This window comes from Anomalospiza imberbis, chromosome 6, assembly GCF_031753505.1.
Source record: "Anomalospiza imberbis isolate Cuckoo-Finch-1a 21T00152 chromosome 6, ASM3175350v1, whole genome shotgun sequence".
Lineage (NCBI taxonomy): Eukaryota > Metazoa > Chordata > Aves > Passeriformes > Viduidae > Anomalospiza > Anomalospiza imberbis.
The window spans coordinates 10,238,658-10,365,409 of NC_089686.1; the positions used below are offsets into that span (position 1 = coordinate 10,238,658).

General features: G+C 46.5%; 3 protein-coding genes across 4 annotated transcripts; 1 reads left to right on the forward strand and 2 right to left on the reverse strand.

Annotated features, from left to right (window-relative positions):
* The first annotated feature begins 15,232 nt into the window (after positions 1-15,232).
* On the forward strand, positions 15,233-39,638 carry LOC137475229 (tumor necrosis factor alpha-induced protein 2-like). The gene is made up of 12 exons (XM_068192310.1): positions 15,233-15,875; positions 17,208-17,802; positions 19,443-19,560; positions 23,108-23,182; positions 25,332-25,432; positions 26,430-26,522; positions 27,831-27,963; positions 28,900-29,010; positions 30,762-30,917; positions 33,913-34,034; positions 35,538-35,723; positions 37,614-39,638. The coding sequence occupies exons 1-11, from the start codon at positions 15,590-15,592 to the stop codon at positions 35,716-35,718; spliced, it is 1,971 nt and encodes a 656-aa protein (XP_068048411.1). The 5' UTR covers positions 15,233-15,589; the 3' UTR covers positions 35,719-35,723; positions 37,614-39,638.
* Positions 39,639-61,742: 22,104 nt separating this feature from the next.
* On the reverse strand, positions 61,743-79,495 carry LOC137475230 (tumor necrosis factor alpha-induced protein 2-like). Of its 2 annotated transcripts, none has more exons than XM_068192311.1 (12): positions 79,372-79,495; positions 73,352-73,698; positions 71,096-71,723; positions 69,713-69,827; positions 68,365-68,490; positions 67,537-67,637; positions 67,349-67,447; positions 67,048-67,171; positions 66,030-66,152; positions 64,995-65,150; positions 63,599-63,720; positions 61,743-63,189 (listed from the first exon to the last, which is right to left on the reverse strand). In XM_068192311.1, the coding sequence occupies exons 2-12, from the start codon at positions 73,689-73,691 to the stop codon at positions 63,048-63,050; spliced, it is 2,076 nt and encodes a 691-aa protein (XP_068048412.1). In that variant the 5' UTR covers positions 73,692-73,698; positions 79,372-79,495; the 3' UTR covers positions 61,743-63,047. The 2 variants fall into 2 exon arrangements, with proteins under 2 accessions (XP_068048412.1, XP_068048413.1); XM_068192312.1 differs by having other exon boundaries at positions 73,352-73,703; positions 79,376-79,393.
* Positions 79,496-93,690: 14,195 nt separating this feature from the next.
* On the reverse strand, positions 93,691-113,651 carry EXOC3L4 (exocyst complex component 3 like 4). The gene is made up of 11 exons (XM_068192313.1): positions 113,242-113,651; positions 109,646-110,297; positions 106,963-107,080; positions 105,849-105,974; positions 104,501-104,601; positions 103,025-103,120; positions 100,920-101,034; positions 98,832-98,954; positions 98,398-98,550; positions 96,881-97,002; positions 93,691-94,654 (listed from the first exon to the last, which is right to left on the reverse strand). The coding sequence occupies exons 1-11, from the start codon at positions 113,573-113,575 to the stop codon at positions 94,492-94,494; spliced, it is 2,103 nt and encodes a 700-aa protein (XP_068048414.1). The 5' UTR covers positions 113,576-113,651; the 3' UTR covers positions 93,691-94,491.
* Positions 113,652-126,752: the final 13,101 nt, after the last annotated feature.

Below are 126,752 nucleotides of genomic sequence, written 5' to 3' on the forward strand. Positions count from 1 at the left end.
TCTGAGCCCGTTGGCATGACAGGAGTTTTGGTCGCTTTCGGAAATTTGGGACTGTGTGGGCTCAAAACCTCTGCCTTTTCATGAGAAGGCTGAGATAAGCCCCATATCTGAATTTCCTGTGTCTTACACAGGAAAATTCCCATTTCCTATTAACTAAAGAGCTTTAAAAGTTAAACAGCAAGCCTCTTCAGACTCTCTTCTTTCTTTGTCACTCTCATATTTGTTCCCATTTCAGCTCCCTAAGGGGAAAATCAAATGTCATTTGCAGTTCACTGCTGTGTATTACATTTATTGCCCCTGTCTTGCTCTTTCTGAGCATGAACCCAACCAACTAACTTCTTATCAGTTTGACAGGCTGTGACTGTTGTCCTGGTGACCGGTGTAGTTGCACTATCATCGTGTACAGAAAGCAGGGAAAGAGATGCCTCAATGTGTGGGTGTAGCTGTGCATGCACATGACATGCCAGGAAGTCACTGGGATACATGAAGATAAGATCCAAGTCTTGGGCTGTGTATGTGAAAGATGAAGCAAAAACAAAACGGAGAAGCATGAGAAGTTAATAGCTGTAAGAGAAGAAATGGGGCTGTGTGTAGGAGTAGCAAATGCTCTGCTGTTCTCAGCATCTGATCTATGTACCCATAACTCAGTGCAGTTGTATTTCAGAGATAGTTGCCCGCCAGCCTGCTGTCTTTTTCTACCCACTCCATTTCTCCCATTTCTTACTTAGGTTTACGGACATGAGAAAGAATAACGTTAGTAACACTTATGAGTCACGTTTTCCATCCAGACACACCATGCTTAACCCATTCCTACACGTCCTTGTACAGCGTTGACTCCAGTTCACTAATTACTCACATGAATCAATCAGACTGATTTTTGCAGTGCCCTCTCACAGATTATCTCCTAGGTGCTAACAGAAAGCCCTGCTTTGAGCAGCACATGATCCAAATGGATGCCAAGGAAAAACAGATGGAAAGAGATGGGTAAGGGAGCACAAAGAAATAGTGAGACATCATTACTCAGCACATAGGCAACGGTGTCAGCACACCAGCTGCCTAATGCTTGGGACAGCTTTTGCAGGCTACGTGGTGTGTTCTTGTTTTAATGTTGGCTGGTTCATGTAAATATCATCAGCTTTCAGCCATTGAAGAAAATGTGGGATGGTGTAACTTAGATAAAACAGATCCTGGCTTGTACAGGCTATGTGGTATTTAGGGGATAAGAACTTATTCAGGTTTTATCTTTCACCTACAGGAGAAAAGATTGTAGGAATCCTGGCAGTTTCTGTCCTGAGTGGGGCAGTTTTAACCTGCTGGGGTGAAAGTGGGGCACAGCCCAGGGGCTCATGTTCCATGTGTCGTGCCATGGTGTTGTAGCGGTGGTTGCTATGGGGAGAGAGTGTCTGGTTAATCCCCAACCCAGCTAATCTTCCATAGCCAATTGAGAATTGAATACATTTAGTTTACTGTAAAATCTGGGCTTTCTGGACACTCATTACCAAGTATAACTCCACAGTCATCAACTGAGTTCTGCACTAGGTGCAAAATCATCTAGTCCCTTCAAAAGAATGAAGGGAAGACATGTCTGATCTGCCGCCTGTCTTGTTTTGCTTGTATATCTATGCCCCCAGCATTGCCCTTTCCTGGGTTTGCTTATCTGTGACCTCCAGAGGCCTTGCAGCAGATAGGATGCTCTGCCAGACCTGCCAAATCTCTGCTCACATCTGTGTATTCGAAACAGCCTGTGTCGGGGTGCATTTCAGTGGAACACATTGCAGGCAGGAGCTGATGCAGCAGATCTGTCTCCTCCAAGGCAATGCTTCAGGGCAGGCTGTGTTTCAGGGGTGGTCAGCAGGGAGAAGGAATGGGCCTGTGAACAACATTAGTCAGACCCTGTGCCAGGATTCCTGGTGGGATGTGCCACATCTTCTGGCTGAAGGATCAGAGTTCTGATGACTAACGAGGAGAGGTTTAAATATGTTGTGGGATGGAGCTTCTGTCATGTAAAATTCATGGTGCTGGCAGACCATTCTTAATGAATATTTACCCTCTCCGAGGAAAACACATCTTCATTTCATGCTTGTAAAAAAATAAAACTGAAGGGAAAAAGGGATATTTAAAGAATGTGTCTGATATGATTTTGAACTTGCTCTCCCAGCAGCCTTGTATTGGAATGACACATGAGCATTCCCATGAGGAAAGGTAGAGTGAGGGGAACATCATTTTGGTGAGAGGAGGAGACGACTGGTGTTTTCTGTTTAGTGGGAATAGAGGAATTGCATTTCTCACCTCTGCAACACCTTCAGCTTGTGGGGTGGCTCTGTGATCTTCAGAGACATCATGCATGGTGCTGGTGGGATACAGAGCAGGCCTGCACCAGCTGTCCTGTTACAGCACAGCTGATAACCCAGCTCCCACTGCACCTTTCCTTCTGCTTTTTGTTGGCCTGTGACTATTGTCCTGCACTCATTAGTACTTCTTCTGTTACCAAGAACAGACTGTTTTCCTTTGGGCTACTCATAACTTTCATGGGTGTAGTGAATACTGAAATTTCTAAGATACTCGTGAAAGTCCTGTGTACCTTGAGCTAGTAAAACATGATTATGTAGCCCTTCCTTTGTAACATGAGTTCTTCCTCTTAAGGGAAGCCAGATAAATGAAGAAGAAGCTATTGTTTGTTGTTGTTACAAAAGGCTCTTGAGCTAAATGGGACTCTGGCACCAACCACCAACTGCGTAATTTCAGGAGTGTAACTGAAATGGCTGGAAATCTGTTTTTGCTGCTAATGAGTGCAGTGAATAATTGTTGCTTTCAGTTCTTGTTCAAGGCAAGATAATAAGAGAGAATGCATGTGTCAGTAACTGATTAAGTATCTATGGATTAACTGATCCCCCCAAATATGGTTACAGAAAATTCAGTGCAACATCACATGCGGGCTGTTGCAGGTTATAGATAGCATAAGTCATGTGAGGGACTTATGAGGGATGGAAAAAAATTTGGAAAATTTGGGGTGTAAGAAGCTGTCTTCATAATGTTTGTCCCAAACCAGTGGTTTCCCTAGGAGCAATATTAGAAACATGTGGCATATCAATGTTAGATGATGAGGTAGTGAAGCATGGCTAAGCCTTCAGCCAGCTTGGAACCAGGCCATTCCTGTTTTCAAAATATGCCCCATGTTCTCAAAACACCCCTGAGCATCATTCTTCCTCTCTGTGTCTTAGACCCAGAGTTGAGCTTCCATGCTATGCCATGTGTAACAGGGCCTGTCCTTTCCCTGCTTATCTGTTTGCAGGAGAACTTGCTGTTGCCTGCCCCAAGTGAAAGATGTAGTTTGTGTAACTCCATCTGCAGGGTGTACCTGATGCACTGTGGCAGCATGGTCTTGCTGGAGAAATAAATGTTATTTAGGGCTTGGAAGGAGAGTTGGGTCTGCTTCAGTTGTCTTTGTCTGTGTTGCTTCTTTTGAAGCTCTTGTTTCCTTTTGCAGGCACCTGGATGGTACCAGCTGTCATTTGAGGGAGCCTGGATGCTTGGGATGGGAGCTTCAGGCTTGAGATCAATTTCAAAGGACAGATGAAAGTAATTTTAATGAATTTTAGTGTTTGCAATGTGTTGGTGGATTGCCAAAGAGGCACTTGAGACCCCCTTATTCTGAGGTAGCAGTTCTTGGGCAAGAGACAGAGGCAGAAAACACCAGACTCTCCCAGCCAGCTCAACCTCCTCCCTCTTTCTGTGGCAGGAGAAGATTGTCCCCATGCTTTCATCCTCTTAGCAGCACATTCTGGTGTTCCTTGTGCAGCTTTGAAACCAAGAAGCAGAGGTGCTTCCCAGCTGTGTGGAAGCTCTGGGCTGGTGGTGGTGTTCTGAGGAGACTGGCAAAGAGGATTCTATGTGGAACTTTCCTCCTGCTGAGGTGACCCCCCCTAGAAGGCAACTTTTGCCAGTTCCATTGCACAATCTGCAGCCCATCATGGCTATGAGCCATCAGCCATGCAGCTGACCCCATGCCCTCACAGATCATATACATCTGGTTTTTTCATGGGAGTGGAAAGTCAGAAGACCTGTGGGCCTGGAGATGGGTTCCTGACATTCTTTGTTGTGGTTAATTTCTGGAAATTCAGGCTGTGGTTCATCTATTCTGATATATGCATATCAGTGCCTGAGCTACTCACTCTGAACTCCTGCTGCTGATGAAGAGAATGAGGCAGTGCTGATGTGCTGCTTGACTGGCTTATTTTAGATATCTGCATTCATTTGAGAGGAAGGACATTGCCTGTTCCTGTGTCTTTTTTCTGCTTATAGCAGCAATTTAGTTTATCCACAGAGATGTACACTTCAGAACTTGAATAGTCTGATGACTTAAGCACTGGGCAAAAACTCTGGATTCCCCAGACAGGCCAGGTGAAAGCCAGGCAAGTAGAGACCTGGCCACAGAGGGTCCTGGCTATAGAGGCCCTCTCCCATGGCTTGTTTGTCTGATGGATATCTGTCAGGGTTGTGATCACTAACCTGCTGAATGAAAAGCTGTTGCAGGATTTTGGTTTTGACTTGTTTCATTTGTGCCAAGGAGGTAAGAAAAGCTCTCAGAAAATAAACTTGAATCTCTGGACAGGTTTTCTGTTCACCGAATTGGGCTCTCCTGCTGACTTTTGTACGATTGCTGAGATCTTGGGTATACCCTTTCAGGAGTTGTGAAGATACGTGTTTCCTGTTAATCCATTCAGCTCTGCCTGATTCCCCATCTTCCATAACCCCCGACATCTTTTCTGCTCCATATCCTCATTCCTTGCTACCTGCGTCACTATCTTGCTTTTTCATATTCTCTCTGTGCTCTTGTCTGGTTTCATTTGATCATTGCTGCCTGTGTCTGTTTCACTGACCGCCAAGGCATGCAGCCTGCACGGTCTCTCAGTAGTCTGAATTTGCCTTTTGAAAAGAGGCATAAGATCTCAGCAACCTACCCAAAGAACTAAAAAAACAAACCACCCCAAACAAGACAGACAGGAAAATATACAGTAGAACTTTCTGTGTGCTCATAAATAAAAGTCAGACAATCACATGCTTTTCTAAAAATAACACCCTCAGCAAGTGTTTTGGTAGGAATAATACTGACCTAGTTTGCAGGTTGCCCACGTGCAAAAAAAAGGAAAAAAATGGTGAGGAAAACCCATTGCCTGACAGAGTATTTGCATTTGCTGAACCAGATCTGAATTGAGAGGTTGTCAAACAGCTCTTAGAGTCTCTGCTTTGGACAATACTCTCAGGCACATGGTGTGACTCTTGGGGATTTCCTGTGCAGGGCCAGAAGCTGGACTCTTTGGAGGATGATCCTTGTGGGTCCCTTCCAAGTCAGCATATTCCACAGTTCTGTGATTCTTGGTGGCCCCTCTGGAGGTTTCAGAGGGAAAGGGCTCAGGCAATGCTCACTGGCAGCATGGCCCCCAGCAGTCACTTGCCTTCTGTGTGGGCTGGATGTGTAAGTTTCACCCGTGTGCTACAGCCAGTGAGGGTCCACATAAGCAGAAATCCCCTTCTGCGGCCTCAGTCTGGGATGTTCATGTCTGGAGAATGGGCAGGATATCTCTGTGGTCTGTGGACCTGAATTTGTGTGTGTGAGTTTAGCTTTCTGTCTTTGTCTGTGGCACAGATTGAAACATTTTGGTGTTGAAGGAAATGGCCCTTGACTGCCCAGCTCCTGCTCACCCCACAGACTCAGTCTTTGTCCCTGTCCTTGTCCCTGTGGCCAGGACTGCAGCACAGGGCAGGAGCTGTACCTTGGAGCATATGAGAGAGTCATCCCTGTGTGCCAGCTCCTTGTTGTCCCTTCTGAGTGGATATTGTTCAAGTCCTGGCCTGGACCTGGAACTGTTCCCTGTGGGCAGCTCAGCATCGGTGACGACAGTGACAGCTGCCATCAAGGGCTGGTATCAAGGCAGCATCCCTCACAGTGATGGACACCCTTGGATTTCCTGGAAATCACCCTAGAAGATCATTGGTCTTTTGAGTATTATTGGTTAATATGTAAGATTACTGAGATGGGTATGTGGAGAGGCCTGAGAGGATCTCAGGGAGATGAGGACAAAGTGGATCAGCTGCAAAGGCTGGATGAAAAGGTCCTTTCCCCAGGGCTGACCCATCTTCCTGCCCCCCTGAGCATTATCTTTACATTATTGAGTGCCACAGGACGTGCTTCCCCTGTGTTGGAGAGCTGGCAGAAGGAGAAGTGTCCTGCATGGCTCACCAGTAGGACATGGCAGTGCCTCATTGAGGCCTCCCTAGGTTCCCAGTGGTGATGGATGTGCTGAGTCTGCAGCTGGATCCCAGCACCACCCGGCAGTGCAGGCTCAGCAGCCCCTCTGGCTCATTTTCTCCTGGTGTGCTGTGAGCCAGCAGTCCCGGGTCCAGCGCAGCCTGGCTGCCGGCAGGAGCTGCAGGAGGCTCGGGGCAGCAAGCTGGCCGCCCTGCTGTGCGCTCCTGTCCTCCACAGCCCTGGCACATCTCAGCCTCTGCACGAGCCGTGGCCTGTCCCGTGTGCCGTAAGGAGGGCTGTAGCCCTTTCCAGACTTTGAAATGAGAGCAGAAGTGTGTCAGGGAGTGTTCTGTGGGGATATTAATAAAGTTGTTATGGCAAATGGATGTCGTTGTTGTCCCTTAAGATCATATCCTCTTCCTTATTTTTCCCATCTCTCATGATAAGTGATACATGAATTTCTGACTCTGAGCAGCCTTGATGCTGGGAAATTCTCTCATTCAGGCAGAGAATCTAGGTCAGCTGCTCATAAGAATAGATCAAGCCTTCATTGAATGCAGTGGCCAGACCTTCAGTTGGCTTGTTTTGTTCACAGTGAGCTCCAGAAGTTGACAGGCATTTTGTGGACAGCAGCTATAACCTCCTGCCAGCAGGCTTGATGCAAGCATTACTGAATCAATGCATCATAGGGGAAAATTATTACTGTAAGGTATTAATTGGGATTTTTTATCTTTTTTAACCTAAGATAGGGCCCTCAGTAATGAAGATCTGTATCTACGGTCAAGAGGATCTATTTGTAAGAACATATATTATAAAAATTAAGTTTGAACTTTTTCTCTGATTTCACACCTATAAATAACTGCTGTTACATATGGCATCTAATTATTTAATTGTATATGCAGATTAGACAGTCATGTACATGCTGTCATCAATGACAGCAACTAATAGCACTGGAAGTTATTTCCAGGAGCATATGGTAATGCCAAAGGTTTTAAATATCAGTCAGTACCTGCCATATATATCAACATCTCTCCCCATCTCTTCCTTTCAAAAATGTTAGAATAAATCAATAATCACAAGATGCATCTGCTTCTTCTTGGAACTAGTTGAACCATAGAAGATCTATTGTATTATATATTTTATATAACATTGCAGTCCAGCTTGGAGTTCTTGATTGATCTGGGTGTGATGGCTCCTTGTGACTGGGAAGGAAGAGGAAAGAAAATGTTAATACACTTTTTCTCTATTTTATTTACATATGCAGAGGGTGGGGGAAGGCAGTTGCAGACATGAAGGACTCAGGTCCCACTAGTACGACATATGATCCACAGACATTTTTATCCAGAAGGTATTTATCAGCTCTTTGGCCTTGCTTTTGTGTAGACTAAATTGTTACCAATGGTAAGGTTAATAGGAGCAAGGGATAGGGAGTGCACAGTTCATCTTCTTGTCCTCATCAACAAAATCAGTGCAGACATCCTTTTCCTGATGTGAATCAGGTTTTGAGCATGAAAGCTTATATTTTTGCTGCCATTTAACATGTTTTACCCACATGTGTAAGGTATACTGAACTGTGAAGAGTGGGGTAACAGCCACGGAGACCTCAGTGAACATACAACCATTATTGGGCTTGGAAGCTCCGCATTAAAACCTTGTGCAGAAAATATCATTATTGACCCATTTATTCAAACAGACAAGCTCCAAGGCAGCTGCCTGAAAATCCAGCAATTCTGTGCTGTGTCAAGATCAGCTCTGTTAACTTGATTTGCAGTTTGTGTGATTTTCAGAGGTTATTGAATCCAAGGCATTTGTTGTCATGTAGTCATGGAATGTACAAACACCACTCTGCACCGCTACCTCCTGCTCACTAAACAGATGTGCACAGTTAAGAGGCTGAATTTGAAACAAAAGGAAATTGTCAGTTACTTAAATCCTTTGTTGCAATGTGGCATTAATCCTCTTTTTTTATTCATTTTCAAGAATGGGTCTTGGCTCCTGACAACCAGTAAATAACACGTGCAGGAGATCTAATGTCCTAACAGTGCAGATAACGTGCTTGTTCATGATGGGGAAAAAATAGCCATTCCTTTTTTAATTTGCTCAATAATTTAGAAACATCCTTCCAAGTCACCTAATTTTGGTTCCTCGAGGATCACATCTTCCTCCTTTGCAGGGAGAATCTTTCTGTGAGCCATGAAGGCGGCAGAGTGGCTGTGAAGGAGGCGGCAGGGGAACAGTGCCAGTGTGCTGGCAGTCGGTGCTGTGCAGCTCTCGGGAGCTGGGGTAGTGTCTCTGGATCTTTATATAGCACTGCCTCTACTCTGCTGAGACGTGGGAGGTGTTGGAAAGATGAGATACATCCTGATACTGACAGCAGATGCATGAATTACAAATACTCTTCCCTTCCCTTTACCTTGCCTGTTCCTGATGCCTCCCTCCCCAGGTTTGGCCTACCTCTTGTTTTCTCGGTATTTCTTTCATTCCTGTAAGACAGGAATGGGTCTGAAAATGTTGAAGACCCTCAGGCAGCTTCCACATCATGAAACAGTGCTGAATTTTCTAGTGCCATTTATCTTCTAAATGCTTTTCTGGTTTTGGAAGAAAATCCAGTGATGTAGTGTAAATGTTTTATCACCATGTATTTGGGAAGCCTGCTTTATTCAGCCTGAACTGATGCTAATAAAAATTTAATGCTTCTCTTTGTGCTCATGAAGAGTTCCTCCCCAGGGTACTTTTCTGAAGTAGTTTCAGAGGATGATTGGCTCTCTCCTAGGACCCTTTTGGATGTCTCTTGCTGCAGCAAGTCCCTCACTGTAGCTAGCAAGCTCCAGTACTAAGACTGCTACAATCTTTCAAAACAGACCTTTTAACAGTGTGATTTGGCATCTTGGATGTGCTGAGCTTTACCAGGGCTAGTGGCTAAACCAGATTGCTGTTCACTGTGGGGTGGGAATGGAGTTCTTGCTCAGGTTGTCCAGAAGTGACAACAGGAGACACTTTATGCTGAGCTTTTCTGAAGATTAAGTGTCTATACCAAAGCTGATCTCTTTTCTTCTACCTCCTCTCCTAAATAACCTCTTCAGCCATGAGGGTGAGGGCCCTGAGTATTGTTGTTAATACACCCCACCCCATACTAATAAATGCATTAATATATTGATATATTGCTACATTATATATTAATATGTCAATGTGGTAATATAAGAATATATATTTAAATATATTAATATATCAATATGCCCCATGCAATAGCTCCTGTGTCAGTGCAAGTGCATGGGGCATTCCTGCCTTGGTTTGTAGCCAGACACACTTGCAGTGAATGTTGAGGGGAGAAACAGTTGAGTTTTGATATTTTGTCAATATTAAAACGTGCCTGGCTCCTGTCAGAGGTTTTGGGGTGTCCTGGCAGCTGATCTGTAGATATGATTTTTAACCTCCAGAGGGTGTTTGGCACATGTGCCTGTGGAGCCATGGCAGTGCACTGGGGGTGAAACACTGAAGACTGGAATTTACACAATCACTGGCCTCTTGTGGCAGCAGAAAAAGCATGTAAATGATGTAATGTGGATTTTCAGTCCCAAATCTCTGCATATGCTGCTCTCTGTAGGGCTGTGGGTACAGATGTGTGTAGGAAGTTTCCTCTGAAGTTGAACCTAAAGTTTTTACTGCTAGAAAGCATTGATGTAAAAATGCACAGAGGAATCTTGTTGATCTAAGGCAAGTGAAGAGACTCAAAATTTTAGATTTGTCTGTCCAAATGTAGATGGAATATTCATAATACAAGCTTTCCCAAAAAACCCTCTCTGGATAAAATAATGGATCATCTTGAAATGAGACATGGTAGTGGTTGAGGTAATCACACTAGCAAACAATATCCATGATTAATTTTTTTAAAAAGCTGTTTCCATTCCTAGGAGACCAAGCAGCATTTAAGTTGTAGATTTCCTCTGGCAAAGCTGCCCTTGGAGCCTTCCTTGGATAACTTCAGATAACTCATAAGATTAGAAACCAAGGTGTTGGGTGACTGCTCTTCAACATGACCAGACTGGCAGCCTGCAGTGCTGTGGTGTTTTATGTGGCAGAAAACTTTGCTGAAGACTAAGCTGCTACTCCAAAAAGTGTTGTTTCAGTCTTCTCTTAGTATGTGGATTAAAATATTCTCAATGCAAGGATTTTTAGGGCCACATCAAACACTTCTATTGCTTGGTTCTCTACAGTTCTTCTTTACAATTTTGGGGATTGTGTGTTTTCTTTATTATTACTACTATTGCCATTTTTGTCAAAAGAGGAAGCATCTTCCTTAAAGCAATGCTTGTTCCATTCTGAAAAGAAAAAACAGAATTAGGCAAAATCCCCAGGAATTAGCTAAAAATGTTCTAAAGGAACAGTAAAGTAGGTTACTAATTAAGTGAAAATTGAGGTCAGTTTGAAATGGGGTCCTCACAATCAGAGGAAAACAGAGGCAGTGCAATATTTTATATCATTTTAATCGATATTATATTTCAGTGTTCAGGGCAGGGGAAGGAGCAGCATCCAATTCTTTGGGGAACTTATTCTTTGGACTTTAGTGTGGTTGCTGAAAGTGCTGGGACCATGCAGCGTCTCTGTCAATCCATCTGCCTGTCCTCTCCTCGTAAACCAAATTCCTCCAGTCTCAGGCAAATCCAGGGTAGGACAGAAGTTTCAGATTAACTCTCCCAAAATGGGATAAAAATCAGTGGCTGAGCAGAGAAAAGCTACTCAAGCAAACACACTGAGGAAGAGAAAGGAAGAGGCTTTCTTCTTTCCCTTTTGCTCCAAAATTGGTGGCATGTTTGGGGTAGGACAGATCTCAGGTGGTGAGAGGTTGCAGCCTGGGGCTGGGAATCACTCAAGGGAAGCAACTTTGTTTCATCTGTTGCTATAGGAGAGGCTGCTTGTATTAAAAGTTCCTGCTGCTTTGCACACGCACACAGGTTATCTGGAGAGTACAGGGGATTTGGTGAGCACCAGAGGCGAGGTAATTGTGTTTGTGTACCTTCAGACTGCGCTGCCAGGTGGAGCCTCTGACATGAAATAAAGGCTGAGTTCATGCTGTGTTCTCTTCCTTAGCAGGGGCACTGAAGGTCTATCCTCTCCTCAGATGTGTATGTTTATGAAGAGTGTAAGGATGTACTATTTTGTGTGAGCCACCTTCTCTCAGTTTGGTTAAAACTGGCTTTAAAACTGGTTAAAACTGACTTAAAATTCACTCTTGTGCGTTAGGGCAGGGGATCACATGGATACAGAGATACACGCAACCTTTGGCTGTGTTGTCTTGTTTCCTTAGGAAGTGGAGTTATCTTTAGCAAATAAGAATTAATGTATGCTTCTCACAGGATGATAAACATCTGACTGTGCACAATAGGCAAAGTCACCTCTTGCATACAACTGTGATGGCAATGCCAGCTGCAATGTCAAATGTGAGGGGAAGGTACTTTTGTTTTGTTTCTTTGTTGGTTTTTTGGTTTTTTCTCTCTCCAAAAAATAAACCACCTTGCTTGGAATAGAGACATTGCTGATGAAATCAAAGGTGCTGTGTGTGAGTGGAGGAACACATTATCTGACTGCAATATAGCTTCACAGAGTGGTTTTGCATGGATTTATATCCTAGGAAGCCAACGTCTTTCTGTGTCATACTCTGCATGTTTTGTCATCAATTAATATTCCTTTCTGCCATGTTTCATGCCTTGGTTCAAAGCGGTGGAAAGTACCAGCATGTTCTGGAAACAAAAGAAAGAGGTGAAAAACCTCTCCAGATACTGCAATCCGCCTGCCTCTTAGGACCAAGTGTATTTTATATAACAGATGCTACTGAACACAAAGTTTCCATTGTCTATGCCTGACTGTGTTCATGTAATGTCCCTGTAAAGCAAGCAGGGGCAACACTGCATTGCTGGAATTGGAATATTGATGTAATTGGACTCTTGCAAAGCAATTTAATTTGTAGTGCTAATAGTCTGACTTCATCCAATTAGCATCAAGACCAAGCACCTATTGTTCAAGTCAGGCACACAATCCACTTGTTATGAAGAGATTTTATCTATATAGGCAGAAGAATCGGGAAATAGTAAGATAAAGAGTTAAGTCAACAGGGAAACAATGTAAAAAATTCTCCAAGATATTCACTTGTTAAATGGAAAATCCCAGAGACAAAGGAGTTACAGTTTTTTCGAGATACGAAGACAGAGTCTCAGTGATGTGGGGAGGCTGTGGACTTTTCTAGGAGCTCCAGGAAATGAGGGAAACTCCTGAATGCTGGGGATGTTCCTAGGAGACAAATTGCTTCTCTTTCACAGTAAGCATAGCAAGGGTCATGGCAGGGAGAATTACCCTGCTAGGAACATCCCCCTGTGGATAAATGGAGGCATTGAAACACCAGGAAGAAGGAGAGGGCTGGCTTCCAAGAAGTGGCTTTGGAGGAAGAAGAAAGTAATTTGGTACACCTGACAAAGGAGTTTGTTCAGAAGCAGAATTGTCCTTGTTCTTGGTCCTGTGTCCTTGTGGTTTCCTATTGCCCTTCTTTCCTTGGAATGGCTCCCCTTGGGTGAGCAGCTCAGGAGCCCATGGAAGGACCAGATAAAACGTGGCTGTGCATCAGTTCCTTTGCCTAAACCAATGGTTTTGGACAGTAAACAATCCTCTTTGCATTATGTAAACTCTTAGTGAAAAACCTCTGTTCCAGTTTGGTCTCAACACTTCTATGTGAAGGTGTAGCTTCCCTGCGAGCTTAGCCTGTCTTGGCATAACAGCGCGCATGGGAGCCCTGTGGTAGATGATGTTCCTAGAGACTCAAATCATCCCCGCGTTTTAACTGCAGAATTTTAGCCTGAGCAGTAACACAGCATTAGAGACAGAGTGGAGAGACCTGTACACCTTGCGTGTGCTGTTAGGGCACACAGGCCCAGAAAAGCAGGCTGCTGGTGGCCTCTGGGCCACCAGCTCCTTTGTGGCACGCCCCCTCCTGCAAGAGTGCATTCCCCTCAGGGACAACATCCTTCACCCCAAAGCAATTGTGGGCAGGGGTGCAGAGTGGCTGACAATGGATTGCTGGGGCATCACTTCCTGCTGCTGCTGGGCTCAGCACCCTTGGTCAGACTGAATCCCCACCCTGCTGTCCCTTTGCAGGGTGCTCCTGGCTGCCTGCTGCTGGGGGCCATGGCCTGCTCTGCCTCTGCTTGCCCTGGTTTGTGAGCGAGGGGAAGGCAGGACACAGGAGCCATGTGGGCTGTTGGAGCTGCAGTGCTCGGATGGACTGTGCACTCTCATCTTGGGGAGTGCCTGACATTCTCTTGACTGAGTGGGTCAAGTGGTCCATGGAATAAGAGTTGGTCCTAGCCTCAGGATGTCAGTCCATCTCTGCAGTCACTCCCTGCTTTCCACAGGCTTGTATTGTATTCCCTTGACAGGGGCTTTCTGGGAAAGCACAGCAATTCCCACACACCATGCTGCCACAGTTTAGGGCATGATCTGCAACTGTGTGTTCAAAATCTGTGTACTGCAGAGAGTCTTGCCTTCAGGACTGGCACTTTGACATCTAATTTCCTTCGACAGAAAGGTCTAGGGAAATGGTTTTTGTTAGAGACAGGCTTGGAAAAATGCTGATGAAGTGAAACAAACATATTGTGTTGGAATTTTCATGGGAAAATATTGCTGAAGGGTTTCAGCATGCCTGGAATGCTTCTCTCAGTACTGACCCTCTTACTCCATCTTGCATTCATATACTGTGCAGCTATAACATTCCAAATGAAACATTTTAACTTCAGCTGATTAAAAATTAAGGTCAAAATGGAATGTGTATAAAGCCTCTCAACCTTCAACTTTATTCACAAGCTGGGAAAGCACTGTATTTTGCAACCTCAGTGTTTCCTACTGGCAGCAGCTCAAATGTGTGACCACTGCTGGAATTTCTGTTTCTCTTTCCAAATGAAATGCATTTATTTCCTCCTCTCCCTATTGTTACTAATGAATCAAACAGCTTTGTGATAACATGCTGGTGGAATTAAGCACTGATAAAAGAGCCAGAACAACATAACATTTACTTGGTTTCCATGCAGGAAACTAATGGAATTTTATTATCAGGAAAATGTAGACAATCTTGGAAGGAACTGCAGGCATTAAACCCAGAAACATGAATTAACATATTTGAAACAGTCTCGATGGTGTGTGGAAAAATCACCTCTTAAATTCGTACTCCTGAAATCTTTGTTGCATAGTGTATGGTTTTGAATCAATACAGCTTGCGATGATTAATACAAACTCTCCTCAGCTGATGAAAATCCTCAAGTTTTTGATTTAATCCTTATAATAATGGAATGGAGAATTAGGCCCAGTTTGTAATTCTCTTGCAAGAAGGGCATGGTAAAGACAGCATTTCAACTCCTCTCCAAGTTCTCACAGCAGTGTAGGGACTTTAAAAAATCAATTTAAATGCAAGCTCCTGGGTTTAAAGGATACTTTCTGTGGAGGAAATTTTTTCTGCGGTTTATGGTCAGAACCTTTAGCAGCCCAAGATGGACCTTGTGCTAAGCAGACATACACCTCCTTTTTCTTCACTTGTGGATATTGGCTGGTGAACTGATCCATATGTGTGCATACACATATGGACACACACACACACACACACATATATATGGCAAATTTAAAATAATACATAATCATGTACATAGTTGCTGGAATAGTGTACATTCCAGAAGGCTGAGATTGCTCTTATCTCCTCTGAATGGTGTTATTAAAACATGGAAACCAACACCCATTCTCTGGGCCTTTACATCCATGGTGGCTAGCAGTAAGCTTGCTGGGAGGTGAGGGAAAACTTGGCTCCAAACCCAGACATCATCTCCCTGCCAAAGGAAAACCCAGGTGCAGCCTGGGCATGCAGGGTGGGTGGAAAAGGATGTGTACTGCATAAAGTTGTTACTAATCAACTCCCATATATACTGATAGGATTGTCATCAAGATAACTGGCAGTGCAGGGATATTTTAATCGTTTAGAAAATGCCAAAAAATTCCCCTGGCTTTCCCCCAGTGGTTTTGGTTAGATTATGTATAAGGGTTTTGACATTATTTACCCAGAAGAGGGAAGGATTACATAAGAGGGCTGGAAGCCTATAAAAGTGTCCTCACTTGGCACAGACGGGAACCAGGTTAGACTTTTTCAAAGGCAGCTGAAGCCTGTAGCTGCACAGAAAAAAAAAAAAGTCAGAAGAAGACAGAACTTCTCTGGGAGATAGACACGAAGACTACTTTGCATAGAACTATTTCTCATGTTTTCTTCTGATAGTATTCCCAGTTGGACAGAAAGCACCTGAATCTGCTTGGATCATGCAGAAGAGAAAGCATTCCTGGGCAGCCTTTGTGGGAGGAAGCAACAAGAAGGGGGAGAAGATGGCTGGGGAAAATGCAAGAATACTGCCCAAGGCCACACATGAGGAGAGAAAGAAGCAGGAGGCAAAAAGGAAAGAGAAATTGAAAACCTTGGCAGGCAAATTGCTGAAGACTGTGGTTAGTGGGAAGGAAACGGTGGAAAAGGCTGGTGCTGAGGATGTGGCAGGGAATTTGCTGAAGAGGCCAAGCAGTAGGAAAGGAGTGGAGAGAGGGACGCCTGCAGGTAACCTTGAAGTTATCTCTGGGTCCAGGCCTGGATCTTCTCTGTCCCTCCCATCCCACAAGCTCTTGTTTTTCATCAGCTTCTGGATTAGGTGCTTTCCACTCTCCTCCTCCCCAGCCTTCACCTGAATTCTTGTCCCTTCTGAACCCTACACTTGCTACTCTGGACAGTTCTGTATTTCACTTTTTATTTGCTTCACAAATGTTTCTCTTTACTGTTCTTATTTTTATCTCTGCAAAGACTCCTGATGTGTCTTGTGAGAAAGATGATGTACGTGTGACTGACACCCCAACCATGTGACTGCGCTCTTCCTCCACAGATGGGAGGGGGAGGTGGGTTGCACACAGGCTAGTTGTGCCAATTAAACATTTCCCATGTGTTGCATGTATCAAGGCAGGATGGGTGCAGCTTGTAGGCCCCTCCTGAATAACTTGCCAATTGCTTTGCTGAACATCCTTGCATCAACCCTTCTCCATTTCATGTCATGTTCCTCCCTCCAGTCCTGTTTGATTTAATTCTTACTTCACACATGAGATGTTTTCATAGAGGAAAGCTAGGAAGGATATAGGCAAAACATAGTGGAAGTTCATACTCCATTCTTCACTCTACATACAAAGTTGTATCCTGAATTATTTAAGTCCCACTGCTTCTGGCTTTACTTAACTTTCCCTGCATTCTCATCAAGTTCAATTTGTCCTCTGGGCTCTGCTCCAGATACCTTTGGCAAACCTTAACCCTTCGTTGCTCAACCTTGTAATCTGTAAAACACACGTTAAAAACCCTGCAGCTCTGTGCATCTGTTGTGAGAGTACATTTAACTCTTGTTGTTTGACTGGATGTGCTAGGGAAGATACATTGGAAACAAGCAGCACTGAAAATCTTCCTTCCAAGGGAGCTTGCAGCACTTTGGTCCTGCCCGGGTTTCTGTAGAGGAGGCAGAGAATTCTTTCCAGGCTTAACTTTCAGCTGTTGGCTTGTTCAGAAGATGTCCCTCCTTTAATGTTTTTCTTCTGGACAGAAGGTACATTTCTTATGGAAATGAACCTTCATTGCTCACAACAGGAAGTCTCTGGAATGATGGCAGAAAGCTGCAGACTAATCTGCAGGCTTGGTTAACCTGGAGGAGAAAGGATGAAAGAAATTTAGAAACAAAGAAGTGCTTACCCTGAGGAAACTGAGGTGATAGTGCTAGACCTTAAGTGGGTTTATCTTGAGTAGATCCTGAGGAATTCTGGAATAGATATAAACTAGATACTTCATAACTTGGATATTAAAGTTATGGTCCTACAGACATGTGAACAAACAGCAAGTTGTGTTCTTATTCTGTTGCAGAGGAAACCATCTGCAGATTCATTGAGCAAGGAAAATTTTTGGAAGCTTGTGATCAAATTCATAATCTGGAGCATTCTGGAAATGATGGTATGGGGAAGTCTGAATCACTTTATGCACTGCTGGCTGAACGAATGTGGACTGTAGTGGGAGAAGCACTCAGTGGAAGTGATAGGATGCTCCTGGAGCCGTTGCAGTCAGTGGGGGAATCGCTGAAGTGGGAGAAGCAGAAGGAAGCAGAGCAGCTTGGCAACGGCCTAGAGACAGATTCTGTTTCCACCTGGAGCCCAAACTTCTGGAGAAAAGATCTGGAGGAAAAGCTAATGCAGTACATGACCGCCCAGATTCCCCTGTTTGCTTCTTCTACTAACACAGATGAGACTGCACTGAAACAGCACCTGAGTCATCTGGAAATGATGTTTCTCCCCAGCCTGGAGCACAGAAGTGATGTCTTCAAGGAAGCAGGATTGCTCGTCACCTATGCCCACTGCTGTCATGCTTCTTTGTGTTCTCACCTGGCCACACTTATTGACAGTAACTGTTTCAGCTTCAGCCAGAGCCTTTTAATTTATGGATGGATCATTAAAATGTACAAAAGGTATGTCTGAAGGGCTTTTTTCCTACATTTTTCTATATCTCTATTTTTTTTTATTACTGAAAACAGTTCCTGCTTCCTGATAACACAGTGATGATCAGGACTCTTGCTGAGTTTAGGTTTTCACACTGCCCCTTTTATCTTTGTGCTCTCAGAACCAGAGCCTTTTTTCATTGCAGTACTGCCTCTTTCTAAATCCTTAATACCAGATTCAGGGGTTTACCTGAGGTGGGCAAGTATTTTTCTGCTGGACTGCTGTTGGACATGCACAATTTTTTGCTTTATTGAACAATTTCTTTCCTCACATCAAGCCTTTTTTAACAAGGTCCATAATACTCCACTTACCCCAGAGTAGTTTTCCCTGACCTTTATGTCAGCATGGTGCTCTATGGATTTCTCTTGTTCTGCCCTTCTCTTGTTCTCCCGCTGCTTTATCTGGCTTTTAGTTTTCCCAGTTGTTTCTGTATTTCCTCCATTAGTGTTCAGATCACAGGAAAAACATGTAACAGATCATTAAATTCCTGCCCAAGTTTGAAGAAACAGATTGACTTTCCCTCTGGAGAGTGGCACATCTGACACCCTTTGGCCCAATGTGAATTCAAAGCCTATGGGTGTCATCAAAGACCAAAACTTTCTAGTGATTTCTTTTTTTATGGTGGATGAGGCATTTGATTCTGTGTCCATGGTTTAATAGCTGCTCAGCATCTCCAAACTTCTTAGCAGGTCTCAGCCCTTTTGGATTATTTGACTGCTTTTATCCAAGCCCACAGCTTCTCTGTTCCTTGTATAATTACACTAATAAACCCTTGATTAGCTCATTAGCAGTTCATCAGGTGGTCTCTTCCCCCAGCCAGCTCCTGAAGGAGGGAAGCAGTGTGGTGGGTACATGCTGGTTGTCAGCAGGTACATGGTAGAGGTGGTCAGGAGGCATCCCTTTTACCGCTGCTTTTAAAATGGTAAAACTTTGGAGTAATGGATTGATGAAACATTGAAAACTTTAATAAAATTGGAGGTGAGAAATCATGTAATTTAATTATATAAAGAAAAGTCAAATATAAGAAAAAATGTATTCTATAAATGCAGAATTACTTCAAGAAAAAAAAAAACAAAAAACAAAGAAAGAAGACAGTGACACTATTAGTCAGATGGTAATGAAAAAAAGTAGAAATGAGAAGAGTAGAGATGCCAGAACTTCAGCATTTGACTTTTCCTCTCTAAATACAGTTACAACCTCCATGAAAGCTCATGCATAGATGTGGTTGTCTTGGTACATAGCTGCTTCCTATTCCATTCAGAAAGAATATGTGACACTTGCAAAATTGTGCATTCATGCAAGTGTGCTTGGGAGACTCTACCCAAGCTTAAGAAGGAATAGAGCAGCAGCAGTGAGGGAAGGGGAGCAACAAGCAAAAACCTTAATTTGGGCAGCAAATGTAGGAAGAAGGAAAAGAAACAGCACAAAAGAAAAGCTGGCAAAAAGCCATTGTAAAGATCATCTACTGTGCTGTGGCTGCCCAAGCTTGGCAAACGCTGCTGGGTTCTTGCAGGGCACCCTGTTTGCTTAGTGTGAGGCTGTGGTGCCAGGCAGGCGATGGACCCGCGGGAAGCTGCCCCTCTGGCTGAGCTCTTGTTTCTGTACACAGAGGCAGCCAGGCATGGGAGAGACCCGGGCACAGCCCCCAGCACAGCCTTTCCCTTGGAGCACAGTGCCTCGTGTGGATCCTTTTGAAGACTGAGGAAAAGTTACTTGCAGTCGCACGGGTAAGAACTCGGGAGTTTTAGCACAATCTGCCAGTTTTATTCCCGCGGTTTTAAATTAAGGGGTGCCCTGGTTAAATAGCCAGCTCTGCTCAGGCATGTGTGAGTCCCAAGGTCTCAATCTTGGCCGAGTTTCATTGCAGAAGGTGTGAAGATCCATGTGATTGTCTGCTGCTAAAGGGAGGCTGCCCTGTCCTTGCTCCTTAGCAAGGAAATATTGGAACATTTGCAAATCTCTCTTCATCCCATTGCTGTATATTCAGAGAGCTGCAATCTGCTCTGCTCAGAAGCCCATTTATCTGGAAGAAAGGGAGATTATGGGTGAAACCCACTTCCTCATTGAGGGCCATCTCAAAATGTTGTTCATCTTCTCTCTATCTGTTAATGATCCCATCGTGTGCAACAGCAGGGGTTTTTTTACAGCCTCTTTGCCTCAGCTGTGCAGGATATTGAGGCTGCTAAGTTTGTCTGTGTGTGGACCCCTCACAGTCCTCTCCAGCCTGTTGGACTGACACTGTTGATGTTAGAGCAAAGATTATTTTCAGAGCTCAGCACAAGAAAATGTGCAGCTGGTGCCCACCCAGCAGCCCTCCACAGAGAATCCTCTCTTATGATCCCACCGGTGACCCCAGCCCTGTGGCTGCAGCATCTTTCTTTTCTCAGCAAAATTCCCCCTTTGAAGAATTCTGTTGAGACATGTGGAATACAAATGAAGCAAGGAAGATGTGTTGTAGCAATGGGGAGTTCCAGAGGAAACCACTTTATTTGGAAAACTCAGCGGGGCCTCTTTTATTCAGCTAGAGCTGAAAGGCAGCAGCAGGAGTTACCACACTCAGCTCTCTTGCTTTCCATTTCCACCAGCCCCTGGGGAGCAGAGGAGGGGAAATTCCACTGCAAACTGCTGAATCATCGCTGGGAAAGTACTCTAAATTGCAGAGATTTTCCTCAAGAATTATTCCCTGAATAACATGAAGGTAGTCACAAACATAGGAATAGAAGTGCCAGCTGGTGACAATATGCTTAAAGCCTACTGGTTTCAGTGTTTAAGTATCTTTATGGGCTGTTTTTAATCATTACCCTGGGGAAGACCATGTGTTCTCATGCTCTTTTTTAAGCATTTGTTTCAATGAAGGAAGTGACTTAGGGTAGTGCCACTGAGGTTATCCTAGAGTAAGTCACTGAGTCATTGACAAGCCCCTCAAAGATGCTGACTAACGGTGATGGGAAATTTAACTTTTTTTAGTTCCCTCTAATGTAATAGCTGAAGAATGCTTTTGTTTAACCATGGGCTTTCTGTTTTCCTGATATACCATGTGCTGAGCAGGCTCACCTCAATCTGCGTATGAGCTTTTGTGCCATACAGCCCTGAGTTTTCATGCCACCTTCGATCCTGAAGCCTCACAGCTCTATGTGGTGCTGAGTTGTACAGAAAAAACAGAGCTGGAAGTGCTGGACAGTGTAGCACAGCATTGCCCCAGCTCGCTTCAAACCTGGCCAGCTTGGGAACAGCTCCAGATTCAAGCTAATGAGCTTAAGTGGACATAAGATGACTCCATATGGAAAAATTATGGATGACTCTTCAGTTCAGTGGCATAGCTTATAAAACCTGCTATCCCTCTATTTCTGCTTCTAGGGTAATTCAGCCCTTCATTACGCTAATATACAGGAAGCTGTTATTGAGCAAATATCCTGCTGTTATCTCTTAACAATTGTCATATATTATTGTGCCTAAATCACATGGTGTGCGTTTTGCCACTTCAATGGATGACTAAAATTTCAGAATGAAAGATCCTGACCAGAATAAGCCATGGTCTACTTTGCTTATGAATATCTGGCTTATCTTTGGGTGTGGCAGCCTCACATCTGTGCAAACTAAAAGCACTTTAAACAGAAATGAGTGGTGAGAACTGTGAGCATATCTGAAGGTGCTGAGAGCCCAGATACCACGTGGGGTTCAAAACTACTTTGAAACTCCACTGTGAGGAACTCGGTCAGCTCTGCATGCAGGCAGCATTCCTCTCAATCTGGACACACCTGGGGCAGGGGAGCTTTGTGCCTTTGAGGTTACAAAGTTGGTGAACTGAAAATGCTGTTGCCAGTCTGCCACCTCTGCCCTTGCTGTACTGGGGAATTTGATAGGAGTGCAAGGTAGACCTTCCAGCATGATGCCAGGTCTCATTCTCATGGTCATTAACACTGACCTGCGAAGGATCACTTGGGTCTGTGTCTTCTCCCCACCACCCCTCTATTTTTTCAAATGGACAGAAGGAGGACTGAGAAGTTTGTGTTCTGCAGTCAGCACAGGTGTACTGATCATCCACTGATCTGAAGCCTTGCAACATTTTGGTCAGACAGGAAGAAACAAGAAGTAAACTGGGCCTGTTTATTACAGCAGAAGTTTTGGTCCCCTCCACATTGGAGCTTTGGTGCCTGACGTGCTGGTATCACTACAAGAGCTGCAGACAAGCAAGCTGTTTCTAATTCAGACACATAATCTGATCCAAAACAACTAAGTGCTGTCCTCAACAAGTTATTAATTGCCTTGCAGTTCCTCACTAAGCCATGCTTTGTCCCATTGTGGGGGGCAGGCTTGAAGTGTTTGTGCAGCTCAGCGGGCATGTGCTATCTCAGCACATAGTGTTCACACATTTGCTTACAGTCAGGTGATGGCACTTGTGAGGAAAGAAATTTTTCTGGGTTGTTTTCAACTGCGTATTTGTCTTTGATTAGCACTTTTCAGTGAATATGGGAGAGCAGTTGTTTTGAATATAATTTTGATGAAATTCTTCAGCTGACAGCCACAAATTTCCTAATTCATCAGGCAGAAAAGAACAAAGACCAAAATGGGAGATCAGACTTCACATTCCTTGGAGGAAGATTCAGAAATAAAAGAATAAATAAGCAAGCCAGACTTTTGAGTTTAAAGCTTCTATAAAGGTCAGATCATGTTTTAAGCAACAAGCCCTTTCTCTGCAGTGCTAGTTTTGTTTTTACAGCCATTCAAACTAGCATAAGCCAGCCAAGTCTTGGAAATTTCCCATTGTGCAGCCTCATGGGGCCCATCTCACCATGACAGTAGCTCTAAACACTAACTCAGCTCCTCTTTGCACTCACAAGTCCCTGGCTCAAGCAAGGGAATGGTTTTAATTAATGCTGGCTGGTTTCTGTGGATGCTGGTTGGAGAGAGGAAGGGTGGAAAATCTCAGCTACAGTAGCTGGCAGCATGGAGATGTATATAAGTATTGTTTTGCTGTGTGGGTGCCTTCATTAGAGCTAAGCTAACTAGGGAAGACTGTAGATAACCCAAGCTGACACTGGGATGAAAGCAAGCTGCAAATCATTTAAACTCAAACAAACAATGTAGAATAAAACAGAACAATGTTATTAGGTCAGCTGGAAAATAGCCAGGCTTTGGGTTAAATGAGATAGCCAAAAAAATGGAGGCAGAAATTAATCTAGTCCAAATGGATAATGAGAGGCTGGGAAACTTAACTTGTTATGAATGCCATTGTATCTTAACTGTACTTTTCAATTTTCTTTTCTCATTTAGAAGGAAGTAGGGAAAGCACTGAAAGAAGCCTTTGATATTGGAAAACCACCTTGTACAGATGCTGCAGTCATTGAGGTAAACTGGGGGGAACTGAAAAGCTCCCATACTTTGGGGCAGTTGTTTTTGCACACAAGTATGTGGGTATTTGGCAAGACCCAGTTTTGCATGTCTCAGTCTAAGCTCAATGTGTTAAAAGCCTGCAAGCTGGCTGCCATACTTAAGCTGTGTCTGTTTGCTCCCAAACCTGTTTTTGCCCTGGGCATACATAAAGAGAAAAAAAAAACCCCTTACTAAACTAAGGATAAGCCTGAGCTAATTCAAGCTGAAGTTGCATTTTCATACATGCTCCTGGATCTTTACGTAACCTTTTGGAAAGTCATGGTGTGTGTTACGCAGTCTGCTCTGTGTGAGCTCTGCAGAGCACTTTTATAAAAGCAGGGAGAGCTGCCGAGCCGTGGCAGGGCCCCACGGCTGGCAGTGCAAAATGCAGGCAGCTGCTCCCTGCTTGTCCCTGCTGGGACTGCTGCCCTGGTGGGCCAGGCAGCGCGCGGGATTCTGCAGGCACAGCGAAGGTGAGCGCTCCAAGGGCACTGCAGGAGCACACCCTGCTGAATCGTGAGCAGCATGTACTGTGGGCAGAGGGTGTTTGGATCACGACCTGCAGAAGGATTAAAATAAATCCTGGAGTTTATATGTGGGCTTAAGTGATGCTGGAGATCAGGGGCATGGTTGTGGGCTGTCATGACTGTATCTTTCTTCTCCATTTACACCACCTGAGTGGCAGTCCCATTTTGAGTCATGAGAGAGGGAAGTAGCTCCATGGTCCTTTGGGATGGCAGACAACCTCAGGCATTGGAAGCATTGCAGATCACCAGCAGCTGGTTTTCCTTGTGATGATACAGCTTTAGCTGGCAAGCACTGGCTTTTCTGGCCCATCTCAGACCCAGGCACCAAATGCAGAGCTCACATCAGAGACGGTTTCCTCCTTGCCTTGCCCTGTACCTGCTGGAGCTGCATTGCTGGAGCAATGATGTGCCCAGTGATGTACCTGTGCTAGGGTGTTTAACTATCAAGATGTTTTTTTTCCCTGCTTTTGGCTCATAGTGGAAAGTTTTCTAACAGGAACTAAGACAAAGCATGGTTTGAATCCCATAGTCCTCATATCTGTAACATCTGGCAATGCTTCAGCATGAGTGGATTCACTCTGTTGTGTTTGCAACTGACAGATTTTAATGCTCTGGGGTGGGTGATGGAAAAACCTGGATTAATAGGAAAGCCTTATGAAATTACCACCTCCTCAATTTTCTCAGGCTGACACTTAAACTTCAGATAGAAAATGAACAAGGTGTCATGGAAACTCATCAGCTGTGGTTTTCTGACACTTTGGGTGTATTTTCTCCTGCCCCTTTGGGTGAGCTTTTGCATCTGTTATGAGCAGTGGAAAAACCCATTCATGATGTGAGTCACCCTTTGTCTCTGGCAGACGAGCGCTGTGAGGGCACAGCATATGGGTCCATCTGTCTCCTTTTATCCATCTGGCTCTCCTCCCCTTGCAAGCTTTTGTTTCCACAGAGCATCTAATGGGCAGCATTAAGTTGCCACCTGCTCAAGCCTGCCCGATAAAGGGGTGAATTTGGAGCTGTCTGGCACAGCCCACCTCCTGCAGACACCTGGAACACCCAGCTGGGGTCAGTGGGGCAGGACATGTGCTGTAGGGTTTAACACACAGAGCTGTGTCAGGCGTGAGTAGTGGTGGCTGGGAAGGTGACACCTGCCCTCTTCAGGAATCCCATATAGAGACCCTGGCAGAGGTGCAGGGCACACAGGTCTGCATAACCTTCTTTTTAGTGGCTGCACCCAAATTTATCTGCGAGGCTGAGTCAGGTAGAAGCACAGATGCTCCTGCAGATGGCAGGTCTGTGTGTGAGCTGAACTGCCAGGCTGGATGTGGCCAGCAGAGAACATCTGCAGGGACAGGCTTTTACCCAAGCACAGGCCTGCTGACCACAACAAAATCAATGGAAGCAAAAGTGTAGTGTTAGACATTACAATAAGGCTGACAAAAAATACATTTCTTTCCATAAGGACTCTCAAAACTGAAGCAGAAGTTGGTGCCTAGGGCAGAGGGATTTGCTGCAGGGTGAGCAGTGGGATGTATTCCTGTACACTGCATAGGGAGCAAATGACTTAGGCCAGTTTTCCTCTCACACGTTGAAATCCACAGATACTAACAGAGAAGACAGAGACTGCCAGGCGAGTCAGCGAGAGCCTGAGTGAGAAGGTGGAAGCTGAGTGCCTGGAGGAGTGCCTGAGGTTCCTGGAGAGGTAGGAAGGATGCTGTTTTCCTCCTTGGTAACATTCTTAATGCTCAAAAGAAAGAAATCCTGATGAAGAAGCTGGTGATGCTGTGTTCACCTGGATCTTGATGGCTGTTTCCCATTAAGCTGTCACTGGAGAGACAGCACTTCACTGCTGTTTGTGTGCTCAATATTTGTAGTTGGACTAAAGCTGAGGGACCAAAGGGCATCTGGAGTAGCTTATACAGGATAAAGCCTTGGGGGGAGTTCTGGAGAGGCTCAGACCTTAAACACACCTGGGAAGAGGGGCAGCCAAGTGTCCAGTGCCCAGGCCTGGCCCTTCCTACCCTGGCTGTGCATCCCAGGCACAGTGCTTTCTGCTGGCTCTGTGGTAGGGTGGGGAGATCTGCTCTGTCCTGGTTCTCATAGCAGAATGAATATCTTCTCATCTGGTCTCTCACCACTTCCTCTGGCTCCCTTCATCTGCTTTTTGTTCTTGGGTATTTCTCTCCCCATGTATCCCCCACAGCAGAAAATGCCAGGGCTGCTGGTTTAGGTAGTATTTCAGATGGAGATTTGATTTAAGATCCTTGGCCCTCCACATGATGAGAGGAGGGAAATTTCTATAAAATGGAGTTGTCCAGAAGCCCTTTGTGAGACTGAGACTGACAAAACAGTTCAGAGACCTTGTGGGTTATTCATATACACTGAGACTTTGTTCTGCAGCTTTATTGGCAAAGCCTGAGTTGCGTCCCAGAAGGAAGTGTTGCAAACCAACCTCCTGCCTCTTGGTCCCTGGCAAAGGTACCCAGGCAGCTCCAGGGCTCTTCCTGCTGTTCCTGTGGTTTTTTTCCCCATCAGCTGGGCAGGACAGAAAATTTGTCATGTTGTAGATCCCACCTGGGGGATTGAAACCGCGAGATAAAAAGACAAATAATCACAGATTATTTCTTCAGTTTGCTATTGATGTTAGATGTGTTATGGAGCATGCCAGATTAAAGGTACTTCTTCCTGTTTTGATTTAGCTATGAAGATGAAGTAAGAAGCTTTCTCCAGCTTGATGGCTGCCCGCAGATCTGCAGCAGCTTACGAATCCTGGAGAATTGCTGCCTTTTCAGGTTAGAAAACAGAGCTTCATGACATGGGGAACAAAATGAGTTTTCTGCTGGTCTGATCTCCTTCTGACTCTGGTATGAGGCCAAACCTTGCTTCCAGCTGGGTATGGTCATCCAACCCTGTGCACACCAGCCTTAAAGCTCGGAGGAAGCCAGCTGCTGTCAGCAAGACTCCTTCAGAGCTGCCCTTTCTGCTCCAGCAAGAGGGAGGCTCAGCTGGGGGCTGTGACTGTGGCCAGGGCCACAGGGCTGTACTGCCCTGTTTTGCCTGCTGCCAGGTCCTGCAGGTGCAGGGGCTGTAGCCATCTCCCCCTTCCTGCACTGAGCAGGAGGCAGGCAGCAGTGCTGTGTCATGTGTGGGGACACTATCCTGGCTAACCCCACTGTGGGTTGTGATGTCGCTCCTTTCCCTGGCCCTGACCTTTATAAGGAAAGCCTTATAAAGGTTATGCTGAAATGTGTGTGCTACCGCACTTGGTAGGTGCAATATTAAGTGCTTTGCTGAATGAAACCTTGTGGAATATGCCAGGCTCTCCCTGGGGTTGCTAGGAAGGAGGGAAGCAATAAAGCACAGAAGGATGGAGGAGGATGTTTGCACCTACGAGCTAATTTCAGAAACACTTGCAGCATCGGAGAAAACAAGGTTGCTTCTCTTCTTCCTGTGTAAAGTTATCCAGGGATCTCTGGAGTCAGCAAAATGCCAAAATCCAACATATGCACAGTGATTACTTGACATCAGAGCCTTGTGTTGAGCCTAGGTAGCTGCTTTGTTGTATTTGCATGTTGCTGATGCTGGATCCTAGACTGAATACTTATGAGTCTCTTTTATGTAATCCTTCACAGCTTTACTGAGAATGAAGTTGTACACTGAGCCTTTCCAGAATGTAGAATGTCTGGTTTCAAGCCGGTGATAATTTTAGCCAGGATTTGCTGACTGGAAGATTGCTCTGATGAAAGATAATTGTTTGTCTTGTATTTGTAGATTGTTGAAGGCACACGGGATGCTCACTCAGACTCTGTTTGTCAAGGTTGCTTCATGCTTGCTCATTTTTGAAAATACTAGAATTTTCAATTGATCGGATCTCACTAGTGATGGGTACAAGTGGCATTTCCATGCACTGAACTTTCGTGCCCTTGTGGCAGTGTCTTACTGAGCGCACAAATGCAGGTCACTGAGCTAGCTTTGGACCTGAGCGTGTGTCCATTCAATGACCCAGGCAGCTGTGTTGGTTACAGTAGAAAGAGTTTTGATCTGAGATAATAGTGTGATTTGATCTGATCAATACTTTCCATATTTATTTTTTTAAACAGAATTGTCTGGCATAAGCTAACATACATTTGCAGTGTCAGCACTGACCAGAATGTTAAGGTAAATGGATTTCTACACAGGATGGAAGATGACACTATGGAGCATTTTCTGCAGACTATCACTACTAAAGTCAAGGTATGGATGACCCATTTTAATCCTGACTGTATGCAGACCATATGGCTGGCATGCACTTCCCTCTCATGTCCTGATTTGGAAAAGGTGAAGCCATAGTTTGGCCTTCAAGCCTAGTTTTCTCCTCTGCCTTGTCAGAATCTGTATATGGACAGTTTCACATTTTCCAGTTTGGGACCGCAGTTTCCCAAGCTGCTTCTAGTGTTTGCTGTTGTGCTTTCCAGACCCCAGAAGTTGAATTTCACCTAGTACCTATTCATTCCCAGCAGCTGGGCATCTTCCTGGGGCAGTGACAAATCACAGAGCCCAGGGCTGTGCTGGGTAGTCAGGATATAGAGAAGGCTGACCAGAAATGTGTCCCTCCCTTGAGATAAGGTCCCTTCCCTTCACACTTTCTAGTATCAGTCTGTTAGCCCAGACACCCTTCGCCTTGTGTCTGGAAAACACAGAATTCCAGGCTCCTGACAGTGTGTGATCCTGTGCATTTCCTTGGGAAACTCCCCTGAGCATCTTCAGCCTCATTGCACAGGCTCCCTCGGGCACACTGGAGGCAGCAAAAGGAAAATGACAAGAGAAACTCTGGCTACACTGTGCAGTTTTGGTCTCCAGAGCTCATTGCCAGCCTGCCCCATGGGCCCACACATCTGTGTGGGAACGGGGAGTGGTTCTGACAGAGCATCTGGCAACCCTAGGGGGGAACAGGAGGCCCAGGTTTTCAGTCTTCCAGGTTTGGCCTTAAGAACTTAGTACATCCTTCCTGAGTTGGAATTGTTTCTTTCTTTCATGTTTTGATTTTCTTTGAAATAAAAACACAGGATGCTGCAGTTGGTGGAGAAGTCTGTTTCCAAGAGCAGAAAGAGCAAAGACACAATAATCTGTGTCTGTTGTTTGTTTGGTGTCTCTACATGTGCACCCTTTGACTCTGTTTCTTTTCCTCAGGGAACACTGAAGGACCACTTCAAAAAGTGTGACAGTGGTTTTGACCACATCCTTGAATCCTTAAAGAAAAACTTTTTGACCTTTGGGAAGAAAAAAACAGATATATATGAGGTAAGAAATAAGTAAGAAAATGAGGACAATATGTTACTCAGGAAATCATCTTACAAGAAAGATGGAGAGGGATTTTTTCCAAGGGCATGTAGTAACAGGACAAGGGGGAATGGATTAAAACTTAAAGAGTATAGGTTTAGATTAGATTTTAGGAGGAAGTTCTTTGTTATGGGAGTGGCGAGATGCTGGAAGAAGTTGCCCAGAGAAGCTGAAGATGCCCCACCTCTGGAAGTGTTCAAGGCCATGTTGGAGGTACTGAGCAATCTGTTCTGGTGGAAGGTGTCCCTGCCCATGGCAGGGGTTTTGAACTAGATGATCTTTAAGGTCTCTTCCAACCCAAACCATTCTGTTCTGTGAAATCACTGAAACTAGTAATTGAACCTTTGGATAGCACAGTACTAGACAATTAATCCAAACTGCCGTTTTCTCTGTTGTCAAACGGGCTTTTAAATATCTAGTGATCTCTCTTCAGTACCTCTGTCCACCAGGGTTGGGTAGTGACAGCTGAGACTTTTCTGTAATTTCAGCAGAGGAACCAACAAATGAAGAAATGTGGAAACTGAATGTACCTCCCAAATACAGAGGGGAATGTTGGGCTCCCTCCTCTCCTACCACTGCCCCAATACCATTATATTGTAAATCTTCTCACGTGCTTCAACCTTATTTGTAAGGATTATTGCTCCCTTTGATGTAGAGTGGACACAGAGAGGTGAAAAGTCCAGATTTTAAAGGGCATGGTGTCTCATGCAGAGTAATTGGCAAACAACCTCACGAAGTACCCAAGTTTTTTCACCTTTACAGTAGCCTAAGCAACTTGTCTAGGATTTTACAATGCCCTTGAGTCTATCTCTTCAGCAATGAGGTTGGTACCTGGGGAACCCTCTCTTTTGTGCAGGCTGGATTTGCTGCTGCTACATGTGCCACGTGTCCTCCTAAGCATGGGACTCCTAGGTCTGCAGTCTCTTTGTCAGTGATGATTTTAATTAACATTTTGCAATATGGAAAAGGTAATAGAAGAGAAAAAAGTAGGATCTATTCTGCTGTTGTTCGAAGCCTGTCACTGGACATTATGTCACATTAGTGCTGGGGCAAGCAGCAGCTCAGTGGTGAAATGCTGTGCCAGAGCTCTCTGTCTCTTGCTTTGTCTGTTTTGGACAGAGCTGGGGATTTCCTGTACCTTTGGACTGCAGCCTAAGCCTGCTCTGATTTCAATTGCTAACAAAATGTGGTTTCTGTGCAGCAGCCCACCCCCCATCAGAAACACTCACTGTCCCTGTCAGGCGCTGCCTGGCCTCTGACTGGGGCTCCTCAGCAGGTAGTGGGAGCTAAGAAGGAATTGCCCAGGTGACTTCTCTGTGCCCAGACACAGCTGTGTGCCCAAGGACCCTGTGTCAAATGTGGATGCTCGAGGGAGGCTGCACCTGGCTTTGTCTGTAGCCCAAGCTTTCCCCAGGTGATGCATTTGTTAGCCAAGCCAAGTGTCGCTGCAGGTCTGGAGTGTGAGTGACCTCTGGCTCAGCTAACTGGTACCATTGCTTTTGATTTGATGTCTCCACACTTACCATCAAGGTTTGTCATCCACATGCAGCTTGGAGATAGTCCAAGTGTTAGATCAAGCATTTTAATACTTAAGCAAAGAATTGGGACAGCCATCTGCATGGGCAGAATATCTGCTGTCTGCCCTGTTATAGGTGTAGCTGAGCCTTGCTTGGTGCAGGGAAGTTAATCTGGGTATCTTTACTTTGGAACAGGCCCTCGTCAAGGCTGTCAATGCCATCATTATTACAGAATACATGCAGGCCCTTCTGACCACTCCCAGGAAACCATCTGCTATGCAGAGGAGGAGGATTGTCAACAAGATAGAAGAAGATCATAGGATGATGCAAACCATCTTTAAAGAGTGCTTAGTAAGTCTTTGATATGGTTACAGTTTTGCTCTCTGTCATCAAGAACGATACCAGCAGAGGAAAAGACTCTGAAAACTACAAAAAAGCTTAAGAGTTTTTACCACAGGGGTAGCAAGCTTTACTGAAATGACATTCAGATGTGCTGACAGCCCTTCTGATCTGTCAGAAGCTGTTAGCTCATGGTTTTGAAATGTGTGACTGGAAGATGCAAGTTTTGCACTGCTACAACTGACACAAGAATGAAGCGTGCTCCTCTGAGCTGGTGAGACAGCTCTAAAGCTGCCAGCTGCCCCCATCAGGCTTCTGGTACATGGGGTGGCAGTGCTTTCCCTTGAGCCTCTGGAGTGATGAACCAAACAGGCTGCTCCACAGCTCCACCTGCTCTGTGGATTGCCCTGTAAGGCTGCTCCTCCCTGGACATGGGGTGTGCATTGCTACCCCTCTGTCCAGCCTCCTCCCAGCCCACAGGCCATTTCCAGCCCCTCAGAGCTGGGATGATGGCTGCCTGAGCCATTTCCCTGTGCTGTGGCATTTCCTCGTGGCGAAAACATGCTGATGCTGTTGTGGCTGCTGACGGCTGTGAGGAGGAACGAGTCTTCCTGCAGGGGTAAACACCTCACACCATTAGGAGGTGAAGGCGCATTGCAGAAGACTGGGTGTAAAAGCAGAGCCACACCTCTGAAGAAAACTTGTGCAGAAGTGCTAGTTCTGATTTGCAGAAACAACTTCAGAAGCTTTAAAAAGTCTCAGCTCATAATCTGGTGTAATTGGCAGTGCTGCACACAGCATCTGTGGATGCCATCAGGCTGTCCCATGAGTCCCTTGATTACCCAAGGGCAAGGACTGCAGTGGCAGCAGTGTCCCCTCCTTCAGCTGGTCCAGGTGGAGAATCAGTGCCATGCAATGTCCCTGGCATGGCTCATTAGCAGATGCAGGCTGAGAGTGCCCAGGCATGGTGCTTCATCAGGGGCTGGGCTGAGCAGCACAGCAGTGGTTGCAAAGTCAGTCTGGTAACAAGACTCAGATGTGACAGCATATAAACCCCCTTGGCTACACTGGTTTTAATAATTTCACAAATGCTGAGTCATTCTCACAACTTGCCTATTTAAGTGCTAGGGACTGAAAATCTATTTTCTCACAGATGAGTCCCTTGCAAGCCATATGTCAGCAATTCTTACCTTGTCCAACGAATAAAATGAAATAAAAATGATCGTCTGTAGGCTTCTCTAAAATCCTCTCAGACCCATTATAATTAATGCATTAGATTCATGGCAGAAAGCTGGAAGCTGCCAGTGCTTTTAGCTGAAGACCCACCTCTTGGAGTGATTGATGACACATGAATTAATGCTTTCAGCAATTGACACATGGGGAATAGCAGGAAGGTTCTCTAATCTTAACTCTGAAGTTTACCAGAAATGCTGTTCTCAGCATCAGCTTTGGATGTAACGTGCATGAAACTGTGCAAACGAAATAGAGGAAATCTAATTATCTGTTAAAACCCTGCATTAAGCTTGGGTGAAAAAGGGCTGCATCTGGTTAGAACGGTTTCCCCAGTGTCCCTAATGTGTGCACTTTCTTACTTGATGTGAGAACACTGAAAGCCTTGGAGGTGAAATGCACAAGTGATTTGCAGGACAGCCTGCTCCTTAGTCATGAGGCTCACGGTTATGCATGCAAAATATGAACTCTGCTGCAGACTGAATTTATCGTGCAGTTGTTCACAGGCTGCACCTGCTCCCTGCCCTGCTCTGCCCTCTCTCTGGGCTCTTCCTTCCCCTCTGTTCTCAAAACACATTAGGAAATACCTTGCTTCTCTCCTAAGAGCAGTACGTGCCAAAGGCACTTAAACACTGCTGACAAAACACCTCTTTTTTTTTTCCCCGTAGACTGCAGGCTGTTTACCTCTGACCTTGCCTGCCTATGTAGGGCTTAACTAAATCTGACACCTTCAAATTAATTAGCATTTTGTAATAGTGAGCTTGCCAAGTATGAAGCTGTACAGTACCAGTGCCTCAGGAGCTGAGTACAGCTTGTGCACTGAGCAGAGCTAGACACGCTGTGTGCCTGCAGTGCAGGGGGAGATGGGGAAGACTGTCTTCAAATATTATTATTATTTTTAATTATGTTCACTGCAGAGGTGCCGCATGGAGAATGTGACCTGCTGTTTCTAATGCCCCCTGCAGATGAGGGGAACCTGGCTTCTCCTGCCCCAGTTTGGCAGCCTGTTCTCCAGGTTTGCTTTGTCACAGAGTCTCTGTTGATGTGCTGGCATCAATAATTCAGGGAAGCAATTTAATTGCATTACTGCACTGATGAAAAATGTGAGCAAGACCTGAAGCTCTCTCCTGGTGGTTCATCTGCATTCTGCTTCTCCACCTTTGCTAAAAATGCTGTCTGTTTTTTGATGAGACTTTTTTCTCTTGTGTGGTCCAGATTAGAGGGAATTCATCATGTGCAACATCTACCAACCATGTCATGTATTTTAGACTGTCCAGCCCTGTTTCCCACTTTTTTTTCTATTAGAGGATCTGTGTCTCCTCATCTTCTGCCTAAGGTTGCTTTTCTGTCCCTGGGCTTGCTTTGGGGCAGCAGAAATGCCAGCGTGTTTGGCCAACAAGACTGTTTTCACACTGGTCAAGCACAGGGCTGTACTTACCTCCAGAAGCAAACCACATCCCACAAGATGAAATGGTCCTGAAGAAAGGACAGGCAGTTTAGGGAAAAATGAGGTACACTTGCCAGCTTTGCCAAAGGAAGAGCAGGAGAGGACTCTGTGCTGCTGAAGATGGCTGTCCAGCCATCCAGGAAACAGTTTGTGACTACTCCCCAGGTTCTTTTCTGCTACCCTGGGGTAAAATCAGACTTCTATACATGCACAGACTCTCCTGCAAAGCTCCTAACCCACACAGAGAGATCCCTAGTCTGACATGAGTCCAGCTCTTAACATGCTGTGCTGTTTCCCCTGCCCTGAACACAACATTGCTTTTCTCCCCAGGGTCCTGCAGCTGGTTCTCTCAGGGATCCCATAAAAGCAATTTTAGAGCTTGTTCAAACTTCTGATCCTGAGGGGATGAAAATAGCACTTCTACCCATTCTAAAAGAATTTCCTGACCTCAGGTAATGTCTTTAGTTGCTTTGACTTCTGTGCTTTCTTACATGATTACTTGAAACCAGAAGACCTACAGCAATATTAGTCCTGTGGTACTTTTGCAGTGTGTTGGGCCAGGCACAGTGACCCTTTGAATGTACTCACTGGTGCCTGGTTTAAATCTTTGTCAGACATGAACTGGTGAAGTTGAGATGTCCTTCTGTAAAGGTGGAGGATGGATGAAATTGCTGTCAACAGAGCAGAAATGCTGTGGAAAAGTACTACCTTAATGCAGAGTTTACAGGCACATGTGTCAAATGTGGGTTTCAAGAACATCCTTAATTTGGGCATTTCATAACTTCCAAGCACTTGGCTTTTGTCTTCAACACTTCACCAAACCTTGTATGACTATTTTCAGAAGTTTCTAGGTGTATTGAGCAAGAATATACACTTGCATTTCTTACAGGAAACTTAACACAATTGAAACAGTTTTTACTAGGAAGGAGAGATCGTTGGTAACTGCATTTTTTCCAAAGCCTGTGGTTTACTCTATCTATCTTTTGTTCTCATGTTCTGTGCCTGTGTTTTTCCAGCTTAACATGATTGCAGTGTAAAGCTCTCTGTCACAGGATGCTGTGAAGGCCAAAAGTATGAATACCTTCAAATGTGGGGCAGACAATTTGTGGTAGATAATTACTTCAGTGCCTCTTCAACGTGACAGTTATGATATAAACCTGCAGCAAGGGAAGTTTCTAGACTTCTGTAGGAAGGACTGCTGTAGGCAAAGAAAAAAAAAGACAAAGATGTTATGATCTGGCTTCTTACTTCTTTTTTACTTTACTACTTTTGAAGGTGCTATTGAAATAAAAAGCTGTTTACCTGATACAGCATAGCAATGAGATATATATATATAAATATAGAAAAAAATAAACACACACACACACACACACACACACATATAGTATAGGAAGTGGGCATAGAAAGTTCTCAGAAGACCCAGATATCAGAGGAGGTCATCCTGGTGTAAGTGGATGCACTGTTCTTGTCTACAACATATTTCTCTGTTTCAAACTGTTTAGCTTGGATACATTTGCATTATATCCAATACAGTATTTCCCTGCTCAGGGGAACAGTGCACTGTAGAACACAAATCCTGTAACCTTCCAGATGAAAAAGAATAAGCTCCATTTGAGAGGAGAGAAAAGATATCAAAAATGCCTCCAAATGGTCAAATGTAGAGTTATCTGAAACCTATTATGATAGATACAGCACTTTTTCTAGGAATAACCTAAGCTGAACATTTTCAATACTTCACAGGGATGCTGTGCTTGGACCTGGGCTTGGGACCCATGAGCTCAGCCCTATCCCACACAGCTCTTGGGATATGGCCTTCCCCTTAGATAGCCAGAGAGTGTCAAAAAGCAGCTTCCAATCTTTGGTCTGGTCCAGCAAAACTGAGGGATAGGAAACAAGCTTTTTTTTTTTTTTTTTCTTGACTCATTCACTTACTGTCCTCTTGTCGTTTTGGAAAGGAAGGAACATCTGAGTGCAGTGCTGGACATCAAAGATTCACTCAGCCGGGAAGACAGAGCTGCTCTCTTAAAGGCATTTCATGATAATTGCAGGGAAGTGGAAACAGAAGCAAACATGCTCTTTGCAGATATAGAAGTAAAACCTAGAAAATATGGACTCTGTGGCTGCCTCTGCTGTTAGCAAAGGTGGGTGTGTGTGAGTGTGCTTGTGTGTAAGGTGTACCTGCCCAGGCACACTTCTTACAGGGAGGTGGAGCTGTAGCCTCACCTCCCCAAGGTCCTCATTGCTCCATACACTGGCTTTCCTTCCCTCTCTCTGCCTGCAGATTTCCTCACCCTGGAAGATCATGTTGTAGGCAGTGCAGGGTGCTGAATTCTTAGATGAGTAATTCAGGTTACAGCAGGGGCAAAGGAGAAGACAGGGCTGGCTCTTCCTCCCCATCTTTCACTCCTGTCTGTGTGTCCCTGCAGCAAAGTCCCTCTGCAGCATCCCCTGCCTCCCAGCTCTTACCCTCTGCATGGGCACAGTCTCCCAGGCAAGTGCTGTTTCCTCCTAGCAGGACAAGCCAAGGAGGATCCTCTCAGTGATCCTCCTGCTTCTCTGGTGCCGAGGGGAGGGATATGTGAGCCCCACCACTGCACCTCCATGACAGCTGCATTAATTAAACCAGGCTTGCCCCATTTATGTGACTGTGCTGAGAGGCAAGTGTGCCCACCATGTGCTGGCAGCAGCAGCAGCTCATGGCAGAAGGGAGGAGGGTTAAAATCAGAGGGATGACTGTCACTGCAAGGAGTTAAATCCAATGGTGAGAATTGCCAAGACTCATTTGGGGCACTTGCAATCACCTTTCAGTCTCCCAAGGGACTCCTTCATAATCACAAATGGGCATTTTTATTTTTTCTTGGCAGGGTGGGGGCTAAGTTGCAGCAGATTTTAAAGTTAAGAAGTTCCTCATGGATTTTAAATACTGCTTAGTGGAGAACATGCAGCTATTTTCTTCACTTTAAATAATTTACAACTTCTTGTTAGTCCAAAGTTATCCAGCTCCAGCTCAGAGGTGGAGAATTTTGTTTTATGTTGGCCAGGTCAGAGCCTTCAGCTATCAGAAATAGTCCCACTCAGTTAATAACTGCAGATGGCCAGCAGTTACCTTCTGTTGCATAAGCTGACTAGACTGAGGTTGAGAAGCACAGTCCCTTTCCTGCTCCACTCTCAGGTGTCACTATTTATTTATAGTTACCCATGTTAGCATATCAGGGATGAGGTATGCAGGATTCTACCCTCCAGGCACAGGCAGACAGCAGGCTGCCCTGGTAGCAGGGAGAGAAAGCAATTAGAGAAACAATTAATAAGCACAAAAGCTTCCCCTCCTAATGAAAATTGATTCTGATATAATGAACTGGCTGTCAGTCACCCATGTTTATACCCTGCTTTAAAGAAATTAACCATAGTGCCACCTTTGCTTTAGTAAAGATACAGAGGAATATATTTTTAAAGCATTGCGAGTCCCTTAATCTCCTATTTGCTGAAATTCCCTGGGTAAATAGGCTCCCAAATCCCAGCAGACCCAGCCGAGTGTGCAGTGTGGTGGACACACATGGCCAGCACAGTTTGGTGGCCTCACCTGAGTTTGGGGCTATCAGTAAAGGTGAAATCAGTTATGGGATGTGCCACCTTCCTCCTTCCATCCCAGCCCTGTGATTTTGCTGCCAAGCTCTGGGGTGTGACCTGTAGGCTCTCTAGAATCAGCTACTTCCTCCTAGCCAGAAACGTATTTCTCCCTCCTGTACATGGAGGTAGCAGGACTTTAGAAAAGCACTAGTTTTGGTTGTTTCATGTTGACATAAAATGTCCTTCCAGAAAAGCAGTGAGAAGGTTTGGCTGGGGAGGGCAGGCAGCAGTGGGAGTGCTGCCCATGGATTGCTTAGCCCAGGAAGTGGAGGATTTCAGTAGGCAAGTGTTGATGCAGCTTCATGCAAGAGTGTGCATAGGAGGGATGTTTCTGCTGTTTGATTCCTGCACATGTTCTGACGAGTGCTATTTAATTACCCAGCAGTTTTCTTGCCTTCCCTCAGGCTTGCTGGGAGAAACACGAGGCCTTGCTCTGTTGTGCCAGCATCTGCAACCACAGCTCCTTGAAAGCTTCACATGCAGCTGGATGCATGGAGAAGCCTGTCAGCCATGGAAGACAGAATTCCTGCACTTTTGCAGGAAAATAATGAGGCTCAAATCCTAATCTTGTATGTAAAGTCCAGGAGGAAGATGAATGGGATATGGTTGAAAGACATTTCTTCAAAATTTCCTAGAGACTGCCATTCAGCTGAGCCCTGGTGGTTATTCCCAGGATGGGGCAAGTGTGGAGGAGGGTTTCCCCTCACTGAATTCCTCTGTTTCCATCCCTTGTTCCATGAAATCTCCAAAGAAACCAGGGACTGCTGCACCACATGGTGTCCCACCATTGCAACCTCCTGAGGGATCCAAGACCTCTGTTAGGGAATATTGCCTGGCTGATTGTGCTGGCAATGCCTGCAGGTCTGAGCACCTCAGTTTACTCCCCAAAGCCTGACCTGCACCAGGAGGGTGCAGACAAAGCTGCCTCTTCCCTCTCTTATGAAGGCTTGACCTGCTTTGGGGGCAGCCTGCCATGGTGAGGTGTGGGATGGGGAGCTCTTCCTGTATGAGTTTTACAGCTGGCTCAGGAGCATAGTCTTGCATTAATTTTTATACATCAGTTACTGGAAATTTCCTCTTGGAGAGGAAGAAGAAAACCTCATGGGAAGCAGGCAGTAAAAGGAGCTGTTTGTCCCAGCCTCTGGGCAAGGTCTCTGCTAGTTTTCAGATGTAAATAGGCAGCTCTGAAGGAAAAACACTGACTTTTCTTCCTGGTTATCTATGGGCTGGTCACAGGCCCCAAGCCGGATGTTCTTCAAGGCCCTCCTTTGCTATTGTGTGAATATAGGCCATTACTGCTCCTCTGACACCGTAACCAAGCAAAAAACTCTACCTCAGATGTGCCAGTGCTTTCCTGAGCAGCCATTTCCCCTTAAGTCTGCTTCCCTAACAAGAAGAGGGAAAATTTGTGCATAACCTGTCAATGTGTGTAGCAGCGGACATGTCATGCCCTGGTACCCTGAGAAGTGCAGGCCCAGCTGGGTGCTGCCACATTCTGCAGTGCTGTGCCATCACCCCAGGGACAGGTGTCCCTTCCCAGAGCCCTGCGTGCAGACGGGGTCCTGTCAGCTGGAAAGAAGCCAGGGCTCGTTTGTAATTGTCATTACTCCTGGTGCAGTACTGAGCGTGGGGTGTGTCAGAGGAGAAGGAAGAAACTGGTTGCTCCATCTCCAGGGAGTCCTCTGTGTGCTTTCAGGGCACCAGAAGACCTTGGCACTGTTAAAATTTGTCCCTCATGTCACTGAAGGGAAGCAAGAGCAACCCATGGCCTGCCTGCCCTTCCTGATTGCCTGGCTGCTCAAAAGGCCAGTGCAGGTGTCCCTAACATTCCATAGCTGTCCATTGTGGCTACAGTGAGACCTTCCCTGGGATGTGGGGAGGCTGGGGAATCTGGGGGAGCTGCAACCTGTCTGGGTGGGCATGGGTTGGGCTGCAGGGCTGGATGAGCACCTGCCTTCTGAAGGTTGTCAGCCCTGCCAGGCACTCTGGGCCGGTCACCCTCCCCTCCTGCTGAACTGCACATTTTTTTAAGGATGGGAAGGGATGTCAGACCTGGATGACAGACCCTATTGTGATGGCAGGGTCAGGGTCAGCCTCTGCCAATGGGCATTTCAAGCAACAAACCTTCCAGAGAAAATAAATAAAACCCTCTCTGACATTTCCATCACTGTCAGGCTAAAAATAATCCTTCAGCATGTGGACAGCTCTGGCCATGCACACATCGATGTCGGTGTGTGTCTGTGCTGTTTGGCATCTGCAGCCAGACAAGGGTGTGCTCTGCTTGGAATCAGCAGCTGGGAGCCCTGAGGGACACCAGGCTTGCCACTGCTGTGTGCAGATCGATGAGGTTTTGTAGCAGCAAGTTTTTGCACCATGTGTGAAGCATCCACTCATGGAGAGACCAAATAAAGACTTGAGTTTGTCCATGAGTTTTAATGAAGTTTTCCAGAGCCAGAGGGCCCAGGGATGTTGGCTGGGGGTGATGGGGAGAGGCAGGCTGGTGTGGAGGAAGATGGTGTGGGAGGGATGTCCTTGGGCACCCACAAGTGACCTGCAGAGAGCAGATGGTGTGTGGGGAGGCTCCCTGGAGGGAGGGCAGTGGCAAGGGAATGCTGGGTCACTCCCTAGGACTGTCTGAGGTGATCAGGGAGGGGAGGAGAGGCTGCAGGGAAGGAGGATGAGGGATTTCCCTTGTTTGATGGAATGGATGAGGGTTTTTAACCCACTTGATTGTGTGACCTGAACTTCCCAAGTGATCCAGCCTGCTCCTTTCTAGCTTTCACCCTAACCTGGGGTTAAAGCGCTTGTGTGGGATTTGTGCCACTCTCTGAAGAGGGCTGGGAAACAGGGTCACACTCAGGATCCTCCTGTAGGATTATCTTGTGGCCTTGGGATGTGGGCAGGGACAGCCCTGCCATTGCCACCAGCCTGCCAGCGCCACCACGGAGCTGTGCTATGCATCTCCCATTTGGCCTTTCTTCCAGTGACTCCACCTCTGTGAGCAGGACAGGATCACTCAGAGGTTCCCTGCACAAAGTCCCTCTCCCACTCCATTTTCACTTAAGGTTTCACTGGGATCTCCTTGGCACAAGGGTTGTGCCACTGCCATGCTCACCCATCACCCAGACACACCGAGCTTGGGATGTGGGCAGGAAGGAGTGACAAGGTGCTCTAGCTCCTTCGGAAGCTGTGCTCCACCACCTCTCCAGCTTTGCTCTGGGCAGAAGGGTTGTGTGATGAGCAATGATTTGTCACCTGAGTGCCCCACAGTGCTGGGGGCCAGGGTTTGGCTGGCTGCTTTGAAGTGCTGCTACAGGGCCTCACCAGCCAGTCCCCTCATTTGAGCTGCCACCTCTGAAGGTCACCTTCAGGGCTTGATGCTGAGGGCAGTGGAAAGCAGATGCTCCTTAATTATGCTGCAAGGTCTGAGGAAAGACCTGCCATTTGCTGAGGTGCTGTCTGTGCTTCCCTGGTTTATTTATTTGCCAAGGATGTGACAGGGAATGGAGGGCTTGATAGTGAAAAACACAGGTAATACTCTGGGACATGCTGAGCTCTGTTGGATATCAAATGTGCATGAGGAGAATCAATTTCTAAAACTGTGAAACCTCAGAGAAGGCAAACCTTCTGATTGCAAAATTATGTAGTAAATTGTGTTGTATTCTAGTCCCTCCCAAGAGGAGCCTTTTTCCCTGTCAGAGATGGTAAATGAATATGTCAATCCCAATATTAATCAGAATAACTTGCACCCACCTTTGAGGCTTTCCTCTCCAGCACCCACTGGGAGTGATGCCTGGTCCACAGGTGGGGAAAGGGGAGTGTGTGGCAGGCAACATGGCAAAAGCCACCACAGGCTATTCCCCTCAGCACATCACTAAAGGCTGGATTTTACGGCTGAAATGCCTGCCTTTACTGCAGCACCCCACGAAGAAAAGACGACGAGGAGGCACTGGCGTGTGCTGAGGTCTCTGATTCTGTAGCAAGGAAGGGCTGGGCTGGATTCCCCGTTTCCCCCAGTGGCTCTGGGAACACCCGGGCTGGGAAGGGTACACTCCTGGTGCCATCTAGTGGCACTGGGACATGGAAGGGGCCGTGGCTCCTTTGTGTTTATTATTTGCGTTGTTATTAGGGAGCATTACAAGGAAATATGCCTATGTGATGTATCAATTGTGTGGGCTGTGAGTGGCCCCTTACCAGAGTGCGAGACTTGCAGGACAACAAAACGCTGGGAACTCAACTCTGCTGTAAAGTAGGATGAACAGAGCACTTAGATGTGTCTGCCTGCCAAATAACCAGCAGGTTTAGGGGAAGATCGTGAAAGGCAGTGATGAGCAGGATAGGTGGGACGTGTCCTGTGCTTTACAGAAAGAGCTGGAGCTTGTGAGTGTGGAGAGAGGTTGAGAGGCAGTGCTGCAGAGCCAAGGACCCAGGAACCTGATTTTTTCCCACTCCACAGCAGCTGGGCTTCCTGCTGCAGAAAAGGGCTTTAGGATAAGGTTTTAGTTGGCTTAATCTGACCTAAGGCCATATGGGCACCTGAAGATGGGTTTCTGCCCTCAACCCTGGGTGCCTCCCCACCTCCTCATCATATGGCTCCTCTGACAGCAAATTAGCAGCCAAAATAAATAATCCTGCATGAGTTTGCCTTTCCTATTTGCTTTTCAGGAGCCCTGTTCCACGTCTCTGGGCTCTAGCTGCCAGCTTCACACTTCCTAACTCTCCTGTCTCCTACTGCTATCCCGGTTTTCAGCCTGGGCCCAGCTGCCTCCCCAAGCTTCCCCTTTGCAAGCTCCAGGGGCTGTGGTTGCCTGTCCTGTCCAACTTGGCTCACACAGCCTGTATGGGACCATTGCCTATTGCCCCAATGGGCTATTCTAAAAGGGGTGCCAGTCTGCCAGCAGTTTTTAAAAAATGGACTGAGTTTAAAGCAGCTGCTGGGAAAACCCCTGTGTTTCAGGGCTGGGACAAAGTACTTGCAAGAGCAGACTGTCTGGAGTTGTTTGTTATATCGTATACCCTTGCAGGGTTTTGGAAATATTGTAAAGTCGATCTTGGTTCAGAGATGAGTATTAGACTTTTTTTTCCACTGGATTCTGCCCTCTGAACTTCTCCACACTGGTCTTTTGTGCCTAACAAAGTGGGCTTGTGCTATGAGGAATGATGTCATTTTATTCCCTTCCAGGCTGCCCAGTGCTGAGAAAGATTCCAATTCTCATTCCCAGATGCTGGCTGCAGCTCCTGCTGATGGTGCCACATGGTCCATGGCCCATTATGCCCAGGTCTGCTGGGGTCTCATCCAGCATGGTCCAAACTTTAGGGGGAGACGAGGGTCCGGGAAGGGTGAGGATAAGCCCAAACTGAGGGAAGCAGCTGGGGTAGATGTTAAACGTGAGTTTTTCACTGAGAGCTCTGTGGGAGAGGGGGGAGAACCCCTCAGAGCGCAGGCTGAGGGATGACCCCTTAGCCGTGCAGATCCCTGGCACAGGGCCCGCGCTCCGGGCAGCCCCCAGCCCCTGCCCTGCCTGTGCCACCTCGTCCCCTCAGAGCGAGGGGCTCTGGCCGCCCCAAGCTGCGGACACCCGGGACGCCTTCTCCCGGCTGCCGAGCGCCGTGTGGAGCCGGGATCCGCCGCTAGATGGGAGTAAAACCTGCGGGAACGGCCGAGCCCACGCGTGGGGCCGCGGAGCGGGGGATGCCCCTCAGGGCTGGCACGGGAGCGTTTCTCCTCACAGATACGGCCCGGCGCCAGTGCCCATTGACACTGTGACTGTCGCCCATTGGCAACTGGTAGCTGATGTTCCTGAGCCCTGTCCCACCGACTTTCAGCTTAAAAACTCAGGACAGCGGAGCTGGACTCACGTGTGGAGAGAAATCTGCCTTCTCTTCGGACCATCGTGAGTCCTGACCTAACACCCAGCTGGGTCCTGGGGTGGCTCCCTGGTCCCTCAGCCTGGGGATCTTCCTTCTCCTGTCGTGTTCACACTTAGGTGTCCCACAAAATTCCCACCAATTTACGTGTCTTTCCTCCCTGGGATATCAGCCTTGGCAGAAGTGCTGTGCCCATCATTGCTTTGCCTTGTCCCTGCCATGGGGAAAGCCCTGCAGCCAAGGTCCCCTGCCTCGATGGGCTTTGGTCACCCCAGGGCTGCTGCAGCTGTCCTGGCTGTCCCTGGCTCAGGCCTGAGCTCAGAGCACAGCAGGTGTCCCGGAGAGTCCTGGGGCAGGACTTTGTGCTGCAAGGGGAGAATGCCACAAGGAACGGGGTGCACTGTGTCATAGCTCAGACCTGTGGTGATTTCTTTATACAGGTTGTCCCAGGCTAATGGGGATGAAGCTCCTGCTGTTTCATGTCCTGCATGGTCATTGGTAACTGCCCTGTCAGCAGCACTTTCTTGGCTCCGTCTTAAACCAAACAAGCCCAGGCTGGTGGAGCTCAGGCCACAAGATCATAATCAAAAATAGTCATGCCTGAAATGTTTTCCCTAAGAGTGCCTGATAGCCACAAGGACAGGGATTACTGTGGGCACAGTGGGAAATGTCTCTGCCTACCCAACACTTGTTGCAGGGAGGGAGGAGAAGTGGCAGTGACTGCCAAGTGCCCATGTCCTGTGAGGCAGACTGAGGCTCAAGAAGCAGAGCTCTGGCATCATCTTCCCTACAGCTTACCTAAAAACCAGGACCCTGGAGCAATGTGGAGTTGCCAGAAAACCTTGGGTATTCCCAACATAAGAAGAAGAGTTGAGTGAGTGGTTTCAAGACTGATCAGGGAAGAACTGCAATCACAGGACAGAGCCTGGTATCAAAGCCATTGTGGAGCTGAATTTCCCTGAAGACTGCTTTGCTTCCCTGATTTGCCTGCCCTGCTTTGCCTTTCCTTCTCACTACTGCATTTCTTTCTAGAAGCAATTTAAGTTCTTTGAGGGCCAACATCTTGTCTAGGCCTACTTTCTTTTCTAAATTAAGCTGTGTTGGTTCCCTCAGCTTTCTCAGACATCACATTTCTGGTCTGTCAGTCATTCTCCCTTTTGCCTTTTGGACTCTGGAATGCCAAGAGTGGACACTGCACAGTAGCCAAGCTCTGGCAATGACAGCTGGAGTAGGGGAGTTTCTTTCTGTGCTGTCCTGGTTACACTCCTTTTTGCATTTCCCAGTTGGAGGCTTCCTTTTTCACAGCAGTGTGCTGACACAGCCCATTCATGACTGTCATTACTCCGGAGTGTTTGAATTTTTGCAGAGGTATTACTGAATGGGCAATTTCCTCCCTGTGTTTGTACAGTTGTTTGCTTCTGTTGCATTGCCATATGCTGTTCTTGTTGTCTTTGAACTGCATCCTATTGGTTTTTTTATTTTCCTGGATAATTCTGAGATCAGATTCTGTCTCCTATTCCTGGTCACCATGCTTGCAGTTCCTGGATCTCTCGTAAGTGTTCTCTGCATTTCAGCATTCAAATCATTAATGAGTCTGACTCAGACAAGGCTTCTGTGGACTTGCACTCAATACCCCCTGCAGTTTTGCTCTGATCATGGATCTCTATCCGGTTTTGTGTCTGCTTCCCAGAAGCTTTGCAAGAGCAGACCCTCAGCCCAAGGTCTGTGTGCCCAGACCAGAGGTGTGGTACTTCCCAGACCTGTGCCAAGCCACGGTCAGCCCTCACTTATTTACATGAATGGTACTTGTGACAGTGTTAAAAACCTTGTTAAAGTCAACAGTCCCAACCATCCCACCTGACCATGAACAAGAACTTCCTTACTGTGAGGGTGACTAAGCACTGATTTTCAAAAGGAGCTTGGACACAGTCCTGAGTAACGTGGTCCAGGTCCTGCTTGAACAGGCAGATTGGACTGGATAACCTTCATGGTGCCTTCCAACATTACTCATTCCATGATTCTGCAATCCACAGCTGCTCTGCTTTCAGGGAAGTGGAACTCCTGCCCTGGAGGGAAAGCAAACAGATTTAGGCAAAACAAATTTAATTTAAAACAGTCTTGGTGTATTGTCTTGGTATCATTCTCATGCTGCAAACTCTTTAGTTCTACTGATATTTTTCTAAGAAATGTCTTTTACGATCAGCACTGCTTGCTCTTGTCTAGGGAGCTGCCTCCCACTTGGCCATTGAGGCGGATGGCTGTAGGAGGGCTTTTCCAGATACACTATGCTGGGACAAGTTGGATAGATGAAATCCACCTCTGGAAGTCTCTATTTAGGCTGCAATGGGTGCACAATTTGTTAGTGTTATCTTATTTCCTTTACTTTTTGGCAGCATCATTGGCATAAGCTGCCCTCTCTGCATGTGTGACCTCCCCTGGGCTAGTGCAGCTCTTGGGGGCTGGGCAAGTGGTGAGGGGGATGACAGAGCTTGCTTAAGCCAAGGCTGCTGCTGGAGCAGATGCACCTCTGAGCACTTAAAATTGTGTTTCTGTGGTGTTTCTCATGCCTCAGTACCAGCATCTGTGCTTCAGCTTTCCAGTTGCTCTCCAGATGCCTGTGACACGGTTTTACATTTATCTACTGGAATTTGAATTGCTTGTTTTCTTCATGTAATTCCTTCTTGAACTTCAAGGGATTAAGGAATTTATGATTCAGCTGAATTCCCAACATGCTGCACATCCTCCTACCGCACTGGGAGGTTTCTTCGTGCCTTTAATATTATGTTCTGAGGAGCTGCCTGCTCATCTAAATTCCTCTTTCCTCTTAGACCAACGTGCCCCAGGGTCTTCCCTGTTTTATCTGTGTCTGTAATCTGCCCTCATTTACTTCATTTTTCCTGTTCCTTCTGTCCTGAGAATTGACATTTCTCTGGCCATCCTGTACCTGGTCCTGTTTTCCTCTGCCCAGAGCTGAATCCTTTCTCCCACCCATGAAGAGGGGGATCAGAAAAACAGTACTGAGCCCTGCGTACTCAGTGCAGGAGTGAGGAACACTTCTTAAGGCATCTGTGGAGGCTCAGGCTCACAAGGAGCATCCTTAGAGTTGAAGCAGGGCAGCCCCCAGGTACAGCTAAATTGAGCTTCTCTGGAAGGAGTGAGGGGGACAACAGCAGAGCAGGGAACCCTGGAAGGTAACGTCAGACTGGGGGATATAAGAGGTCTGAGGAGGAGGATAGCACAGAGGCTGAGGGCAACCATGTCTCACCCACATGGGTGTCTCCAATGCTGACAGGCTCTACCCAGCACAGGGCTGTTTTGGGAATGGGAGCTATCCTGAATGGGTGAGCTCCAGATAAACCACTCCTGCAGCTGAGCTTCAGGCCGAAAAGTCTGTAGGATCCCTGGGGACACTGAGGCACATGGCCCTGGGCATAGCTGTCACACATCAATGCTGTGCCTCAGTTTCCATTCTAAAGCTGCAGTGCTGGTGCTGCATATCCTGCCATGTTTTGTCAGGTGCATCCCCACTGTGGGAAGGTGCTAGGGTTTGTCTGTCCTGTCTCATTGCAAGGCCCTGCAGGCAAACTTAAGCTGCTTTCTGGCTCATTTGTGTCCTGGGATGCAGGAAAAGAAGCGATTCTGGTAAATCACGTGTCTCAAGGATTTTGAAACTGTCCAGGCTGCCAGACATGACACAAGCTCAGATTTCAGCATGCTTTAAGCACCGTGTCAAAAGCAAGGCTGTAGTTACCAACAAAGGCAGAGTGTGGCCTGAGTAATTTGCTTGGAAAATCCAGATCCCAGCTCTCCCATTTGTGGACAAATGACAGAACACTACCCTGGAGGAACAGCATCAGTGTTTATGACACTGCACTGGAGGAACAGCACTCTGGGTTCATTTAGATGCCATTTGATTTCTATTTTCATAAAAGCAGAGATGTTTATGTTAGCCTCAAATGTTTTGCACAATGCTGGGCTGCTATGGTTTCAGCACTGATGAAATTTCCCTTTCACCTCAGATAGGATGCAGATGGGTGCCTCTCTCCTGGCCCTAGGTGAGGGCTGGGGACAGTTCCTGTGCTGGCCAGGTTCTCCTGGGACTGCCAGGCTCTGCCAGCACAGGCAGGGCAGCACTGCTGTGCCACTGAAGTGCTGAGACTTTGATACCAAGAGCAAAGGCTGTTCCCCAGCCAGGGCTGACACCTCCAGCATCTCGCCCAGGGCTGTGCTCGGAGGTGATGTCAGGGGGCTTGGCCACAAGGCCAGCAGCCTGTCCTCTAACAGCCACTGGCCTGGGGAAGGCACTGTTGTTGGCTAGAAGGATCTCCACTGAAGTCTCCACTCCATGCCTCTCTGCAGGAGAGACGTGTCCCAGTAATGAATGTGTGGTCAGTAAAGGGTGCAGTGGATGGGTCTAGACCATGAACAGAGGTTGCAGAAGCTGGACTTACTTAACTTGGCAAAAAGGAAGATAAAGGATAATTTGACAGCAACCTACATGAAGGGTGGTTATGATGGTGACAGAGTAAAATTTTTCTCAGAATCAGCAGGTGATTGCTGATCACCTTTTCAGCCCAGGGAAAATGGGCACAAGTTGTAGTTCAGAAAGTTCAGGTTCAACACCAAGAAAAAACTTCTTCCCTAGGAGAGGATTCAGCCCAGAGAGGTGGCAGACTTGCTGCCTAAAGGTTGTTGCAGACTTCTGTAGGCAAAGACACAGGATGACCTGAGCTAGTGTTGGCAGGGGTCCTGTTTTGAATGGGAAGGTGGAGTGGAGCCTCCGGAGACCCCTTCCAGCAGTGGTGTCATCCTGTGAGCTCTGTGGCCAGGCCAAACTGACTTAGAGTTTTTGTGAGTAATTATGTGTAATGGAGCATCACTTCTCATCTGACTGAAAATAAACAGGAGCTGAGGGCTCTGTGGGCTTTTGACAAGTTTCTTCCCAAGCACGGTGCAACAGGGAGGTGGATGGACCAGAGGGCTGGGCTGAAGGACACATCTGTAATTTTGTAACATTGACCTGATGTACTAAGAGAAAGGGCAAACAAAGAGAGGGAAAACATAATAGACTAGAGGAGTTTGCATCTCCTCAAAGGCAGGAGTCTTTTTCTTCACCCCACACCATGTGGGACAGACAAAGTCCCTACCAGGGATCAGATAAGAGCAGAGTAAAAGGATAGGAATTTTCTTGTGTCACTGAATGGTCCTTCCCAGACTGAAGCATGCTGGCATCAAGGACCTACATTTTTATATTGCTTCCTGGGAAGCAAGGCCTCCCAAGAGGCTGTGACAAGGCTGGAATTTCACAAGGCCTTGCTTTTTCAAGTCATTGAACCAAGAAGTGGTGCTTGCTTGGAATGTTTGTTCTTGTTGACATGACTGAAGAATAAACACATGTCCCAGCTGCACACAAGGATATGAGGCAGAGCTCCAGGCTCCCATTAAGACTAGAGCAAAAAGATTTGGGAGTTTTTTTATGAGGTGAAGTTGACTGGAATTAATAAATGCAATTCATGGAAGTTTTAAAGGGTCTCTTGTAAAGACATTTTCTATATTTAACATAGCATCATCTTTGTTTTGTTTTTCTACTGGGTGACAAGAAGAAAGAGAACAGAAGATAATTTTTGTGAAGAAATATGGGAAGACTGATTTACCAATGTGACTTCTTACACTGCTTTTGGAATTGAAAATGAGGTTTGGCAATGTCTGAGGGTGACCTTTCACAGTGTCACTCACTGCTTCTCTTGAATCTCTGGGCACTCCACCAGAATTATTAAAATAAACACAAATTTCAGGAAGTATGGAGCCAAATGACCCAATCTGCAAATCTCAAACATGTGGGGCATCTGGGAGCGGGTGCAGGATGGCAGCATGGCTCAAGCCAACCAGCCCAGCATCCTCTCCATGCCAGTGTCAAGAATAGAGATAGCTGGAGTGGTGGGAGAGGCACAATCCACCCTCTTGTACTCTCCCATACTCCAACACTTTTCAGCTTACACATTTCCTGAGCCAGAGCAGTATCTGTATTTGAGAGCCCTCAATGTTGTTTTGTTCCTTCTGTCCCTTCTTCATCCCTGATTGTTTCCTGCTTTCAGCTGAGCTTTTAGTAACCACAGCATCCTGAATCAGGAGATGTTGCAGCCTAATTACACCTTGTGCAAAAAAAGCTTCAGTTTTCTGTTTTTGGGTTATGCATCTACTGTCTTCATCTGAAACCTCTTGTGTGGGAAGAGACAGTTTTCCTATTTTCATCCTGTTTAGTATTCCACTATTCCTCAGCCTGCCATCCTCAGCTGGTCCATTTCCAGCCTGAGGAGTCCTGACCTGCTCATCCAGAAGCTCTGCCATGTCTCTGCTCTGGACTTTCTCCTCTGCTATCACCACTTCAAGGTAAAGGGACCCAAATGGCACAATTTTTGAGCTGGGGCTGCCATGAGTTTTTGTTATGACATGACTTTCTGCTCCAGATTTGTTTGCTTTCCCCCCCTCTTAGTAACTCCTCACATTTAATTTGAGGTTTCTTCTCTCTTCCTTGCATTAGGTAACACTTCTACAGAGCTAGAAATGTTACCTAATGTCCAGGGTCTCATTTGGCTCCCCTGTATTGCATGTAAAACAAGAATTTGCTTCCCTTTACATAATCTCCTCTGCCACTTGAACACCTGTTTGCTAAGCATCATAAGGTCACCTTTACTGCCATGAACCATTTGGTGTCATCTGCAACAGCTGTCACCTGCCTGTCCACCTTGCCCAGGTTTCTGCAGACATCCCAGCACAACCCTGCATAGAAGAGCAGCCTTCCAGTATGAAAATTGCACCTTATTTCCCATTTTTGCTCTGTTACTTGTCCTTGTGAGACCCTCTCACTCACCTGTTGCTCCCCAGTTTCTCTCTGAGCCTATGGCAAGAACTTTCCAAATGCCTTTTGGAAACCTCAGTAGGCTACAGCCTCTCCCCTGTGCTCCCTTGGTCCCCCCACCACAGAACCCCTGGGGGTTGCTGAGGTGCCAAGCTGGGCTGGTTCTTTCCTGGTGAATCACCATGAGACAGGCCAGAAAGGTGCCTTCCAGGTGCTGGTGACACCTGACACAGGGGCTCAGACTCTGTGGGTGTCTTCCAGGTTATTTGAAGACATCCAAGAGCTGCCTTGCTGCAGGGTCTGTGCCTGCCACCCTGCAGACCCTGATATGGAGGGAGATTGCTGGTCCCTGCTCCAGTGAAGGACAGTTCCTGGGCATGGAGCCACGCTGCAATGGGGATAATGATGCTTTGTGCTCCTCCAAGGCTCACCAACAGATTTAGGCCCTTCCCTCTTGATTCTGCTCCAAAAAGAGACAGATCTGCCAGGTTTCCTAAGTCTTTGACACTCATCTGTCCAAGCATATCACAGACCCACTCTTTCTTCTTCCACACATTACATTTGAGCTTCGCATCTCAGGGCAGAGGGTTCCCTCCTTGTCATGCCCAGTGTTTTGAATTTTGTTTCACGAGAATCACAGAGCAGCAAATGGGGACTTGCTGGTGAGGCTGCTGCCTTACACCAGGGATGTCCCATATGTGGGCTGGACGACAGCCTATGGGGAGAACCCACAGCATCCATGACAATGGCATTTCTCCTTCCTTCTGATGATCCTGGAGCTTGTTCACTCAGTTTCAAGCAGATAGGCTTTAAAGCTAAAGCTGTGAGTACAGAGAGGGTCCTCACCTTTAGATCCTGTAGATACTTTTTTTTTCAAATTCATAAATCAATATGTGAGTGGAACATTGTGGCAGAGAGTAAACGTGTCTGTGAAAATGACACACGAATGATAGCTGAGGAAAACAGATGATTTTCTGGGGTTACCTAATAGTAAAAACATTAATTTTTGTTGTGGTGGGGAAATGACCCATTTGTGAGTGGGAGGGAGTGCACATATTTGGGGCTGCTGTTCATGTGACAGTCACCCTCTCTTGGTGTGTCCCATGTGGGGCTGGCCCCTGCTGTTGGCTTACAGCAGTGCAAAGCCCATGGATTCCAGGGAGGCATTCCAGAGTGAGATGCAGACAACTTTGAATACAGGAAAGTGATTCAAATTGCCAGATTTCCAGGAGCTGCCAGAAACAAAATTGTTCCAAAGCAGTAGACTTTCTTTATGTGGGTCCTGAGGCCCTGAGTGGGAGTGGAGGTGGCCAGCTGCCCTGGGGCATGGGATGGAATTTGGGTTATTTCCTCCAGCCTGGCTTGGTTGGGTTATTCTCCTTGGCCAAGGACACAATGACCTTTCTACATCCCTTCCTTTCTGTAAGGTAGTTAAAAACTTGCTTGTTCCAGCCTGCAAAAGCTAGGAAGAAAATTCTGCCTCAAAGCATTGACTTCTTGGAGCTAAACTTCTGTAGGAATATACAGTCTTTCAAGACCTAATAACCTTCCATATCCTGGTCTTTTCCCAGCACAAATAGTTGCCCTGTATTTTCTGGCCAATTAACTTGGGTTGATTGAGATGCAGGTTCAGCTTGGCAGTATGAACAGACATGGTCAGGGAGAATGGAAAATTTCATGTTAAATCCTGTGGTAAGATTTCACTGACTTTATTCGAGGTTGGAAACTTTCAGATATAAAAGTGAAACTGAAACACGTGAAACAAGAGAAAAATTGGAGTTATCCACTGACCAAGAGGGAACGTATAGGGGAAGTGACCTGTTGTGGCAGAGCTGTGGTCTTGCTGCATCAACAAGATATTGCAGGATCTTTACATCTTCTCTGATTCCTGTGTCCATAATTTCTGTTATTCCCTGAATATGACTATTTTTAAAGGTGAAGACTGGCACCAGAGGCATATGGGCCAGCAAGAGCAGAAGGCAAATATCTCTAGGTCCCTCTGCAAGGGTGATGAGGTGTGTTTCATCATGCTGGAGCAGGAACGGCTCTTCCAGGTTGACTCTTCATTTTTCACACAGATCCCATAATGCATCTGGTCAGGGATGATGACAGAGGTGCTGGGAGGAGAGGAGATGAACAAGAATGGTGGCAGTGTATGGTAACAGCATCGTCTGATGAGAGTCCTGGAATAGCTATGGTCCAGAACAGCTGAAACCATCCACGAAGTGTGATTAGAGGGGTTGGCACTATTCATGAGCTGTCTGTTCCTCATTTGCACTGCTGTCCCTGCCACATCAGTTTTGCAACAGTTGAAGAAAAAGCAAACAAAACCCAGCCATTCATGGTGGTCAGGGAAGGAATGTGAGACTCAGAATTCCTGCAGGGATGCTCTCTGCGGTGTCCATGCCCCAGCAACATGCAATGCTGGGACTTTCCAAGTCACATCTTGCATCTTCTTGCTGGTGCCTTTTGCATCACAATTCCCCAAGTGTTGCACAGTAGATATCAGAAGGGAGGGTGGTGGGAGAGTTTGCTCCATTTCCAAACTCGTTGTCTTAGTCTGATTGAAAACCTAAGCTGGTCTGGTGGCCAAAGAGTGCCCAGGGGCCAGGGCTCAAAAACCACCTGCGAGACCATGACCAGTTGTAGGGCCAGCCACATCTATGTTTCATGTCTTGCTCTGTAAAATGCAGAACAGCCCCTTTTCCCAGTGCACAGAGAGAATAGGCACTCATCAGTGAGCTCTGATCCTGGGCACAAAGGACCATCTAAATAGATGGTTGGTCAGAGGAGGGATGAAGGCAAGAACCTCTTCTCCCATCGAAACAGCAGTGAGGTTTGAGTTGGTGGGAGTAGAGTGTGATTTCTGCAGGACTATTGCTGTGCATCTGGTCTGAAAAAAAGTGTAGTACACTTCTTGAAGATTTTTTGGCTTGGCTTGATTCCATTTATATTGGCAGTTGAAGCATGTTTCAGTGGTACCAGGCAAATGCTTTGCACTGGAGATATAAAGCAGGCAGCACCTTGTAGCAAAGATGTTTAAGGCCAGTCCTGTCCAGATTATCTATGTGCTAGATCTATGCAGAAAAAAATGACACAGAATCAGTTGTGTAGCTAAAACCAAGTATAGGTATAGAAATATGGATTGCATTATATTGAGCCGGGTTTTAGGTTATATTGATTGCAGGTTTTAGACTGAACTATACAGGCTGTGTGCATCTTATTTCTCGCAGCCATTGTTAAGGAGACTTGAGATAGCTCAAAGTTCTCTTGCCAATGTTTTCTTGTAATGAGGGATAAGTTAAAGCAAACAAACTCAAAGTGAAGCAAACACAATTCCCCTGTGTGGAGGAAAACCAATAAAAATAATGCTTATGTGCTTATTTTTGGCTTGATGTGGGCTGACCTAGTGGACACACATTGTGATGTCAGCTAGACTGGGACATGATGATATATGCGTGTACTGCTCAGAGACACCGGACAGCTCTGCTTGTGCTAAGAAAGGTGGCTTGGCTTGGGGACCAAATGGCCTCTTTCCCACAGGTAAGGCCTCTTCTCCACAGAGATACAGGCTAGAGAGAGTGTGTTGGGCAGGAAAGGAAAGTGAGAGAGCAGAGGAAACATGAGAGCAAGGGCTGAGAGGGCATGTGCATTCCTGGGCTGATGAAATTGCCAACTGTCTTGGTTCTCTGCAGGGTAAACACAGCGCCCACAATGCCAAGGAGGCTGAGGACGGCAATTGTGCTGCTGCTAGTCTGAGGGATGTTCAGCTGCCATGGGCTCCCTGTGCACCTCTGAGCTTTGTTTGCCCATCATGATTTCTCTAGGTAGCTCTTGGGAGGAGTTTTTAGCCAAATGTGAAACTGCTACCTGGGCTCCAACTGCAGAGGTTTCCTCCTCTTCACAGCTGAGCAGCCACATTGGGGATTTCAAAAGTTCACACCACTGATGAATTATCTGTTTCCTCCATGTGATAAATGAGAAAGTTCAGTCTTCTTTCCAGAGCTACCATGTCCCCTCTGGGACCAACAGTGTGTGTCCCTGACACTGGCTTCAAGAGGCAGCTTGGTGCTCACTTCTTCTTGCAGTGAGCCCCAGACCAAAACAGCACACTCTCCAAGCTCCCCATGGCCAACTCTCCACACTGCACAAACACAGTTCATTCCTCTTTTTTTTTTTTTTCCTTTCCTTCTTGACTTAGGTGGGTTGTTGTCAGAAGTAAGCAAGGTAGAAACATCTGTCAGGACCCCATTGGGATGGAGGCTGCTGATCCCCACGATCTCCAGTCCATCAGCTGATCCTGTGCCAGCAGGATCAATGCCCACTGGGAGTGGTTTCTTAGGACCACAGCAGACACTGCTCAGCATATTTCTGGCTTGGTCTAAGTCAGGGACATTTCTACCCTAGCATTGTGTAGTGCATGTGAACACTCTCTGGTTCTGTGGTCATCTCCTTCCTGCTCCCCCCTTAACTGATCTTCATAATGGGCAGCATTTAGACAGTTTGGTCTGGCTATAGGAGGTGATAAGTGATGCTTGATGACCCTCATTAGTGGCATTATTTTAATTCAACTGCATGAAGGACAAATGGGAGAGCAGTCCTATGCTGAGAAACACATGCCTCTGCTTTAAAGAAAGTGCTCTCATCTGAGTAGATGGCAGCTAAAATCAGGGCTAAGAAAGAGCTCTGGCCAAGCAGCTCAAGAAGGGCCTCTGTTTTCTGGATGCTGTGACTCAAGGCAGGGCTGAGTTTAGGACAAGATGCTGTTTAAGGGACTGATCACTTACAGATTGGTGAAGGTGTATCTGCAGGGCTGTGGTTCGTGTGGCAGAGGGGCAGTGAAGGGGCAGGGTAGGGCACTCCTTGCTCCATGTTCTCCTGCTATGTAGCTCAATTTTGGCTTGTCACACTGTTACCTGAATCCTCACCCACAATAGAATTCTGGCCTCAGACTGACTTCTGTGTGTAGTACACCTGCGGCTGAAAGCACTGAAGCTTTGCAGGTTGAAGAAATCCTTTTTGGAAAAAGAAACCTCTGCCTAACATTGTGGATACACCACATCATTTCTTGCCATGCTTGGTACTATATCGGGGGAGGGAAATAACCCATTCTCTACTTGTGTTTTTCCAAGAGAAATGAAAATGCATTAAAGAGAACAGAAACACAGGAGAGTCAGATGGTCTGAACACTGACAACATATCGTCTGTCACTGACGGTGCTCATGTGAGCTCTGGCAGCTGTTGCCTTGCCTACGGTTCAAGCAAAAATGAGTATATGCTTCCAGCTGATTGCATCACTGCCAAATATAGACCCACATGTCCTAGGCTGGTCATTATCTGACCTTGAAGACTGTGTCTCCCTGGCTTTCACTCACAGTTCTGATGTCCCTCCCATGCCTGTGCTCTCCCCAGCTGGTGCTGTGTACTGGAGACCACACCCAGGCCCCCAGGAGATACCTTTGCTGACCTCATGTGTCATGCCCTTGGCTAGGAGTATCTGGGGGAGCTGGGTCACTGTGTTACAGTGCTTTAGCCCCTGAGTGTGGTTTTGTTGTGTCTTTGGACATGGAATGCCATGGTCTGTTTGGGATAGACCATTGCTACCCAGTCACTTCATGCTGCAGTCACCCAAGCCAGGTGAAAGCACAAGCACAGGCATGTATTCATAATCTGTTCTTGCACCTGAGAAGTCCATGGCTTGTACTCATGAGAGATGGAAATGAAGGTACAAAAGGCTTGCCTGAGTCACAAACCTGCACGAATGTTCCACCAGAGAGGCTTCCTGCCTCTTCCTCCTCCTATGCTGTGGTTTATACCCATTGGGAACCTCTGACAGAGGCAGTATTTAAAGAGCTTTGCTCAGAGACCAGCTCTGGGTTCCCTTCCTGGTGCTGGTGCTAGGTCACCCCACCCTTCCCTTCCACAGCACAGCCATCCTCCTCTGACATCCTCCCAGGACATCCAGACGTGTATTACCTTTCTCCTGGGAACTCTTCCAGTTCCCTCTTTATCAAGGAGATGGACAAGCACTTGATTGCAGTGCTGGTTCTTTCCCATCTCACACACACAGGCAGACTTCCCTCCTGTAGCATCTGTCTGACAAACAGCTCTGCTGCTAGGAGAGGTGACATTGCCCCTGGCCCTGGTGACTTCTCAGCCTGTCCTAAAGAAGAATACCACTTGCACCAGACCTCACAGGCTGCCCTGATGACGCACAGGTGAAACACCTAAAAAACCAACCACGTAGCTCATCACTGGCTCAAGAGAGCAGCCACCTCAGCCTCTGAGTGACTGACATCCACCTTGTCCTTTTGGGCATACCCTGCATGTATTTGTACAGCAAAAGCTTCAGAATTCAGAGAATTCAGAATTTCAGGACTGCCCATTTGACAGTCCTGAATACTGGAAGTTGTGATAGTAGAGACTGTGAGATAATAGCATGTTTTCTGTTTTTTGAGTATTTTTTTGCATTAGGTGGGAGCTGGACATCAGGAACACTGAGGTTCTTGATGGCTCATGGACCTGGACAGGACAGAAAAGTCTTCTGCATGTTGTTTGCATTTCTGTCATAATATATTAAAGCTCCTAAAACACTGTGAGCTATGAACTCTTATGGCCTGACTTTTCTGATATTTTCCTTGCAGAGAAAGCTAGCAGAAAGAATATGACCAAAACCCATGCTACGACTCAGATATCTAAGGTCATGCTGTGGCAGAGCATGGGAACTGAAAGGGGATTTCACACATCAGCACAACCAGCTCTTGGGTCCCAGACTTCATGGTTTGAGTTGCCAAACAAAATATCCTGATTAACCCTCTTTCTGTGGAGGAAAAGTGTTGAATTTCTAGAAAACTGTTATTTGAAGGGCTGAAACTGGGCAAAAGGCTGGATCCAGAATGTTTGTAAGAAAAAGAGTTGTTATGGCAGTGGCATCTGTGTGGGGGCGCTGTGTGCATGTGTGATGCACGAGCCTTTGGCTAAGAAATTACCTATGTATTCATCACAACTCCAGTCATCTGCTCTCAAAAACCTATAGATTGTATTGCCTCCATTTCTGCCTGGAAAGCACCCCTACAGAGGATATTTCTGTGTATAGAGAGGTAAACAGACTGCAGAAATCTGCTGTGTGTTGATTCTCTTCATGACATTTTGCACATTAACATGGAGATGCTCACGTACTACTGAAAGCAAGAATTTGCTTTTCAATTCAAGCTATATTGAAATGTATGAAAATGGGCAATTTATAATTTTGAATAATAAGCTGAAGTTTGCAGCATAGAGTTGTTAATATGAGATAGTAGAAAATTACAGTGGAAAGAATAACATCATATCTGGATAGATGCAGTGTTATTTTGTACAGAAACAGACTTTTATACAAAGAGAAAATGTTACATGAAGAAATGAGGCTCTGCCTGTGGTCCACAGGGAACACTGAGTGGAGGGTTTTGAGGTAGGTGGAAGGTAGAACTTGTCCTTTTCTTAAATGTGGTTTCCACCCAAGAAAAGTTGGCTGAAGAGGTTGTTCTGGACAATGCATGAATCTGGTCTTTCTTCAAAAGCTGCTATTGATTTCATGCTGTACGTGCTGATCTGACAAAATGTTCCCCAAGTAAATGCAATCTGAGCCCTTTGAGAGAAGCTTCATAGAGAAATCAAATCAAACAAAAATGGGAGCTTGGGCAGTTCACGCATTCCACAGTAATACTTTAGTCTTAGTGATATTTTTAATGGATCTGAATGGGATGCTGAGCTGGACAGTTAAACAAAGACTTACAGAAGATTTTTGAACATGGCCAGAGACATGGTGGACACTTGAAGGCTGCATTCCCACCTCAGTCTCTGCTTCTGCAGCCTCCTGTGTTTCCCTTACTGACATACAGCTAAGGTTATCTGGATTACTCCTCATGCTGGGCTTTTTTGCCAGCTCCAGGACTAACCTCAGGATATCACCTGTGATACCTTCGCAAGCTGCCAAGGCTGCTCCAGCAGCAGGTCTAGCTCACACAGCATGTGCAAGAGTTTCCTCCCCTTTTTCGTAACTCTTTTCCAGTAAATCTTAGGAGGGGTCTTTTTGCATCTGGGAGGAGGGACACAATGCTGCTCAGAGCTGCTTTCTGCAAACCATCCATGTCCAGGCAGGACAGCAATGACACCTCTGAATGCAGTGTGACCTCTTTAGGTGACATTCCCTTCACACCCACTTGCCTCAAAGCTGGTGTGGTCCACGATTGTGGTCTAGCACAAGCTTGTCACAAGCAGGCAGCTGCCAGGATCCTGCTGGGCTGAATGCCTCTCTTGGGGCATTGGAAATACCTCTGGCATTGGGGCACTGGAAATACCTCTGGCACTCCCCATATGTTGAACAGGGAGAGTGGGTAGCTTCAGCCAAGGTTTTTGGTTCTGTATAGCCCCATGCAGATTGTGAAGGGGCTGTGTCACAATGAGTGAAGTTGGGGATAGGACCTTGGCTGAGACAAGGGATCTGCTATGCAGAAGATGACAGTCCCTGTCCCACAGCTCGGATGGTTTTCACCTCTTCTTACAGCCTTGGTGTAGAGTAAAGGGGGCTGCAATGAAACCAAATAGCAGAAACAGCCCTCTGTGAACTAGGACATAGCACTGTTAATTTTATCCTGCTATTTTCCCTAAACAGTGCACTTGGTTGAGCTCTCAGCTACACTGTTCTTGCCAGTGGGACTTGGGGGTTGGCCTCACGCCTTTAGGATAGGGCTCAAAATCTCTTGAAGACTCCAGGACCAATATTGTTCTACCTAAGGGCTTGTTACAACCTCCTCCCATTTGAGAGGAGTACTTTTGAGAGCTCAGCTTTTCTGCTAAATATTAAGTTTTCCTCTTTTATTAGTCCATTATGAGAGTTATTACAGCTCAAGTGCTCTGTCCTATTTGGATAAAAACTACTTGGATAAATAACACTGAATTCCTCGACCTCAAATGATGGTTTTTCTGGGCGCTGGTACATAATTTTCCCTGGTGTGTCCCATCTGCTGGAAGGTTGAGAGAATTGGGAGAATGTGGTCTCAAGGCCTCACTGGGTAGTGCTGGGAGACATCAGGAGACTTGTGGAGAGGTGAAAGAAGGAACTGAATACCTGAGGAGAAGACCCAGAGAAGAGATGAAAAATGTCACTGTAGGGAAGCACCCAAGCTGGTCAGTTCAAAAGGGGTTTTTAAAACCTGATGTATGGAGTATAAAACCCCTGGTAGCAAGGAGAAATGGTGCCCAGCAGGTGTGAACATTCACTTCACGGTAACCTTAAAAACTTCATACTGCTTTAAAAAAATGCGGTTCACTTTTCCTCTGTAACATGATCCTGAACAGCCAAACGGGTGTGTCTGCTCCATTGCATTTCCTCTCTTTCCCCCTAGGAAGTGGGATTCACCTCTCTTCCCATCACTATGGATTAATTTCATTGCTAGGGTGGAAATCCATGTTTCCTGCATTGATGAGTAATTCTTGAAATCCCCTGACATTAGCTGCCATCTCTATTATTGTGGCTACATGAAAGCTATTTTGTGTTTCAAGGATATCAGTGTGGTGGTGTGGCCACATCCTCCTCTAAGTCATGCAGGAAGGCAGCAATTACTCTCATGGGTTTCAGTCTACAGCACAGGAAAGCATGATTTTGCTAGAGCCACACTTAAGCTCACTTACCTCTATCCCACTCCCAAAACATCCTTCCTTCCTGGTGCTCCTGCCTGTTTGGTCCCCAGTACTGGCTTTTGACCCAAGCAAGAGGCAGGTGATGGAGCAGCAAGTGAAACTTTCCTGGGAGATGCTGGACTTGCAGCCCGTGTGCCCTAATTCCTGTTGGGAAGGAAGCTCTGCCATCCCACTCACTGCAGGCGTGCCTTTCCTCTGGGATGCTCCATGCATTGCCAGGCTTCAGGTCTCCTCCCATTGGATTGAGGTTTCCAGGTTTTCTTCTATTAAAGTTCATATTAGCTATGCTAAAGGCAGGATTTGAAAATGGATGTTGGCAAATCGTTGCCACATCCTTGGTGAAGATGTAATTGCACATACATTTCCTGCTTTACAGCAATTAGCAGGTGAGGAATGTGTCACCCAGACACGTCACTGAAGCCAGCTCTGTCCACCTGGAATAGCCCACCTACCAAACCACTTTGCTCTAGTGTGTCTCTCAAAATCAGCACATCAGTAAATCCTGTGGCCTTTAGTCCAGTGCTGTCATTTTTTAGTGGATTTTAGAGAGACGATCCAGGCTCAAAGGGAAGGAATTGCTGGCATTCTGGCTCCTTAACCCTTCCTTTCCAGGTCAGCAGTTCCCAAAGTTTCTCATCAGGCTCTAACAAAACATTCCTGCTGGTTTTTTTTCTCCCCATCATACTTGAGTCTGTGAGCTCTCTGGAAGTTTTGCCTTCCCCTGCAGAAAGGGCAGAGGTTCCCCAGGTGTTCCTGGGAACTCAGCACACCACAGGTGGCTCCTGCAGGAGCAGAGAAGGGAGTAATGCCTCAGACCACCCCCTGCTATTCCGTGGTTTGTTTCCTTTAATATTTTGCACTGCAAATTGCAAGTCTTTTGTCAAATGATGGAAGTGCCAGGTGGGATGGATGGGTAGGGAGCCAGAAGTGTGTGAGTGGATGTCTGAGCTCAGCCTGTGCCCAGTGTGGCGGCTGTTGGGCGCTGATGTGCTGGGGACAGAGATGATAGCAAACAGGGAAAGCTGGTTATGCCACAGCAGCTGTGCTCAGGATCCAGCTTTCCTAACTGTTCTGTAAAATTGATCTTATTTTTTAATCTTGGCTATCTGCTCTGCCTCCAAGGAGGGGCAGGCATCAGCATCAGCAGAGGTTGCATGATAAAGAAAGTTGAGCCACACTGACCTCAGAAAATTTTATTTGCTTAGTTTTTAGAAGTGCTATTTATCATATTGAACTAACACTGTTATCAGAAGACATTTGTGCAACCTCCTGAAACTACCTGGCTATGTGTAATATGCCACCTATAAATAAATGCCATTTTAAATGTCGAGTCATGTGGAAAGATAAATAAATTAGTTTCCTGGGCTCATTAGAGATGAAAGCTGAGGTTTTATAGCAGGATGAAGAGAATTGCACAATGTACTTCCATATGGCTTATGAAATGTGTATGAAAACCATTTTCTCCTACCCATGCTAATTATGATATATAAATAGATACTGTTTCCCTTTGGGCACTTACTTAGCTGGATTTTTTTTTTTTTTTAAGATCAGTGCAATCACTTGTATGATGCATTTCTGCAGGTTTTTAACAGATCTCTGAATCAAAATACATATTTTTTATAGCAATAAAATGACCTTTCACTAATTGGGAAAGAAAATGTTACCCAATAGGTGATAGTTGTCATGAGTGCTCAGCACAGTCAGAAGTCATTTTGGCATTTGCCTTTAAACTGTAGTTGAGATGAGTGTTTAAATAATAATTTTTTAACCCATGAGTCTATAAGAGTTTTGTGTAAATGTGCTTTAAGAAAGGAGAGGGTGATTTGTGCTGCCTGTGGCCAGGCTGCAGACTAAAATCAAAGCACTATTTTTCACTCAGGGCACAATTTTGCCACAGGACCTGTTGGCAGAGGACTCCTCTGAGTGTGTACCACTGGCCACTGCTAGTGAGCGGCCCACTGTTCTCAGTGGATGTCCTACAGGGGCATCAGCCATGCTTTTCCAGCCTGTCTATAGTCCAGCAAGACCCCCTACTTGGAACCAGTGCGTAATATTCACCAGAGCAGGCTGGGAGAAATGGCCCCTTGAAGGATGACATAGCTGTGGCAATACAGTAAACTGTTGCTTTGCTAGCATATTTGAATACTGTTTATTATAAACATGGCAAATTAGTATCTCTAACTGAGAAAAAATAAAATTGGATGCAAAAATACACTGGTGGTATATTGCATATACATATAAATACATTATATAGTTTGCATAGTCATCAGGCATCTTCCTTCCAGACTGACTTTCCACAGACTGATGCAAAAGTTGAAATAGAGAAGAACAGAAGGGAAAGGTCTCCAAATATACAGAGTGCTGTTTTGGCAAGTGATTAAGTTCCCAAAAAAAACCTGTTCTGTAAGAAACAAAACACAGTTTTGCAAGAGACCCATTTGTATTTTCACATCATATCTACCTCACAGCACAAGGGGAAAGAGCGAGCAAGAGAATGGTGACACGTACAGTGTGCTCAGTATGTACTGATGACATTTGAGACCAGTTCCACATCCCATTCAAAGCCTGCACTGTTAATGGGGTCTAGAAGTCCTCTCCTTGGTAAGGAGGACTTCAGTAGTATCCAAAGTGTTCTACCAGCTGCTGGCTTAGCCCACACAATCCATTGCAAAAGGCAGCTTGCAGTAATCCCTCTGTGCAGATGCACTGGATGGGGTCACTGACAGGGGCCCAGGTGCTCCCACCTCACAGAGGTGGAGGATGCACATGCTCTCCAGGGCCAATTCTCCACTGGAAATCCCAAGGCTCTGGGCAGTGCTGCTGCCCTGGGTTAGAGCCTGCAGCTGCTCCAAGGGGGCTGGCAGGAGCCCTGCCACAGCTGAGCTGCAGCTCCTCCTCACCAGGAACCTCGTGCCTCTCCCACCAGCCTAACACAGCTGCCCTGCCTGGCTCTGAGGAAGGTAGATGGATTGCAAGCATGCTCACATGGGACTTTTCCAACATCTCTGAATGTTGGTTTCAGTTTTTGTTTCCCTTCATTTCCTTAGAGGTTAAAAAGCTACCTAGGTGGTGCCTGCTTGGTCTGTGATGTGGCCTTTGTGGCACCCTGAGAGGTAGATGGAGTTCAGAGCACCAGGGCAGTGTCCAGGCAGAGAATGTGGTGGCACCAAGGAGACCTCAGAGGGAATCCATGACAGGTGGGAAGAGCAGCCTCGGTCTTTGTGGGCACTACACCTCCCATGGGTGCACACTGTGCCCAGCCCCACATGGAGGATGATGATTCCCACAGAGATGCTGAGCACCAGACTGGGACAAAGCACTTTCCATAGGAAGAGGTGGCAGTGTGTGCCATGCATTGCTCCAGGAGAAGGTCTCCATCCCCAGCTCACCCCACAGTCCAGCACAGGGCAGTGCCAAGGCATGCCTTGGTCTAGGACACATTTATGTTGGAGAAGAGCGGGGCCCTGGGCTGTGTGGATGCTGTGCTGTCTGCCAAGTAGCCCAGGATGCTCTTGAGTTCACTGCGTGACAAATTGGCTTTGATGTGCAGGAATGCTTCCAGGTGCCTCTTGCTGTGGAAGAGAAATGGGCAGGTGTTATTTCCTCCCACAAACCTTCACATGTCAGGGCCACTGCACCAGGATATGGCTCCCACCCTGTGGCATGAGCTGACGTCCCCTGTGGGTGCCAGCTCAGCATCTGGCAGTCCTACACAAGACCCTTTGGATGTTTGGGGTAGGGAAGGGAATCTCCAAGGTAAAGGAGAAAATCAGGCCAGAATTTGAAATATATCAATAGGCTTTTATTCATATCTTCCTTTGCTTTCTGATAGGACTGGGATTGCCACAGCCTGGAAGGAAGCCCCCACCCAGGTTTTTAGGCTCAGGCTAGATGAACCTCACCTATATTCATATTTGACTGCTTCCTGGCTCAATTAAAATTCTTTATGAGTGTTAGCAAATCTGTTTCAGCATCTCTTACCGGATATCTGGGTATGTTGTGGCGAGTGTTGCAACTTCAATTTTAATAGCACCTAAATCCTGAAGTCGGATTATTTCAGCCAGTTTGGGGAGTGCTGAATTCAGCCATGTGGCTTGAGATCCCTGTGAGAAGAAAAAGTGGTTAGCAGGACATCATGGGGGTGCAAACCGCCCCCCACCCCAGGAGCTGCTTCCTGGTAAATGGAAAAGACACATCAGTGATTTTAGGTGCCTCATTGTTTTCAGTGCTGTTTCTGCTTGAGGCAGCCTTGGAAAAACTCGATTAGCTTTTTGATGGTTTTTAATCCTCTCAAACAAGTGGTGTGTGGTTTGCCATAAGACTAAGACTTCCACATCCACCTCAGCAGATTCTGTCTGCTCATTTCCTTTTCTTTGGGTTTCTGCACTGCCTGGTGTGTGTACCAAGGTCTGATGGGCCAGGTAAGTCCCTGCCATGTGCTGCTCTGCCCCAGCTCCAAACACAGCCCTGCCTTTAGCATCTCCAGGTATCACCAAAATTGGGTAGAAGCCCCAACTAGAGCTTTTTCCTGACCATTGGAATTTCCAAGGTGCAGCTGCCTGATCTCCTACCCACTCTATGTGAAACTGAGATTTGTTCCTTCTCCAGTTAAACATGCATGGGGTGATGGAGGACAGGTTTTGGCTTAGCTGTTAGCTTTTTTTGCAGGCAAAATTAGAGGCATGGAAGGAGGGAGATGATCTCAAAGGACAGAGAGGGGTGTTCCAGCTGTGGCTCTTGTGGGGAAATTCCTTGCATACCACAGACCCCACACTGCCTGCTTTAGCCCTTGGCTGACCTATTAGCTGCAGCGTGGGGGAAATCAAGGGTGAGAGGAAACCTGTTAGCTTGCCCGTGTGGCAACAGAGGCATTTATTCTGTAGGCTCCCCTTTATGAAGACTTTTGAAAGACCCGGTCTGGATATTGTCATTGGTCTGAACTCCACGCCCCCTCGGGATCTGGCCAGTGAAATGCTTGCACCTTCATACGAGATCTGACTGGGAAGAAGCCCTTGTCGGTCAATTCCGGGGCTTGGCAGCAAGCTATCCGGTGACAGAAACCCAGACTCCATGGAAGCTGTACTGAAACCGGAAAAGAGTATCTAAGTCTTTTGACCCTATGAATATAAACCTTCAAAAGGGAACTGCCCATGGGACAAAGGAGGATAAAATCATGTCTCTCCATGCAGGGAGGGGCAGGCTGCTGACAGGGGAGCCTTTCTGCCTACAGGAACTTAAGAGACCTCTTTCTGCCTAAGGTCCTGCCTTCCAGGAGATTAAGCTGAGTTGTAAAGGTTAACAAAGGTTCCCAGAATTACTTTCCTGTTTTTCAGTGTGTCTGTGCCCTGTGACACGTTCATGGCAAGCACTCACGTACATTGCTGGTGCAGAAGGCTTCCAGGTCAGCAGCATTCTTGGAGATGTGTTGGGCCAGAGTTTGCTGCTGTGCTGGAGTTTTCAGGCTGACCTTCCTCTTCAGCAGCCTCACAATGTACTCTTTAACCAAACGGGCATGGATCTTCTCAACAATAGCCTGTTGAGAAGGAGAGGAGGGAATCATCATCCATCCCTCTTTTGCTTGGGGACATAACAAACCATGTGTGTGGATGGAGGACAAAACCATCCTGGGTGCTGTGAGACATGCTGCACCAACGCCTGCTGCGGATTACACAGCAGGAACAGCCCTGCTTGCCAGCCTCCCAAGACTGGTTACAACACATCCTAGATGCTGAGAATTTCTTTGTGCTCTAGTAAGAATGGGAATTTCCAAATGTTGTTTCCTTCTGGGAAGAGTTTAAAGTGCAGAAAAGATCTCCATGTGCTAGAGGATTAACCGTATTCCAGAGAAACAGGAATTCATGCTGCTCTTCCTGTTCTTCTCTCTAACACATAAAACATCATGATTTGTCTCAGCTACTAAAAAGACAAAGACAGGAAATCAAATATTATCTGATATGATGATATTTCATATATAGTCCAGCACCAGTGAGGATGTGGTTCTGGCTCAGTTCTCTGGGATTTGTCCCATTTGCATCCACCTCCTCCAGTCCTTAAGGCAATCAAAGGAGCAATGAGACTGAACCATGCAACTGCATCTGTGTTTCAAGATTGCTAAACCGAAGCTGTAATTAAAGCCACATGTTGGGTGGTCTCTAAAGCACTTTCTCTGTATCAGGGGTGGTTTGTTCTGCAAACAGTGCAGCAGAGCTGCAGGAATCTGCTTCTGTCAGAGAAGGGTAAGATTTATGTGCCTAATCTGGGTAAACAGCATGCTTATGGCAACCCTGCCTGAGAGGCTTCCTGATGCCAGGCCAGCTCACCAGAGGTCAAGGCAGCTCAAGCCACAGAGGATCAGAGCTAAAAATGCAGCCCCAGCACCCCAGAATCCCTCCAATATTTCTCTTGGACTTACATGGTAAAACGGGTCCTTTAAGGTCTGGAAGTCTGAAATATGTTTGCTGGTGGTTTTAATGATCTGATTCATAATTTCACTGCTGGAGTCCCACTTATTCTCCGTAAACTTCTTGTACATTGGCTGGAAAAATGGAAAACCTGCTAAGTTACCTCAAACAAATTCTATGCATGTGTATTTGTCATTTCTACATGTAGAGTATCTCATGTGGTGAGAGCGTGGTGTGTAGTCTGTGCAGGGGTGTGTGGTGATGCCTTACAGGGACAGGGGAACAAGAGGCTGTGTCCCCTTCTTGGTTCCTCATGGTGAAGAAGACACCAAGGGCTTGAAAGGTTCATATTAGAGATGTTTTTATTATTTCTGCTTTTTTTTCCTCACTGTCTTGTCTGATCAAAGAATTATGGAACCATCATGGGAAAAATGAATCTTTATGAGATGTTTTCAATCATAATTCTTCTCAGCCACAGTAAATAAATAGGAAAATGAAAAAAATTGTTCCCCTGTTCTCTTGTGCCTTCCAAAAGGCTCTACAGAGAAAGCAGGAGAGATTGTGGCTGAACATTCCTGCCTCCTACGCTTCCTTTTCCTCCACCAAAATTGCTTAACTTGAAAAGATTGTGTTATATATATATATAAACAAACAAAAGGAAAAAAAAAAAAAAAGGAAGCCAAAAGTACAGAAATGCCCTTCAGGTCACCTTTATGGGGAAGCCAAAAGCTGCATAATTGCAGTTTATGCCATTAGCGATGGCTTCCTACAGTGTATAGAGCAAACAGCTGCAGGTCGAGACTCTCCTGCTGCAGCCGTTGTCTCAGATGCCATCAGCAGGTTTTATGTTCACCTGCACAGTCATGCCTACGTCACTGCACCCATTTTGCCTGCAGGCTTGAGGACCAGCTCAAGGAGAGCTTTGTGGGCGTTTCAGCAGCAGTGTGGGTTAATGCCCTGTCCCTGATCCTGTCCCTTCTGAACGTGGCTGATTTGAATCAGAGAGGATGTGGGGCACAGATACGGTACCTTCAGCTGGGCAAAGAGCTGTTGAAGCAGCACATCAAAGCCGCTGTTTTCAATATCAGCCAGAGTGCTGAGGATATCAGCTTTACTGTCGTCCTTTTCTGCCACGTATTTCTCTGTGTATTCTCTGCAAGAAAATACCAGCCAGGTCAGAACAGTCTATCCTCAGAGGAGAGAGAGAGAAATTCAGAGGTCTCCAAACCTTCTGCAGGCAGATGTTTATACCTCTTCTCACTCTGGAGTACCTCCCCTCTATACATTGCCTGCAGAGGAAGGAGTAAAGCCTTTTCTTTTGGACCCTTACCTAAAATTCCAACAGTTGTTAATATTTGCAATCAGTATAGGCTTGTAGTAGCTGTGCTTCTTGCTTTTCTCCTTGAAGTCTTCAAAGGCATCCCTGTAGCTGGAGGGGAGATGGGAAGAGGAAAGGTGGCTGAGTGACTGCCCAGGTGCTGTGGCAGCCCCACTACCCACAGCCCCTCCCCACCTCACCTCCTCAGGAAGGCTGGCAGCTCCTTCAGCAGCCGACGGGACAGCTCCTCGCCCACAGCCTTGCTGATGTCCTCAGCTCGCTTCTGGCTACTGTAGATACTCTAACAAACAAACAAGATCAATTTTAAATGTTGCCTGCTCCAAAAAGACCAGGTTTGCTGGGTAAAAGAAGCTGCAGATCCTTTGCTGAGAGCTGCACCCAGCTCTCCTGCATCCCTCCCTGCATCTGATCCAGGGACCACACAGAGCAGCTATACGTAGCTGAGAGGTTCAAAAGGAGCATGAAAAAAATCTAGAAAACAGCTGAGAAAGTAGGCAATTTGACACTTGGTTTAGTTTCTTTTTTTTTTTCTTTTATTTTTTGAATGTTGCTAGATTGCATTTAAATAAACAATTTAATCACAACAACGTCAACATATGAGAGGTTTATTTTTTTTTAAATAAATTCAACTAATCCTCTGCAGCCAGAGGAGGGAACGAGGCAGCTCTGCCTGTGGCACTTTCCCTGGTAGGAAGAAACAGACTCCCCATTTCTCAATCAACTGAGCCTGTCTCCTGTCTCTCTGCTGCTGGTGATGCAGAAGAAATTGCACAGGAGAATGAAGGCAGTTTTTCTTCTTGTTTTGCTTGTAGAGGTGCTTGCCTCCCTCCCATGGTACACCAGGCCCAAGACAGACCATGGTTTTGAGCTTCCCTGTACCACTCACCTCTGCTACCACTCTACACAAGTGACTTGCCTTTTTCCTCTTCTGCACTGACCACAGTTGGTCTCAAATCCTAAACAGGTAAAGGATGCAATTGTTTATTTTTAATATAGCTCTGTATTACCTGGATAACAAATATTCCTAGCAGTTCACTCTGAAAATGCCCATTTAGCTTCTCTGGTTCCTTGTCTTCTTTCCATCTTTGGATTTCTTTATCTAAACATCTGCTCAGTGAATTTTTGACAGTAACCTTTAGGGAAGGAAGAACAATGGCATTTACTACAACATGGATGCAACAGCTCCTACCTTATGCAGGTTTTACTCATCCACCCACCTTTTACCTGGCTCAACACTTTTTCCTCAGCCCTGGCTGGGATATGAAGGCTCCTTGTTAGGAGATGCTTGACCCATGACTCCACAACAACAAGGACAACCCCTCACGATACCCACCTACACAATACTGAGTATTTTAAGGCAGGAGTGAAAATCCCATCACAGCTCTACGTCAGGGGGATCAGGAAGGCAGGGAGGGGAGCAGTGGGTAGGAAGGCTGCAGCAGCTACGTGTACCAGAGCCCAATTTCCCCCAGCCATGCACTGCTTGTGTGTCACACTCAGAGCTACCTGCTTTTGCAATCCTTTTTCATGAGCTCTTCTAATGCCACACAAGTGCAGGAGAGGGAAACAAAGTGCTCTCAGGCTTCCTCTGCTCTGACCCCTCTGTGCTGCAGTGAGGCTTTGAAAATGGTCTGTGCAGTGTCTGGCAGGTATTGCTGATCCCCCAGTGCCCTGTTCATGTGCTTTGCAGACCTCACACCACCTCTCCCATATGCAAACCATCACGGACTACATCTAAATTTGGAACTCATCTTCTCCTTTTCCAGGAATTCCAGCCCCAAATGCCAAAAGCATTAAGCTATGGGAGTACTGTAAAAGTGGCTTCTTTTTTCCATTAAGGGAAGGGTGATACAAAAACCAGAGCAACTTTCATTTTCTGCAGACCAGGCGATTCTCCATCTAAGAAACAAATTTGCCAAGACCAGATCTCTATGCTTTGTGCTCACCCAAGGTCTGCCACCTCTACAGAGACCAGGAATAATTCAAGATCTTTCAGAGATTCCTGTGAGAGGGACCATAAATCCCTCTGGAGATTTATCAGACAATTAGAAAGTTGCCAATAAAGATCTGTTGTTGGATTTTCCCCCTGTTGCTACCACATGATTTACAAGAAGAGAGCAGTTCTTTTCTCATTGCTCCCAGGGCTAAGCAGAAGTTTGCTCTGCAAGTCCCATCTAGCAGAAAGGTGACCTGTTCCCCAAAAACAAACAAAAGCTTTTTGCTTCTCCCTGGAAGGGTGTGTAGGGCGCGTGGTTCACTGGTGAAGAAGTGTGTGTGCAGGACAAGTCACAGCTTCTCTGAGGAGTCATATGGGAGCAGTGAAGGGAAGAAGAGGAATGTCTGAACCTTTCTTACCTCTTCACTGTCAAGATATTTATTTTCAAGCTCTTTGCTCAGACTTGAAGGCAAAAGGCTTCCAAGCTTAACTTTATCCAACTCCATGGCTAAAGCATGATCTTTTCTCATGTCTCTGGAATGAAAAAAACCAAACAATTGTATTTTCCAAGGGTAGTGTAATTAAAGACAGTTGTTGATGCAAATCGCTAACACTTTTTGAGGATATCAGTGAAAAAACAGATGGAGATGTACATTGTCCTTAGTCCAGACAGGACTTGGACACGCTGAATATGTGCCAGGGGTGAGACCTGTCAGGGTGGGACCACAAGCAACTCTGTGAATGGAGTCATGGTCTGTCAAACTCCTGTGTACCAGCCACTGTGCTCTGGTGGAGATGGGGGACCTGAAGCAAGCTGGGGAATATAGCCCCTGGACATGACCTCTCTCCATCCATATAGAGAAGCAAGCAGATGAAAAGCTGGTGTTTGATGGCTGGGAGGTGGTCCCTCAGCAGACACCCAGACATGGCCTCTGGGAACACTCCCAAAGCAGATGCTACCCTGGCCAACACTGTCCCCAGAGCTGCGCTGAGCCCTGTTCCACACAACTGCTCACTTCCAAACACAAGCTGGTTCAGACCTGAATATCCTGATCTAGAGCACAACACTGGCTGTGGAAAACTTCCGGGATCAACACTGAATCACTACACTCATCAGTGAAACATGAAACGGAAGAAGTGGAGCTGAACGACTTTGGAAGAGAAGAAACATTGCTGGTGTCTTTACTGGTTTCCACCTAAGAAGTGAAAGCCCTCAATTCTCCACCCAGTACTATTAGCCACAACAAGCAATATTTTCAGTTCAGTAACATACAGAGTTTATGGGGACCCTTGGCAGATGGTGTCTTCTTACAGGACTGCAGCCCTAGCTCTCCTAAAGGTGAGGAAAACATAGACTGTGGGTAACACTTAAGCAACATCCTCCATGCCCAGGATAATTGCATCTCAGGTTGTTCTATTTATTGTCTGCCCTCTGGTACAAAGGGCTGAAATTTCCAAATTTTCCAAGAGTGAGTCCAGGGCTGCAACTGGAATAGATATCAAGGCAATGAACCTGACCAATCTACCCCACAAATGAAGCCCTAAACATTTGTGTGTCTGTTGACCAGAAGCCGGAATGGTGAAACAACCCTTCATTTACAGACTAGCAGCCTTGAGTGTGTCCCTTCTGGCTGTTCTGGCCAGGACTGTAAATCAGCACATCATCAGTAACACCAGTAACTTAGCCAGGTGCTGGACTGCACCACAGTAATACTAACTCATAAATCAAGCAAATGCCTGGGTTTGCAGCCAATGAGCCTGTTTTGATTTCCAGGGGTAAACATGTATAAAAGCCCACTTACTTTGGATAAAAGTTGTGCACCCATGAGAGAATAAGGTAAATATCCTTGTCTTCCAGATGAGACTCAGCATTTTTCTTTGCCTGGGAGGCAAAATAATTGTGGTAGAGCTCTGCATATATGCTGAACACATTAAACTCAGGAGGATAAAGCTTGTTAATATACTTAGCAATCACTGTCAAATCTTCTTTCATTGTCTTTCCCATGTGCAGGAGGTTCTGGCCAACTACAGAGAGGTTCTCAGTTCTTGGAGTACGGCTTGTGTCTTTCATTCGAGCCTCTACCGACTCCTTTACTGTAGCCATCCAGAGCTCTTTCCATTTTCTAGGTCTAAATTGCATATTTTGGTCAGGTGGATTCTCTGACATGTAGTTCTGATCTTCCTTCTCCTGTTCTTTCAGAGCTTCCACTGCCTGCTGTAGCAGATCTGGGTTTGTTTTTGCAAGCAGCACAGAATCCTTCAGGGTGCTGAAGACTTTGTGCTTCAGAATTTCATAGACAGACTCAATGTCTTTCTGACTGGTGCTCAGTCCCTCCTCACTTTTGCTAGACAGGCTTTTCTCCAGGACAAATAGATGTTGAATGGCATCACAAAGCTTTTGCTCTCCAAGGAGATCCATTACTTGTTTGACTGGTGAAAAAAGAACAGCCTTTCTTTAACCAAGAGTGAAGATTTAGACTTCTGTTTTATAAAAAATTATGGCTCTGGCATTTAAAAAATGCTTATACTTCCAAAATGCTAGCTCTTGGGCTCCTACACCATATAGAAAGTATGTTTAATTCAAGATTAGATTATTTCTAGCTTGCCTTTAACCGGGGCAGTGGAAACTTGAATACCCGTCACCAGTGTGTTGCATACAGACAGCTATTCACAAGCCACCTATAATTGTTTCCAAAATTTAGCCTTGTGGAGTTAGTTATTGCTCATCCCTCTTCCCATTTAATATGACCTCAAGTCAGAAGCATGGCATTAGAAATAATGTAGACGGAAAGATGTAACTAAAGATGTGCTGAAGGAAATACCACATGGGTTTTCCAGAAATAGATTTTGCACAACCTGACCTGTGAAATTGTTTTGGAGGACACATTTAGCAAGCGAGACAAATACAACTGAACTATCTTATCTGAACTACAGCCAGTTACTTGAGACAGGGAAACCTGGGAAATTATTAGTTAAAATGGCAAAGTTATATCCCAAAATAAGATCTGTTAAGTGTGTAATGTTTCCATGGAGGACTCTTGGTGGAGAAAGCTTACATTATTCATGAAACTCATCTTACTTCATTTGTCCTTAAAGATTGTGGCACAAAAGCTGGGAGTGCCCTTTTGGCATCTGCTGATTGCACAAAGTTCAGAGACATGATCGAAACTGAGGGCTTGGTGTATTTTACAGGAACAATGGGATAACTTGAATAGTAAATGGGCTGAAATTTAATGGCACAAAACACAAGATACAATGCAATAGAACAAAAGTTACTTAGCAACAAATAGGATTTTCTGCTGCAAGCTGGATGTGAATCAGCTTGAGATGAAGGATGAAGAGAGACACCTGGAGAATTAGTAAAGCCTTACTGGGAGGTGGTAGTGAACATGTCAGTTACGACCCCAGGATGTATTCAGCGAGAAATATCCAGCTGAGATGGGAAAACAGGAATATATTGTACCACACATTGGTGGTGTCTCACCTGGAATATTTTCTGCAATTCTGGTTGCTTAAAAAAAAAAAAAAAAAAAAAAGACATTGGGGATGGGACAATGCAGCAGTAAAAACAAAAGTACAAAAGGCCTGTATTCAGCAGCAAATTCAAGGCCAAGAAGGAAAACCACCAGTTAGGGAAAGCATTTGACACATGGAGAAAGAGATGCCAATTAGACAGGTAAAGGCTGGTCTGGAAATAAATAGTTTGTCCTAAAACAACGAGACTTTGTAGGAGGAGATGGAGGAACAGAGCTGAGAGTTACACCTTGGTTTCTCATCCACCCACTGTTCTCAGTGCCCCCATGGGAAGTAGAAATAAGTTTTGTTTTGGACAGAAAACCTGCAAATAGACAGCTCCTCAAGGACTGTGCCCTTGGTACTAAAAGACTAGGACTTGAGGTCATGTCTCCCTCAGCCCAATTTTCCCCAGGCTTCTTGGAAAAGTCACTTCAATCTATCAGTACCTTTGTTTCCCTAGGGGACAATTCCTCCCTCATACAGCCCCTCTAGAGGTAACTATGGCCCATGAAGTGGTGCAAGGAGGATGGAGGAGCACTTACCACTGGGTGGCTTGGTCTTTTTAACTATTTTAAATGCACTTTTAAGCATTCCCTTTATTCCTTTGTTCCCCTTCTCAGGGCTGTCCCCGGCAGAGATGCAACTCTCATTGCTCGTGATGGAAGAGGCACGTGAAGCTCTGCAGGCTGCCTCTGGCTTTTCTCTCATCTTCTCCTGGTGCCTGGACCAGATCTCATCTGCAGAAGGTTCAGGACAGGCAGGGACTTGCTCAGCTACTGATGGTGAAGAGTTTTCAAATGGCCTTTTTGCATCAATGCAACCCTCTGATCCACTGCGCATTCCAAAAGGACCACTTTGGAAAAAAGGTAACATTTTCATCATTTTCCTTCTAGCCTGTAAACTTCAGGAAAAAACAAAAGGATCAGATTACAACAGTTTGGAAGAAAAATACCATGGAGAAGGTAGCAAGCGTGGCAAGGCGTATGTATGGGCAACATGGAGAATGTTACACATCTGGTGTGAGCACAGGAGAATTCCTGAGCAACACCATCTCAGCTAATGCAGAGAAGGGAAGCAGCTCTCTGGTCTAAATCAGAGAAAAATCAAAGAGCCGTTTTGAGGGTGATTCAGATGTCCTGATTTGAGACCTTGAGCTTGTCAGGCTCTCCCATGGGATGCTGTGTGACTATGGACATGGGCATGGATGGGCACATGAGTGATGTGGGTAGGATAAGTGTCCTGTGTCTTCAAAGTAACCACAAAACTCTCATACTCTTACATGGCATTGGGATCGATTCCCCCCCTTACTCAGGGCCTTTTCTTCCTGATCTGTGCTCAAGGTAAGTGGGAACAAGGCACAAGGATCAGGGTAGTTTAGCCTGGTTTAAACAGACATGATCCTGCCAGAGTCCTGCATTACCTCCAACACTCTTACACTACAAATAACTAACAACAGAAGTTTGTTCTTGTTACAACTTCTTCTCAGAATTCATATTTAGAATTATGTTCCTCTATAATACAATAGATTGCAAAATATTTATTTACATAACTATGGCCATTTGTACAATGATTATAATTGTGCAATTATTGTAAATAAATAGTCACTCATAGTTTCCAATCCTCATTCTAATAATGATTTATTTAAAGTGACTTTCTAGGACACTGAAGCACATCTGTATGAAGAACTCTTAGGCAAGTTTTGGTTTACTTGTACTGAGTAATGGCAGAAAAATTAAACTTCAAATAGAATTTGGTTTCAGTTATACAGCTACAATGTGGTGATCTTCAAATACCTTTGTTAAGTTTATAATGTTGGTATGTGTCATGCTGATACAAAATTTGATACTTATTTCTGGGAAAACTAGTTGGAAGACTGTGGCTTTTCATTCTAATTATGTTTCCTCCTGCTGGCTTCTGGCAGCTTGGAGAGCTTTGAAGCGTCAAGTTAGTGGTAGCAGCTGACTTATACAGAGAGCAGTGAGAGCCTGGCTTTGCTGAGAGCTTTCCTTCTCCCTGCTTTGGATGCCAGGGCATGTTCAGGATTAGTAATGCTATTACCTTCTAAACACAACAAATATGAAAATTCATTTGGGAAGGAGTTCTCCTTGCATGAGCAAGCAAAGGGGGCCTGAGCACCAGAGCCCAGCTGACAGGAGTTACAGAATAGTCTAAGCTGGAAAGGACCCAGAAGGATCACCAATTCCAACTCTGACATGAATGACTCATACAGGGATTGAAGCCACAACCAAAGGCATTATTAGCACCATATTCTTAACTAAGTGAGCTAATCCCAGGTTACCCAGCAGCTGTACCATGGCTGAAACTCTGCACCTACATCTCCCCAGCACATGTACTGAGGAGGGGAGGTGGACGGAAACTCCCTGCAGTTCACTTCAGCTATGCTAGTCAGGATGCCCCACTAGAATCCAGAAAGCAGTGGAAAAGAGCTCCTTTTTGTTACATTTCCTCTACAAAAATACCCAGAAAAACAACCAACCAACCCAAAAAAATCATGGCAACAGGCATGCTTTGTTGCCTAATTTTTGTAGAGCTCTTTTCGTAACCTGCATTTCCCAACACAACACTGTGTTTAGATTAATTCTGCCAAATCCCTTCCTTTCTGTTTGTTCAAGCACAGACTCGGACTCATCTGAGTACTCCCTCTCTCTCCTGTAATTTCCAACAAAGCATTATTTGGTTTCTTTTTGTTTGTTTTCTAACCAAAGAAAGTTAGAAACCTCTCCCCTTCCAAAAGGCTAAGGTCTTTCATTTTGATGAATGATGATCATAAAGGTGGACTTCGAAGTTTCAGTTCTTCTTCAATGCCAAGAAAAATGCAATAGATCTTTGAAAAGCATTGAAGTGACACTACACATACAAAAGTCCATAAGGGAATGATTAAGCTGGTTAAAAGCTGAGTTTTTAATATCTGTCAGAACTTTGTTGTGGTAGTGCTCAAAAAAAAACCAGCCTCAAGCACCTAGGTAAGGTTGTCAGTGCAAAAGCTGCCATGCTCTCACATTTGGCCAGCTTGAACCCTTGCCCAGTGATTACCATATGCCACTGCTGGTTGGCCTGTGTTTGTACCTGCAGCAAGAAAACCCAGTAAACCCCAGCTCCCACTTCTGCCTTGAAATGCAGCCCCAGTCTTAATGTCAAGGGGTACCAAACACTCCCTGTTCATCTCTTCTCATTATTGTTAGATAACCAAGATCTTTCTTACTGTAAGAAATGCTTTTAAGAAACTTACAGAAAAAAATGCCAACACTTTCTACAAGAAATACTCAGTTAAAAGGAGGTGGTCCTGGTTACATCTGGGGGGCACAGGCAGGAGATACTGTGCTAGTACTGCACCTCCTGCCTCTGTCAGCATGTGCTCCTGCCCAACGCAGCAGACACCAGGAGATACTGTGCTAGTACTACACCTCCTGCCTCTGTCAGCATGTGCTCCTGCCCAACGCAGCAGACAGAACATGCCAGGAGCTTGGCTTTGGCTTGGAGGCTGCTCCTCTATGCCTGTGCTCTTCTTACAAATCAAAGCCTGCTAAATCTCCAGCAGGCTTCTAATTTCTTTAGCAGGAGAAATGCTAAATCATTTCCCAGGACCCAAATTCAAGTTTTGGGAAATGTAATGATTTGAGGTCAAGAGTTGACATTGTTCCCAAGCCAGTATTATTACTAATTTAATGTTATCTTTGTAATCCTTATTATTGTTATGTAGCAACATGGTTGTGCCAGGGGAGCCTTTAGCTCCAATTATTTCTGACACAGCATATTCAGCTTTTGATTTCGAACCAGAAGAGCAGCACGGATCACAGAGCACCCTCTGCCACTGTTCAGGTGCCCTGCAGCACTAGGACTGTGGTGCTGTGACTGCTGGTATAGCTGTAGTGGGATACAGCAAGCTCTCTGCTGGGCACAGTGCCTACCTCTGAGTTAGAGCTTTTCTGGGGTGGGCAGCAAGGGCAAGGGAAACACTTGGAGCAGAGTCAAGACACAGAAGGACCGAGCCCAGACTCTGGGCACAGTGGCTTCTCATTTTCTCATTTTTCTCCTCAAAGGAAATGGCTTTCATGCAGAATGATCTCATTGGTCAGGGGTAGCTCATGGTGTGCCAGAGAGCACTCAGGGGAAGAGATTTATTAATTATCCCTATTCTCAATTTTTTTGCTGAACTTTTTCTTGACTTCTTTTTCCTGAGCTACTGCCAGTATTAACAAGCATTTGTTTGGATTTTTGGTCCTCTCCAGCCTGCTTACATCCTAGGTCATGAGGATTTATATCTCATTTTAGTGTATATCTCTCACTCTCCCGCAGCCTCTCAGAAATCCAGAGTTATCTAGCAAAGTTATCTATCTGCCCACACAAGAGAATTGCACTGGGCCAAGCCATCTTTGAAACAGTAGAGCAGTGCAGGCAGTTTGAGTTTGGTGTACCTCAGACCATGTGCTAACACCTAAACAAACTGCTAATTCATCAAAGCAAAGAGTCCACAGAGATGCCAGACCCAATCTCTGCAAGTTGGGAGACCTCCTATGAGGTGAGGGTTTTTTTCTACCGTTTTTGTTATCTGGGTTAAGTACTGAATGGAGACGCCACGAGTCTAGGGGCTCCCACGTGGGAAATCACAGTCCATAGAAAAGCTGGGCCACCCAGAGCCTCACCTTGACCCTTTACTGTGCTGCTCACATCCATAGTCCTATCTGCAGACCCCTGTCAGACACCCACCACCCAATATGTGCTCCTGTAGCATCCTGATGGTGGCCAAGTTCTGCTCCTAACAGGGAGCTGAGGGAAAACAAAACTTGTCTCCAGTAAAGAAGCCAAGGCAGGAGCAGAACCTCCCCGGAGGACTCAATCCACGTGCCTCAGCATCACCAGGCACCCCTATAGGGCTGGAGGTGATTAGGAATGCAAGAGACTCAGGGGAATGGCAGAGCAGGCAGAGGACCTCAGGGCATCTCACCTGGCATGAGAGAGATGCTTTAAGCTAGCATAAAACCATGTGTAGATACAGCTGTGCAGTCATTTCCAAATGAGAATCTGATTTCCCTAAACTACTGACACACACGTGAAAACCATCCAGTAAACCATCATTTCCTGTTGTTAGTGAGAATCTTTCAAAGAGAGAAGGAGAAAATTCTATATATACACTGTTATTGGGAAAAAACAGGGACAATGCATGGTAATACCCTCATTTTTTCTTCTTGCTTCAAATCTGAGCGGCATAATTTTGAAATGTTGCTGCTGAAAGAGCAACCAGCTGCTGCTATCTAGAGTTTTGTTTTCTTAATACAGTTCCAAAGCCAAATCCTTCTTTAAGGCCTGGAGTTTGCAAAGTTCTCTGCTACAGCTAACAGCAACTGAGAAGATAAACAAATTCCCTGGGAGCTTCTCTCGGCACTTTCAAATTCTTTGGCTTTCCAGGCATCTTTTCATAGAGAGGGTGAATGAAGCTAACCCAAACCTGAGCTCTCTGCTCTCTTGTGATTTGCTTTATCAGAGCTGGAAAGCCTCAAAGTCCCTTGGTGGGGGCAGGTAGCTGACACTTTGGAGAGTGAGTGTTTCTTCAAGTTTTCTGCTCTGAACTTGGGTGCCAAAGTGAGGCACCATGGCTTATAGATCAGCCATATGCTCCAGTCACAGAAAGTCTCTTCCTCACTTTGCAACAACCTCAAAAAGAAATTCTGCATTGAACACACCAAGGATCCTAACCCCAGGGCTGAATTTTCAATTTGTGCTGAGCAGCTGATGCCGTGGATATGGGGCTGCTGCACAAAGACAGGAGGGAATTTCTAGAGGCTTTTTTTCAGTGCTCTGGGAAAAGGCAAGTCCTAGGAGCTGTGGGACATCCCTGGCTAGGAAAAAGCAGTCACAAAAGGGCAAACATGGCAATACAGAAATGTGCCAACTTGGCACAGTGACCCTGGCAGGGTGCAAGTCATAGGGGCTGCCGGGGCCATCCAGGGTCCAGGCTCTGAAATGGTGTTTTTTCAGCAGAGCCAAACTGAGTGAATCACAATCCAATTACTTTCCTGTGGTCTGGGAGAAAACCACTTCCTTTAAATAGAGACAAAGAGGAGAGGGCAGAAGTGCCATGCTGGATCTGGGTTTAGGATGCTTTGGTGCTCAAAACCTACATCTGGATTTTGGGAAAGGTATTGGAAGGCGGAGGGGTAGGAAGGAGGTGAACGGTTTACAGTAGTCACTGCTTGAGCCTGTACCCTGAAATTTAGGGGAAAAGAAGCACAAATCACACGCATCTGTCACAATGGAATTACCAGGCACATATCCTTGCGGTGCCCAGCCCTGGGATATGCCTGGAGCTGCTGTCCTGCCAGCGGTCCGATTTATTCCCCATTCTGATAATTTCAAGGTGGGGCTGAAACCTGTCCCTGTGCCCGGCAACCCACCCTTCAGCATACGCCCGTCGTTCCCCACTCTGGGACCCAGCAGAGAGCCCCCGAGCTCCGCAGCAAGTGAGCCCGGAGCGGGGCAGCGGCTCGGGAGAAGCGGGAGACGGCGGCCCGAGGGGAAGGGGAAAGAGCCGAGACTGACGGACTTACTCTGCGGCGGCTCCCGGGCGGCGGGGCTGGACGCGGGCCAGCGGCACTGGCACTGTCACCGGCACTGTCAAAGGGTCTGTGCCCGGGGCGGGGGCAGCCCGGCTATAAGGGGAGGAAAGCGGGGGCGGGACCCGGCTGCTGGGAAACTCCAGTTGCACCTCCCCTCGAGAGAAGGGAACCGAGAAATCCCCTTGGCGGGGAAGGCGGCCGGCGGCGGAGTGCCTGGTCCCGGGGGTCGGTCGCTGCGGAGGAGCTGAGCCCCGGCGCCCTGTCCCGACAGACCCCTGAACGCGGCACCCTGGGCTCACTGCCCGAGGGCTTGGCTGTGTGATGTGTCCCATTGCGGGCTTGGAAACGCGCCGTCAGGGAGAGAACAGGTGCCTCCAAAAATGCCATGTGGTCATCTCTGAGTGTGCAAACAGCCTGGGAAATGAGGAAAGGGACCCGAGGCTCTTGGTCGACAGCAAGTTGAACATGAGCCAGCACTGCCTTGGCAGCCAGGAGGGCCACCCGTGTCCCGGGGGGGGATCAGGCACAGCAACGCCAGCTGGGCAAAGGAGGGGATTGTCCTGCTCTGCTCTGCACTGGGGTGGCCTCACCTCGAGTCCTGGGGGTGAAAGAAAGGCATAAAGCTATTAGAAGTATAAGAAAGGCATAAAGCTATTGGGGAGTGTCCAAAGGAGAGCAACAAAGATGGTGAAGGGTCTGGAGGGGAAACCAAATGAAGAGCAATTGAGGTTACTAGACTTGTTCAGCCTGGAGGAGACGAGACTTAGGGAGACCTCATCATAGCCTACAGCCTTCTCACAAAGGGAAAGAGATAAGGCAGGCACTGATCTCTTCCCAATGGTCACCAGTGACAGGACCCAAGGGAATGGCCTGAAGCTGTGTCAGGGGAGGTTTAGGTTGGATATCAGGAAAAGGTTCTTCACCCAGAGGGTGGTTGGGCACTGAAACAGGCTCCCCAGGGAAGTGGTCATAGCATCAAACCTGCCAGAGTTCAAGAAGCATTTGGACAATGGTCTCAGACACATGGTGTGGCTTTTGAGGTTGTCCAGTGCAGAAATAGGACTTCATAATCCCTGTAGATCCTTTCCAATTCCATGATTCTTGAAAGCTTTTCTTTCTGAGTAGGGCACTGCCACCAGCAGGCTGTTGGGGATGAGGTGCAGGCCTGAAAGCATAGCCGCCTACATCTGGGTCCTGCATCGTGCCTTCCCCAGGGAAGGCTCACGGCACTCCCAGGAGATAGGAATACCCTCCAGCACCTTCAGAGTGGGGACTGACTCCCTGCCCAGAAACTGAAAAAGACAGGTTTCCTTCCTTACCCCAAAACCTCTGAAAATCTGTGTTCCACTTGTGGGTGGGAGACCTTCTTGAGCCTTTCAGTACCTGAAGGGGGCCTGTTGGAAAGATGGGGACAAAGGTTTTTGCAGGGCCTGTTGCAATAAAACAAGGGGTAATGGTTTGAAGCTGAAGAAGGGTCAATTTAGATGTTAGAAAAGGAAGACATATTTTATGATGAGGGTGGTAAAACACTGGAACAGGTTCCCAGAGAGGTGAGAGTTGCTCCCCCACTGGATACATTCAAGGTCAAGTTGGACAGGACTGTGAGCAACCTGATGTAGCTGAAGATGTCCCTGCTCATTGCAGGGAGGTTTGACTGGATGACCTCTAAAAGGTCTCATGTAACCCAAACTATTCCATGATTCTATGACTTGTTTTCCTTATTTCTGTTCCTGATTTCTAGCCACTGGCATCCCTGGCCATGCAGTGTGGTGAGTCTGTTACCTGGAGAAGCATGCTGCCACAGCAGGGGCTGGCTGGAGGGCAGCCAGGGGATGCCTGGGTGGCAGCAATGGCTGTGGGGAGAAGTAAATTGCTTTTGTGAAGTGTTTTAGCAGGAGCAAGAACCTCTTGCCCTGGCTCGGTTTTTCTCTGTAAAGAACTTCGTTATTTTGCCTTTTATTAAACCTTTTTTTGTTTCCAACACTGTCACATCCTGCTACTTTTATGCCACTTGAGTTAGCTGAGCTATGTAGGGTATAATACTTGTCTCTGAGAGCTTATAAGACCTAGCTCAAAGAGACCAAGTATTAGTGGGGAGCCTTTGCAGAGGGTCTGTGAAGGCTGTGAGGGCTGTGCTGTCCCTTGCTTTGATGGCTTCAATGGGAAGCATCTTCTGCCCATATCTGGATGAGATCTGGGTTGAAGCAGTTGCCCTGCAGGCAGAAAATTAAAATACTGTGGTCCTGCAGAGCCTACTTCTTCCCCCTTTCCTGGGAAGCTGCTGTGGGGCAGGGAGTGGGGCACGTAGAAAGTCCAAGTGCCTGGTTATTGTGCTTGGGACAATTTCTGTTCTACATCTGATAGCTTTGGTTCAATGCAAAATGTAAAAAAAGGGTCCAAGGATTTAAAGCTGAGTGTTAATGAGCTTACCTGGTGCTCCTGATGCCCACACTCAGCACCTGTGTGGCTGCACAGCTTTTGGAGGGGCTGTTCAGGTCCTGTGTGGGGACATGTCCAAGCAGCAGACATGGTCTGGGGCCATGGTTTGTGCAGGAAGGAGGTGCCCAGTTGAGCTGGCACAGTGCTGGAGAATAGATGCCTCTCCTGGTCTGTGTTTTTTGGCAGTCATCCTATCCGCTGGCACTGCCACTTTCCTCTCTGGCACTCTTTTTCCAAGAAGTCCACGGCAGCAGGGAAAAACCTCACCCTCAGCAATGTCTGCCAAGACAGGAAGCTGAAGCAGAGGGGCCACCCTGACGGGCAAACCCATGATCTTGAAAACACTGATTCATGTCATGCCAGCCTTTGGCTGTGCTGGGTGGAGGGTTCCCTTCTGGGATTGCCCCAGGGTTGGGTCCCCTTACCCCTTGACAACCAGTGATCAAAAATAACCATGGTCATGGGCTGGAAATGCTGGGTGCCACATGAGCCTGAAAATCATTGGAAACAGTGCAAGATTTTGCCCTGGAGTGCTGAAACTTCCTCTGTATTTCATCACCTCCTCCAATGGCAGTGGGAAAGGGAGAGGAGGCAAGGTTTGAAATCTACAGTTAGAGCTGGTTTGGGCACAGCTGGAGGTGAGCTTGATGCTGCATCCAATGACCTTTTCATGCAGGAGGTGAAGGGATATGGCTCCTGGGAGGAACCAGGGTGACTGGTGTGGTCTAGGGGTGACACACACACACACACACACACACAGAGCTCTGGGCATGGCACATGCTGCACAGGAACTTTTCTGTGCTCTGTAACTACTCAGTGTACTGCACAGGACTACACTGATACTCTGTGTTTATAGTTTATGCTGTTTTAGAAGTTAACAGAAGTCTGCAATCCCTGGAATCCAGGGGTTTATGCCTGACTTCTCTAATACGCAGGATATATTTCTCACCTGAAACTTACACTAAAAAGCAAGATGTGCTTCCAAGATTTGTAACTTTATTTTGCAGCTACTTCCTTAAATTTGAACAGTGACTTGCATAGGATTGTTTCCCCCTTCTCGGCTGAGCATCAAAGTCAATTTTATTGCCAGTCCTAATATCCAAATTTAGCTGAGCAGGAGTCTGCAAATGGAGTGTGCCTCTACTAGAAAAAAGCTGTGAATTCTTTGCATTAAACAATGAAAGATATACCTGTGAAAATGAAAATACTATCAACAAGAAGCATTTATAAGGAGATTATTTTTGAAGTGCGATTTTAATTTCCTCTTTCAGGGTGCTGAAAAGCTGCTATCCTCATTGTTAGCTAAAGGTGTGTCAAGAAGCAGATTGTCATGAGGGTAAAGATGTTCTTCCTGGAGTCCATTAATTCAATATGGTTATTCATTGAATGGTATTTGAGATTTTTGTTCAAACTTGTTTTCATTACCTTTATTACCAGACAGGGAAGATAGTATTTTCCTGTGTGATTTTCTATGAGTTTAACTCATTTGCACTGAGCAATTCCAGCTGTGCATGTTTCAAAGTAGAAAAGCAGCAGGTTTCTGAGTAAGCAGGCATTCCTTGCCACCTTCTGCTGGGAATACGTGGCTGTCTCCTGGAGCTGGTGGGGCACACAAAGCCCAAGTAGAGGGGCCTGAGTTGCTGCTTGGAAGAGTCAATAAATACTGACTACAGTAAATACACTGTGGAAAATCAGGGTCAGGTAATATCCAGCAGCTTTTCCATGTGGGATGGGGTGTGCAGCAGCTTGGGGAGGGAAATAGGGAAAGAGGTCCCTAGGGTGCCTGACTTTCCTGCAGTGCTGGGGGAGGCATGTGAAGCAACATATTGTGAGGGTTGCATGTGCTGTGACATGAGCTGCTTGTAGCTGATTGCTTTTCATCCTCCTGTGCTGGGAAATAGCTCTTTTATTTCTGTGCACTGTGGGATAATTTTATAGAAGTGGTGTCACATGCAAAAAGGGGTAGCAGAAGAGGATTTGGGGTCCTCATTAGAATGTGAGGTAAAAGACCAAGAAATCACACCTGCCACATTTCTCTGGCTCTTTCCAAAACTTTATAATTTTGAGGTCAGCGAAAGAATGAAAGTTTGAGCTGTGAAGGCTGGCTCAGCTCTGCAGACCAGAGCAATGTCAGCTAGGTCATGAAGGGGCCCAGTTCTCCTTGAATACAGGCACATGACAGGTCAGTAAGCTGTGGAGGAACTTGCTGGCTCCAAAGGCACTGTCACAGCTCAGCAGCTGGGGCAGAGCAGTAAGTGATTGGAGGTCTGGAAGAGGTGGATCCAGCTTTCAAGACTTTTGTGCATTTTAACTCTGATCACTTGGGTCAGCTTGCAACAATATTATTTCCAACCGATTGAGATGTCTTCCTCTCCCCTATTTATGATGACTACAAGTAATAAAAACGATTTCTTTTTCTCCATCAGCAACCAGGCTGAGAAGAGCTATGTGTATATACCCAAATGCTGGCCTTACAGCATAGGGACAGGAGCAGAGCCCGGGCAATGGGGCTCTGCGTTCACCAGCAGATTGTGTCACACAGTGCTTACCACTGAGGGAAAAGTTCCTGCAACAGGCCATGCTTTGTGTAAGAGACATAACCAAGGACTGGTGGGCAAAGATTGGATACCCAGGACTTTCCAGACAGTAGCAGAAATCACTAGGATGAAGTTTCACTTTCTCTTCCAGTTTCTGTATGTGTCAGTGAAGCAGAACCTCCTAGACTGCAGCTAACTGGACTTCTCTAGGTGCCCTAGAGGAAGGTGAGTGAGTGGAGAGCACCTCCTGGGGTTCAAGTCTGAAACCTTTCAATCTGAGGGGACTGTTGTTTTTAGCTAGTCTGAGACACCTGTGAGACCACAGGATACAACCTCTCATTTTTCCTCTTATTTAGTGAACTACTTCCCTGCTCCAACTTTGTTTTCATTTGTACTTCGCAACCCTTAATAATTATGCATGTCCTAAGGTATATGCTTTTAAGTACAGCATTTTTTGGCTTTCAAAATTATCACAGAAGCATGCCAAGGGATGGATCTCTGCTCTCTTTGAAGCCTGCTTTTGACCTTCTCCAAAGAATTCCATGTGCAGGTTATGTTTTGTGGTACATGGGGAGCAGAACTTTCACTCACACCTATGGAAGCTCAGTCTGAGGTTAAAGGGAACCATCAAGTTGGCCAATTCTAGTATTATCTTACTACTTGAAAGCAACATGTAAACCCAAGATCTTGAAGCCAAGCAATATGAAATATTTTTTTAAGTACTAAAGCCCTTACCTAACCTAATGTTCTCAGATCCAAAAAGTTTCCTTCCTCCTGCAAAATACTTTGTCCTTTCCAACATGAACCCTATTGCCACAGGTAGAATCCTGTCCTTGTGCTGAGAAGGTTGATCTGCTCATGATTTTTTTGAATCCAGGTATGAAAACCAAGCAGAACCATGTTCAGCAGAAACATACATGGCAGCAGTTTATCTTCATCCTCTTGTCATAGTTCTGCCTCTGTTGTCTTCCTCTCCAAGTGGTAAAAACTACTTTTTTCATAGGTCTGTTCAAAGGATGTTGGTGTTGGAGGTCTGACCCGCAGCAAAACTGTGATTTGGTAACTTCAGCAGTGTGAACCCCTCTGGGGAGCTTTTCTACCAGTGGTACCAGCCTCACATGATGATAATTTTGTCCTCTCTGGTCATATCTGGACCAAGCTAACCCCAGAGAACTTTGATGATTTTGGTTTCTTCTGGCATTAGAGATACTACATGCCTGAGTAATGAGTCAGGAGTTCAAACCAGACAGGAATGTCCTAAATCTTCATCAAAAGAAGGGCTTGTATTCAAGGTCTGCTTCCCCATCCTGGTATTTCTGCTTGAGGAGTGGTCGTAGCTGAGGCTGCTGACACCTTTGCTGTGATATTCTGGTGGAGGAGGCATCCACCCCTGAGGCTGCCCTGGCACCCTCCCCTGGCATTTGAGCAAGGGAGCTGTGCATTTCTGTCGTTGCTTTGACATGGAGGGAGAGGAAGGATTCATGTCAGAGATTTCTGGCTGGGGGCAGCTGTCCCTGACATGCTCACAGTGGGCAGGAGACATCACGTGCTGGAAGGGAAGTCCCCTTGACCTGGCAGCCCTGGCAGCCAGCTGTTCCCAGTTTGCTATCCCTGGACCTTCAGCCAGGCATCTTCATAGCCTGGGAAAAGTCACCCTCCCCCATGGGTCAGAGAGAGCGATATTGTCCCTGTGTTTGGTGCTTCTTGCAGTCTGATGGGCATCCTCAACATCTGGCATGTGATGACTTGAGAAGGAACAACAGGTGCTGAGGGAAGGGTGTAGCTTTTTCCTTTTCACCTGAGGGAAACCAGAAGTGCTCTTCCTGCGTGAAAGTTCAGTCGTCTAAGCACAATTCAACCCAAAAGTGTGGGAACTCATGATTCCTTCTGTCCTGCTCCTGTTGGGAAATGGAGGGCATGTTGTGGGGTCACAGCACCAGGCTTGGGGTTCAGAGCAGATCTGGAAGAGCTCTTGGCTGGGGCCATTGTGGGGGATTCACAACTGCCTGTAGAACAGATGTTCTGAAAAACATGGCTGCTTTGGAGGGGGTTCAGGGATCCTCTGACTGAAAAGAAGCATTATTTTTAGCATCCCATTTTAAAGGTACTCCCATAGTCCTTTCTTTATACCAGCTTACTCTTGTTTCTCTCTATAAACACTGCTTCTCTATTTACAGCTTCCTAATGCCTTTGAGGTTCAGCATGAAGACACAAGGGGCAGGTCTTTGTGAAGCCAGAAAAATTTGTATGTGTGCTTCCAAGATGCAAGTTGCTTTTCTTACAGTGCCCCTACATTAAATAGGGATCTCCAAGTTGGGGACACTTTTTACTTGTATGTCCTCAGAGGCTCGCATAGCCATGGGCTGAGGGAAGGCAAATGGGAACTGCCTCATCAGTTAAGCTACAAGAAATGGTGCAAGGAGCCACATCCAGAGCAGCATCAGACACTTGTGCTGTCTGCAATGTGGCTCAGTGCTCCAGATGTCATAGCACAGTTGTGCTGCGCAGCACAGGGCTGGGTGTCCTGACAGAGCTGCTCTGTCAGCTGAGCCCAGGAACTGCCAAAACCACCCGATGTGGTTTCCTGACACCCAGCCATGTCAGCAGGTGTCAGCAGCTCCTGTGGTGTGAGAGGAATGTGCTCATTCATATTTAAGAGCTAGGGCTGGGCCATGCATGTCCTCACCAGTGCTCAGCTGGTGGATCTTGTCCAGTCACCCACGGCTGTATCCAGGCTGGCACAGGGCTTGTGTTCAAGGGATGAGAGGCCTAATTTTAGACCAGGGAATGCAACACTGGAAAGGTCACTGGATGGGACCAAATCCCAACTGGTCCTCATAATGGCAGCAGCATCGTGTTTAGGCCTGGTGGAACTAGTCATGACCTCTTTTCACTGCCGTTGTTTTACCCCAACCCAGGTATCTCCCCTGCCCCAGTGCTCTCTCCCTTGGGGGCTCTCTTTTTGCACAGCAGGAAAGGCTGTCCATGGACTCCCCATCATAGGATGGTGGAAAGTACTGGGGGAAAGCACCCAGGAAACTCCAAAAACAGTATTTCTGTTTGAGGTCTTGACAGTGAAACACCAAGAAGTTCTTCTGTTTTGAACTTCCCTGTGAGTCCTCAAGGTTTGCCCCTTCCTGTTTCTGGCCTCTGTCCTGTGGCATTATTCTCATGTGCCCAAGCAAACTTGCTTGATAAGTGGTGCAGAGGGAAGTTTTCAGGGGAAATCCAAGTAGCCATGAGGACAGTCTGTTTTTCAAGCCCTCTGACTCAGCAAGGAGCTTATTGCTTATATTTCACTGTTGAAATCAACAGAGTTACTGTTGCCAAGTTTGCTGACAGTAGAGAACAGTCCTTCATTTCTCTGTAAATTGGGATATATTTCTGAACGAGATTTGCAGTTCTCCTGATGACTGAAATTCCCACTGATCATGCAATGAAATATTCCTTTTCTCAAAAAAACATCTGAGGAGTCTTGTTGGATCTTCAGGGCAATATCCTTTTCTTTTGCCTTCCCTGTCTGCACCATAGGGCTGGGTAAGGTGCTTTGCTCCTAGGATTTTTCCCAATAACACAGTGGCCAGACATGGATTCTTCCTAAACCACTTCCTAAATGGATGGGGTTGTCATAATTATTTTGAACATCACCTTCAAAGAAAAGAGGAAAATATCTTAAATAAATAAATGGATATGAAGTCCAATGCTGCGATGTAAACACAATGATTTGGAAGCAGTATGTAAAGATAAACCCTGTGTGTGTGTTGTTAACTCCTCCAGGCTTCTCTCTACCTGCATCAGAAAGAAGCTGCTTCATTCATCAGAGGTTGAAAGGGCAAGTATATATATATTTTTTTAACTGAGGAAAATAATATTCCTTTGAGGGTTCTGTTTGGTACACCCCATGCAAGCATTTTCTCAGAAATACAGCTGGAACAGCAACAATGCAATTCATTTTTCTTGCTGTGACTAAAACAATGGCATCTAAATCCACACACCAAGGCTGAAGGTCAACTGATTGTGGAGACATAGCAGTTCTTGTTTGCAATGGATTGTGAATAACTTTGGGAAATGGAATAATATTGCTGTGAGTTGTCATGCCTGCCTACAGGCAGTTTTTTTAACTCAATATTTTCTTCTGCTTTGGATGTTTAATAGAACAAAATTAGACATCCATTCATGTATTTCCACCCTTTTGCAAGGCAAAGAAATACTCTTTTTTTAAAAATTAATTCATTTAGGAGACACAACCTTGAGCTGTCTTAGTATTTAATTACTTGCAAAATGCATTTTGGTGGAAATGAGAAATCCCAGACCCAAGGGTCAGGGCCAAAAGCAGAGGAAATTGTGTGTTCAGATTCAGGGTCCTCCTTGCAGGCAGTGCTGAAATGTCACATGTGGAATTCCATGTGGTGTTTCCAAACAACAGCTCCTTCGTGAGCTTGCTGGGAGAACATCTTACCACAGGCAAATCCAGCCTTCCACATCTGCTCGCAGACAGCGCTCCTGTCATCCCTGGAATGGTCTTTGCTTCAGAGGGTGACTAACAGCTGCTTAGCAAGGCATGGGGTGGATTCAGCCTTGAGATCACTGAGGGAAAGAGGCACCGAGCGCTTTTGCTGGTGCTTTGGCGGCTCAAGGCCCTCTTTGTTTAAAGAGCTCTTGAGATGAAAGCATGAGCAATTCATTCCTGCGCTCTAGCTGGGGCTATGAGGGGAAGGTGACGGTCCACGAGTGCATGACGTGCTTTTGGAGACAAAAGCCACCAGACTCTGGCCTTGTGCTGCCTCATGAATCCCTGATGATTAATTTCATTATTGCCTCTTACCCACTCAATGAGCTTCTATTCATAGCACAGTTCTTTCAGGAAATATATTTTCCCCCAAGTTTTGGAAAAAAGTATTGAAAAGCTGTGAGCTCCCTCACTCAGGAAATGATCACCAGCACTTTGTGCCTTGCTCAAGGTGCCAGACTTCTGTGATTAGTTTGATTTTCCCTTCATTTCAGTTCTGGGATTACCCATGATGTGCTTCACCAGGAAATGCTGTTGGATATGAGCCACCTGGTCTCGTGGAAAGTGTCCCTATTCAAGGCAGGTGGGTTGGAATGAGTTGATCTTTGGCATCCCTTCCAATTCTAACCATTCTGTGATTCTGTAAAAGCCCCTGGTGGTAGGGATGACGTGCTGTCCTCAGCAGTCCAGCCGTGCCAGCAGTAGTGGTGGTTTTGCTGCTAACTTGGATTTACTTACTTCAGTAGAAACTTCTCTACGCCTGACCCCCACAGAAAATTGAGAGGAGCACATTCCTTCCCTTTTGCAGCCACTTTTTAACCAACTGGAAGACAATTATCACATCTGTGTTCTGTGCCTCCCCTGGAAGTACTTCTTTAGTCAATAGACAGAAAAAAGTTGAAGGCCACTGCTCTGCACTAACCAATATTAAGCAAAGCTCTCATGCTCTGTGAATGCAGTTTGTGAAATCATTCCTGTTTTCTGGGCTTTCTTCTGAGTCTTAGCCTCTCTTTCCCAGCTGCAGTTTGCCATCCCCTTCCCCGGGGCTGAGTGCAGCCTCCTTTCTGCCTTCTGGCTTGATTTGCTTTTTTCTGCACTTCTGCACTGTTCACACAAAAGCAGTTCTGGCTCACCTGATGCCAGTCTCCCCACAGTCCTGGGAACTGAGGCATAATCCTGCATCCCCTAGCAAAGCCATGGCATGTCCCCAGTTCCACACTCATTATGGAGCTCGGGCAATGGGCCCACTCATGCTGCCAAGAACAATTTCATGCCTGGTCAAACATAAACTATGCCTGGTCAAATGTCTTGGGACTTAGATGCTCACCTTTAATCTGCCATTCACTCTTTCTACCTCATTGAGAAAGAGCTCCAATCTCTGTGCAGCTTGCAGGAAAGCCTTACACTGACAGTTCAAGACTTTCAGGTAGTATGAAGATGGCAGAAATGCTAAAACAGCCTTTTTCCAGAGTTTTCTCTGCCTTACATATTCTTTTCTGGGAAAATGCATTCTAATGGTGTCGTATGACACATACATTACAAATACAAATTGAGAGTACTACATTGGAAGAGTGTTAAAGGCTATTTGCAGTGCTCTGTATGACAGGGATGAAGGGAAGCAGGCAAAGTTCATGTGCTCAGTGTCCTCAAGCTGGGACTAGAGAATGTTCTAGTAGTTTTTTAAAAATTAACCCACTTTTTCTACCCATTAATGTACATCAACCTTCACCTTTCCCCAGTACTGTCTTTTTGCTGTAACAGTGATAGCAAATAGTTTAACCTGCAACCTTACTGCTCTCTTGCTCAGGTTTTGTGGGGGAGGTGGGCCAATCTCAGTAGCAATGTCATGGTGTCTTTAGCAGTATTACATAAAATTGTCCTCAAGGAATGGAAATGCACAGTGATGCTGAGTAGAGCATTCCTGTATCTGCCCAGTACCAAAGAACCAAAATGACTGGCTTTGGGGCAGTAAATCCAACCAAAACAAGATTTAATGGAGAAAGATGCGAAATACAGAAGATAAATGTTTGCTAAACACCAGTGCTTGGGAGAAGAGTGATATATAATTACTAAAGCAGTGAAGCCTAAAACTAATATAACTTTACTTTTCAGTCATCCCTGGCACCTCTTGTCATCCCAGCTGTGTGTGCTGGGGTGGTGTCAGGCCACATCACCCAGCCTGTAAAGTGGATGCAATACATCATTCCTCTTCTTACTGATCATCCTTAATATTTTAAACCTTAAATATTTAAACTTTAAATATTTTAAAGTTTAAAATATTTTAAACTTAAATATCAGTTCAATATTTTAAACTGAGAGATAATTTCTGAAAGATACCACATGACAGGGAGCTAAATGTTATAGTGCCGCTGCACTAAAAGGCTCTTTTCAGGAATATTATGATCTCCAGCTGAGGGACAGCCTCCTGGGAAGTGTCTTGGTACTCTTCCTTTCTTGCTTCAAGTGAGTCTCTTTTCCATATCTTCCTTCCAGGAAAGAACAACTTCACAGAGCAAAACTGGTGAAATGGTGGCACCCGATGGCTGGTCTCAGATGGCAGATGCCAGCTCATGCACCCTGACTGCTGTCACTGACCTTTGCTTTTCGCCCCAAACCAGAAACAAATAGTATTGTGAAACATCAGGGACCTCTGAAACAAAGAAAACATCTTTCACCACCCACACAGCACTGTCAGCTGTACCAGATCTGCCTCCCTCCCCCTCCCCACAAATGCAACCTTCACTCCTGAGAAGCTGTGTCTGGAGAGAGTTTGGCTTTTTCATTTAGTTTGATGCTTTTGAGACATCATTATTCACCAGAGATGCATCTGAACATAATAGCTTGGGCCATTTGGGGTAAAAGTGAGAAGTGTGTCCTGGAGGGAATGTAACTCTGTGCTGGGATAGGAATAGGGATGATGGTGTTTTTCTTCACAGAGAAACAACAATCAGAAGGAATTAACAGGGTAATAGTTGAGCTTTTTGGCACTTTCCTACAAGAGCCACATATTCCACATTTAAAAGCCCTTGACGGCCTTTCTTCTCTTTTTTTGGAATGTGAAATATGGCTGTAATGAACACTGGGTCTTCCACAGAAGACAGCTGGACAGCAGCAGCTCGTTTTGGAAAGCACATCCCTTCTTTTTTCCTTGGTCAGCTGGCTCCAGGGTCTGCTCTGCAGCCCAGACCGAGCATCCCCCTGCCCAGAGGCACCCCTGCTCCTCACCTACCCTGGAGCCCCCTCTCCACTTGCACAGCTGTTGGGGCAGGGCTGAACCATGGCCTTACCATAATGGGCTTAACCTTAAACTGGTTTGCTCAAGAGCAAGCAGCCAGAGAGCAGCAGCTCCCAGAGGAAGCTGGCTGTGCGCCTGCCACTCACTCACAGGATGCCAGGCTGCAGGATCTGAGTGTCCCAGGAGAGGCTGTGACAAAAGGCAGACTATTGTGCCCAGCTTTCCTCCATGACTTCAGGGGAGCTGAAGCAAGTTTGCTTTTATTAGAAAACGGAAACCAAGTACCTTATCTAAACCCAGGGACAGGCAGCTGGGGCCCGAGGAAAGGCAGCTGCTGGGGCCTGAGGAAAGGCAGTAAAATAATGAGATTGAAAACCTCAGTTTACATTTAAATAATGCGCTTGGGAAAATGCCACAGCTGCCTTGCATGAGGTGCTTGGATGAGAGATGTATATGTGGTAGAGGGAAATTTCTGGTGCACAAAATTGCTTGCTGAGGCTTTAGTGCCTCAAATCCTGCAGTCCAGGAGTGCAGTTTTAGAAGTCTCAGACCTAGCTGGCAAAAGTTGAAATCCTCTTTGTATCTCTCCCACTCAGTCAATCCTTCTAACAATAAATGTCAGTCTCTCAGCACTGATGCCCTTCTCTGCTGCTGGGAGGGGGAATGTAGCTCACAGACCCATGGTGGGGTGTAATCACAGAACTCCCTGCTTGTACCATGTCCCCAGGACAAGGGAGGGGAGCTCCGAAGTGTTCATGTGTTCTGCACACTAATGGGAGACTCAGATGATATTTTACTTCTCCTTCTCCATAGCAAATACAGGGAGTCACCAAGCTGAGGGTTTGTGGAATTGTCATGAGATGTATTGAAGAATGATGCAGGGTAGAAATTCTGCCCAGGATTTCCTACTTCAGGCTCTCAATTTATACCTGATATTTCAAAGCCATCTTTAGAAAAACACCTTATCTTGAGTGTGGAGATCTTCCTTAGAAAAATTTTCATTTGATGATTGTGAATTAAAGGTGCACTCTGTGCTTCTTTATCCATCAGAACTTTTCCCTTGGCCTATCGCCAGCACCTGCTGCTTACCCAGACTAAAATTTATACTGGTGCAACCCAAAGCAAAGGAAACAAAAGAAACTCACTGCTGATGCCGTAAGCTCTGCTGCCAGAAAAAATAGTGTTCAAGGCTATGCCATGTCCACATTTATCATTTTAGTAGGTCATAAACACATCTCTGTAAAATTTGGATTAAATCCTGTGGAGGGCAATGTAAAGCATAAATTGAATTGAATAAAATGAGATTTCTACAGCTTTAGGCTGCTGAATGCTTCTTTCAGTCTCCCCTGCAGATGCTGGATTTAATGCTTTGGATCCTTCATGGAGTTAACCCTGTGGTGATCCATGCCCATCAATGGGATGATGCTGGTTTACACCAGATGAGGATCTCATCTGTAGCACTGTCTGTCCAGTTCACATTTGGTTTCATACTGCAGCTGGACTGTAACAGATTTCTTAAAATGCATTTAAACACACAAGAAAATGGACTAGAGCATGGTGACACTTCCCCCAAGTCACGGAGAACTTGGAGCCTCCCTGCACATGGCATATCCAATCCAGACACATCTGTACACGTGGAGATGTGATGGCATGAGCATCTTCAGTCCAACAGGAGTTTTGCAAGGCAGCCCTTGACTGAGGAAAATCTGCTGAAAGGCCAGAGGGGCCATGAGGGCCACCCTGGAGGGAAGTGCGTTCCATGTGCTGCATGTCCTGGCCATGTGGTTTGGTTACCCAGTGTTTTCCTCCCCAAGAAGGTTGTGGTTTCTGGCCTCAGGTCACAACGTCATGACCTTGTGTCATGCCAACTCAGCCAGTTGGTTTGTGGGGGAGGAAATAAAACTTGGGTTTTATCCACATCCCTGCCCAAGTTCTGCGCCTTGGTTGCTCATGGGCACTAATTATGAGGGAGGCTCTTGCTCTGCTGCTGTATAATTACGCAGAGCACAGTCCAAGCCTTAATATAGGGCTGAGGCCTTAATATAGCTCTGATTGAATTGCTTTTGGTTTTCTGCTGTTCTTTGAAAATATATTTAATCTTGTACCAAACAGTGGAGCAGCCTCCTAGCAATAGAATCCATGTGGAACGTGAGGTGGACACCCTGCCTGGGCTGGAGCTGCTGCAAGGAGCTCTTACAGGAGGCTGGTGTCTTGGTGCATTTGTTGTCTTTGGGTTCTGAACTTGGGGTAGCAAATTCAGGAAACCACTCCTTTCTCCACAGCAGTCAAAAATCTGTGTTTGCAGAGGAGCAAGGTGGGTTAGCAGATTTTGGATCATGTGTAGAGGCAGTGTAGGAGGAGGCAGGATGCTGACTTTGGTCCTGTGTTAGAAGCAGCTGCAGATTACTGGAACATCAATTTCAGTGAAGAGCGTGCTGCCCTTCCCTCCGTCGGAGCTCTCCTGTGCGTGGCACACTTGCCGAAAAATCGCCGCTCTGCTGGTGCGCCCCAGCCCCCGGAGTGCCAGGATGGCCAGGACATGCTCCTTCCTGCAGAAACCACACAAGACCTGGCTCAGATCTGGCCAGCAAAACCAGCCCAGAGGTGAGCAACCAACAGCTGTGCTGGCGACAGAGCAAGGCTATAGCAAAGTGCCAGGGTCTGATCCCTCACCACACTGGAGGAGCCACTAGGATGGGAGTCTGCAGCCTCTGGAGGTACCAAACCAGAGAGCAGCAGCTCCTGCCACACCACACTGGTAGGACAGCCTCCTGCTGCTGGTGCTGCAGGGAATTTCCTCCTCTCTGTCCACACCCGTGCTGTCCTTTGCGTGTTTTCCAGAGAAGCTGTGGACCTTTTGTGTAATGATTATTTTGAGATGAGTAATGGAAGTGCTAATATTTAGGAAGCTGATAGGCACTAATTAGATTAAAGCTGGAAAGCCAACTTGAAAACATACCCTATTCCAGTAATCTCAGTGTATACAAATTCAGCAACATCTCTGAGAGCTCAGGGGAAAAATTAACAGGGACCTGAACAGGAAACAATGCAGGTCCAGCAGGTTCCACCCCATTTTCCGAACTTCATTGTTAAAATAATGTTACCCAATAATGGAAAAGCAGAAATTAAATAAACCAAGAGGACAAGCCTTAAAACCTGGCTTGGGTCTGAGGCTAATGATGAAAAAGTACCACAAATCACAGCCTTGTAAATGGCTTTTCTGACTGGAAAATGGTTTTTAAATGACTGTCGTTGATGACTAGCCATCGTTTACCTCCCCCATCCTTCCCAGAACAGACACTGCCTCTTTTTCAGCTTAGTCTGGCCACTGGGATTAAACCCTCATTGGGGTTTATTTATTTGTTTGTGGGGTTTTTTTTGTTTGTTTGTTTTGTTTTGTTTTGTTTTTGTTTTTGGTTTTTTTTTGGTTTTTTTTGTTTTTTTTTTTTTTGTAGGGATTTTTTTTTTGTAAGATAGGTATGTTCACCTAGGAAATTACTCAGGAACAAGTGTTCCTTTGCATGTCCATGTCTTGAATTCCCCCACACAGTTAAGCCTACAGAATATCTGAACCACCCAAAATAAATCTAGTTATGAAAGATTTTGAGCCTCAGTTTTGGGGAGAGGTGAATATATTTAATGTGATCTTTTTTCTCAGTGTTTGAGGGTCCACTTCAGAATTCTAGCAATTAGTTAAATCTTACAGATTATTTTGATTGAATAAATGTCATCCAGTGGGAAACTTTTTGTGTTCTTTGGGGTTTTTTTTCTGAAATTACTCTCATGAAATGGAATTTATTGCAATCTGTACTACTGATATTCATTCTCAGTGGTTGAAAGAAGAGCTGTATAAGAGAAGGTAACTTCTGATTTGCAGCTGCTGAGCCATGCACAGAGCTAGTCACTTTCTTTACTTTTCCAGGAGTTTTAAATTTTCCAGATGCAGCCTTGGAACAGAAAATGGAAAGTACAAAAGAAAGAATTTGTAATTTATTCCAAAATTCGATGGTTGTGTTGAGGCTGTTTCAGAAATTGCAGCTGAACTGCATCAATGGCTGCCAGACTTTGAGCTCTGGGCCTGGGAACAGGGGACAAACTGTTTGCTCCAACTCTGGAGCCTGCAAATTGGCAAACAGGGCTGATAGTGGTGATGCAGTGGAAAGCAAACTGGAGCTTCACTGTGAAATAAAGTTCATTTAGAGCAATAAGGTGGAATTCAGTGATAGAATGTATGGGAATTGTTCAAAACTGTGTCAGGGGAGCTCTAGACTTGATATTATGAAGCATTTTTTAATGAGGTGCTGGAGCAGGCTTCCTAGAGAGGTAGTTGATGTCCCAAGCCTGTTAGTGCTCAAGGGGCATTTGGATAATTTACATTAACAGGCCTTTAATAATTTACATTAACTTTTGGTCAGGCCTGAAGTGAGCAGGAAGTTGGACTGGATTATCACTGTAAGCCCCTTCCTAATAGCCTGAAATAGTTCTATTCCATTCTATTCTATTCCATTCCTTTCCATTCCTTTCTAAAATGAAAAGGCTTTGAAGGCAATTTGTGTGCATTATATGATACAGCACACAGAGGGAACAAAAAAAAAGTATGCAGCCATAAAGAGAGAAAAATAAGTTGAGATTCCCACTGTTGCTGGCATCCTGATCCCTAATGTATGGCCACCAACAAAGAGAAGCTGAAGAGCTCAGCCAGGCACAGGAAGAGCTGGTGCTGTTTGGGTGTTTGGGATGGAGCCAACAGTTCTGGCATCTGCCACTTCATGTACCTGATATCTGGATAGTCCAGGCACAGCTCCTTGACATATGCCTTGATCTTGTCTTTTTTCTTCTCCCCAATGATATTGGCAATGTGATCTATGACAGGGAGGAGCCAGTCAGCATCAGAGCCCTGTGGACAAAGAATCACATGGGGACATCAGGGGCAGCATTCCCTGTGGGGAGAGCATGGCAGTGGGACGTACTGGAGTGAGCCAGGACTGGTGCAAGCAGGACAGACTGCCTCAGGCAGGCAGCAGGGTGCTGGGTGGCAATGGCAAAGCACCCCTGGGAGCTCTGTCAGGCCTGACCCTGCACTTCCGATGCCCACGAGCACCCAAGCAAGCCAGACCCTGAGCAGGGCACCGTGGCTGTGGTCCAGCATAGTAGTGGATGCCAGAGACTTCACCTCCTGCTGCCTGATAGTTTCACATGCCTCATCTCCGAGATGGCATTTAGTGCCCTGTATGCCTGGCTTTCCACAAAATCCAATTAATTCAACTTTGACTTCCCTGAAAATCCCAGACTGTTGCTGTGAGAGACGGAAATGTTAAAGGTTAACAACTCAACCAACTGCAATCATTGTTTTTGACCAACAGACCCCTAAACTACAACAATCAAGTCTTGTTGCTGGATCTACAAGTGGTGATACTTTTCCTCTCTGCTATCTGCTTTTATCCTTTCTTCCTTTTCCTTATCTATTTTCTTAAATGATATTTTTTTACTTTTATATTGTTGTATTACTATAGGTAATAACCAAAATGGCTATGTACCTCCTTTCCATTGTAATCAAATTGTTTTAAAATAAACCAGTCCTACATATATATATCCACACACATACACACATCCATCTATCATCTATTTATCTATCTATCTATCTATCTATCTATCTATCATCTATCTGTCATCTATCATCTCTATATATCTATATATCTCACAGTGGTCATTCAGTGTTATGCCACTCCAAGCTGGCCCAAGGAATTTATTAACAGGAACCTCAGTTACCCCACCTTCAGGGTTGGGTTGTAATAGTTGTCCAGTCACAAAACACTCAGACTGCCACCACTTTCTCCCCACACCCTGCTGTACACAGACTGTGTACCCAGATGGAACTTCTCATGGGACTCAACTCCATGAGCTGTATCCAGGGCAGGGATCTTTGGTGACAAAGTGCATCCCATGGCCTGAGGGAACAGGCCCAGGAAGAAGCTACCACAGGATGAGTGTGATCCTACAGAACATTAACCACCCTATGCGAAGTTCCCTGGGAACACATTAAAACACCAGGTGCTGCCATCAGAGAGCTGCTGGCTGAACATGCACAAGCTTCCAATGCAGAGAGACTGCCAGGCTGGAAACCCACACCATGAACCTGCAGTAACCACTCTGCTCACTCTCTTTTCAGCACTATATTTCTTGAGGCTTGTCCTCCTCAAGAGCCTGCTGCCTGGTCTCTGTGAAGCCAAGTGGGAAAATTGCACCTCTGGGAGTGGGGCAGCCAGAGGATGCCAGGAGATAACTCCCATACCTGATCAATGAGTGCACTGTGAATGATTGCAGCTTCCAGGCTCATCTTTCTGCTCACTTGCTGACGTGTCTCCCTGTTCATTTTCCATCTGGGTTTGATGATCTGTGTGACATATTCCTTCACCACATATTTATGAACTTCATGTAGAAGCTCCTGTTTAAAAAGAAGAAAACTTCATGGGGTTTTTTGTCTATTCAAGGCAAAGGCAGTGAGAGAGGGCAGGGAAAGCCCCCAGGTGTTTGGCAGCACCTGAGGGCATAGAGGAGGTACAGGAAGGCAGCACACCATCAGCACACACTCACTCATATCTGCAGCCCCCACAGTTATAAAGAGCAACCACTGTTGCAGAGGAGTCTGCAGGTCTTACCACAACCTGAAAATGATGGTGTGGCCCCTCAGCATTCCTGTGCCCAGGTGTGGGACTGGCTGCCTACCTGTCCCAGGGGCTCCCTCATGTGCTGCAGGTGCTCGGAGAACTGTGAGACTGCCAATGCCACAGAGTCCGGCCTTTCCGTCGCCAAAATCCAGTTCTTGGTCAGGATTTTCTTAAGGAGTGGCTGAAAAAAGACCAACTCACTGATGGCACAGGTATATTCAGAGTAGCTGATGGTGCCCTAGCTGAAGGCACCAGCTATACACCTGATCTCAGGCTTGAACTGAAAGCACAGAACACCCCCTCTGCATGAAGACACACGAGGAGCAGGCTGGGGCTGGGTTTCTCTCTCCACCCCAGGGAATTCACACCCATGTCTCCCCTTCCTGGGTAGGCGTCCCAGTGCAGAGAGGAGAAGCATCACACCCTGAGCAGGAGATGTTTTGGCATTAAAGGCTTATTTGGAATACCTCATTTCCTTGCTCTGTGCCACCTTCTGATCCACCAACTCTATTTCTTTAGGTAAATAAATTTGTTTCTCCAATGTATTGGGGAAGAAAGAGATGAGAATGTTAATCACAAGCAACTCAGGCATGACTAGAACAGGCTGTGGTGGGCAACCATGTACGCCAGTGTTACATGGAAATGAAAATTCACATGGTAGTGAATCTCTTGGAAATTAGCCCAGTAATCCATCACCTCTACAGCCTTCTCCATAAGGAAATAAAGACCTTTGTGTTCGCAGCCCTTCCAGTAGGCTGTCTGTACTTCTGCAGACCTGCATGAAGTCTTGCTGGGATTTTCCTTCTGCTCTTTGTTCCGATGTGGTGGTGGGGGAAATGGCAGCTGGGAGTATTTCTAGCTTTTTGCCTCATGGTTAGGGATGACATGCGAGTGATGGCACTGTTGCCCATCTGTCCTGGGTACAAGGTACTCTGACCAAGTGTCTTTAACAGGTTATTTTCTTTTGCTGGGTCCCTAGAGCTAATGTACCTTCATATAAAAACAGCAATATCTGCTAAAGACTTCTGGCACGTGGAAGACCCTTCCCTAAAGGTCAAATGCAAAATATCCTTCCTCTGGCATGTCCCCTTTTGTCTTCCTCACTCTCATGATCTCTGTCTTTAGACTGCTGGCAATCTCCTTCCCAATTATCTCCCCCCTTGCTGTGCTCCCAGACTGCTGGAGAGCTGTTTAGAAATGCTTTGACTCTGCCTCTCTCAGTTCTCACGCCATTTCAGCTCTCTTGCTCAATACCTTGGCTCAGCGCCTTTTCTCATCTGATGCTTAGGCTCCAAGACAAGATCTGCAGTCACTGGAAAGTCCCCTTGGCTAGGAGGGCTTGGCTTAGGTTGGAGAAATTCCATGACTGTCCTGGTTTCTGGAAGTTATGTTTGGGGATTTAGAAAGTGAATTAGGATAAGTGAAAAGGGGTGAGACCAAAGGCTTGATTTCCCCCATCTTTTCTATAATACCAGCTGGAGCTAGCAGACCCCAACTGGCTGAGAGCAGAAAGGCTCATCTACAGCACCTGAGAAGTACAAACTTCATTGCAGCACATTGCCTTTTAGACCTCTTAACACAAGTCAAATTTTATCAGAGTTTTATCAGTTGATACAAGACCTTTAGCCTCCTCATCCTGGAACAATCAGTCTTTTGTCACCATGGGAACAGCCTGAAAAAACTACCCCTACCAGAATGAATTCTGTCCTATCTGAAGAGATTTCTGACAGACTGTGATGGCAGGTCTATGAATCAGTAAGTCAAAGTTCTGAAAAATCCAAATGATTTGATAGAAGGAAAAGTGTCCCATTGGTGGTGTTCAGCTGGCCTCTCCAGTGCTTCACTTCAGATAAAATTTTCCCCACTGCTTTGCCTGAGAGACTGGAAGCTGCTAAATATCCTTTTCTTTTGATTGCTATTAACAGCTTGAAAAATGTATCATTGCTCATAGCAAAACATTTCCAGGATGCTGGAAGTGTTGCTTTTTAAGGGGGATTTCCACAGGTGTTAAATGCATTTTGGAAGGACCATAATGTCATGTGCTGTAAAATGATGTTTAGTTGGTGAGACAAGGGAAGATCAATGACCCTCAGCTGCTGCACATAACCCTTATAATGAGGAAATAATGTGGCCAAGATCCTCTTACCTGTGTTTTTGTTCTTAATTTTGTTAAAAAAATATTTGTGAAGTTCCTTGTCAGAGCTGCCAAAATCTTCTGCAGTTCCTCAGTATTGACTGTAAACGCTGTTTCCAACCCTGACCTACAGAGAGACAGAGATCACCAATGAGTTAATGTTAAAATGTAAACTATTACATGGCCCTAAGCATGTTATCTGGATTGGCATGTTGGACATTATTTTTTAAATAAACTTGTGTTTCTACTACTTCCTCTTGGAAACACTTACTGAGTCAAAGTAATGGCTCTTTCTGCACAATCCTGTACACTGAAAATTAATCATAGATGAGTAACTGTGTTTAAAAACCCCCTCAGATTTCCTCATCAGGTTGGACAGTGCAGCCATGCAGAGCAGTTGCGTAGGCCAGTTGCTTTTTCACTCCAGCAACATCTCTGCAAAATTATTTCCAGCTACCTGGGAGAGAACTGAGGGCTTTTTGGGGGAAAAAGTAAATGATAAAGCCAGAGAAGGGAAAGCTGCTGATCAGAGCCTGTCTGATTCACTCCACACAATGTCTATCAGCAGCAGCTGAGATGGTAACTATGGGGATGGAAACCTGTGGAATTTCCTAAGGATAGTGCATACTTCTGCAATGTTTCACCTTATGAGAAATAAAACTTCTGAGAGGCTAATGAAATTCCCAGTGTGTGTGTGTGTGCTTTAGGGGCATTGTGACCTCCTGGATTTCTTCTCACTTTCCATCCCTATCCCACTGTAACATGCTCAGTGTTGGTGAGGAGGGGAACTGAGGCAGCACCATCACAAGAACAAGCGTCACCAGTGATGCCTGAGCATCCCTGGATGTGCCACATCCACTCTGTACACAGAGAACAGCAGGTTCCTGTCACTGCCCAGATTTTTATGTCTGAGGCTGCCCTGGCAGGACTATAAGGCACCCAACACCATCCCTGTCATCCCAGGCTGGAGCTCAGGACTGTAACTCCGGTTGAATACCTGAAGTCTGGGTCCAGTTACCAAAAAAAATCGTGCTGTTAGGACACCTACCCCTGCCCCACAACTCATCACCCCAGGGTGATGAATGTTTAATTTGACTCAGGAATAAACCCATCACCCAAACACTTCCAGCTCCCTGCCTGGGGCTGGCGTGTCCCTTCACCCCCTCTCCATTGCCCAGCAGGGAAGGGGCAGCAATGTCCCGCAGGGGCAGCAGGAGGCAGGGAAAGCCATTTCCTCGGCGAGGTGAGCATTGCTGGAGAGACCGTGCCATCTAGAGACTCCCTGGCGGTAGTGCTCGCTGCGGCTGGAGCCGTCGGCTCCTGCGAGACGCAGCACAAAATCCCCTCCATCCCCTGAATAATTCTGGGCATATGCATCCCTGCTGGAGCGGTGCAGCAGCAGGGGCTGGAAATCACACCCCAATCTTTCTGGTGGCCAGAGCCCACGCACTAATCCTGTGGTGTTTTGCCGGGTTGACAAACAAAAGCACCACATCTGCATGGCAGGTATGTCCCCAGATGCTGATGAGTGCCTGGACCTCAGCAGGGGGCTGATGGACCAGACCCTGGGACATGAACTCACTGGCACCATCCTACTTATGGGGTGAGCGGTAGATTTTGACAGCTTGAGGATACCTGTTCATCAGAGGCACTTTCCAACATGTGGCTTGAAGTAACTAATTCATGCAAAGCCCTGGAAGTTCCAGATGCCAGCAGCAGTGGCAGGCATTTATTTTTGGGTTGAGTGCTTTCATGGAGTTTCCTCCAGCCCAGTGCCAGAGGCAGCCTTGAGGCCATGTTTCCAAGTTTATTCTGCTAACCTCCAGAACAAAAAAAAAAAAAAAAAAAAAAGGAAAAAATACTACCCTGAGGATGAAAAAGATGCTCTGAAAGTGAGTTCAAAACTCTCATGCAAGCACTGCATCCATCCATATTTCTGTCTCTTCACCCCTGTGGCTTTTATTTGCATCCCTTGGGGGAAATCCTTCCATGAGATTAGAAGGGCTGGAGGCTGAGCTCCCACTGGGGCACCTCAAGGAGAGCTTGGTCTTTTCTTTCCAGATCCTGCCACCCCCAGACCCCAGAAACACAGTTTGGCTCGGGGGGAGCAGACTTACACCAGGTCATGGAAGCTGTTGATGTAGGCAACAAGATAGGGCACAAAGATGGGGCTGTCCTGGGCAGTGCTCCATGCCATGAACTCCTGCTCAAACCTGTAGGAAAATACACCCAGGTAACACTAACGGCGGGGCACTGAGGATGCCTCATCTTCTGTGTACATGGTGGTGTCAGGAAACAACTGTGGCTGGCCCAACCTGTCCCCTCTGTATGCAGACAAGTTTTCTCCAGTTGTCATAACAAGTGTGTGCAGTGGAGGGAATAGATGGCAGATAATTTTGGGTTTAGGGTGCGCTCGCCTGAGCAGGTACACAGCACTTCTGGAGAGATGCCAGGGATGTTGGGAGGCCAAATCTCTGACTTTTCCTCATGCTGAGGGATTAATTGCAGGTGTAGTACACAGGTTTATAAGTCTGAGCTCTCATTTTACTGGCTTTTGGGGCAATATATTATGTGCCTTTTGAGAACACAGGGCTGATTTTATAAGGGAAAATGTATAGGAATAGGGCAGCACACCTACCTTCCCTCCCCTCCAAAACCTCAATGTGGTTGTTAGGTAGTTGTTTTTAGTGTAGCACCAATTTCATGGGGTTGACAGCTGTTTCATAGCCACATCCATGCTGAAGGGAGGAGGCTGTGTGCAGGCAGGCTTTGCCTGCTAGTCCCATTCTTTGTCAAGGTAAAGGAACCTGCTTGAGCTGGCACCAGCCACTTGCATCTCAGGATTGTTTAAGAAAAAGCTTAAGTTTCAGTGTTCCCTTAATCTGAGAGTCCTGGCTGCTCCAGCTTGCATTTTACACAGTTTTGGGGTTTTTTTAAACAATTAAAAAAGAAAGAAAAAAATTAAGAAAAAAATTAAGAAAAAAATAAAAAAGAGAACAAAGAAAAAGGAAAAGAAGAACAAAGAAAAAAGAACAAAACACTATTTCAGCAATTTCCTTTGGACACTGGGTAAAATTTAAGGGACTCAGGAGGCAGCCCAGCTTGTGTGTTTTGCCAGGGTATAGCAGAGAGGGTCTCATCAGCCATTTTTTATGCCCATAGCCATGGGATGCCAGAGCAAACCACTCAGCAGGACTTATCCCAGGATACCTAAATGATGTTTTGGGCAAACAGGCTTTTGGTCTAAAGGATCCATAAACACTGCTTGCTCATGACTGAACTGCAAGTGACCAGTATCCAATGTCAAAAGTCCTGGATGGATGTGATCCCATCCCTTTCCAGATAGCAGCTACTTCCCAGACCTCTGACATTAGATATTTGAATTCACAGAGTCCTATCTGGGTCTCTTTATGACTCCCTCCAAGTTGTTTTGCAGCTTGCTATTTACTGGGCTCATTGTGATCTCTAATTCTCCCAGGAGCAGCCTTGTGCCTGCTCAGTGCCAGTGTCTGGTCCACTGCCTGGACCTTTCCCCTGTTTTTTTACCAGTGTGGGACTCATTTAGAAAGAAAGTTGCCCAGAGCAGTGATGACCTTGGTATGAATTCGAGGAGCTCTGCCATGCACAACTCAAGCATTTTTGTTTCCAGGCTTCTGCTGATAGCTCCAGATAACTTCACGTGCTGCCCGATGATCTAGAAAAGGGAATGAAGAAACTCCAGTGAGTGGGACAAGCACTGGTGAAACATCCTTCACAAGGATCTCATGCAGCTTTGGCTGGAAAGAACGGCTCACCTAGCAAAGGGGCAAACAGCCAACTTGTTGCCAGGAGGTTTTCATCAATCTCTGGTGATTTTAAAATTTATAATGCAGAATGGGCCAAGAAGCACCAAATGATTTGTGATGTATTTATTCACCCCTAATGGCATCATGCTCTTCTGCTGTCTGAGTGTGAGTTAGAGGCAGTGTTGGCTGGAGCTCTGGGGTGTCCTGGTGTCATCCATCTCTTTTGGGGGGAATTGCTGGAATTTCTCCAACCCAAAGCCCAAGGGGAGCTGAGCTGTCTCTGTGTATGACCCCATGATAAGGGTGACTATAAACCCCATCCCTGAGGGCCCACATAAGCCCCGTTCTCAGGAGTGATACCAGGGCAGCACAGAGGGTCAGGCATCACCCTGAACTCTTGTTTGCACTGGAACTCCTCCCACATTGCCACTCCCACAACCTCAGCTGCACTTCTGGACTGAGGTGTGTTGCAGTCCTACTCTGGTACTTCCCATGGCGTCCTATCCATCTGCTAAATCAATTCAGACCTACCTTCCCTGTGATCACATAATGTGTCATATTCCTCTATGGAAAAAAAAAAGTCACATCACCAGGCAAAACTCTTTCATTTTCTTTCTTCCTCTCTCCCTTTCTTTTTCTGTTAGTTTTATTTAATTAAGTGACTCAACCAATTGAGTGATGAGAACTAATCCAAACCCCTCCTGCCTTTATTACCCTGTAGTCCCTAAAGCTAGTAGGAGCCTTTGTTTTTTGTACTGTTTAAATTGAAGTGCCTGTCACTGCCTACAGCCTTTCCCCAGCTTCCACAGCCCTGGGACAAAGTTGCTCTTTAAGCCAAAGGTTTTTTCAAAGAAACCTTTTCTTTGCACTTTTTTTCCAATTCTCTTTCTTCTTCCTAATCAAAGAGCTTTCGGGACTTTAAAATCAGTTGCCTATTATGTTGCTGACACAATTGACAGCAGGTTTAATTTGCAGCTAGAAGGCAAGCGGGAGAGCTAAAAGTTGTAATAAATGGCATTTTTTGCTCTAATGTATTCTGCCAGTGTGTGACTTACATAAATTATCGCAGGAGGCGGTACCTCCACCCCAGAAGGAAACGATCCAGTTTTCCTGGAGCCATAGAGACCCCCCCACTTTCCCGCAGCTAATTAAATACCGTTTGAATATCAAGAGAGAGTGAGGCGTGGTAGAGGTTTTCCTTCTCTTCTAAATGAACTTCCTTCTCCCACTTCTCCGTGACCTCTAGGCTCAGGATGTTTCCAAAATAACTTTTGATTTTCCCCTAAATGTTAAACATAGGAAGGAAACATGCAGCTCAGGATAATGAAGCAAACACAAGTACAGCGCCTCGCTGCTTTTTGCTCCATCAGCACGTGGGTGTGGCCACCACGCATGGCATGGAAAGGGGAGCAGAGTCACAGGCCTTGCTCTAGACCTCAGGAGAAATCAGGAGCTGTGCTTTGTGTGTGCAAGGTACTCCCAAATCAGAGTCGTTTTCCTGGCAGGGAAACAGTGGGTCAGCTCTTTGTTTGATTGCAAAGTCCTCCAGCACATGAAATGCACCAGGTCAGGATTAAAGATAAACCAGTCCTTTCCAAGGTACAGCCACTCAGGTAAGCAGCAGCACTGCTCAGTCCTGGCTGACAAATCAATCTTGTTGCTGGTGAAACAAAGTGATCTTTCACCAGCACGGTGGAGCTATTCTGGTTTCATTCAGCTGAGTACCTTGAGCTCACCTTGAGCTGTGCCCTGATTCAGAAATGATTTGCAAGAAAATGTCTGAGCCCAGCAAAAAGCCAGGAAAGTCTTACACAGGGTACCAGACAAGGACTGCAGAAAGACAACAGGGAACCGACTTCATCAGCGGACACAAACCATGAGTGTGTCCTCTGGTGGGGATGCTCAAAGTCTGCCAATAGCGCACCTCAGCTGGGCTGGAGGAGATCCCACACAGGGACAGGAGCTGCTAAAATGTCTTTGTCCCTGACTTTGCAATGTGTGCAATCTGCTGAAGCCCAGCGATGACCTTTCAGTACGTGTCTGCCATACTGAGTGGGTCTGGTACAGTCCTGTTGGCTCTGCTTGGGTCCCCAAGGTGGTATTCAGGAATTTTTTGCTTTAGAGTACAGGCTACTCTGTGTGGGGCCAGTAGGACTCAGCCCTTGATGGGGCTGGAAACCACAATGTAGTCATCCAAGACCTCTGTCTGGGAGGCTGGGGCTCCTGTACCTTCCCTAGGGGGCATGTGGGGACTAGGTCAAAGCTCTCACCTTTGCAGAAGCAATGTAGTCGTTTTTCAGTTTATCCCAATCAGCTGGTGTTAACAGCAAGGACAGATTTTCTGTCTTAACCTCTGGTTTGAGCTCAGGATGACCCAGAAAGAGTTCACTGGAAAGAATCAAATGAAAAAATTATAATACCTCAGAGTGTGAATAAACTGATGGAATATTCATGCAGTATGAGCTACATAATTACTAAGCCATGAGAAATATACTTAAAGCTTAAATTGTGCTGCTTGTTTTCAAGGTTTAACAAGAAAATCTTTCCTTTCTATTCAAAATCCTAATTATTCAAACCCAAAATGATCTAAGGTTCCAGCCCACTTCAGAAATCATGAGACTTCTGAGTTGTTTGGACATGAAAAGTGCTATGAGAATTTACTTTTTAAAATAAACAACGTGAAGCTGATTCATTCTACTAGAAGCTTGCAAAATGCCTTTCAGGGTAATTCCTGTAGTAGCGTGTTCCTTTGGAGTTAGCCCATCTCCCTTCCTCCTCTGCAGTGTCATATCACAGCTGATGTCAGCCTGTGATTTGTCTCTGTGCATTATCCTGATCCAGGGGAGGTGGCAGAGCAGGACCTGGAAAGCACTCCCATGCCTGGGACATGAGCCATGCTCCCCTGCAGATGGAAGTGGTGGGTGGATGGTGCAGCTACAGAGTCTGGCTCCAAAGAGGGCTCAGCTGACACGAGACTTTGCTGCTCACTTTCCTCTGGACTGACATGTAATCAGGCCAGCTGATTAGCGCAGAGGCAGGGGAAGGGAGGGAGTGCCTGTGTTCGTCTCTCTGGGGCAGGAAAAATGTTATTAGCCCATACAATTGAGTGTGCTACTCCTGCAACCTGCCACAGACTGTGGAGGCACCGCATCTTGCAGGGCAGTGAAGGTGGAAAAGAGAAAGAAGAAAATATTCATGCTCTTGATGAAGGTGGGGTCTAAATTTTGAGCTGTCATCTTGTTAATCAAGGAACACTGCTGCAATGTCCTACACAGAGCCTGCACATTTGCTCAGCTGCCAAAAAGGGTTCCCATTACCACACCAGCACTGCACCCACAGTTAGGTTCAGATACAAGTGAGGACTGTAATGTACAAGGTCAGGCTGCTGCAGAGTGGCTGCTCAGCATTAAATAAGTTCAGCCTGCTGGTAGTGTCCTGGAGTCAATGTTTCCATGGTCATGGTTCAGATTTCCCAGAGAGGAACATCTCTACACATGGAGCATTGCACAACCCAGCTGCTGCCAGAACCTGCTGCACATTCTAAAGGAGAACACAGATTTAAATAGAGACTCTCCACCACTGAAAGGACAAATGTGTATTCAAGGGGCTTATTCCCACCTCTTTCTTTTTATTTTTTTTCATTTGTTTGAATTGTAACATCAATAATGAGTTTGGGTCAGTCAGTCTCTTCCTTTTTGATTATTTATTCCAAGAGACAGTGAAGTTTCTTTGAATGGGAAAATCAAATAGAAACGGCCCAGAACAGCCAGGTGATTGCAAGCAGTGCCCAAAACAACTGCAAACTCTCAATAAACCCTTTCACAGCAATTTAGAGAAATATGGTAGGGGCACTTTTCTTTGGTACAGAACCTGGCTGCTGAAGCTCGTTTCTTTCCTTGCTCTCCTGCAATGCTGGGGTAGGGCCATGCAGGAATTTCCCTTCAGATGAGATCTGCAGGGATTTTTGATGCTGAGGGGGTTACATACATGATTATGGTCACCACACTCTAGGTGGGGTTTTAAGAGCAACTGGGTTAAGTTCACAGAAGAAACCTCTTGAGGGCTGTTCAAAACAAAGACTGCCTGCAATGGAAATGTTTCTTACCCAAAAGCTACCCCAGGCTAGGAATGTTCTGGGCAACAGTGTGCTGCTGCTTGCCCTGTTCTGTCACTGCCTCCTTTCTGACCATTTTGACCCACTGTTTGGCTCAATGCTGATACTCCTGCCTTCCCTCCTTCCTTGCTTTATTTGAGGACTGCCAATGAGTTTGTGTTTCTCCCGTCCTTGAACATCTGGTTCAGGCCATACCTGGAGGCCAGCAGGACAGACACAATTTTGCTTTGACAGAACTGTTTTCACATGCTTATTTTCTAGACCCCTGAACTGCAAGGAGCTATGTCTTAAACCTCTCCCATTCAACCAACAGACACATCTGAGACAGAGCCTTTGTTTTCATGTGTCTAATTACCCTTGATGATGTCTTGACTCCTCTTTTAGAGGACTCTGACCTCATGCATGGGGGTTAATGTGGCCCACTTCCAAAGGCATCACAATTCTAATTAAACAGGAAGATCTCCCCCACAGGCCCCTTCCTGTGCCTGGAAAAGTCACTGAACAGCTGTTGGATCTTGCAAAATATATGCAGAAAGGAGCAGGTTTATCATAGCAGGTTTATCAAATGCAGGGAGGAGCTTCCTGGCATGTAGGAGCAGCAAGTGGGAAAGGGAGGGGAAAATGGGGTGATGTAGATCTGTAAAAAGCAGCAAGTGCTTTATCCACAGACCTTTGTCCCCACCTATTAACAGATTTGCTATCTGGCTCCACTGCAGTCACTGCATCTTGCTTGCTTGCTTGCTTGGAAAACTGAGAATGGCTTGGTGCTTTTGAAGTACCCCACAGCCCCATAGCTCCCTGGAGGAGGCAGAGGCATTGTGGCAAACACAGCAGCTCACCTCTGGTAGGTGTTGGCCACCCAGTCAAGCAAGGTGTAGAGCTCGTGGAAGTCCAGTGGTCCCTGGGAGAGTTCTTGCAAATGTGAGGCAATGGCATTGTGAAAAGCTTCCACATATGTGTCACACACCTGGTACTCCTCTGGATAGCATTTTTTTACTGATGACTTGATTTTCAGTAAATCTTCTCTCAGGTGTTCCTGGAGAGAATGTAAGTGGAGATCAAGCCATGAAGTTGCTTCTTCCCTTGATGCCATGGGTGCTTTCAGGACTCTTTTTCTTGCACTCTCATTGACAGCTTCCCTCCATTCCTCCCTCCACTTTCTGGGCCTCCCAAGCAAATCTGACCCAGGACAAGCAGCATTGTCTGTGCTGGAATGAGCTGCTTCTTCAAGGGCAATTAAAGTCACCATGGATGTCAGCATGGTATGCTGTAAAGTGGGATCCTCCAGTGTTCCCTCCACTATGGACTTGATTGCATTTGTGATGGAGTTGTAAAGCAAATCCACATCCTTGGATTTCCGTACAAGCTCCTGGGGGTTATCGCTGTATTTCTCAGAATCCCATTCAGAGATAGTCTCATCTTCCATTAACTTGATACTTGCAAATGCTTCTAAAAGTTGTCTTTTCTGAATAAGTTCATTGATTTCCATTACTGCAGAAACAGGGGGAAGGGGTTGGAACAAAGCAGGCATTAGGCTATTGACAGGTTGGTAACAGGACAAGATACCTGACAGTGAGGCTTGCAGGGGGCAGTTCAGTGTAGTCAGGTCCCAGCAGTGCCTCTGAGACTGCCCCTGGGCCTCCCTGATCTCTCCAGCTCCTGTTTGACACAGGAGAGGAAAACAGTGGGAAAGCAATACTGCAAATTGAGCCACATCCCTAAACAGCTGGTTACAGGGACAGGAAATATAAAAAAATCTGCTGATAGCTCTGCAGGAAGGCCGCAGGCAATGGCTGGTGAGGCTGCTCAGAGGGACACTGGAGGCTCAGGCTGCATAAAACCCTGCCCCTCTGGCTCTGCCCTTCTGCTGGTGTGGAGATGAGGTGGAACTGGCAGCAGGAATGGTTCAGGATATACCTTACCAGCAGGATTTCCTTTAGCATGGGTGTCCTTGTTTCCCTGCTGTGCTCAGCACAGCTCTGCTGTTGTGTTGGCCATGGTGATGTAGCCCAGCTCAGGCATCTCTGGCTGAAAGGGCATTTCAGTGTGCTGCCCAAGAGGGCAGGGAGGGTGCCCAGGGTTCTGGCAGAAGCAGTGGAAGGGAGCACAGCAGGACAGACCCCTTTGGGTGTCCTGAACTCTTGGGTCAGATCTCTGTCTCGATGGTTATGTGTGTCCCAGCCTACCCACAAGCATGTCCTCAGAGATACCAGGGATACCAGAGAGAGCCTCCTGTCTGTAAGCCCACAGTCAGGTGCCAAGCACAGCCTCACAGCACTTTTTCCCAAGTGCTGAGCACTGCTGTCCCTCAGTGGTTTGAGGAGGTGTGGGCACTGTAGGGGCATCTAAACCTGTGGATTTGTGTTGCTCCTGGTACTCAAGTCTCACATGGGTTTCTCCACTTCCTTTGCTTTTGGCACCCACTGCCAGAACGGGCTGGTGTTGCCTGGGGGGGGAGTCATCCAATACTGCTCCTCCCAAAGTGGCTGAGCCTACTGAGTTTCCCATTTGTTTTGCAAAGTCTTGCTCATGCAAGAACCACTGCCCATTTGCCAGTAAGATAAGAAGTATTTGCTATGTGCTGAGGAGATCCAAGAGCACTGTTAGCTTTTGAGAGACCCCAGGAAGCTCTCACCCTCTCCATCTCCTTAACAGATGCTTTGAACAGGAGATCCCACTCTGACACTGGCAAAATAAAAAGGTATCCCTTAGGCATGTGTGGCCATTGCTTCTGGGACATACACATACAAAATGATACAGAAAAATTGGAGAGCACTCAAAGAAGGACTGGTTCATAGCACATCATTTCTGCCCTTAGGATTGTCTGCACATGGGTTTTATGCCACATGCACCAAGTAATCTTTGTAGCATAAGAGTATCTGCATGAAGACAGAAATATGCCAAATAACCAAACTATTGATGCATCACAGAGCACATAGATCTTTGAGTGCCTGTGTGGTGCTACAGTTGCTTCTGCACTCAGAAAGGAGGGAAATTCTACCAATTAACTTAATCTCTTCTAGATAAATTAATATAAAACCTGTGTTTACACAAATGCTTGCAGTGAGAGACTAGAGAAATACATTCTGTTCTGTTTATCAAAGTGAGAAAACACCATTTAATCACCATCTAGGATAATTATTCAGGGAGGTGATGTTGGGTGCTAAATGGATCCTTAATTCAGCAATACAAGATCAGCCAGCTGGTGGTTGAAGGAAAACAATTGAAAGGCAATTAACTATTATGCAGCTTAATAGTGCACATGGTGGAATCTCCATCACTTGCCATATTATCTCAGGATGGGATGTGTTTCTGACAGAGCTGCTCTAGTCCAGGCCAAACACAAGCTATTGGGCACAGAATGGGCCTTACTCGAGTAATTTCTCAGCTTGTTTATTTCAGGAGATCAGAAAGCTTGTGATAACATTTTCTGCCACTCCTCATCTCTGACCCTTGGAGATCAGACTAGCAAAGTTTATGAGATGGGCTCAGATCCAGCTTACCAAGCTCACAATGTATCAATGTAAAGCAGTAAATCACTTCCCAGCACAGTAGAGCATTACAGCAGTGAGGCAGTGTTAACCCATGTATCTGATCCCTGTGCCACCCTATGAAGTACACCAAGAATTTCTTTCTAGAAATTTAGGCTGAGGAAAGGCCAAGTCATGTTTCACCTCAGTCTATCTCCAGGTGAATGCATTGTAGCACCTCTGCCTTGAGAAGGTGGAGGACAGCAGTGCTCAAACCATTAGCAAAGTCATTGCAGTCTGCTCACACCTGGGGGAAGGTGAGAGCTGTGCTAAAGGGAATTGTTATAATTTGTCTGAGACCTATCTATAAAATTCTGACAAAAGACATGAGAGTAACCAGCCTGAGGAAGATAAAAATCAAATACTTGCAACACTGCTGTTGTTAGGACAGGTAGAAAGTCAATGCAAGAGAGCAAGGCAGTCTCTAAGATTAGGAACCAAAGTGGAGCTTCCAAGCCAAATCATAGCCAAACCATCTTTCTTCCCCTCTAGGCCTTGCAGCATCCTACAGAGCACAGTTGGAGGACCATCAGTCTGAGAGCTGAAGAGCAGAAATTGTCCAGGACAGCATTGCAGGCAATAGCACACTGCACTTGTAAGTATTGTCAGACCAGCAGTTCCCAAACTGTGCTCAGCAGCTTGGTGACTGATCCGTGTGATGGGCAATATCACACTGACAGGTTGATAGGTTGGCTGCTGATATGGCTGAACTAACACAGAGGAGGCCACAGAGCAGCTTGTTCAGTGACACAGCCTTGCCCAGGCTGGGCCAGGTAACACCCAACAAGTCCATGCAAGGGGTGCCCAGTTCTTTAGCACCTCTGTTGGGCCCAAGCCTTGCACACTGTAAATTAATGTTACATTTATCCTGACAGGAACAAGGGGCTGGTGGTTTTGTGTCTTACCTGAAAGAGGTTTTGCTTCAATGGGCTCACATATTTCACCAGCCTTCTCCACACTATTACAGATCGTGGGTTTGTTTTCCTCGTAGCTCCTGAGTATTTGCAGAAGTCTTTTTGCAGTCCAGGTGCCAGTATCTTCCTTCCCTCTCTCTTTTTTCAGACTTCGTTTTGATTTCCGGATGCTTAACATTGTTTTAATACCTCTTTCAAAGATCCCACTGTCCCTGCTCTGCACATCTGAGCTGCTCAGTTCAGAAGTGACCTCCATCTTTTCTTTCCCTGGACTGTTCAGTGGAGAGGCTGGTTCTGAGGTCACACTCCTTGTGTCTAACTCCATATTTCTATTTATCTGGTCTTTCAACAGGAGGTTTACCAAACAGGTTGATGGCAATCACTGAAATGCATAAAACAGCAGAATTAGAGATGTCCTTAACAGGGTATTACTGTGTCTCCAAAGTCAGTCCTGGACTGAAAATCTGACCCATTCCATTCCTGTGCCTAAATACAAGAATAGAGCAAGATGTTGCAGCCTGTAGCTGCTGAAACAATCTCTCTACCCACAGACAGCAGATGCTGGCCTGCATCTGGTGCTCTGGAAACTTCACTTAACTCCATAAAACAGGCAAGTGGCAATTATTTCTCCAGCACCGAGGAATCATGAGATATCAGAGATGTTGAAAGCTGTGTAAACATACCATTTCAGTGGGTAACCAGATATGGTTTTACTTTTCATTCTTCTAAGAGGATTTCCAGCCATGCAGGAATAATAATCTTCCTGAATCTTACTGGGTTGTTTCCACTTTTTGATGTGAATATGGCATCTTTGGGTTTTGTTGCTACTTCTGCCCTGCTCAAACCCTGAGCTGCTGCTGCTGCTGGAGGTGGGCCAGGGGTGAGTGGTTCCCAGCAGGTGGCTGAGCTCTGCTCTAGCCCCTTCCACCAAAGCCACAGCTGTCTCTGCACTCTGAATCGTCATGGTTACAGCACAGGAGGCAGTACAAGGCAGGAAGAGTTCACATCACTCATCCTGCCTCAGAGCACTGCATTCCAGTATGCCAAGGATGGGTATCTCCAGGCTCAAACAAACTCTGCACAAGCCACAGGGGATGCTGCAGGAGATTCCAGATTTTGGCAGAAGTGCTCCTATCAGTGCTGCTGGGCGCCAGTCACAGCCTCTGCACTTGCTCAGCTCCTGCTCTGCTGCAGACAAACTCCCCTCTGCTCACCCTGAGGGCTGCCCAGGTGTTTGGGAAGAGGGAGGAGAGAGGTTTTGCCTTCCCTTCCTTGCAAAGGGCTCCCATCAGACCACCAGCTGATACAGCCTATTCACAGAGCTATCATGCAGTGCCCTGAGGATGGAAAATGCCACATTTCTCCAGAGCAGGCTTAAGGCAGCTGAGTGAACAGTTCGAATGAATACAAACAGCTATTGCTTGAGGTGACACAGGAACTGCCTGTCTTGGGTCTGTCCAACCCACAGAGGCCAGGGATTGAAAAATAATTGCAGTCAATAGACATGTTGGGACTCTGGAATTAGATCTCATCCTTCCTCAGTCAGGGTTTTGCTCCCTTGTGCATGGTTATTTCACAGGCTGTGAAGAGCAGGGATGACACCTTCCAATGGGTTTGCTGAGCTGCTCAGACCCTGCCTCACACTCTCACGGGAGGGAGTATTTAACCATTCACTGCCTTGCTCAGGAGCTCACCCGTCACAGCCCAGACAGAGGGTGGGAGGAAGAGGAGAGCACCCCACTGCCCAGGGATTTCAGTGAAAGGAAGCTGAGATCTCAGCTCAGACTCTGCATGGGAGTTCTGCAGGCAGAGCAGAGCGGCAGCAATGGTCAAAGGCGTGACCGACATGGTGGAGAGAGCCAGGGGAAAAGGAATAAAAGGTGTGAGCCCGTGAGGAAGGAAAGGAATACATAACCCAGTACTTACAGAAGTGATCCCCTCCACAGCAGGCTGGGATAGCACAAGTGTGATCCACAGAAGCTGAGAGCAGCTCCGTGCCGCAGGAAATCCAGTGCAGATGCAGTGATGGTGAGCAGCTCTGTGGGACAGAGCTCCGGGCCAGCTCACCCACCTCAGCTGAGTAGGGCACCATCCCTCACCATGTGCTGGCCGAGGGACTCCCTCTGGGAATGGTGCTGGTCTCCATCCTCCTTTACCCTCTGAAAAAGGCTGCTAAAAGTGGAAAAAAAGGCCTGTCTGCTCCTGCCCAAGAGCTCCAGCACCTTCACTTGTTTGATTGATCTCTGGAAAAGACTCAGCACTGTTTCACTTTCACTACGTCTGAGCATTTAAAAGAAGAGGTGGGGAAAAAAATTTCCAGGTTAATTATTACCCTACAAGTGGAGATGGGGCCTCAAACCAGAAGTACTATGGTGGGGTGAGCTGCTGCCTTGAGATGGCCTGGGGCAATGAAGGGAAGGAGGATTTCAGGATGAAGTTCTGTCCTGATGGGCTGAAGCCCCACATTAATTGGGTAGGGGGGTTCAAAAGCAGCCCCAGAGCTGTATTTCACCTCCTTCTGCCCTGTTTCTGCAGGTCACGGGTGGCTTGGTCCCAGTAATCATTGCCAGACGTGGGTGAGGGACAGGGAGTAATGTGTCCCCTGGTTAAATATTTATAATATATTCACGTCCTCACTTTGCCCTGTGGGCACTTATTTCCATGGGGTTGCTAGCCCTGGATCCGTCCATTCTCAGAGCAATTGGGCACCTTGGAGGTAACTCAAAACAAAAGAGCACGAAAAAAGGGGCCTTGAAAGTTTAAACAACATTAAACACAGTCACTTGGTTTGTTGTGTAAAATTATTTTACCCTGGGGCTCCTTCAGTGCCCAGATAGAGGCAAGTCAGGCTGCCAGGTGTCCAAGGTCCTGGTATAAAGAAAGAGGGGTAAATCAGGAGGTGCCACCATGTCATGGGCAGTGTGCACTTCTTTGCTTTAGGAGCCTGCCAGCATGCCACCTGTAACTGTGATAAGGGACATCAAAGGGATTAGTGATGGATAGATGCAATAAATGACATTTGAACTTTGTGCTGTGCAGAGGAGAACAGAGGGAGAGAACAGAGGATAACAGCCTCCTCTACCTCTGGGAGAGACTGTGTGTCCAGGAGATGGAAAGTGTGTGGGATGGGAATAATTATGATCATATTAAACAGAGAAGTGTGGCAGCATGGACTTGGTGTGAAATTGCTCTGATGGTGAGATGGGACTGGGCAGAGCATCATTTGTGGCTGCCCCATGGTGCAGGGGGAGTCCTGCCTGCAACCTCCCTCAGCCAGGCAGCGCAGTGCTGAGCTTTCTGTCCTTGGGCTCTTCAAAGTCATGTGTAAGCCAGAGACTGCCCTGCTGTACTGGGGAAAACCATTACAGATAATGCTTCCGCCACCTGGCAGGCTGACAATGTGAACAAAGGAATGAGCTATTTATTCAGATACAGGTTGAGGGGTGTCAAGCCCCTTTGGACACAAAGTCCAATTAAACCTCTTTCCATCCAGGTTTTAATTGCCTCATCCACAAAATATTTACATAGTGTTGGTTTGTACAGACAGGCTCACTGTGACTGGCGTGCTGCCAGAGCAGGCAGCAGGTCCAGCATGGATGGGGTCTGATCTGGGCCTCTCTGGGGGCTGTAAGATACCCCAAGACACAGCTAGCAGCAGGGTCTGCTGGGATGTCAAATAGAATACTGAGGAAGCTCTGAATTTCACAGTCTAGGTCACCTCTTTCCCTACAAGCCTTTCTGGTGCTCTCTCCTAGCAGCAGCTCTCAAGGAACGTTCCTGTTCCTGGAAATGCTGTTTCTAGGTGTCTGTCCACAGAAGGTCATGGGAAATGAAAAATGTACTAGGTTTTGCAGTTGTTTTCCATTTTTTTTTTTCAATTATGGCGTTTGCAAAGTGTTCTGTCAAGTTGCAATGCATTAAAATCTGCAGGGGTGTTGCTGTCTAACAGCTCCCTGCTGGGCTCCCTAATACCCTGTACCCACAAGCCTCTGTGAGGCTTTCAACTGCTGCTTTGCCTCCTGACCCTTTGGAATATTTGGTTTGGGGTTTATTTGATCTCTCCTCTCTTCTCTGTGTCTTTTGCTCATATTTGTTTTCTTCTTTCTTCTTTCTTTTCCTGCAATAACACCTGTGGAACAGTGTAGGACTCCAGAGGTGCAGTGCTTCTTGGCAGAGGTGAGGGGCACAGAGAGTGTTTGGGGGAGTCCTGCAATTCCCTCCACAGCACTGAGGTTTTCATCAGCTCCAAAGACCAGGAGAAAAACATATATTGCTGAGGTTCCAGGAGAATACTGCTATGATGCATATTCAGAAAGCTGAACCAGATGCCCCCTCACAGCCTTGGCAATGCAACTGGCACAGGCCTGGTGGGGCATGCTGTGACCCATTCCTTTTCTGCAAGTTTCACTCGAAATCTCACCCTGTCTGGGTGGAGGAGACCCCCGAGCTGCAGAGATTTATTGCAGCAGTGAGGCTTGACATTTTTAACAGCCTCGGCAATGATGGATGAGGCAAAGACATGCTTAGAGGCTGCACATGCCTATGCAGCCATTTCCTCCTGAGGGGCGATTTGCAGGGAAATGAGAGATATTGTTTCACCTGAAATATTTTTCTTTCTGCTTTTAGGTTGAGGGAGCTTTGAGCCTTAAGCTGAAAAGTCCATTTGCAGGAAAGAAGCAGGCTGTGATTTAGAGGCTGGCTTTTACAGAAGGGATACTGGCCCCCAGGTTTGAGTGGAAGAATTTGGAAGGTGCATTTCTGCAAAATACAGGAGTGTTACCACATCTGGGAGAGGATGTGGTCCAGACCTAAGGATAGTGTCCTACACTGTTCCTGTGTAGCTGTGAGAGGAGACCACTTGAACTAGTATATATCACACCAGGGAACAAAATCACAAGTGCTCTTTTTGTTGCAGAAAAGTGGCCCAGGAGGATTTGCCATGAGGGCTGCCACTGCTGTCCATCCTAGGTGCTTTTGAAGGATAGACATCAAAGTTTTCCTTCCTCTCCTCCTAGAAAAGGTCTGGAACAGGCCTGTTCAAGCAGGATCTCTCACAGTGGTTTTCTTCCTTTGAAGTGAAATTGTTTTAACACCTTCAGCAAGCCACCAGCTCCATGTGCTATGCCAGCTGTGCTGAAGCCTGCCAGGACTCATGTGAGCCCAACAGGACTGGCAGGGCTGAGAGACAGGTTTCATCACTCTCCTGATCCTTGCTGCAACAGCCCTACAAGCACATTTTGCCAGCAGGCACAGAGCAGCCCCCACTGGCCCCAGAGTTGTGTGGTGCAGCCAGGGCCAGGGCAGTGCCTGTGTGCTCCCCCAGACTGGCAGCAGCTCTGCTCCTGGGGGTGCTCAGCTGGAGCATCAGGGATGCACTGTGGTGAGCATTTCCTGCTGCTTGTTTGTGATTGCTGTGAGCTGCTGAGTGGATGGATGGTAATGGCTAACAGCTGGCTGTGTAGGTTGTGCACTCCATAGTCCATTGGTTTGCAGTGGGCATCAGCAAGGTCAGGTGGAGTCCATCAGCCCAGCCTCAAGACTGAAATGTCACAGCTCATTGGCTTCAGGTAGAAGCTGCTGTGTCCTACTGAGCAGGGTGCCCTCACCCCTCTCACCACAGGAGCTGCCAAACCAGAACTCAAAGAGCAGAAGCTCTTTGTGCATGACACTGACAGTGGATTATCTGTGATTGTGCTTCTGCTCTTACTTCACCCTATGCTTTGCCAAAACCCCAGCCTGCTGCCACAGCTTTTCACTGTGGTGTGACTCCACTGGCTTCAGTGGGATGGAGTCTGATGTCCAAAAGAGCAGGGAGCATGTCAATGCTCCTGGAGATGGGGCATTGAACTTAACAGTGAGAATTTCCCCTTGGAGCTGGCTAGGGCTGAATGTTCCCAGTGGATAGCAGCCTTTGAGCAGGAATAAAGCCCTGCTGAGCAATTCAAGAAAAGATAGACTACTCTGTCATTTAAATTAGGTGACTAAGAGCAGACCACTTCTGGAGCCAAGGCACCTGCCTGCTGTGCCTGTCACCACAGCTAGCTGTCTGTTGAAAATGTGTCATTGAGGCCAAGGACTGAGCTGGGAGCTCAGCACTGCTTCTGCTGCAGATGACGGGGAGGTTGCATAAAGCAGGAGCTTGTGCTTCTCCTTTGTGGGGTTTTGCTTTACTGCACCAAAATTTCCACTCCACAGTGCTCAAAAATTTTATCAAAGCCAGGTTAGCATTTGTTTGCCACATTGCTGCAGGACATTCTAAAGCACAAGCACCTTGAGAGAAATCAATGGAGCCTTGGGAGAAACCTCTTTGGCCTTTTCCCGGCTGAACTTTCTCCAGGTTGATCCCAGGCTTGGTTTGATAGAGGGAGGAAAGGTGCAGGCTGGTTCTTATCTGAATAACACTTTGAGTCCATGGCTTTCTTCCAGTGCTGAAGGGTTCTTTTATCACACCTTTTTACTGCTCACACCAGTGTGAGCTTTGGTGCCCATAGCAATGCCCCAGGGAAGGGAGAAGCAACTTCTACTGAACATCTCACTGGATGAAGCCTGTCCTCTGGAAATCTGAATTTTCTTTACCTTTGGTGGATGGGAAAAACTGAGAACTAATGCTTTATTTAAATATATACTTCTGTACCATTTTTAAATATGGGTGTTTTTGAAGTTGCATTGAAGATGTTGTCACTGTAATCACTATATTTCTATAGAGATTATAATGACTCTTTTTGAAGAGTTAGTCAGTCAGTGCTTAATTCACATATCAATGACTCCATAAACCCGAAACCCATACATCTGCTGAAACTGCTCAAATCTATTGTGCTAATGAATGCTTGCAGGGGCTCATCATTGCAGAGATAATTCACTTAAGGAGCTGCCCCTATGAGAGTGGGTGGTCAGCGATGGCAGAGGCGCCTCATCTCTGTGAGGCAGCTGAAGGTTTTATAACCCAGCCATGCTCAGGGTGAGCATTAGAGCCCAGACACTCTTTTTGGTTGATTTTCTCCAGACTATTTCATGTGCAGTCCATCAGTTTGACCCTCAGAACCTTTCCCATCATATGGAGAGAGCTGGGCTCACTTCTGTGTGATGGTGGGGTGGGTGGAACCAGTTGGTGCAGAAATCATGATGTCATTTTGTTCAGAGTGAACTGGTTAAGCCACAGCTGGTTATTAAGCCAACAAAGGCAGTAGCTCCTAACCAGTTATTAGAGTGTTTGCAAACCCTTGCTCCTGCTGCTGCAAAACACTGAGCACCTCTTCTGGCTGACTGGAATCTGTCTAATGACGCTATTGTAAACCAGTCCTAGGAGTTTGTCCTTTATTTTAATAAATACATAATCTGTATGAAAAACTGGAGACCAGTAGAAAACAGTGCCAGAATCCCCTGGAGCAGCAGGACTGTGGGCTGCTGCCAAGGAGATAGGTGGGAAACTGCATGTCCTCGTGGCAGTCAAGTGATGCAGTTGTATAATTTGAGTAGCTCCAAAGCACTCGGCCCTGACAGGTGTCAATCCTGCTTGTCCTTTCAAGTGGGCCAATTCACTGGAAGTGTTTTTCTTCCCCAGTCCAAGGGGATTTATATAGCCATGTTTTAAAACCTTTTGATGTGGGGGTCTATAATGGATCCCTAATTGCAGCAGCATAGCAGGTGCTGCTGCAAAAACACTATCTTCTTTTTTGTAGGTTCTTATTTGGTTTAAAGCAGTGACAGGAACACTGAGCATTTCTTGTGCGTGCTGGCAGACTGTATCCCCCCTCCTTGTGGCTCCCGCAGAAATGGGTGCAAGGGCAGTGTATGGCAGCACACGTGCCACTGGAGAGGCTGCCAGTGCCAGCCAGAGTCCGTGTCTCCATCGAGTTTCAGCTGCAGGGGCACAGGGGAAGCCCACTCGTGTGCAGGCACCCCCGTGGGGACTGGCTTTTTGGGGCCATGGGCCACCCTGCTGCCAAACAGCGGCTGGCTGCTTGTGGGGAGCGCGGCCACCAGCACTGCCCTCCCTTGCCGCGCTTCGCGGCCACCCTTCGCCCACGGGCTCCCACACATCTGTTCTCGCTGGGCCGCAGCAGCCCGGTTCCTCCGGCATCGCTGCCGTGGCAAACAGCCTGCAAACCGCTCAGCCGGCCCTGCCTCCACATCCCCGGCCGTGCCTGCCTTTCCCCGGCAGCGGCAGCGGCACCGGGAGCCGGCGGCGGCGGTGCCCCCGCCGCGGAGCCCCGCAGGTGGCGCAGGCTGTCACACCAAAGCGGACTGTGGCGCACTTCCCCGTGGGTTTGCCTGTGCCGTGTGGCCCTTTAAGAAAGCCTATACATCCCATTCCCCCAGGGGAAAAAACAAGAAGGCAAGTGGAGCAGATGTAATTCCGCAGTGCTGGGCTGACTGTGTGAGTATGTCAGCGGGAGGCTGGGCTTTATCCAGGGTGAAACAAGGAGAAGCTGCCGGGCGTGCGCTTCCCTCCGCCACGGGGTTCGTGCCGCTGGGAGGGCAGAGCTCCCACTGCGATGTGTGGGTGTCCCGGCTCCCAGGGTGCTCTTGCAAAAACCTCGCAACACTGGAGCCAGAACGTGAAAGTAAAAGATCTGCTTAATTGCCTCTATCTGCTCCAGCATCAAAAATCAGTGAGGCAGTGTTGGACCTGGGGAGACAAAGCCGACTTCCAACTTGGGAAACAAAGGCTTCAGATTTACAGTGTTTCCATACCTCCACGTGCCACTACATCACACAAATGCATGCTGTAGTTTTAACCTGCCTGCCTGTGCTTGCAGAGAGAGGGCTGTGTTCACACACGTGTGTCTTTGCAGGGGACAGGAAAGGACCCCAGGATATCCCGTCTCCCTTCATTCCAACTCTGGTGGTGAACGTTTCACTCTCCTGTAGCGTTTCTCTCTGCTTCTTTCCTTCTGTAATGTTCTATTGTCAGCAGGGTGAGGATTAAAGCACAAAATAATTTTTTCTTTTACTCTCTGGATAGTGTTGATGAGACATCTTCTGCTTCTGCATCTGAAAGTCACTGAAAGTCAGTCTGACTTTGCCCAACAAATCTTGCAGGAATGGAAGCAAACCACATTACAAACTTAAGATTCAACTTTTCTCTGTGGAAAAGGGATGAAATCCAGCGCTTGCAGAGGCACGAGAGTAAAAGGTAGAGGTTGCAGAGACCCACATTCCTCAGGGACCTGACAGCCCAAACCCTACTGCTCTCCTAGTTCTCATGCCCAGCAATGCCTTGGACCACTCTGTACCCGTCTGCTGAGGTGGGGTCAAACTTCAAGGCAACACAGCCATGGTTTTATCCCCAAGCCCAGAGAAAATACTTCCAGGCAGTGTTTGTGAGGTTCCTGTGGCATCAAACACGTTGTGGCACAGATGAGATTGAGCAACGGCATCATCTGCACCATCCCCTAGCTGGGCAAACCCTGCCAACTTCTCTCCTCTTTCACCAGCAGATGTAGTTTAATTTGACCTAATGCTACTGACACTGTTTTGAGGACATGACATGCCTACAAGTCACAGCACAGCCTTGGTATGCAGAAAACTCCAGTTCCCATCCCTCCTAGGACTGAGCCAAACTCTTCTTTGCAGAGCTGAGGGTGTGCTGGAAAGTCTGGTGTGAGTTGGAAAGCTGGAAGATGGATGGAGCTCTCAGTGCTGTGTCAGTGCAGCCTCCACAGCTGTGCCACCACGGAGCTGGGCTCTCCAGGGAGCTCTGTTCCCACTGCCTGGGGAACTGGAGCCAGCCCTGCAGTTTGCAGTGGTGCCTGTGTCCCTGCTGAGCACTGTGCTATGGGCACAGCACCCATACCACCCCAGGGGTGGAGTTCCCAGCCCAGAGCCTGGGACTCTTGGCTGCTTCTCAGTGCTGCCAGTGGCACATGGCTTTTCCACTGCCACCCCAGGAAAGAAAGAATAATTTAAAAAATAATTTTGAGCTCATCAGAGGGGAGTGAGTTGAGCTCTCTGTCTGTTTTTATGGAGCCCCACATGAGTTCCTGGCTCCTGGTGACTGTCAGCAACATTCCTTCCCAGAGGGAGACTTTTTCCTTTCTCCCAGCAGGGAAGCAGCAGCTCCTTCCTGAGAACCCAGCTGCTTCAAACACTCGTCCCACGCACTGAGCAGCACTGCAGAGCTCTGCCTTGGCCATGCAGATGGACACCTTGGAGCTGGGCAGTCCCAGAGGGAGCTGCAGCACCCGTGCCAGGCAAGTGCTATGTCCAGGGGCATCTTGCCTGACTTCCCAGACCAGCAGCCACACTGAGGAATCTGATGGGTGAAAGGGAGAAATCAATTTATGATTCAACTAAATATTAAATTTTTCAATGTTTTGTTTTGGTTCTTTTTGTTTTACATGAAATCTTGCCTGATCTTTCCTGTCCCTCTCCACTTTTTACTTTCATTCTATGGTTAGAGCTGGCCAGCAGGAGGCGGCAGGTGATGCTTGGTGTTCTCTTTGGTGTCCCTCATTATGCAAGCACACCTTGGCAGCCATACCCTCACCCAGATATGTAGAAAGTTGCCCAGCCAGAGGTGGCTGCCTGGCCTTGCACCAGGGACTGCTTTGTTGGCTCCAAAAGGGATACTGGCACCATCCTCCCAGGGCAGTGCCTGGCAGGCATGCTGGCACTCAGAACTTTGCTCTGAGTCCGGCTTCAGTCCTCTCTCATGCAGGAATTTGGATTTTGGTCCATATCTAGCAGTTTTCCAGAACAGCAAACATAGATGTGTTTGAATTAACCAGATTCCAAGGGCATTGACTCTTCTGCATTGTTTTCTAATCAGCCATTTGAGACACATTTTCATGGAATGTGTGAATGAGGATGAGAGATGATGACACTAAGGTGTGTAAATCCTCCCTCTCTATGACTGCAAAATAGCAACGGGAACAGTAAATCACATTTTAACTCCTAGCACAAATATCTCCCCCAGCCTGCTAAAACATCAAAGGATAAACAAGGAAGCCAAATTTGTATTGCTTCTGTGGCTATGGCACATTTTGTGTCCTGCATTTTAATTGCCTCTCTGGCCTCATCTGCCAGACTGATATTTAGAAAACTTGGCCTCATGGTGATTATCTTTGTACCACATTGCAGAGAAATGTCAATCATCTCCTCTTCTTTGACCTATTAAACAGTTGTCTCTAATATCGTATTGACTTTTATCAGATTGAAAAAATATAACCAATGAGCCTTTTTGATTTTCCTTACTTAGTTTCTCTGTTCCTTCCCTATTAGGCTTTTGTTGTTTTTTTCACCATCATATTCTGTCATGCAATTCACGCTCCACTCAAGCTGCAGCTGTGGGCTCTGAGTTACTCAGTGCAAATGCAGTTTGGCTTCAGATTTACAACACACTGCATCACCTTGTACAACCCACAGTGCTATGGCACTGCACTGAGATGGAAAAAATCTCCCCCACAAGCCATGACTCAGGTCATTATGTGCAAACCAGTAATTGCTCTGGTGTAATTTATTGAATCACAGCCTCCAGTCTCTCCATGCCTTCAGCAGCACTGATATGTGGGGATAGTCCTCATCCCTGTGAGCAGCCTCTCCAAAGTCTAAGGACTAAGCTTCTGCTTCAGCTTGATACTTCCAAAGAATTTTTATATCTTTGAGGAGCAGGTGGCATGAAATTAGTATGGATTTGCCTCATGCCCAGCAGCTTTGGTGGGACCACAGCTGCCAGACACCGGGCACTTTTGGGAAGTCCTTTTACAGATCACCGAGTCAGGCTTCCACATGTTGTAGAGTCCAGTGGCAACAGAAAAAGTCAAATACATGTGTAAAACTTGACCTTGAAAAGCCAAGCATCACAATACATTGTAGAAAGTTAGAACTGCAGTAATTATTCATATTTACCTGCTGTGTTGTCTGTCAACAACGGAGGAGCACCTCTGGATAGCCAGTGCACCTGTCAGCATTTGAATACAATGGTCAATAGCCAAAGTCTCTCAGTAAGATAAAAAGCAGGACTTGGCCATGATGTAGACCAGGACAAATTAATGCATCCTGTTTGGTTCTGGTCACAAGCCAGCTGCTGAGTCAAAACCCATATCACATCCTTGAGCTTTACTGACCCGGACTGTGGACAGATAAACAGGATAAAGCCATGCAAGGCGAGTTGTGAAAGAACCATTACTTGGGGCAAAGGTCTGTGCCTTGTTTTTCTGGTTCACATAGAGGTCTTAAAGAAAATAGGGTGTGAAACTAATGCAGGTATAGTGCTTCTGCTTCTTTGGGGCTGGAGCTGACTCTTGGTGAAGGTGAACCCTGGATTCGACATCTTTTTACAAGGGATGTAAGGTCTGGACCAAGATCTGACAGTGCTGATTGATGTCACCCTGCCCACGTCTGCTGCAAGAATAGCGAGTTCCCAGACCCCTCCCACGTCCCCCCAGCAGCTGCACAGCCCCTGCCAGGAATCCTTCCCCATTGCCGCTGTGTGTCGAGCAAACATGCGGCAATGTTGACACAAGCAGCCGCCGGGCACGAGTGGCTCCCGCGCTGATCCAGCGGAGCGCGGTGCCAAGGACTCCCAGCTTTGCCAGCAGGCACCGCCAGCAGAGGCTGCACTCAGCTGAATCCACTTCTTGCAGACACTCAGGAGTCTTGTTGGACCTCAACACACCAATCCTACGCAGGTTCCCAAAGAGGTGTAGGAGGTTGGCAGTCACATCCTGCCCCCAACCTCCTCCCTGCAGCCCCTCTCCTTTCATACATCCTCCATCACTGGATTTTCCCTGGGGGAGGCTACAGCACCCCTGCTTCTTGGGCTTTTAATCCCAAGACAGAAAGCAAAGTGCGCTAAATTTAGGGAGGTTTTTTGCTTTACCTCCAGGAATATTTAACACACCAGGTCTGTTAGGCAAAGGCTTTCTCGTGTTCGGGCTGAACTAGGGCATATTTGAAATTGTTACTGGTACAGACAGCTAATTCCCTGCTTCCCAGCATCCCTCTGGTGGACCCCACATCTGCTCCTCTGGAGGGTCCACACTCTGCTAGGGGGCCCTAGAAATGATGGAGAGCAGAAGAGGCAGCACTGGGGGCAGTGGAGGTGGGGGGGGGGGAAGAGACAGGAATATAATTCATTTTGTGAAGGAAAACAAGTAAAGACAACAGAGGAAAAAAAAAAGAAATATAGCTGTCAGAAATAAAAATCCTTTCAGCAGAGGAATGAAGACAGATGGGAAGGCAAAGAGAAACAGTGAACAAAGAAAGAAATGCAGAGAAGTCAAGGAGAGGTTGGGGGAAGGCTGTGCAATCATTTGGCACCAGCTCCTTGCATTAGTTCCCTGAATATTGTGTGAAGCGGGGGTAGAGAACTGTGGATTACTGGAGTGTAGCACCACAATATCGTGGGCTGGCCACTAAATTACCATTCAGAGTCTCTTGGCTTAGCCTCGCTGCTGCCATGAGAAGAAGCAGGATGTAAGCTGAAAAACAGATCTATGGAAAATAGGGTTGAGGCTAGAAATTCCATTATATTCTTGGCACTTTGACATTTTTCCTCC

Excerpts from the sequence above, each read along its gene's own strand:
- LOC137475229 (XM_068192310.1), top strand. The coding sequence starts at position 15,590 with ATGCAGAAGAGAAAGCATTCCTGGGCAGCCTTTGTGGGAGGAAGCAAC. Across the intron at positions 17,803-19,442 it reads ATCATTAAAATGTACAAAAG|AGGCAGCCAGGCATGGGAGA; the intron begins GTATGTCTGAAG and ends TTCTGTACACAG. Across the intron at positions 19,561-23,107 it reads AGTTACTTGCAGTCGCACGG|AAGGAAGTAGGGAAAGCACT; the intron begins GTAAGAACTCGG and ends TTTCTCATTTAG.
- LOC137475230 (XM_068192311.1), bottom strand. The coding sequence starts at position 73,691 with ATGATGAAAATGTTACCTTTTTTCCAAAGTGGTCCTTTTGGAATGCGC. Across the intron at positions 68,491-69,712 it reads AATATCTTGACAGTGAAGAG|GTTACTGTCAAAAATTCACT; the intron begins GTAAGAAAGGTT and ends CCTTCCCTAAAG. Across the intron at positions 66,153-67,047 it reads AGCTCTTTGCCCAGCTGAAG|CCAATGTACAAGAAGTTTAC; the intron begins GTACCGTATCTG and ends CCATTTTTCCAG.
- EXOC3L4 (XM_068192313.1), bottom strand. The coding sequence starts at position 113,575 with ATGGAGTTAGACACAAGGAGTGTGACCTCAGAACCAGCCTCTCCACTG. Across the intron at positions 104,602-105,848 it reads TCTCTCTTGATATTCAAACG|ATCATCGGGCAGCACGTGAA; the intron begins GTATTTAATTAG and ends TCCCTTTTCTAG. Across the intron at positions 98,955-100,919 it reads AATTAAGAACAAAAACACAG|CCACTCCTTAAGAAAATCCT; the intron begins GTAAGAGGATCT and ends GTCTTTTTTCAG.